This window comes from Schistocerca gregaria, chromosome 4 (assembly GCF_023897955.1).
Source record: "Schistocerca gregaria isolate iqSchGreg1 chromosome 4, iqSchGreg1.2, whole genome shotgun sequence".
NCBI classification, from domain to species: domain Eukaryota; kingdom Metazoa; phylum Arthropoda; class Insecta; order Orthoptera; family Acrididae; genus Schistocerca; species Schistocerca gregaria.
This window is the reverse complement of record NC_064923.1, coordinates 448142641-448286819: the sequence shown is the minus strand read 5'-3', so window position 1 is coordinate 448286819 and position 144179 is coordinate 448142641.

Here is a 144179-nt window from a genome sequence, read left to right as displayed (position 1 = left end):
TACGTTGTTATTCCTTTCCTCTGACCTGTTATGAAGTGACAAGTACGAATTCGTGTCTTGTGGATACCTGAAGACTGCTTGTAGACTGTACAGTTGTTTGGGTTGGGTTATGAATGAAGGGAAGGCAGAGGGCGAAACTCGGTGCCAGCCTACTCCTCTCGAATAGCGCCAGCGGGGGTGCCGAGCTTAACATCGCCATCCAGCGGATGAATCAGCGTTAACAGTGCCACATTCCCTCTGGTCATGAGGCATTGCAGAGAGGGCTGGAATTTAATCCCGGATATTGACTCAAAGACTGGTGATCAACAACTTTAGGCAGTCAGCTTTCATTCCCTCTCCTGTCAAATAGTGGCTGCGAACATTTTCCACTGACTGGAGCTGAGTCGGCTTAGTCCGAGTCGGGTGCGACTTCACAGTGTACTTTGGCTACGGAGGCGGGTATGCGATGACGCGGATTACTGTAAATATTAATTACGCTCTAAGACAAGAAAACGACGCACAGACAAACGACGTACAGACAAACGATTACAATTCCAGAAAAATTGGTTGATCTATGGCTTCTCTAGACACGTCTTCGCTGGTCACCCGGAAAGTTCTAAACGGAACTCATCACAAGTTTGCTCCAGCCAATGAGGTTCCAGGCCGAAGACGTTTATGCAGATGCCCCGGACAGCGATGGGATACCAACCTGACTGACGCCCGTCATGTTGTCCGACAATCAGGATGATGGTCTGTCTGTCACTTCACTTCACACAGGACCTCTCTGATTGTCATCCGCAGCCCCATTACAGCACAGCAGTACTCCGACGATATTCTACGCCCTGTTCTGTTGTCATTCGTGGCAAGATAGTGCCCACCGGCACACATGGAGAGTTTCTGTTCCTTGTCTTCGTGCTTGCCAAACTCTGTCACGGCCAGCAAGGTCGCCGGGTCTCTCACCGACTAAGAACTTTTGGAGCCTTGAGCTTTATAGGTAGGGCCCTCAACCATCACGCGATTCCGACGACCAAATGCACCAATTGGACAGAATTTGGCACGACATACTTCAGGAAGACATCCAACAACTCTATCAATCAACGTTAAGCCGAATGACTGCTTTCATGAAGGTCAGAGGTGGACCGACATGTTATTGACATGCTCAGTTTGTGAAGATATTTCTCTTCAATAAATCACCCAATTTTTCTGAAATCGTAATCATTTGTTTGTACATGTACATCACATCTTCGGATTTCCGTTCCATTCGAATATTATTTATTTTAGTGCGCTGTCTTTTTTTGGTCTTAGAGTGCATTAATAAAATGAAATAATAGTGTGATCGGCCTATCACACAGGTTGTCTCATTCAAACTGGAACGTTTTTTCAGAATTTGGAAAACAGAATAACGCCAACATTAATACCTGAGGTATTTGCTGGAGAGGCAGTCTCGCTCGCTGTTCTCTTGACTAAACGTGGAAACCATCGTAGTGTCAATATGTTAGAATTTTTATTTTAAGACATTATAAAATCTATGAGAAGTACATCGGGCAACTTTCGATATTATGCAAAGTGACTACGGACATAGAAGCAATTAAGCAATACTATATGAAGTGTGTGAATGCTGTCAATTAAGAAAAATCAGTGTCACTGGAGTTTCCTGTTATAAAAGGGCTACGACAACGCTGCGCCATATCGCTGTCGCTATCTAAAATCTATGTGGAGAAAGCACTTAAATCCCAGAGGAGGAAATATGAAGGCATTTGAGTCCCTGAGAGGAACGAAATCTTGAACACAGTTATCTTCGGTGCTGATCAGCCCATCGTAACAGGAGACCAGAATGATGGTGAGAGGACCCACTTGCTTCAGAAGCTAAAAGAGGAATTTGATAGCTTGGTGGGGTTGACAATTAGCATGACAAAAACCGAATACCTGGAGGTTGACGACAATACCACAGGGACCCTGGAGGTTGGAGCCAGTAAGATCAGGGACTCTTAAGTCTTTTAAGTTTATGGGTTTACGACACCATCAAATGAGAAAACTGAAGCTGACATATTTACGAGTGGAACAGGAATGGAAGTCAGTAATGTACCACAGGCCAAGCACCATACGGTGGCTTGCAGAGCATTTATGTAGCTGTAGATGTAAATAATAACATAGGTGGTCGAGTCAGAGACGGGCTTTCGGAGGCGAAGTTGTAGCATCTCCATGCTTGGCCGTGTACCAAATAGCAACAGTAGATATGGGCGTCAATAAGTCAGTAAGAGAACCACAGAGATGAAACATCTTAAACGGTATGGACATCTGGAAAGGATAGACCTTAGCTGATGGCCAAAGAAAGTGTGGCAGGGGACGCCAGGAGAAAGAAGAATGCGTGGACGACCTAGGAGGAGCTGGATAGAGATGTTCTGAATGCGATTGACGTCAGAGGACTCCCGCAAGGACACTGGTATGATCGGAGGAAATGGAATACGGAAGCGAAAAACAGCGCCGGCCGTAGAATACTCGCAATATGACGGTCATTTTCTCCACTGAAATACGGCGGTATTAATTATGACAGAAGATGTCATCTGAATTGTGGTTAGACAAAACGGCCTTTGAATAACGTTTACATGTGGATCTTGCTGACTTTCGCACGCCGTTAACTTTACTACAACTACAATTACGTAGGTAATTTCGTAATGTAACACTGAAGTTAAATAAAATATAAAGAGGCGTCCTTTATATTAAATTAAATGATGTGAGAGCATTGCTTACAGAGCAGTAATACCAATCCTAGACGCCTCAATTACTGACAGTGTTCAGCTGCTACCACACTTATTCTATCCGGGGCAGGCATGGGAATCTTTTCGGTCGCGGCAGTACCTCAAATGACGCAGACAGTTCGTAGAGACACGTGCCACGAATGCATGAGAATTGTTCTGTTACAAAATGGCACTACGATATTATCCATGAGCGGCAACACATGACGACCAAGGACGTCCGTGACGCATCCTGTTGTGGTGTCAACGGCAGCCTACGTGTGCGATCGTAATTCCTTAGTCCGGAAGGTTCTAGTCTTCGACTAATGGCGCAGCAAGACACAGAATGTTGAGCATATGTGAAGCAGTTATGATATGCTTGGTGCACAAGACGACGATCCTTTCTTGTAGTGCTCAGACGTGGTCGACAGTAACCTTGAAAAAGTGTGCGCCTGTTCTCACGTTCCAGTACAGTCCAACATAGAACCACTGCAATTTGAATGCCCCACTTCGTACTGCACTTGTACGTAGTTACATTAACATCTGACTTTGTCTTCTGGGTGCTTCACTTTTTTGTCAGGCAGTGCGCGCACTTAGTGTATGCAGACACAGTTGTGTTATCGGCCCCGTTTCATCACCAACATAATGAAAGGTTATACATAACATCAGAATCATCTTGTCACAAATATCATTGCCTACTTTAAACTCTTAAATTATTTTAGCATACTAAGTTTTAAGTTTACGTAATGAAAACTGTGTAGAGTGAAATGTACACGCTAGCAATCTTCCACCAGAAGGCGAATGTAAATAACAGCTGAATAATGAAAAAACCGGTCAAGTTGGAGCAGCACTCGTGTTCTGAGAGTTCCGTACAAATTGTATTATATATATAATAGTTATCCATAGGCTTTGATGAGCGAGTTTACATCAAAATATGTGACCTATATGGCCAAAACTTTTGACTGCACAGACTTTGAAGCTTAATATATAACAAAAATTTTAACTTGATAACTCACCCCGTTCCCGGGAAAAAGGGGTCTTAACTGACGACAGACAGACAGACACTAAAGTTATTCAATAAGTGTTCCGTTTTTATCGATTAAGGCATGGAACCCTAAAAAATGTAATTAGAAGACCTGCAGAGTTTCACCGATTGGTACAGAGACTGAGAGTTGACGTAGGTAACTGTCACGTTTGCATGTATACAGGAGAAGAGACCGCTTACTCTTCAATTACACTGCTGGCGATAAATCACTGTAGAAAGTAACAGTCTTTAAAAGCACGGAAATAGTCTTTCAGAATGGCCTAAAATGGAACGATCACACAAAACTAGTTGTAAATTGCTTAAAAACATCCGTTCGTCCAATTATTGAGCGCAGCTCGTTAGTTCTTGTGACGCTTATCAGGTTGGATTAACAGGAGGGACAGAAAAGATCTAGCCAAATGTGGAATAGTTTATTTTCGGATTTGCTGGCCAGCGCGAGAGCGTTACGGAGATGCCCAATGAACTCCAGAGGTATACGCTACAAGAGAGCGACTGTGCATCGTGAAGAGCTGCACTTTTAAAATTATGAGAGCAAAACGCTCCAAGAAGAGAGAGACAACATATAGCATCCACATGCGCCTTGGAAATGACCACGACAAGAAAATCAGAGAAATCAGGGCTCATGCGGAGGCTAAGCGACAACAACCCTTCCCCTCGTAGTTTGATAACGGAACATGGATTGGGAGAATTACTACTCACCAAGACACATTGTACGTTTACTAACGTTTCTCTCTAAAATATTGGAGAAGGTGGTAACACTCAAGTAGAAACAATGTAATTAGCGCGTTATACATTAGATGCCACTACATCTGCCATATTTACATTTACTCACAAAATATTAAAAGCCTTAAACGAACAGCAGAAGACACCAATTGGTATTTGTTGTGATCTATCATACACGTTTGACTGTGTGGAGTGTGATGCTCTTCTTAAAATGTTTACTTTGTATTGTGTGATCGTTCCATACAAAGTACAATTTGAATCAAACTTAACAAAAATTATCCAAAAAAGTGTGCTGAATTATTGAATGCTGGCAGAAGAAATGTTTTCGGTGACTAGGGAGAAATCAGAAAGAAGTCCCACTCAATTGAGTTTCGGTTACTTCTCTCGTTAAATAAATGAATAATCTTCTACTCAACATACAGCGGGTAGAGTTAGTATTTTCGCAGAAGGCAGAAACGTTCAAATGAACTGTGTTAGAGAGAAAGCAATTGGAGATATAGTTAACAATTACTGTCAAAGAGTAATAGACTCGCCTTTAGGTTTGAAACGGACATTATATGCAGTTCTGTACAATAAATAGAATAACAGTAACAATTAATCTAGCAAATAGGAGCCAGTTAACAGAGCAGAAAGTCCCAAATCGTTTAGTTTACATACTGACGTAGTTCTGAAATGGAGCGAACATTGTACCTACTGAGCTGCTTAAGCAATTAAGTTCACTGACTTTTACCACTCTGTAAATAAACAAATTAGAGTCCAAACATTTTGCATATTTCCCATTATGAACGTTTTATGTTATTTAATTCTGAAGTAACTCATTAATAAGAGTTAAGGTACTGATTGCATAAAAACGAGCAACGAGAATAATACGTCAGAATGCACGTTTTCACAGCAATATGTCGGGTGATTATTAGTAACGTTTAAAAACGTCAGGAGAGACGTAATGACGCTGAGACAGTCAATTTAATATGAGAAACATGAGGTCTATAATGTCAGGAAATACCCCATAAGTGGATGACAGATGTTGAACAGATGACAGATGTTGACGCCACCAGATGATGCACCTCGCCGCACGTGCGGTGTCACCTGACAATCCAATCCGAGTCACGTATTCTCGTCGCTGTGTCTCCTGGCCCAAGTGCGCGAATTGAGCGCGTGGGGCTAAGGTTTCGAGTCTCCTATCTGGCATGCGGTTTTCTTTTCATTGCATTAGACAATTATGTGTTTACGTTTAGGTAAGATTTATTATTTTATTTACCAGTCTCTCGGTCTCCGCTGGTTTTTTGAAAAGGACATTACAACAAAAATCCGCCGTATTGCATAGCACGTAAATGAGTATAAGCTTCTGAACTGCGTCGTTGCCAGTAAATGACCTACCTTCTCATTACTAAATAATGCCTGTCAAAAAAACAAAAAAGTGCAGAAATACGAAACAGGAACAGCTTTTACTTGGTTACAGCGAGGACAATAACTCTGGAACTTCTACGTTTACAACAATCATGTTTACAAAAGGTTTCCGAAATTTGCACCGTTTGCTCGAATGCAAGTATTGCATCGCTTAATCATCCCTTCACACCCCAGTCCAACCGCTGCACGTGTGGCGAGGATGTTATCTGGTGACGTCACATGTTCAACATTTCTCATCCACGTTTAGGGTGTTTCCCGACATTTGCGACCCCATATGTCTCATATCAAATCACTTGTCTCGGCCTCATTTACTTCGCTTTGAGGAGTTATTAAATGTTAATAAGAATCACCCTGTGCACTGGTGAAATTATCTCGAGTTTGCAACCGCCTGAAATGGTGAAAAACCCACGAACTTTCAGCCGAGTTCTCATCGGCCATTGTCTAGTAGTGAATGACTTTCTTATACAGCACAGCTACCATCTATGACGTCACTGTTGTTCTGTGTAGCGCCATATAAGATTGTGTTTTGGTTGCAAAACCGCCCCACCCGTTTGAGCTTTCCGATGGCTGAGTTCCAAGCTGTACTTAACTGCAAATCGCTACCGTTGTTGACAGTGTTTTCAGAAATTTTTACCTCGATCGATTCCTTTATAACGCTACTAGCTGAGTACCCAGCATTGTATTGGTATGTATTTTTTTCAAATCTTCTGTTAGTATACCTCCTCTTTCTCTCTCTCACTGTCCATCTCCTCCTCCCCTCTCTACGTACATCTCCTCCTGTACCCCTCTCTGTCCCCTCCATCTACTTCTCCTTATTCCCACGTTTCATCACCTCATTCCTCCTCTGAGCATCTGCTGCTCCCCCAGCCCCCTATCTGCATCGCATCCTCCCCTTCATGGCCATCTCCTCCTGCCACCTATACCTCCTCCTCATCCACTCTTAGTCCATTGCCTCCCCTGTCTCTCTCTCCACCTCCTTTTCCCTCTCTATCTCTGTCCTTCTCTTCATCTCTTCTCTCACGGTCCAACCCCTCTCTTGATAGGTCTGCTCCTCCCCACTCTGTCCACCTCATTCTCCCGCCCCCAACTCCTCCACACCCCCTCTATCTCCTTCTCCTCCAGCTCTCTGTCTCCTTCGCCCTCTCTCTCTGTCCATCTCCTCCTCTTTCTGTTCTCTGTTCATCTCTTATTCCCCTCTCCTTATTCAGCTCCTCCCCTTTCTCTGTCCATTTCCTCCTTCCCCTCTCTCCGTCCACCTAATCCCCCTCACCCTCTACCTTTCCTTCTCCCCTCTCTCTGCCCATCTCCTCCTTTCCTTTCTCTGTACATCTCCTCTTACTTCTCTACTTGTCCAGCTCCTCCTCTTCCCTTTCTTTATCCATTTCTTGTTTCTCCCTCTGTGTCAGTCCAACAACTCTTCCCCTTTTCTCTCCACATGATCAACACCACCCCAACATGAGGTTGCTGATTGTTGCCCCCACAGTATTTCTTTCCACATAGTAAGAATCATGTGTACCAAGATTGGTTGAAATCGATCCAGGAGTTTAGAAGGAGATTTTCACCCGCAGCTTTGCCCTTGTAATCTCATGCTAGATATTTTTAACATATATTTAACATATCTCACACCTATTTTAGACATATTTCACCTGTATCTCTGCCGCATTTCGCGCTACGGTTTCGTTTTCATGCAGTTCAATGTCTGTGACTTTATACCTCTTCAATTATGTGTCTTACAAACGTACATTTCTGCAGATACACTCAGTGGTACAAAATCGGTTGTGAACAGAGTTTGTAGTAAAGACGTAATAAATTAAAGCTTCATGCCTGATGCGGAAACATTACTCAGTGGACAGGGAAATGTAGTAAGCGATAAACTTGAGATAAAGTCTTGTTGACGTTTTAAATTGTGTGTACAGTTTGTTGCAGGTCAGCAAGTGCTCTCATTCTCAAATACTGGATGAGTATTATCTCGCTACTTGTGCGTTGTGAGGTTCGATACTCTTTATCCCCAGCGTCACCTCATCCGGACGGAGATCATTCTTACCACCACAGTTGTCCTTTCCAGACAGTAAGTGACTTGTGTATACAAAGTTTCGTTGAAATCTACCCATGGCTCAGAGAGAGATGTGGAATGTACATACATCTACTTTTATAATACGAGGCCATCGATTTTTATAACTTATTACAAAACGCGTCCACAATTTGTTTTGATATTATGCTTCAAAACAGTCACCCTGCTTTTCAATACGCTGATACACCGTTGCATTAGTTTCCCGATACCCACTGCAGAACAGTTTTCGGGTTGCTCAGCAAGTCTCATTTGCACCGATTCCTTGAGCCATTGACTGGAATTGCTCTCGGTTTCGAAATGATGATTCTGTTTTCTTCTCCTGTAATGATATATTTCAGAAACGTTTCACCTTCGTTAGCATGGTGGTTCATTAGGTGCTGACAGATTTTCACACGGCTACACCTGTGCCCTTCATCTGTAATGGTCTACTGCAACTCTAGTGTGATTATTTCTAAGTGTTTTGATGTAACTGCCACTTCCTCCTGTATGATATCCTTATCCCAGTAGTCAGCCACCCAAGTAGCCTGTTAGTGATAGTGCCCTTTTTTAAACGTTCTAATGAAGAGCAACTTTCAAAAAGCATGAGGAACGTGGCGAAGAAAGCATTGTATTTTATCAGCGCTATAAAAACCCTGCCGCTCTTGTCATTTAACGAGGCTTTAAAAAAGGGCCCGTTTCCACTGGATTAACATCTCTAAATAGTTTGCAATTACGTTTGCGAAATGTAACACATCAATGATAAAAAAATGATCAGAGCATGGCCGTTAAAGTTTAAAACTATCAGAAGACTAACTAGCTTACACATGACGAAAGTCTTGAGCCGCCTTCCAACAGAGTCTGAAGTGACTCACTTCACATGTAGTAGCAGAGTTTCTCACTGTTGGATACTTTGTAGTCTCTCGCCTACCCAGCATGCTGGAGAACTGATCTTGGTCGGTTCCTTTTTCAGAGTGGCTAACTCGATTTCTGAATCCTGGTAATATAACAACTTGTTAGCAACTTTCGGTGATATGAAGTATTGATCTCACTTTGATGCTACAAATTAAAGCACTTGCCGCTAAATGTTGCCTTTAAATACATGCTGGAGGAATACATAGTTGGTCCATACTTCTGTATAAAGTACAAAACTCCCTGTCTTGTAGGACCATTCAGATATGAGGCCGCTGGACTGGTCTCTGGCTTGTCCATTGTGTACTGTCGTCACTGACCCGCATACCAACAACAAGCACGAGGTCGCATCTGCAGCTATAATCGATGTCATTGTCTAGCATAATGCAGACTTAACCTCACCCCACCCCAGACACCTCACAAGCTTGTGCCCATAGGTCTATCATTGCAAGCTTATTAAAAAAGTATTGGATCGTCACTTGTCTCACACTATGAAATGTAAAGCTGTCATCCCACAGCTATTTATAACGACATTGATATAACAGTTATTGCCGTTGACGAGTAAACGCCGGCCGGAATGGCCGCAGGTTCTAGGCGCTTCAGTCTGGAACCGCGCGACCGCTACGGTCGCAGGTTCGAATCCTGCCTCGGGCATTGATGTGTGTGATGTCCTTAGGTTAGTTAGGTTTAAGTAGTTTTAAGTTCTAGGGGACTGATGACCTCAGATGTTAAGCCTCATAGTGCACAGAGCCATTTGAACAATTTGACAAGCAAACCTAACAGTTACATCAGAGGAAACAGTATCAACAAAAACTTGATGATTCAGTTCCAAACCATCTCAGACCTGCGACTTCTCTTTTTACTGATAAAAAAGCACGTAAACGCTCCTCTTAAAGTTGTATGTGACGCGTTTATTTACAACCTCACTTAAGAAATCTTAGCTTAATATTTGATAAGAAATTATTTTTCCTAAGATTTGTTCTGTAACGTTACTGTTGGCTGTTCATTATAGACTTTACATTTTAGTAATTTTAATAATGTAGTATTATAGCTCAACGTTAGAGATGTTGTTGTTGTTGTTGTCTTCAGTCCTGAGACTGGTTTGATGCAGCTCTCCATGCTACTCTATCCTGTGCAACCTACTTCATCACCCAGTACCTACTGCAACCGACATCCTTCTGAAACCGCTTAGTGTATTCATCTCTTGGTCTCCCTCCACGATTTTTACCCTGCACGCTGCCCTCCAATGCTAAATTTGTGATTCCTTGATGCCTCAAAACATGTCCTACCAACCGATCCCTTCTTCTGGTCAAGTTGTGCCACAAACTTCTCTTCTCCCCAATCCTATTCAATACCTCCTCATTAGTTACGTGATCTGTCCACCTTATCTTCAGCATTCTTCTGTAGCACCACATTTCGAAAGCTTCTATTCTCTTCTTGTCCAAACTAGTTATCGTCCATGTTTCACTTCCATAAATGGCTACACTCCAAACAAATACTTTCAGAAACGACTTCCTGATACATAAATCTATATTAGCTGTTAACAAATTTCTCTTCCTCAGAAACGCTTTCCTTGCCATTGCCAGTCTACATTTTATATCCTCTCTACTTCGACCATCATCAGTTATTTTATTTCCTAAATAGAAAAACTCCTTTACTACTTTAAGTGTCTCATTTCCTAATCTAATTCCCTCAGATCATCCGACTTAATTCGACTACATTCCATTATGATTAGAGATAACGAAGTCCATTTTACAGTCTGACAGTAGCTGGAGTATTGTGGTAAGCTGCAGAATGATATGTAGAATTCCATCCACTAAATCACGCTCCATATTAACGTGACTTGAGACGATATGACTAAAACAAACGCGATACAACGTAGACGTCAATACATTGAATTAGTCTCAAGACGAGGGGAACTCAAATCCTTGTTCAGATGTCTTGATTAGGTTTCCCGAAATATTTCCAGAATACTTTCTCTTGCATTCTGTGCTCAATAGGTTTCCCGAAATATTTCCAGAATACTTTCTCTTGCATTCTGTGCTCAATAGGTTTCCCTAAATGTTTCCAGAATACTTTCTCTCGCATTGTGTGCTCAACACCCACCACCTAAACTTCTATGTCGATGGGATATTACATTATATTAATGAACATTACTTTTTGAGTTAAGAGGACGTTCTGGGCAAAATACCTAAGGACTTCACGATCAAGGATATATTTTAGCTCTTATATTCATGTACACTGGAGATGGCTCTTATGCCAAGAATGCAAATATTATTCCAAACAAATTGTAAATATGTAATGTCTGTTATCCATTTACATGCAAATGTTTTCTAAGTTTATAAAAAAGCAGAGCTGTTAAGACAGAGGCTAAAGTCTTTTGGCTTCTCCTTGTTCTTAATTGTAGCAATTACGTTGTGAATACCGTGGAACTAACATCTTTAATGTTGTGACACGAAGCGCGTAACTGCTTGTTCTACAGAGAAGGGGCTGGATGCGCATCTCCAATATACTCCTCATTTAACGGATTAGAACTGCAAAGATTGTTACTTTTATTAATAATCTTATTGAAAAGAACGGAACCCGATTAAATCCACATTATGAACGCCTCGAAAGTTCTGCTTGATGCGATACTGAGGCAGACTGGCGCCTGTCTCCATCACAGTGGTTTCAGAATTGATTAATGCATTCTTCAGTTTGCAACAAAGGAAGACATATTTATGACTGAATTCACACCTATAAATTTACCGTAATTATCAGGTTTCTTTTGGCGTAACGACATAATGTCAGGCAACTCGAAGAAAATGGTCGGGTAATTTCATATTCAGAGCGATTCGACAATGTACGGATTGCTACAATATTTCAGGGGTTCATACTAACTTAAGACGATTTACTGGTAATACCCCTTAATGTAAGTATAAAAAGTACTCAGGTAACAGTTGAGGGTAAGAAGACTGATTATCTTTTATGACAGTTGTGTAGAGCGACGATTCTGAAACTTTATCTCATTTATAATTTGCATGTACGTGGAAACTTAATACTTGCGCTGATACAAGACAAAGCTAGGTAGTGACATAGCGGGTACGAGGTCTGGTAGAAGGAAAAGTGATCATAATTGAAGTTTGTCTGACAAGAGGAGATGATATGACGTCCAGTTTCTGGTAAGCAGTGTGCTGCGCACCGAAATCGAGCTCCAAGCTATGCCCCCCCCCCCCTCCCCCCCCCCCCCCCCCCACACGCTTCCTCCCTCATCCTCACTTCACCGTACCACAGCTAACGTTTCCACCAGTCAGCCGCCAACCACTCCCAGTATTACATGACATAGTGACTTGAGAGTGTGAGTTCACCACTTGCGAAGAAGGGTGGTAGATGAACCTGACTCCACATAATATCATTCTTTGATTCCCATGTGTCCATTCGGAAGGACGACGGTTCAAATATGCGTCCGTCTGTCCTTATTTAGGTTTTCTGTGATTCCTCTAAATCGCTTCAAGAAAATGTCGGGATGGCCCCTTTGAAAAGGCACGGCCGACTTCCTTCCCCAACCTACCCTAATCCGATGGTACCAATGACTTCCCTGTTTGGTCCTCTCCCCCAAACCAATCAACCAACCATATATCTACACTCATGCGTAATAGGGCAACGGAACACAGTTTCAATAACCCTCGTTACAATCATCCTCAACAAATAGCTTTTCGTCAGATATTGCCGGACAATGCTCCTAGCCAGACGTGGACTCATAAGCTGCCTCCTCAGTTTCAGTTCGGAGAGGACCTCTCTTATCTGGTTGGACTAGCAATCCTGGAAAAGGCTTAGCCGCAGCTTGATGTTGTTTCCTCAAATGAATCTTTCACTCTGCAGCCGAACATGCGCTGTCGGAGTTTAGAAAATAGGAAAGAGATACTGTAGTAGAATTGAAGCTGTGAAGTTCTGACTCTTACCTGGATAGCGCAGTCGATAGCAGCATAGGCCACGAAAGGTTAGGTACTAGTTTCGAACCGAAATAATGCATACCCCGTCAATACAAAAAAGTTTCGATACTGAATAAATAAATAAAAAACAGAGAAAGGTTCAGGTGGTTGTTGTAGCGCTTCAGCTGTTCTACACGGTCTCCCCCCACTTGAGTGAAATGCACAGAACGTTCGTTAAGCCGTATGAAACTACCATTAAGTCTTTCTTTGGAGTATTGTTCAACTCGCTTGTCACTCTGGGCTGAATGTCGGTTATATCGTCGAAGCGTTTACCCTTTCAAGTGAATTTCTGCACTTTGCGGTTCAGTAGTGGACCCATATTGATAACATCAAGCCTTGTCCCTTGTGATGATTTTTTTCCACAAAAGATATGTCCGCGTTTTGAATTTCAATCAAGTCACGAAAGGCTTCCACGCGCCGCTGTTTTAGTTCGGGAGTCCAAGTCTCCGGGACAACTTTTGCACGCACTGGAGGTGTTGCTCCATTGTGATTTGTGATACAACAACGTTAACACACTGGTCGCATACCCACTGCGCACCATTGCCTCATCGCAGCTGACTGATTGAATGGACTTCTGTTGTTTACAGAGTAAGCTTCCTACGTAATTTATCTGTATGCGAAATACTGAATACACTTTTCTCAAACACTTTATCCTCGTGTAACGTGTGCTTTAGATATCGTATTGAGCTGCTTTGTAAAGCTGACTGTTTGTTGGCCCTGTGTTTGTATATGACCAGTGGCGTGAAACATACTCATATCTTACTGAAATGCTGAATTTTAAATAATGAAAATGAATCTAATTATATTTCAAAAGAAACTAATTGTCTATTCAGTGAAAACCATTTGACTGAAACTCAATACTGAGGTACGTTATGAAAGATACGGAACATGAAGTGAAAGTGAAATATCCACAAAATGAAATACTGCTCAACTCGGTAGAAAATATCTGCTTAAGGTAACTTACACTATCCGCTGTAAGTTAATGTTTCCTTAGTACAACACATGAAAATTCTGACACCGTACCGTTTGCTCACAAGAATGCAAAGTGAGACCTGCCTTGAAAGAAGAGTAAGTTACCTCTTGCTCAGCCTGCTATTTCTTGTCTGGTGTACTGAACTTCTCGAAAGCAAATTGAAATCAGCAAATGAGGCAACTAAAGAAAAATAATCTCCTCTAAATTTTTCTTTGCTTGTGAGAAACAATCATTGGCTACGTGTGGTGTAATGGAGAAGGATATTGTTTAAAGAAAAGCGTTCTTGAAAAGTTAAACTCTGATTATTGTCCAAAAAGACTACAACATAAGAAGACCCCAACAATTAAGAAGTTCTGTCATAACAAAAATTACTGCCATTTCAAACAACAGCGTAATTCGTGACATAATGAAAAAAAGAGATAAAATTAAAACAAATCATGAACATTATTGGTTATATAAGGATCAAAAATCTTTCAAGTGACAGTTATGGGAAACAAACATTTCAGTCTTGTGCGTCCATGAGTTACCTTGGATCAAATGGCTCTGAGCACTATGGGACTTAACATCTATGGTCATCAGTCCCCTAGAACTTCGAACTACTTAAAACTAACTAACCTAAGGACAACACACAACACCCAGCCATCACGAGGCAGAGAAAATACCCAACCCCGCCGGGAATCGAGAACGCTACCGCACGACCACGATATGCGGGCCATAAGTTACCTTGAAATACACTACTGGCCATTAAAATTGCTACACCACGAAGATGACGTGCTACAGACGCGAAATTTCACCGCCAGGAAGAAAATGCTGTGATATGCAAATGATTAGGTTTTCAGAACATTCACACAAAATTGGCGCCGGTGACGACACCTACAACGTGCTGACATGAGGAAAGTTTCCAATCCATTTCTCGTACACAAACAGCAGTTGACTGGCGTTGCCTGGTGAAACGTTGTTGTGATGCCTCGTGTAAGGAGGAGAGATGCGTACCATCAAGTTTCCGACTTTGATAAACGTCGGATTGTAGCCTATCGTGATTGCGGGTTATCGTATCGCGACATTGCTGCTCGCGTTAGTCGAGATCCAATGACCGTTAACAGAAAACGGAATCTGTGTGTTCAGGAGGGTAATACGGAACGCCGTGCTGGATCCCAACGGCCTCGTATCACCAGCAGTGGATATGACAGGCATCTTATCCTCATGGTTGTAACGGATCGTGCAGCCACGTCTCGATCCCTGAGTCAACAGATTGGGACTTTTGCAAGATAACAACCACCTGCACGAAAAGTTCGACGACGTTTGCAGCAGCATGGACTATCAGCTCGGAGACCATGGCTGCGGTTACCCTTGACGCTGCATCACATACAGGAGCGCCTGCGATGGTGTACTCAACGACGAACCTGGGTGCACGAATGGTAAAACGTCATTTTTTCGGATGAATCCAGGTTCTGTTTACAGCATCATGATGTTCGCATCCGTGTTTGGCGACATCGCGGTGAACGCAGATTGGAAGCGTGTATTCGTCATCGCCATACTGGCGTATCACCAGGCGTGATGGCATGGGGTGCCATTGGTTACAAGTCCCGATCACCTCTTGTTCCCATTGACTGCACTTTGAACAGTGGACGATACATTTCAGATGTGTTACGACCCGTGACTCTACCCTTGATTCGATCCCTGCAAAACCCTACATGTCAGCAGGATAATGCACGACCGCATGTTGCAGGTCCTGTGCGGGCCTTTCTGGATACAGAAAATGTTAGACTGCTGCCCTGTCCAGCACATTCTCCAGATCTCTCACCAATTGAAAACTTCTGGCCAATGGTGGCAGAGCAACTGGCTCGTTACAACACGCCAGTCACTACTCTTGATGAACTGTGGTACCGTGTTGATACTGCACGGGCAGCTGTACCTTTACACGCCATCTAAGCTCTGTTTGATTCAATGCCCAGATGTATCAAGGCCGTTATTACGGTCAGAGGTGGTTGTTCCGGGCACTGGTTTCTCAGGATCTATGCACCCAAATTGCATGAAAATGTAATTACATGTCAGTTCTAGTATAATGTATTTGTCCGTTGAATACCCGTTTATCATCTGAATTTTTTCTTGGTGTAGCAATTTTAATTGCCAGTACTGTTGTAAGTAGGCTGTTTAGGTTTTTATGTTGGTAATGCCACGTAGCGCTCTATATGAAAATCACTGACTATGCTGTGTGAAGGCTGTGGTTGGTTTGCATTGTTGGAGTATATGCCATTGTAGTGTTGAGCAGTTATTGTTAACAGCACATAGCGTTGCGCAGTTGGAGGTGATCCGCCAGCAGTGCTGGATGTGGGGAGAGTGATGATGGAGTTTTGAGAGCGGATGATCTGGACGTGTGTCCATCGGAGACAGTAAAATTGTAAGACTGGATGTCATGAACTGATGTATATATTATGACTTTTGAACACTATTAAGGTAAATGCATTGTTTGTGGGCTCTGAGCACTACGGGACTTAACAGCTATGGTCATCAGTCCCCTAGAACTTAGAACTACTTAAACCCAACTAACCTAAGGACATCACACAACACCCAGTCATCACGAGGCAGAGAAACATTGTTTGTTCTTTATCAAAATATTTCATTTGCTAACTATTCCTATAAGTAGTTAGTGCCTTCAGTAGTTAGAATCTTGTATTCAGCTGGCAGTATTAGCGCACGCTGTATTGCAGTAGTTTGAGTAACGAAGATTATTGTGAGGTAAGTGTTTCATGAAAGGTATAGGTTATTGTTAGTCAGAGTCATTCTTTTGTAGGGATTTTTGAAAGTCAGATTGCGTTGCGCTAAAAATATTGTGTGTCAGTTTAAGCACAGTGATTTATAATTTTTCTAAAAGGACGTTTCAGTGTATTCCTCCAAAAAACTTCTTAATCAATACACTCAATACAGCAGCTTTATAATCAAATTTTCATCTTCATAATAAACTATTCCAGATACTATCCCACATTAACAAAGATCTCCTCCTGTAAAACTCAACTGCCCGCTATTATGCCTCTAATAAGAAAGCCCCAGCGCCGCACAACAGACTAGTGACCAAGCGCACCTGAGGTTGCATTAAACACAGTGTGAGTGATCTTATCCACTGCTCGTGCAGCGCACTCACAGACCTTTGTTCCAGTAGAGTAGACGTGAATTATTTACGATGGCAAAAACACATGAAAACCTTACAACAGTTGTTAGTTCAGGGCACGACCGCAGTTGCTGTACAGACGTCACTTACACGTCAGGAGTAAAATCACTCTCGGAACTTTTTGGACCAGTAGTGCTATATCTTCAATCCAGCAGTTAGTTTCGCAAGTGTACATATTCCGCTATAGAGCCAACATTAACCAATATCTTAAGCAATGAAACATTTAGTGAAAGACTATACGCTGCAAGTGATAATGGGACCAGACGAACAATATGAAATCATTTGTCTGCATCTTGGTACACCATGTCGTTAAAATATATGAATCTGCAAACTTTGCTGTACCATTACAGTTATTATTTAATATCATTAACTGTATCATCTATTATTAGGAATATCAATCAGTTGCACTGCAGTGCAGCTGGCTGAAAATGTTCAAATGTGTGGGAAATCTTATCAGACTTAACTGCTAAGGTCATCAGTCCCTAAGCTTACACACTACTTAACCTAAATTATCCTAAGGACAAACACACATCCATGCCCGAAGGAGGACTCGAACCTCCGCCGGGACCAGCCGCACAGTTCATGACTGCAGCGCATCTGGCTAATATGCGTAATAACCATCCCATTAAAATGCATGTTTTGCATTGTGGGTCCAAAAGAAAAAAAATGTATCCTCTATTTTTCTGTGTATATGTAGTGACATCCACTAAACGAAATTAACATACTACCATTGACTTCAAAACCACACTAAAGTGCTGACAAAGAATATATTCTCATCATATAAAGGAGTCATGTGTTTCGTGAAATTTTTATGCGTAAATATCAACATGGGGAATGTTACTGTATTGTTCTGTACAAATGGTTTCAAAAGGATTCGAAAAAGCACACATCGTTCTATTATAAGAACAAAAGCCACAGAAAATTTGGCTTCTGTAAACATGTTGCTTTTATGAACGTTAAAAATGCGAGAAATAACTCGGAAAAAATTGTATTCTAAATTATCACACCAGTCACTTCAAAGAAGCGTATCTGCATTTGCTGATGTCACTCCATCAGATATCTCATACTTGGACACTACAGGTGTGCTGAAGTATTATTTTCGTTAATTTACATTAAACCAGCTTTATTTGGGCCACTCGAAATTTACTGGATAGTCTATGTTTCAGCTTTCTGCGAATGTGTGATTTTCCAGCGATTGTCTTTTTGTAGGCCTACAAATATAACAGATGAGAAATGGATAGCCAGTTAGTTTTAAGGTTTTTTTTAACCATAATATGACTTTCAAATATGGTAATGCTATGAGTAAGCAACACACGCACCGTGGTACGTCTTCCACACGAATATCTAGGTCCGCTCATAATGAGAATGCGCGAGTCTCTTCACACCTACCATAACATACCGCCTCCAATAAAAGTGAACCACTTTAGTGTACAGTACCTTAGAATTGATGATTGCTTTAATTCATAATAAAACGTGTAAACATTTACACACCCTCTTAGGAACCTGCGAAAATTCACATATACGTGGGACTCTGGTACACTAAGGCAAATTTCTCAAATTATTACTGACAAAAACATCTAGGCACTCTACTAATGAACTGCTCCGAGTGTATACTGTCCGTACAGCTCCTATCGAAAAGACTTGGAATGAGAGTTTACAGGCTATGTAATCCATGAGTTGTTTGTGCGTGTTGCTGCATGTTAGACAGTTACATATTAGTAAACAGATCTGTCGCTTAAATTCAATAAAAATTAACAAATTAATCTTTGTCAATACTCATGTTAGAAGCATCACTATGTAGCTGTCACGCCAGCCTATCCTCTGAAATCCGATCACTTAAAAATAATTTCTTTCGGTTTAGTTTGTCATTCATAAATGATGTGCCTTCATCAATAAAGTCACTGACAACGGTGTTGTCTTGACCCTCACAACCCTGTGACTTTCTCCCGCCTACGGTCTAACCTTTGAAGACGATGGGCACTCAGACACGAAAATGTTCAGTATTTATCAACTACGCCATTATTCCACTACAGTTCATACCAGCTTTCGCGAGAGCTCCTTCATCCTAACACTACTCCAATTGTATAGTCTCCTAAGTAATACATGTAACTCTCGCTACTAACAGCCTTACTGCTACTCTATAACTTAATGAAGCCCCTCATTATAAAACACACGCATCTATTAACAATTGCTGTCTGAGAACGCGTGAGATGTAATAAAATGCCCTCAATGGAATTCTTGCAGAGTAATTCAAGTGAAGGCCTGAAAGCAAAATGAAACGTGCAATGGACCACTATTTATTGTCAAGGACTCTCCAATCTCGAATATTTAATTTGCTCCGATCCTCTTCGCGTGGACACACAAAGAAAATTGAGGTATTTTTGCTCAATTTTGGAAGACATTGAACCCTCCGTTGCAATAAACCATGCTGGGCCTTCGCTAAGCTCTACCAGAAGATTCCCGCTTATCAGTCTTCAGCATCAGCGACTGTCTCATAGCGTTGGTCTCTATGTCTGTCGGTTTCTTTGTAAATGTGTGAGCCACGCCATTTTTGTAAATTACCGGACAAAGCTGACTCCTTCGAAAATTTCTAGCCTGTAAAAAACTGTGATGACGAAGTCAGTGCACGTGTGAGACATTTAAGTGATTCTGACGTCAGTTTATATGTTTTTTTTAATGTACTGCTGACAGAAACAAGAACTACATGGCCTTGTGAGAATTAGTTTGAAAACGATCTGAAGACCTTTAGCCGATAATAGTACACGGAAACTCTTCTGTCTGACCAAGTTGATAAAAAGGAATGATTCCTGTAACGAGGAGTTCCTCTTTCTAACGAGTCATTCTTTAATTCCAATCGTTGGTGTCACACATGTTGACAATTCATTATTTGTGGGCGTTAACTTTTATCGGTACGCCAATGATCGACTGCATAAGAGTGTACGTAACTTGATTCCCTCAGCTAACTTCTTCATACGTCATCCGATGCTACTTTTAAACCACGTAACATGTCCGTAAAGAGAATTCCGCTCCGAAGACTCACACGAAATCAGCTTAGAAAGCTGCGGCGTACTCCAGGAGCCGTGAACATGGTTATACAGTTACATCAACCCCTAAAAGTTCCTTAACGTTTTATGGTTTGTAAGTAACCGAGGATTTTGGAGAAGAAGATTTTAATCACCCCTGAGAGTAAAGCTCTGTTTCGCTGCATTAATCATCGGGTGTGCGAGCATATCCGTTATTTAGGTTTAGAGTGATGAATGAGCAACTCAGCCGAGAGCCACTACATATCGACAGTTTCACTCGGTTGACATCCAGAGAAAACATCATATACGTTGTCCAGTAGAAAAACTCTGCAGCTCATGTGAAAACGTTACATAATAAAATTTTTATGCAAGTGTAGGCATAAAGGAACATATACATTCGTTGAACTGTAAGTTATTATACACGTGAAGGTTTTTAGGTATCAGTCGATCAACCAGGAACGAGGGACAAGTCCAACACTCTCCTCTACCCGTGTAACTTATTTACGGGCGTGTTGTTACTGGAAGTTGAAACAGCTACTATGTACTGTTAATTGTTCTCATCGTCACCTTTACCATTATCATCTAATCACAGGTCAGGCAAAACTGGGTCTTCAGTCGTCCATCGCTGTCTTTGTAGACCTATATTTTTTCTCTCTCGCTTGGATATTGCATCACAGAGTTCTGGATTTTTCTGTCATTCTTTCGTTGGAGATTGGTGCATCATTTACGTCTGCATTGTTTTACTGTATATATCAACGGCGTGGTATTTTTTTCTTTACGAGTGTTTTCATGTCTAATACGGTCTCTTCGTACATGCCTCGACGGCTCTTAGCAACGTCATTTCTGCAGCTTGGATTTTTCCTTCTTTTTTTTCCCCTCGATAATACATTTCATATTCAAAGGTCTGGTGCTGAGCGTGTGTTATAGAATTACAATCTTGTTTCCTTGTCAGTTTCATGTTACAGGCTTCTTTGCGCAGTGCGACATATTGTTATAAAATTTTTTATTTGATTCCATATATGAGACGCCAGGTTCTAAAAAACTGAAAATGTTTTCTGCTGCAATGACTAATGGAGCGAAAGCTTGTGTCTTAAGTTTCTTCGTCGAGATCTTAAAATTATTCTCAGAACATGAAGTAAGTGATTGATGAAGTCCTCTTTGAAAACAGTTTCGTTTCTTGCTCTGTAATCTGGCCATCAGCGAATAAAAAACTTGAGCGCACTTTCTTCATATTTTTTGTATGCGGGCAGGTCAGCACTATTCCTCAAGAATGACTCATGCAAAGGTATTATCTGTCTCAATAAAAGGCTTGCAGCAACAATCGGGAACAACAGAGGACTAAGAAACTTGCTGGCAGATTAAAACTGTATGCCACACTGAGACTAGAATCGGGATCTTTGCCTTTAGCAGTCAAGGGCACTACCGACTCAACTACCCAAGCATGACCCCTCCTTACAGCTATATTTCAGCCAATACCCCACTGGTAGATCACTTAACCGTTCGAGTCTCGGCCCGGCACACAGTATTAGTCTGCCAGTAAGCTTAATATCAGCGCACACTTCACTGCAAAGTGACAATTTCATTCCGGAAACAGAAAACTCAGTTTAATCAAATTCAGCGTACAAAATCTATGCTGCACTTCTTAACAATATACACTCCTGGAAATGGAAAAAAGAACACATTGACACCGGTGTGTCAGACCCACCATACTTGCTCCGGACACTGCGAGAGGGCTGTACAAGCAATGATCACACGCACGGCACAGCGGACACACCAGGAACCGCGGTGTTGGCCGTCGAATGTCGCTAGCTGAGCAGCATTTGTGCACCGCCGCCGTCAGTGTCAGCCAGTTTGCTGTGGCATACGGAGCTCCATCGCAGTCTTTAACACTGGTAGCATGCCGCGACAGCGTGGACGTGAACCGTATGTGCAGTTGACGGACTTTGAGCGAGGGCGTATAGTGGGCATGCGGGAGGCCGGGTGGACGTACCGCCGAATTGCTCAACACGTGGGGCGTGAGGTCTCCACAGTACATCGATGTTGTCGCCAGTGGTCGGCGGAAGGTGCACGTGCCCGTCGACCTGGGACCGGAACGCAGCGACGCACGGATGCACGCCAAGACCGTACGATCCTACGCAGTGCCGTAGGGGACCGCACCGCCACTTCCCAGCAAATTAGGGACACTGTTGCTCCTGGGTATCGGCGAGGACCATTCGCAACCGTCTCCATGAAGCTCGGCAACGGTCCCGCACACCATTAGGCCCCAACATCGTGCAGCCCGCCTCCAGTGGTGTCGCTACAGGCGTGAATGGAGGGACGAATGGAGACGTGTCGTCTTCAGCGATGAGAGTCGCTTCTGCCTTGGTGCCAATGATGATCGTATGCGCGTTTGGCGCCGTGCAGATGAGCGCCACAATCAGGACTGCATACGACCGAGGCACACAGGGCCAACACCCGGCATCGCGGTGTGGGGAGCGATCTCCTACACTGGCCGTACACCTCTGGTGATCGTCGAGGGGACACTGAATAGTGCACGGTACATCCAAACCGTCATCGAACCCATCGTTCTACCATTCCTAGACCGGCAAGGGAACTTGCTGTTCCAACAGAACAATGCACGTCCGCATGTATCCCGTGTCACCCAACGTGCTCTAGAAGGTGTAAGTCAACTACCCTGGCCAGCAAGATCTCCGGATCTGTCCCCCATTGAGCATGTTTGGGACTGGATGAAACGTCGTCTCACGCGGTCTGCACGTCCAGCACGAACGCTGGTCCAACTGAGGCGCCAGGTGGAAATGGCATGGCAAGCCGTTCCACAGGACTACATCCAGCATGTCTACGATCGTCTCCATGTGAGAATAGCTGCCTGCATTGCTGCGAAAGGTGGATATACACTGAACTAGTGCCGACATTCTGCATGCTCTGTTGCCTGTGTCTATGTGCCTGTGGTTCCGTCAGTGTGATCATGTGATGTATCTGACCCCAGGAATGTGTCAATAAAGTTTTCCCTTCCTGAGACAATGAATTCACGGTGTTCTTATTTCAATTTCCAGGAGTGTATTTTGACCAGCCAGCGTGCATTTAAGGGCATCTGAAGCTGTGGGAATTTTTTTTTTTGCAAACATGAAACTCCGTAGATACCATCTTCAGTCCCACAGTGGAAGTGGGCTGAAAAACGTGAACATGTCCAATAACGAGACCACAGTTTCCCGTATATTTGGATTCCTGCATCAAGAACTACGTAGAATTCTTAAGCAGAACTGAAAGTAACGTAACTTTTACTTTAGTTGATCAGATCGCTGTAACTCTTAGCAATGAATAGCGTTCACCTCTCTAGTTTACTGGTATCCACTATTGTCACGGAAACATCTGGAAGCAGGCTCATTTGTAGGTTATTAAACTAGTACCGTTAGTATTTAAGTAAGTTGATTAGATACATTGTTCCTTATTTATGGTGATAATGATGAGATCCTAGAGAATTTGTTACATGTCTAAAAATAAAAGCACGCAAAACATATTTACGAAAGCACTGATATGCGCACGTTCTTTCCACAGATTCTAAGTGACTGGTCCCCACGAAGTGGGAAAAATTGTAATGTATATGTTTCTCATTTGCATATTATTTAGAGGCTTATTACAAACATTTCAATGTATACATAGTAATGCGCGTAAGAAATTTCGCCTCGCGGTTAGAGGCACCATGTCTCAGATTGCGCAGTCCCTCCTGCCGGAGGTTCGAGTCCTTCCTCGGGCATGGGTATGTCCGCTGTGTAAGTCTAGGGACCGATGACCTCAACAGTTTGGTCCCTTAGGAGTTCTCACATATTTGAACATTTGAAATCTCCTACACTGCTGTAATACAGTAATGCCTAAACAAGAACACACTGTGTTAATCAAGCGGGAAATTGCAAACCAAAGAACGCTCCACTGAAGATTGAAAATTCATCCTGAAAACAAGAACAGTTAACAAGACACTAGTAACGTAGATCGCATTGCAGTAACAAAAATGCGCCGAAGTCAGGTGTTATAAAACGTTCACTTGGTGTGATATAGTTAGTAACTTTTTCATTAATTCGCTTTTCTAAGTAATTTATAAATAAAGTAGGAGTAATATTCTAAGCTCTCTTAGTACCTACTTTATTCGTAGCGAAACTTTTCATGATTTCTGGAACATTATTGGAAGATTGTCTTACAGAACAATGTAGGATTTTTTAGACCAAAGTAAGTGACTAATTCTGTAAAAGACTGTCCACACATATAATTTTTATTCCTTGAACTAAGTTATTAATTTTAAGGGGAAATGTAATCCATACGATCGTTTCTCTGTGCAATTAATCTGCAAGTTTCTGCTAGACGTTCTTGAATTTACAGCACAAATAATTGTTCAAATGTGTGTGAAATCTTATGGGACTTAAATGCTAAGGTCATCAGTCCCAAAGCTTACACACTACTTAACCTAAATTATCCTAAGGACAAACACAAACGGCCATGCCCGAGGGAGGACTCGAACCTCCGCCGGGATCAGCCGCACAGTTCATGACTGCAGCGCCTAAGACCGCTGAGCTAATCCCGCGCGGCCACAAATAATTCATATTACACAGTTCTGAGGGCGTTATCTTGACGTCACGAGCTACCACAAAATGGAGTTAGTTTACATTATCTCGGCTGGATGAGCTCTCATAAAATAAAATACCATATGATTTTATGCACTGAAAGCAGCAATATATATCAGCTTTTTTATTTTTATATAACCTATTGGTAACAACATTCTTATGGAAAACACAGATTTGTATAGGTATATCAGCAATTCTGCGGTATGTTGTTTCAACTTAAGGGTATTTTCAAACTGTACTTCTACGAATTTAAGACACTGCCAAACTTTTCTATCTATATTTTATACATATGTTGGACGAAAACCTCTTGCAGGTTCTGAACTGCTTACAATGATTTTTTCTATAATTTTATGACAGCGGACTGACTTGGCCGTAAGCGGTTACGACCTGTGAAGCCTCCAAGTGCGGCTGATCTCGCACTGCTTCAATTAACGCTATGACTAGTAGCAGTCAGACTGCATTACTTACGGGTGACGGTCTTGATCAGTTGCTGGGATGCATGTGACTTGATTTTTTTTTTCTGCTTCCGCTTCTGCATTGCCACAGACATTGCCAGAGGCGAGCCCACACATGCGAGGCCAGAAGCGACTGCATCACAAAGGTCGTTCATGTGGTTCCGGTATGTAAGCACAACGACGAGACTCACAGTCAGAGTATTCGTAAGCTGTACCGATCCTGCGTCGTCAGTTATTGCGACTACCACTGACCACAGATCACCGACGCCTCTTCGTCCTCATATTCAAGCACGCCCTTGTGTCCCTGTTTCTCTGTTTTTGGATAGGTTTGGCCACGAGCAAAATAGATTTTTTTCCTTCTTTTCTACCCAGACATCTTTCGCCGAAGTTACCGCATCATAAATGCCTTTCTTGAATGAGATTTTCACTCTGCAGTGGAGTGTGCGCAAGTATGAAACTTCTTGGCAGATTAAACCTGTGTGCCGGATCGAGACTCGAATTCGGGACCTTTGCCTTTCGCTGGCAAGTGCTCTACCAGCTGAGCTACCCAAGTCCTGTTTGTCGTGCTTCGGTAGCTCAGTGGTAGAGCACTTGCCCGTGAAAGGCAAGGATCGAGACTCGAAATCGGGACCTTTGCCTTTCGCGGGCAAGTGCTCTATCAGCTGAGCTACCCAAGTCCTGTTTGTCGTGCTTCGGTAGCTCAGTGGTAGAGCACTTGCCCGTGAAAGGCAAGCATCGAGACTCGAAATCGAGACCTTTGCCTTTCGCGGGCAAGTGCTCTACCAGCTGAGCTACCCAAGTCCTGTTTGTCGTGCTTGGGTAGCTTAGTGGTAGAGCACTTGCCCGTGAAAGGCAAGGATCGAGACTCGAAATCGGGACCTTTGCCTTTCGCGAGCAAGTGCTCTACCAGCTGAGCTACCCAAGTCCTGTTTGTCGTGCTTCGGTAGCTCAGTGGTAGAGCACTTGCCCGTGAAAGGCAAGGATCGAGACTCGAAATCGGGACCTTTGACTTTCGCGAGCAAGTGCTCTACCAGCTGAGCTAACCAAGTCCTGTTTGTCGTGCTTGGGTAGCTCAGTGGTAGAGCACTTGCCCGTGAAAGGCAAGGATCGAGACTCGAAATCGAGACCTTTGCCTTTCGCGGGCAAGTGCTCTACCAGCTGAGCTACCCGCTTGTCGTGCTTGGGTAGCTCAGTGGTAGAGCACTTGCCCGTGAAAGGCAAGGATCGAGACTCGAAATCGGGACCTTTGCCTTTCGCGGGCAAGTGCTCTAACAGCTGAGCTACCCGTTTGTCGTGCTTGGGTAGCTCAGTGGTAGAGCACTTGCCCGTGAAAGGCAAGGATCGAGACTCGAAATCAGGACCTTTGCCTTTCGCGGGCAAGTGCTCTACCAGCTGAGCTACCCGTTTGTCGTGCTTGGGTAGCTCAGTGGTAGAGCACTTGCCCGTGAAAGGCAAGGATCGAGACTCGAAATCGGGACCTTTGCCTTTCGCGGGCAAGTGCTCCTGTTTGTCGTGCTTGGGTAGCTCGGTGGTAGAGCACTTGCCCGTGAAATGCAAAGGTCCCGAGTTCGAGTCTCGATCCGGCACACAGTTTTAATCCACCAAGCAGTTTCATATCAGCGCACACTCCGTTAGAGAGTGAGAATCTCATTCTGGAAGCATCCTCCAGGCTGGGGCAAAACCCATGTCTCAGCAATTCTCCCAGTAGTGCTAGTTCTGCTAGTTTCGCAGGAGAGCTTCTGTAAAGTGTGGAAGGTAGGAGATGAGGTACTGGCGAAAGTACGGTTGTGAAGACGGGTCGTGAGTCGCGCTTGGGTAACTCAGCTGGAATGGCACAGTAGCTCAGCGTGTTTGGTCAGATGGTTAGCTGCCCTCTGTAATTAAAAAAAACTGAGTTAATGACTCAACGCTGTACTTGAACAAGCGTCATGGGACGTCCTCCGCGAACAAATAGAACGAACAATAACGAACAAAATGAGATCAACAAAATAAAAAAGTTGGTAGAGCTCTTGCCTGCGGAAGGCAAAGGTCAAGAGCTCGTGTCTCGGTCCGGGACATAGGTTTAATCTGCCACGATGTATCAACTGCCTTTCTTATTTTCCTTCTGCTAAATAAGAGGCAAAACTGAGTTTTACTACCAGCACACACAGGATTTCTGTTTTCAAGTAACGTATTCACAAACTTGAAAACAGGAAAAAATAATACACTTTGTTAGCAGAGATTTCTATAGCGTGCTGCATTTTGGTTTAAAGCCTTATTTTACAGTTTCTTATCCGCAGCCATAGATAACTTAAAATAGGAAACTTATTTATATGGGAAATTTACGATTAGGAATGTTAGACTACTGTAATTAACGTTGTTTTATTCTGTGTGAAATCTTTTTAAGAAAAGAATACGACAAGGTAGTCCAATATCTCCCGTTCTATTTAGTATCGAATCGACTTTGTAAAACACTTAAAACTTCGCACGTGCATCAGTTTAAAAATGTCATTTTTCAATATATTGTATTTTATGCAGGCGGTGCGCTGATTGCGGAATAAGAATCCCGTCCTACAAAAATCACTGTGTACGACATTACTTTTGTTTCATCCTTCAGCTACTCTCACACTCAAACTCGCCTTGACGATGGTAAAGATGTAGATGGAAAGTTGGGCATAGTTGGAAATCTCTAATGTTTGATTTAATCGTGACTGTTAGGAATATATACCTATGTCTGCTAATGCCATAAACAATGGTTTTCTTATGTCCAGTAATTTGTCTACAGCCTTGCGTAATTTATGCTCTCACAGATTGTAGACAAAATGCTGTACACAAGACACATATTATTTTATTTCATTCATAGATGTAGAAAAAGCTTTTGCTGATTTGGACTGGAATATAATGAAGATTGCGTCTAGTAATGGTTTACATTTCAGCTACAGACTTGTACAAAAACCAAAGAGGCACCATACACGCAAATGGTGAAACACGATTCAGGGATGTAACCTGTCATTGCTGTACGAATATGAAGACGCTGATGTTGCAGCTCTCCGAAAGAACGGATACAATCTTCATATAGATGTGCGGATGCCCTCACGTTGCCCGAACTATTACGGGAATCGGTAGATTGACTGCCGCGAATAATGAGTATAGTGGACAGGGGCACTACAAATGTAGTGTGTGGACAGTAAGTTGTGAATGTGGGTCTCATGGGGAGCGTGTGTGAGATACGTCCCTGCAGTCGCACTATCCTCTGTGTCCTCGGTGGCTCAGACGGACGCTGGCACGGTAGCTCAGAACGCTCGGTAAGAGTGAACGGATCAAGGAGCAAACTAAACGGCTGTCATCGGACGTCCGCAACGAACAAACCAACGAACAATGTAGAACAAAAATGAGATAAGAAAACAGACGTCTGACATGTAAGCAGGAGATCCCGGTTTCGAGTCGCGGTCAAGGCACACATTTTCAGTTGTCCCCGTTATCAACGCCTGTGAGCAGCTAAAGGTCTAGGTTTCATTGTAATTTCATTCTGTTATTACTCTTGATCATCTTGTATAATGTATCTCTCACTGAAAGAACAAAATCTTGAAAGAAAACTGTAACAAGAACATTAACAAAAGAAGATTGAAATTTTTATACACATCCACCAACACATCTCAGTAGACATCAGAGTTAAATACCTTCAACTACTTACGAGTAAAATAATGTCAGCGGACAGAAGTTCAGCCGACATACGAAGCAGAATTACAGAGGCAAAGACAGTAATTTTAAAAAAAGTGCAGATTAAATCAATGAACCTAGATAAGGAGGCCAAAAAGAGCTTTGTGCCAGAAACGTGGACTACTGTCGAATGCGACAAGTGACGTGTGTAGGTGTTTGAAACATTCTGCTGGAGGAGAATGGAGAAGAACGCATAGGCAGTAAAGCTGACGAATGAAGACATTCTTAGAAGAAAAACCGAAAAAAGGTTTCTGCTACCAACCATACGGAACAGAAGATATCAGTTCATTCGCCGTTTCTACTGAGCCAGCTGTTTTACAGGTAATGTAACAGCATGAATCCAAGGCAAGAGAGGAACAAAGACTGCGATATAGGCAGATCAAATATGACTCATATGAGTAACAGACAGGCGTGGAGAAGAAGAATTGCTGCCAGCCAGTCTTCGCACTGAGAACGATGATGAAGTTCTGGATATCAATTGTAATATATAAATACACTCCTGGAAATTGAAATAAGAACACCGTGAATTCATTGTCCCAGGAAGGGGAAACTTTATTGACTCGTTCCTGGGGTCAGATACATCACATGATCACACTGACAGAACCACAGGCACACAGACAAAGGCAACAGAGCATGCAGAATGTCGGCACTAGTTCAGTGTATATCCACCTTTCGCAGCAATGCAGGCTCCTATTCTCCCATGGAGACGATCGTAGAGATGCTGGATGTAGTCCTGTGGAACGGCTTGCCATGCCATTTCCACCTGGCGCCTCAGTTGGACCAGCGTTCGTGCTGGACGTGCAGACCGCGTGAGACGACGCTTCATCCAGTCCCAAACATGCTCAATGGGGGACAGATCCGGAGATCTTGCTGGCCAGGGTAGTTGACTTACACCTTCTAGAGCACGTTGGGTGGCACGGGATACATGCGGACGTGCATTGTCCTGTTGGAACAGCAAGTTCCCTTGCCGGTCTAGGAATGGTAGAACGATGGGTTCGATGACGGTTTGGATGTACCGTGCACTATTCAGTGTCCCCTCGACGATCACCAGAGGTGTACGGCCAGTGTAGGAGATCGCTCCCCACACCATGATGCCGGGTGTTGCTCCTGTGTGCCTCGGTCGTATGCAGTCCTGATTGTGGCGCTCACCTGCACGGCGCCAAACACGCATACGACCATCATTGGCACCAATGCAGAAGCGACTCTCATCGCTGAAGACGACACGTCTCCATTCGTCCCTCCATTCACGCCTGTCGCGACACCACTGGAGGCGGGCTGCACGATATTGGGGAGTGAGCGGAAGACGGCCTAACAGTGTGCGGGACCGTAGCCCAGCTTCATGGAGACGGTTGCGAATGGTCCTCGCCGATACCCCAGGAGCAACAGTGTCCCTAATTTGCTGGGAAGTGGCGGTGCGGTCCCCTACGGCACTGCGTAGGATCGTTCGGTCTTGGCGTGCATCCGTACGTCGCTGCGGTCCGGTCCCAGGTCGACGGGCACGTGCACCTTCCGCCGACCACTGGCGACAACATCGATGTACTGTGGAGTCCTCACGCCCCACGTGCTGAGCAATTCGGCGGTACGTCCACCCGGCCTCCTGCATGCCCACTATACGCCCTCGCTCAAAGTCCGTCAACTGCACATACGGTTCACGTCCACGCTGTCGTGGCATGCTACCAGTGTTAAAGACTGCGATGGAGCTCCGTATGCCACGGCAAACTGGCTGACACTGACGGCGGCGGTACACAAATGCAGCGCAGCTAGCGCCATTCGACGGCCAACACCGCGTTTCCTGGTGTGTCCGCTGTGCCGTGCGTGTGATCATTGCTTGTACAGCCCTCTCGCAGTGTCCGGAGCAAGTATGGTGGGTCTGACACACCGGTGTCAATGTGTTCTTTTTTCCATTTCCAGGAGTGTAATTGTAGACAGCAGTTAAGTAAGGCACTACAAATGAAATCAACGGTGGGCAAAATAAAAGCGGAAGAAGACACAGAAAATTTTAAATCCATAGCTTTCCTGCCATACGTGGGAAGCCTTTCGTCAAAAATAGGACGGATCATCAGTAAACACGAAGTGTAAGTGATATTTCGTCTTCCGAAAAAAGACTGCAGCACTCGGTTAAAGATGTTTTGGTCCTTAGGTATACTGGGGTTTACAAGATGCCCTGTGAATGCGGCCGATCATACATCGGACAGACGACACGTACAGTACAGGAGAGATGCACAGAGCACCGCGGGTACGCTCGTCTCTTACAAAGTAATAAATCTGCGGTGGCGGCGCAGCGTATTGACACTGAGCACTCTATAGTGTACGAAAATGTCGAAATTCTATCCTCGACTTCATCTTTCTGGGACTCAGTAGTGAAAGAAGCAATTGAAATTCGGTTGGCCACGAATTTAATTAATAGAGATAGCAGCCTCAGCTTGGACAAATTATGGAATCCGGCAATTTCTGTAATTAAATCACAAAGACGTCGCGACGGTACAGCTTTCCGTGACACATCGATATCACCGTGTGGATCGACTGCGCAGCCATAGATTTAATGTCTATGCATATGTTACACGTTTTTGCCGCCTCTCAATTTCTCTGGCGCCTTCTGTGTCTTTGGCCGCATACTATGTGGTTCGGTCCTCGAATTAAAAGGACGGAGCAAAGGCTGAAGCGTCCGTCACCTCGGCTCACTCTCAAGATGGCTGGAAGGTATTCAGCCGAAATATTAGAAGAAGAAACGGAATTTATGCTGCTGGAAGAAGAATTTTTTTGGAACAGTGACAATTGTATTTGTATTAATATAATGTATCTTAGCGGCCAGATTGCAACAGTAGTGAGAGTTTCCTGGTAACGTTATTGGATTCTGCATGATAGGTCGTAGGTTGGGTACTTGCCTCGTGCACTTTTTTTGTTTTTTGTACATTACATTGTGTGGAACAAAGTATTATTGTGAGCATCGTAAATATAAGTCTAAACCATACTGTACATTTAATCAGGTCAAATTTTTTACCAGTCATGATAATTTTGTACGGCACCACTCACTATTTTTCGTTTTATATGCTAACAGTGGCAGTTTTATCTCTAATGTTTCTGTCTTCTAATTAATTTACCATTAAACCATTCTATTAGCTCTTCTGACTTTCTTTTGCTGTTCGAATCGATTGGAAACTAAGTAACAGGAATGTAAAACGGAGACAAAGACAAAAGGTCAGAAATGAATAAAATTAACTGAATGGTTAATTCGATTTCCGGCAACCTTTCCCATTGAGACCAATTTTCTCCTTCTTGTTACATCTCTCCTTTCGGAAGGAATTCTGTACAGTTTTCCCCCCTTTTCGCCTCGAAATGAACAGTCAAAATCACACCATTGAATCATTCTTCTACTTAAAACTTCTAAGATACACAACACTTCCTACACTTCACGCATAACGCTTGGGCCCACAATGGCTGCTAATGTTATGTGACGCAGTTTCAGCCAATCCCGAAGTGCGGACGGCGGCAAACGCAAGGGAAAAGGATGGCCATACTTTCCTTTATACAGGCTTTACTTTCTGAGCATTCAGCGGCGCGTTGACCTCGACACGCTCAACGTTTACGTTTCAAAGCACAGTCCACGTGCTGAGGGCTTTACTCGGGATTTCACTATTCTTCAACCACTTTCTATAGATTCTCACGGCAGTAGCGCTCGAACAGATGACCATCTTCGCCGCTCATTTCAGCGGATTTTTCCATTTGCCATGTCCTCGCTATAATGATTCCACATTAGTTCCTGCTCCGCCTACAGATTTTCATTATCGTATCATGTGCACAATTTAAGTAAGGCAGAACACACCAGCTTCAAGAAAAAAGAAGATGTCTGATGTGTCGTTACTCGAAGTGACCAATAAAGACAGTCAGACTTGGAGAGTAAGGTAACACGTTAATAAGTTTATTGACAATGTGTACTCCTAATAACTGAGATGAGAATAAGTCTGAAGTATTGTTGGTTATTCTGCTGTGTTGAGTTGTATACACTGATAGAAATGTTCTTGATAGAAACAAATAGTTCTGAATTGCGTGTGGTGGATCCGAAGTACTCCCCTCCATTGAGGCTGGACTACTGAGACAAGGGAAGTATATGATTGAATTTTGGCTTTATTTATATATTATCAGGGGTTGGGCTCGTGGCACGGCAACTGAAGGAGACAGACGTTGAGAGGAATTTATGTGTGTGTGATAAATGGCTTCCCTAGAAAATTTTCTTCCTTCGCACCTCTTCAGTGTTACCATGGATGACTTGTCATTGATATCATTTGTACGACGATTGCAGTACACGCGAGGTGCCTAGTTGGTTCCACCGCCGTCAGTGGAATGCTTAAGTTCTGACTAACGTTCAACAACATACAGTCTTCAATAGTTGTTGTCCTCTGAGTGGAGAAGGGCACGTACGTCGAAAGTGGGAAGAGCGTTATCTTGAGGCTGTAATAAACTGTTGGCGAGAAACTGATACCGTATAAATAAATAAATTTTGAATTACTTTGTTTAAATGGGACGGTCCTCGCTCTTTTTTTAGCAGAATACCAGAAACTGCACCATTATAGTCCACTTTATGAACCACAAATAATTTACACTCATTACTCTTTCACAAAAAACAAATAAAATAACGAGCTGTATATTTGCGTAATTACTATCAAAGTAGTTCTCAATTAGATGTCAAATAAGAGCTTGCTTATTAGGTCTAAGTTATTAACTGATACCGACCGTGGCAGACAACATGTCTGTCCTCCTTAACTGCCAATGGAGCTCTTTTATTTACAAAGCTGAGTTTGCTAATTATCTCTTAACTGATACCGACTGCGGCAGACAACATGTCCGCCTTCCGACACTACCGATCGAGCTCTGGTCTTATAGCAGAACTACCTCGCCCGCCATCCAAGTTGGGCCCAGCCTGAAGATCTCTGAATTACGTCGTCTGCCTTCCCGTTTAGCAACTGTTTATTATTCTGCAGGTAATTAACACTTTTGAAATAATGTAATGATAGCCTGGTATAGAAAGATACTTTTATGTGAAATGCAAGGAAATTGACTGTTCAGTTGTTCTAATATTAATAACAGAAGTTTATTATTTTAATGCACTACTTCCGGACATAGCTGTAAATCGTGGAGAAGCACCTCAATTTAGGTGGCCTTTCTCGCGACTCACGTACCGAATAAACCATGTGCCAGCGGTACCCCACACCACATTTATCTTCCCACTAGTGCATTCGCAACCGCTGTAAGAGACGCTTCTTGTAGCTGAATACGATGGTTGTAAAGCCAGAAATATTACAGTGAAGCCTAAGTCCTACTGCAGTGATGGTTTTGCGATTTGCTTGTAGTTTTATTTGGGTGCTTCCACAATTAGGCGAGAGACTTTTACATGGTGCCATTTTTCTGGGCTGACTCGGCCTGTGTCTTCCTGGTCTCTGGTGGTAGACCGGAGCGCGTCGATTTTCTACAGTAGAGTTTGGGTTTTAACCCTGATTTGGTCGCAGATCGGTAGAAAAAGGAGTCTTTGATTCGGACCCATCTCGAAGCACCAAGGACGAGTCTAAAACACTTATTCTGGATCACCTGTAGTGGCTTGAAATTTGTGGTGCTAGTGATACACCACGACTTGTTTCGTTGCTGCCCATTCTTCGGTTAAAGTAAGATGACGTTGTAATCGCCCTATGCCAGCAGTGATTCGTCTGCTGCTCTTCAGTAGGGCGGTGTCGTCTGCAAACTGGGCGAGGACGACTTGGGACAGCTCTGGTAAATCGTTTACGAATACGATAACGAATGTCGGCGACAAGACCGTTCCTTGTGGGAGGATTCCCTGGAGTATTTTTTGGATTGAGCATTGTCCAGTAATCTTGATCATGATCTGGCGGTTTTTCAAAAAGCTGCTTCTCAGTCTAAGGCAGTAGTTTTTAATGGTCTGGAGATCTTCAAGTTTAAGGAGCAGCTTATCCCGTCATACCCTGTCGTATTCCTTTTCGAAGTCCAAACTAGCGATGGAAGAGCAAGCCCGCTCGCGGGGGATTTAAATAAGCCGTCTCCCTCCCGCGTCGCTGTGAGCGGCGCGCCGTACCCGCAAGGTGGGCGAAGTTGGCAACTATCTCCTGTAGCCCAGGATTGCGTGCTCAACTCTCTGTCTGCCGTCACGGAATGTCGCAGCTCCACGGCAGTTTAAATGACGCGTCAGTGCGAACTGCGAACGGTGGCAGTGAGGTGTGCCACTGTTTCGCCTCACAGAACTCGTCTTTCGAAGTGGGCTCTGGAGAACAAGGGTTTCCGGGTGGGTTGCACGCCGAGGTCTGGACTGGTTCGTCAGCTGCGTCCGTGCAAGGACGGTTGTTTGGAGGACACAACATTATGGCGACGGTCTGCAGGAGACTGACTTCTTGCGCTTTAGGATAACCGTAATGTGTGGATGCGGTATAGGGTGGGTAATCTGTACAAACGGAAGAATAACTATTGGTTAATCAGTAGATGTTTGTTTGTAATTACCCGAATCAATAATCATGACAAGCCGGTAATTTTTACGCAGACTCAACTTGTGTATTCAAAGGAATTTTAGCTAATGTCTTCAGATTGTGGTCTGTTGTCCAGTCTTATTTGGATAACTGAGTATCAACACTAGTGATTGCGTGGCTGTAAAATTTTGATTAATTTTATAATTGTTGCTAAGGGGGTACGTTCATGAAGAAAGACACAGTATTTAAAAGGCGCACCAAATCCACAATTTTGGTGATACGGATATGAAATTTCGTATCACGTTTTAATTGAAATTAACACATTTACTTTTAAGTTTCTTGGATTATATACATTTAACTTTTTTATGAAATTTTAAAATTTTATTTTCCAAAAATTTTATAAATGTCCTTTCTTCATAAACTGTGCAAGAAATTTTTACAAATTTGTGTCTGTTTAATGTCTTTGCATGTAGTAAGCTTCTCGGATGAGCTTCTTTGAATATATCGAATAGGGGGATTTTAATTATTTTTTAATTACAATTGTATAACTATAATGTGAAAGTCATACAAAATTCCCACCACCTTGTCCCATATCTCAGCTTACACTCCAAGTTTCAAAGTTTATTCTTCAGACAACATTTACTGCGTTTATAGAAATAACAAAATTTCATACTTCTAGTCTTCATACATTCCGAGAAAAAGGTAAATAAACTTTAAAGAACATAATTTTCAAGAAACACAATTTGCAGCCCAATGTAACACTTCTTATGTCACCTCTTCAGAACGCGTCATATTGGTATTCAGGATCATCTTTCCCTTCAAGGCTTCTCTTGAAATGTTAATAAATTTAAGAATGTCGACCCCTCAGTCCACCTCTTACATCATACATGAGCTAATGTTATCCATCCTAATTACTGAGTGATTTCCCTAAATCACTCCAGGCAAATGCCGGGATGGTTCCTCTGAAAAGGTACGGCCGACTTCCTTCCCCATCCTTCTCTAATCCGATGAGACCGATGACCACGCTGTCTGGTCTCCTTCCCCAAACAACCAACCTAATTACGTAGTGACTTTGGACGGGAATGCTGTAGCTCTCCGAGCCAGAAAAGCTACACGTGATAAATGCTAGGAAAGAGAGGTCACGAATTAAAGAGACAACATTAAAAGTCGCCTATTTGCCCTATACCCCATCGCAGATGGTACACGGGGACAGCTGCAGAGAGTACCACCAGCCAGGTAACCTCCCGCCGTGGCGTCACAAAGTGCCGGTCTGTAGACACTAAGGCGGCGCTCGTAAACAGGAACCTATTTATACTTTTACCACAAGAAATGCAATGAGTCCGCTCCATCCGCCAATACTTATGTCAGCCGCCACAGCAGGCGCTAACAAAATGAAATACTTTCTGGGTCCGCCAATTAGATCGTAGGTCGACATCATGCTGACGTACGCGGGTAAATGCTAATGCACAGCCGCACTCGCCCACTTCAACGCCTGCACCGTTCTTGTCACAGTTCTTCAGTTATCACCATCTCAAGCAGGTCACCAGTTGCCATCATTCACGAATGATTGGCAGGCAGTAAACGCCAAGTATTAAAGACTTATTCAAACACGAGCCTAAAGCAACAAACTTTTAGTTACAGCGCGCCAGGTTGAACTACCGTACATTAGTCACCATTCATTTTGCTACCTTAGATTAGTGTGTAGAGCAAAACAACACGAAGCACACATCGTACATCACTCAGAGTTGAGTACAGCAGCGCATCTTGCACTGAGGTGACAAAGTCATGGGCATTGTGGCCGAGCGTCTCTAGGCGCTTCAATCCGAAACCGCGCTGCTGTTACAGCCGCAGGTTCGAGTACTGGTTGGTCCAAATGGCTCTGAATGCTATGGGACTTAACTTCTGAGGCCATCAGTCCCACATAACTTAGAACTACTTAAACCTAACTAACCTAAGGACAGCACACACACCCATGCCTGAGGCAGGATTCGAACCTGCGACCGTAGCAGTCACGCGGTTTCAGACTGTAGCGGCTAGAACCGCATGGCCTTCGAATCCTGCCTCGGGAATGGATGTGTGTGATTTCCTTAGGTTAGTTATGTTTAAGCAGTTCTAAGTCTTGCGAACTGATGACCTCAGATGTTAAGTCTCAAAGTGCTCTGAGCCATGCAATTCGACTTGACATGGACTCCACAAATCATTGGAAGTTACCTGCAGAAATTCTGAGCCATACTGCCTCTATACCCGAACATAATTGCGAACGTGTTGCGGGTGTAAGATTTAGCGCACAAACTGATCTCTCTATTGCGTCCCATAAATGTTCGACAGGATTCATGTCGGATAATCTGGGTGGCCAAATCACTCGTACGAATTATCCAGACGTTTTCCAAACAATCGCGAAAAATTGTGGCCCGGTGATATGGGGCATTGTCATCCATAGAAATTCCACCGTCATTTGGGAATTTGGAGTCCATGAATGGCTGCAAAGGGGTTTCAAGTAGCTGAAAATAACCATTTCCCATCAACGGCCCATGTGAACTCAGCCAACACTATTATGGAGCCACCAGTAGTTTGCACAGTGCCTCATTAATAAATCCGGTCAGTGGCTTCTTTGGTCTGCGCCACAGTCGATCCCTACCATCAGCTCACACAAACCGAAATCGTGGGACGTCTGACCAGGCCACAGTTTTCCAGTTGTCTTGGGCCCAACTGATATGGTTATGAGCCCGCTGCAGGCGATGTCGTGCCTTCAGCAAAGGAACTCGCGTCGGTCGTCTGCTGCCATAGCCCATTATCGCCAAAATTCGCACCATTGTCCTAGCAGATACATTCGCCGTAAGCCTCACATTGATTTCTGCAGTATTTTGCACAGTCTTGCTTGTCTGTTAACACTGAGAGCTCTATGGCATACGCCGCTGCTCTCGGTCGTTAAGTGAAGGCTGTCGGCTACTTCGTAGTCCGCGGTGAGAGGCAATGCATGAAATTTGGTAATCTCGGCGCACTCTTGACTCTGTGGATCTCGGAGTATTGAATCTACAATTTCTGAAATGGAATGTCCCAAGCGTCTAGTTGCAACTACCACTCCACGTTCGAAGTCTGTTAATTCCCGCCGTGGGGCCATAATCACGTCGGAAACCTTTTCACGTGAATCGCCTGAGTACAAATGAAGGTTCGAGCAGTGCACTGCCATTTCATACCTTGCGTAGGCGATACTACCACCATCTGTATATGTTCATATCAATATCCCATGACTTTTGTCACATCGGAATACATCAGTAAATGCTTACTTCTTGTTGTAAGTAGGCTGTTTAGGTTTTCTTATTGGTAACGCCACGTGGCGCTCTATATGAAAATAACTGGCTGTGCTGTGTGCAGTCTGTAGCTAGTTTGCATTGTTGTCTGCCATTGTAGTGTTGGGCAGCTAGATGTTAACAGCGCGTAACGTTGCGCAGTTGGAGGTGAGCCGCCAGCAGTGGTGGATGTGGGGAGAGAGATGGCGGAGTTTTGAAATTTGTAAGACTGGATGTCATGAACTGCTATATATATTATGACTTTTGATGATATTAAGGTAAATACATTGTTTGTTCTCTATTAAAATCTTTCATTTGCTAACTATCCCTATCAGTAGTTGGTGCCTTCCGTAGGTTGAATCTTTTATTTAGCTGGCAGTAGTGGCGCTGGCTGTATTGCAGTAGTTCGAGTACCCAAGATTTTTGTGAGGTAAGTGATTTGTGAAACGTATAGGTTAATGCTAGTCAGGGCCATTCTTTGTAGCGATTACTGAAAGTCAGATTGCGTTGCGCTAAAAATATTGTGTGTCAGTTTAAGCACAGTCTTGCACAATTTTTCAAAGGGGACGTTTCATTGTTTATCTTTGAGTTGTCCATACTAACAGTTAAAGTCGCCCTGTAAGCAAACCAGTTGCCACTGCACATGCAGGCTACCTTGCACAGCACGTGCTTTCTGTGGCAGGGGCTACACTTCGTAAGACGGTAGACTTGTTTTGCTGATTACACCGCTATTAAAACAAACTTACATGAACAACGGTCCCCTGTACATGGAATGAATTATGATATTAGCTGAATTACTTAGAGAACAAGTGGTGTTTTGTTTTTAGGTATGATATTAAACTGCGATTGTACCATGAGACAGGTTGCTTGAAAAAATTTCTGCGATGAAATATTACTCGTGTTTTTTAAATCTGCAATATTTCATTAAACAGATGTAGTGGACACTCACAGTGAATGGCAGTGTGAAGGCTGGTGAGTCTGTGGGTTTCTGGCGCCAGGTGATATCGATCCATATTTCCATCTTTGGTTGTCCCTGTGCCTTGTTCTCTTTGCGTCATTGAGGCAGGCTATTTATGGTGGCGCGCGTGCCCAAGTCTAGTAGAGTGGGTCCGCGCATGAGCCGAGTCAGTCTGTGACGTGACGTGCTTTCGACGTTGTCGTTGTAGGGAGTTGGCGACACCATGTCACGTGGCACGGCCGTATGCCGTGAGGACCAGTTGAGTTGGAGCAACGGCGAAACATGGCCCGCTGCCGGAAAGTATTAAAGTTGTATTGACACGGCTGGCCAGTGGCGACCAGGACTTGCTAATACCTCGGGACCTATGTGGATGGATGGCGTGGGAATTTCACATGAAGAAAAAATTAATCGCGAAGCTTTCGTGGTGCGTTCCTCCTTCTACATATAGTGAATATTATTGTGTACTTAAGGACTGTTGACTGTTGCAGCTGCTCGTGCTAGTTGGCAGCATAACATTCATTGCTGTGGTGGTGAGACGAGTTATGTTCTGGAACGGCCATGAAGTTATGTTACTGAAGTGGTTAGAAATAGCGCCTCGCATTTGTAAGTTTGGATTTGGTGGTTAGTGGCACGCTGAAGGTAGCTGGTTCACTTGAACGTCATTTCTTTATTTAGCTATAGATCTAGAATTTTCTGGTTTTACGAATTAGTAGTAGTTGTTGTTTCTTAATAATTCCTTGTGTGCATGGAAGGCAAGTGGTCATGATAAATATGTCTCATGGCGTTTTATGGTCGGATAGAGGCCGTGTGTATTTCGGTCTGTGGCCTTAGGGGCCGTGCTTATTGCATTAGAAACCTGTTGAAGTGACAGTTTCCTATTGCAATTTCAAATACCCATCTGAAGATTGATTGTGACGTTAGGTACTGTAAGATTGATTTATGTAGTGTCAGCCATTCAGCAAAGACAGATTAACTTGTAAGGTGGACCTTAGGTCATTGGGTGTGGACTTGTATATACTACAGTGTGTCTGCCGTTCATGTTTTCCTGTTTGCAGAAACGTGTATAGTGGTCGACGAGAACATACCTCGCCCAGCCAGCTTGCAGTGTGACGGAAATATCAGGATTTGAACTCAGGGCCGTCCGGACCCCGTTAAACCGCGATTTCTCTATTCCATTCAACGAGTGGCTTGTTTTAGGCAGAAAATTTCCTACTGCCTGAAGTTGAGTATAAATTCACCCTTTTGATTGTGTATTGAAACCGTAATAGATTAACGTTTGATCACGTCCGTCACATGTTCATCAAATTGACGCTTTGCCTTAAGCTTGCATAAAGTCTAGAATGTTCCGGACGTTGAGTGTAGTAGAATGCTGTGTAAACAGCACAGGTCAGATAGCATCAAATTAATTTTATCTTTTCAGTAAGTGTAAAACTGAGTGAGAAAGGCGATAGCCGACATTGTAAACATTTGGCTATCTATTTCAACTATTATTTTCTTGTTGTTACCGCCACGCAAAGGGGCCGTTGTCACAAATGTGACGGTTAATACTGTGAATACTAATCGTGGACAGGATATGCAAATGATATTAGCTGATTATTACTGCTGATGAATTCATGTGTATGTGTAATCAATAAAGTGTTGCAACTACAAACTGTTTGTGTTACTGGTATACAAGGTTAGAGTGTGCAGCCAGTTCGTTCAGATCAAACGCGAGTGTTACGGGAATGTGCAGAATATGAACAATTCAAAAAGGACGATTGCTATTTTCCAAAGACCTACATTATTTCAAGACGAACCTTTAGCAGTCTTCTTCACAAATACCACGAAGGGGTTTTAGAATTAGTCACACATACGTCTAAAAGATCTACAGTGTTGCCGCACCCTTGCACGTGACGAGCCTGCTACGCACTTCAGAGTTATTTGCATATCTTCTGATCTGGACTTTCTCTTGGCCAGTGCTGTGTAAACACAGATAAGAATCAGCAACGCCAGACTTCGTTTCTAGCAACGATCTTCCAGATTGCGAGTGAAGAGTTTCTCTCCTCCAGCGTCTCGCTCGATAGCAAAAGATGGAGAAAGCTGTTAAAGCCAGTCAATTACGCGTGAAAGCAACGTTACAAAAACGAGACGTGGCAAATTTCTACTACCAGAGCGCAGTCCATAAGCAAGTGAAGGACTTCAGAGCTCGTTTTAACGGAAATGCTATACCTGGATGTACTACAACGGCGAATGGCTATGGACTGAATGTTCGTTTGGTGACAGGCGTAGCACGGTGGAAGGTCAATTTCTAAGCTCTAATAAAATCGGTCACTGTATTTCATTAATATTCTTTTATTAGCACAGTATATGCTGCAGGAATTGTGATGAACGAAGAGTTAAAAAATGCAGTACTGCTCTGGTGTTTGACGTCTCAATTAAGTGGATTGCTGTAGCATATACAAAAGTGTAACAGAGATGCTCTTGGGTTGTGGATTGGAATCTTCGGAAGAAACGCGATATTTTCAGGTGAAATCGCTTGAAAGCCACTCACTAATCTGTACGTAAACCTGTGCGTTCATAAAAGACTATCACCCCAGTTTTGAATTCCCTGAAACATTCCCCTTTATATGCTGACTCGCAACTGAACAAATGCAATCTAAAGATTTTTTGTTTTAGATTTCGTAATGACGAGAAACTTTCCCACAGCGTAACGGAATAATTAAAAGGGCTTTGGCAGAGGCTGAAACAAAACTGAAACTATAACCCTTACTGTAGATCTCGTATGATTATTTGCTATCTGTGTCTGAGGATTACATCTTGTAGGTGTAGTTGGTGGATGCAAATTTGTTTGCACTCTGTATTCTACAATACCTAATAAACTATGTGACAGTAAAATATCGAAGTCTCCATCGTTGCAGCCACGTGCCTTGAAATTCCATCGTAACAGCTACTTTCCTGTGTAGCTGAAAATTTCGTTTAAAAATAAGAAAATGTCCTCACAGTTCAAGACAGTTTACTCTCTTTCTGCTTCAGATACTCGTGTAGTGAAAGCGAAACCTCGTTAGTTCGAGGACATAGTTCTTAAGTGAAAATATTTATAGATTTCAATGAAGGTTATAGGAGTGAAAAAATAAGCTGGAAAGTACTTGAATACTCAATATGAATAGTTCAGAGAATAAATAAGAAATCTCATGTTTCATATACAAGCGCAGTTAAATGGGGCACGTGACTTTACGTAACCAAATATATACATAGGACAAGGAAAATCAACGTATATTCGTATTAACGCTCGTGGTATATAAGGGTGGTCAGTAGCAGTCTGAAAAGCTTGTAAGTGTGCAGGGGAGGATGTGCTAAGAAATAATTGTTAAAAAAATTCGTTTCCGAGTTATGTAGCCTTGAAGTTAGCCAATCAGGTCGTTGCGCTCTCGGATTCAAACACTTGCACGCGCTAAAGTGCGGTAACGCACGGACATTAGTCGGTCTGTGAGTTACCACTTGTTGAAATACGCATTACCATTTAAAATGTGCCTTTTTCGGAAGTGAAAAATTTCAGGTAGGTGATCAAAAGTTACATTTGTTCAGTTTGAGGAAACAAACCGAAGAACATATTTAGTAACACTGCCTACGACAGGCTGCTCGAATTTGCGGGCGCGACCACAGGATCGGCGAATTTCAATGCTAAACAACTCGGAAATGGCCCAGTGTATCAAATTTTTTTCTTAACAATTATTTCTCAGCTTGCAAGCCCAAATTACTGAATGGAAGTTGAGTATTGATTCTTTCGTGATCTACCAAAAATGTGAACTCGAACAAAGAACTACTGCCCCCACTGAATACTGCTGCAAAGTATCTTACGTAAATTATCTAGTGTTTCCCAAAGCACATCTACGCAAATGCATAGTAAGCAAGGAACCATCTCACCATAATGCGAAAAACTGAGTGTTCGGTGGGCCCATTCCTTTATAGGGAGACAAAGCGGCTAACTAAACAGATCGGCACTTGCTCACAACAGTAAGCTGTGTGTCGTTATGTCCACCAACGTGCTTCTGCCCTCCAGGCATTTTGCTTGCTCACCTCAGAGACCAGGCGGCTCGCTTACGACATACGTTGCAGTTTCCATCTAAAAGACAAGGTACTCTAGCAGACGGGTAAGTGACTAAAGTGCTTTGAGACAAAGTGCTTATAGATCCGCCCACTAATACAGGGCATGAAAGATTTCTAACAGCAGACGACTTTCACCCTTAAGGCTAAATTTTGAGGCCGTATTCGCAGTAGACTCTGCGACAATTCGACAGACTCGCCATTATACTGAGTGGAGACAAACAACCTGATAACATAGTAAGGGTTGGTATAGCAATGTGCTTAGAGTGTTTGGGGAAGTGTTCTACTGGTCGCAGGGCCTATAGCTCCACCTACAATTTTTTCTTGAATCCGAACTGTTCGGTTTTTATCTTGATGTCTTCTACTAGTGAGAGGCTTATCCGTTTACGTACAAAACAACTCTAGTATTCTATTAAGTGCACCGAGGAGGTTTACAGGTTTGTAGCTTCTCCAGAGTTCTTAAGATAGCAGCTGCTATTGCTTTCTTTTACTATTCAGGGACGTTCCCAATCTGAAGGTACAAGCAGAAGATCTCCGTCGCATCACTAGAACTTTCCAGGCCTCTTGCGTCGGGTGTTAGCGTGTGATGCCGTTCAGTGCCACCTCTCCAGTTCTGTTTCTTTGTGATGTTTATGACTCGATGATGCTTGGTGGGAGCAATGGTGTGGGTGTTGTTCTGAGAATGAGTTATTTTATGTATGTTGTGTACCTCTTACAAGTGTTCTGTAGTTAACTGATACTATGACACCGTGTTTTGTTCCTCGTAACATGATGATAAGTTCTCCGAAATGCTTACGAGGTCACATGAAATGCCATTTGGGGTATTCATAGCTCCTCGAGGTGGCTTCGGATATTTAGAGCTCTCAGTAACTGGCATTCCTCTTTCGCTTGGAGGACGAATGATTCCATTCTTTCTTTCTACTTTCTCTTCTGTAGTCTGCCAGCCTTCCAAGCAGTTGGCGTTGCAGCTGATGCATCTTTAATCTATCTTTTGGGTCTCTGAAACTCTGCCACCTCTTCCTATATAACTTTTTATCTACTTTGAGTTACAATAACAGTGGAGGGAACATCTTTACTGCAGTATTCTTTTCTATTGAAATTTCCTGACAGATCAAAACTGTGTGCCGGATCGAGACTCGAACTCGGGACCTTTGCCTTTCGCGGGAAGGTCCCGAGTTCGAGTCTCGGTCCGGCACACAGTTATGATCTGCCAGGAAGTTTCATATCACTCTGCTGCAGAGAGAAAATCTCATTCTGGATTCTTTTCTGTTGTTGGTACAGTTTCGGCTCTTTTGGCTGAATCGTTAACTGTTATGATTACTTCTATCTTTGATCTAATGGTGTGAAATAAATATCTTCCATTTTCTGCAAAATTTATTATTTTTCTGGGGTTAGGCGTAGGATATGTGGCTCACTGAAGGACCGCAATTACAGGCTAGAGATTTGAAGACAGGTCGTTGATTGCAATTAGCTACAGTTCACGTGTAGAACTTCTGGGTGACGTCGGCTGCTGAAGTGGAGGTACTTAGGTTCGTTTAGTCGTTGCATTTATATTTTCAGATACATCTACAGGCCGTGTAGCTTGTTCCCTTTCAGTTGATATATGATCGGCATTAAGATACGCCCACATAAACACCGAATCAATAGCATCAAAGATGTCAGTTAGTTCCTGTAGTCATAAAAATGTACTGAGGCTGAGGTAAACTCTCATAAAAGTTATTTCGCCGGTAAATGTCGGAACTGTTACTGCAGTTGTTACTGTACTGTGAGTCCTTGAATGTGTTCCACATTGCGAAGCAGGGAATTCCTGACATATACTTCAGTTCCTCTTCCTCTTTGCGCCGGCTTATCAATTCCATTTCTCTGCTTAAAAGTAGTGCCCCATCAAAGGTGTGTTTCCAAGATAAAGATTAAGTGGATACTCTGGCGAGAAACGAAGCTCTCATCCCCTTTTTTGTGTTTGGTAAAGTTAGCATTTTTGGTGGTGATTTTCAAGCTTGTGTTAGGTTGGCACGGTCTGTTCATTAAATTACGCCACTGCTGATGGAAGGACCTTCAATCATTCGATGTTGTCGTTTCCTCCTCTTATGTTTCTTGTTGTGGTTATTGTACACAGGCTTTTGGTTGAGAAGTGGGATATTAGTAGTTCTGTGATTTCTTTAAGTGTGCTGACCGCACCATATTCTTATTTTGGGTATTACTGTGCTTTTCCGGGTGTTACTTGGCACATGTTCTTGTCTGTTTACGTAGAGCGCTTGCTGCTACTCTATCGGGGTATGTTCTAGTTGACCCACTTCCTGATGTTTGTGGAATCCACGTTTTACTTCCTTCGCTCGACATAGTTGGTTTGGGTTTTACTCTTCTGTCTTTTTTGGTACTGGAGGTGTAGTGCTGGTAGTCTAATGTACTTGTCATGCGTTTTTCTTTTTTTTTTCTATTTTGTTTTGTTTCCGAGCTTTTTGCCTACGTCATCGCTCTTTATCTTTGGTGGTACAGTGGTAGCATACTGGATGTCTGCTTGACAAACATTTTGCTTTGTCATCTTATTTGAGATTGCACTGAGAAATGTGGTGGTATTTGCTATGCTTTATGCACATTGCTTGCAAGTGGGAGAACCTCTTTGTACGATCAAGGTGCTGTCATTCTTATCAGGTTACTTTCCATTAGGTACGTGGATGCACTCAACGACTGTGATATGATTTTCAAATGATAGATCACAGCAATCAATCGTCCAGGTTTTATTCGGAAAACCTAGATTTCGGCTAGTGCCCAGCCATTATCAGTTCACCATCTCATAGTATCAGTGCATGATCTTTGGACCCAAACCACAGGGGACTGAGGTACAACGACATGCATTGATACTATGAAATGGTGCACCGATAATGGCTAGGCACTAGACGAAATCTAGATTTGCCGAATAGAACCTGCAAGTAAAGGACGACTGACTGACGTGTTCTATCATTTGAAACTGCTGTCATTCGTGCATGGGAGGGGGAACCTGTTTTCGGCTCACATTTATCCGACCAATCCTTGTGTACGAGATATATCTTTCACTGTATATCTTCTTTGTTTTGCACGTTTGGGTAGTGTAATTACTTATTATCTGGAGGATTATCAATTCTGTAGTCTCAAGGCCTCTCTTTTTGTACTAGTGAATGTTATTTATCAAAAATCCTGTTTTCCAGTTCCTTCCAGAGTTCTTCAGCCGGATTTTCTCGGGGAGACCTTTCAGTACTACTTTGAAACTTCTTTCTTCCAGATTCTGACGAGTGAAGAAGTGTTTATTACGGTTTTCCATAAATTTACTGACCACACTATAACACTCCATCGATTGAAAGCGGTTTTGCTGTCTGATGTTTCTATTACGTTTGCTTGTGGCTGTCTTGAAATCAGGGCCTTTGAAAGGCAAATATGTGGTTTCTGGCCGGCCGGAGTGGATGAGAGGTTCTAGACGAAACAGCCTGGAACCTCGCGACCGCTACGGTCGCAGGTTCGAATCCTGCCTCGGGCATGGATGTGTGTGATGTCCTTAGGTTAGTTAGGTTTAAGAAGTTCTAAGTTCTATGGGACTGATGACCTCTGAAGTTAAGTCCCATAATGCTCGGAGCCATTTTTGTGGTTTCTGTTTTTGTGCTCTCGTTCTGTAGACTTGATCTTGTGACCACTCCTAGATGGTCGCGTTCACCTGTTACCTGCTTCCGTTTCTTCTTCACTTGAACAGTAATCTGACACTACCGTCGATGACGAGTCGATCACGAAATTAGATGCGTTTCAACGTCTTGGTGGTCTTATTCATCTTCTGAATTATTGCTTCTGCCTTTATTTGAGGGCCGAATCGCTCTGCTGTCATATAATTATCTCTTCTGTCCTGCTCATTGTCAGATGTTGACTGCGTTCGTAATATTCTCTTCGGTTTCGCTGGCTTACGAAGTTTCTGCACCATAGGTAGAGCAGAAATGTTTCTTGTGCGTTGTGGAGATGGAATCATATTGCTTCCTCGTCCCTAAGCACGTAATAATTAGCCATTGTCCTTTCCAACTGTCCTAGCCTACAAGACGTGGGCTTGTCCCAGGTCTGTATGGACTTTGGCCTTCAAAAAGCAGTTCAAGCTGTCCACGAATACTAGCCTGTCGCTAAAACGCCATAACACAAGTTTTACAGAAATACGTCGAGAGCGTTACGTAAAACTCCATGAACTCCAGCCGCTGTCTAGGCTCCACGCAAACTGACAGCTGGCATACACTGCGCAGGACAGTGTTGGCTACTTGACGTCAGAGAGTCTGCCCCGGTGTGGTCGGCGTCTGCAGCGGCCTCTAGCGCCGCGCGTCGCCTCTCAGAGATATTCTGCTGATAATAGCAAGGAGGTAAAGAAAGAAGGGAGGTGGTGCCACAGACTTACGCTGAACAAGGTTTTGAAACCAGAGTAGACTCCATTTTAAGTAGCCCAAAACATTAGCAGACCACTATTTACGAGTGCTCCTTGATCATTACTGTCGTGTGCGCGCAATAAGCACTCCATCTTCAGGTCGCGAGTGGCCTACCGGGACCATCTGACCGCCGTGTCATCGTCAGTATAGGATGCGGATAGGAGGGTCGTGGGGTCAGCACACCTCTCTCCCGGTCGTTATGATGGTATTCTTGGCCGAAGCCGCTACTATTCGGTCGAGTAGCTCCTAAATTGGCATCACGAAGCTGAGTGCACCCGGAAAATAGCAACAGCGCATGGCGGCTCGGATGGTCACCCCTCCAAGCGCGGATCACGCCCAACAGCGCTTAACTTCCGTGATCTCACGGGAACCGATGTATCCACTGTGGCAAGGACGTTGCCCGGTGCGCGCAATAACTGTTTTAAATACTAAAAATTACAGAGCTTACTTGAATAACAGTGTCACGAAGGTAATTTCGGAAGTTTTTCTGTTCTTGAATGTATATTTGCTATAGTAATACGACACAGTCAGAGTGACGTCACGAGAAAGTGTCACTGCAGTGAACTATGGGGATATGAATGAGGTGAACCTAATGTTCTGAGCTAGTTAAGATGGCGGACGTCGGCTTCAAGTTTGTGACATAATACCACATCCCCTTCTTTTTCTACCTCCATGGGTAACAATGATGACCTCAACCGGTGGTGGATCAAACATCTGTGCGTCTTTGTCCCTGCCAGATGTGAATAAAATGGAGTGATCTAACAGAAATCGGTTTACTACTTCAAACTAGGTAGAGGAGGATTTACTTTGCACGATTAGAATTTTCATTGCATTCACTTTATCCCTGTTAAGAGCACCTGATATTAAACATCCAGATTTTTCACATGATGTAACTTTACCACTAAGTTACACAAGTCACAGGAAAGAACTCAGTTCTAAGATTCATGATTTAATGATCCATGTTACCTAATGTCTCGTAAATTATGGCAAAGGCATTGATTCCGCTGAATAATGCTAACCGAAAGAATTCAACTAGATTTTAAATAGATCGCTATCGCGTATATAGTTATCGTGTATGACAACGACCAGAAAGAAATTTCGCAAGGACTTAAATAATACAGAGTAGTTAGCTATAATTTAAAATATGTGAGTTAAACTATATGATATTTGAGAACAGCTTAAAAGTGTGTAAAAGTTAATAAGTTAATTATTGAACTGAAACTGAAATTACGTAAATAATCACAAGTGTGTAGGCAGACAGTAATGGAACAAATACGCTCGCGTGTGAGCCGGAATGGAGAATCATGTAGTATAGAATGCATTTAAATTAATTAGTAGGAATTGTAATTCTTTGTAATCAATAAAGCTCATTAACATTTACTAATAGTAACAGATGACATGGCGTGTATCGAGCAATGTCCCTTACTTAATACTACCTGTAGGGAGATTTTGCGAAGCATCTACTCGCAACTAATGTCTGTGTTACAATAGCTAAAGATTATTTCAGAAAAGCTGGTAATAGTTCCATCAACTAAGAACAAACACTTCTCCAAAATCAATTTACGAAATCAAAAACATACGAAATATTTACAAACATACAACAGGTTGTCAAATTTGAATATTTACTTTAATTTGGCAGTAATTTCAAGTTACTTTGCATTGTTTTTAGTTATTTACTAATAGGTTGCAGGATGAGCACTATAATGCACAATGAGCTTCAGTTAATTATTACTAAACCTAGTTTTATAAACTGATTGACTTTAAATAAACTGGCAAACGCAATAAAATTTCTCTGAGTTCAAATAATATTACCTCTTTCACTTACGATTCACTCAGCGATAATGGTGAAAGGATAGGAGCCAACTGACGGATAATGACGTTGGGTAATAAGCAGCAATCAAGTCAATAAGAACACTAATGGCAAAATACTGCTTCTACGACGCAGGAAGGTCGTCCATATAATGGAGCACCTATATGGCAAGATCTTACTTTGTGGCGAGTTGCAGATGGTGCGACGTAATGCATTATGTGCCAGTAATTGATGGCGACAGGGATTTCTTCAACAACGTGCAACATAGGCCACAACTTCTTACAACACTTAAATTTCCAGTTCTTCTTGTACACTTCGTACTGTCACCATATACTTGCTCGCTCATCCGTTTTGCAATGCGTTGGCATGTTTAAAACACCGTTTCGACAGTACACACTCCATTAAGCCCTTGAGCGCTGACACACTGCGTCCTTACTTCGCCACTGAAAACTTACAAATACCTCTCTCTTCCGCCTCTCTCTCTCTCTGTGCGCTCGCTTGCGCCCAACGATTTTATTCCCATGAAACCTATTCTTTGGAATTTATACAATACGTGTCTTCCTTAATAGTCTTAAATGTTGCCAACGAGTGAGGCAAGACTTTCATTCCGAAATCCATTAAAAACGAGGTCGTTCACCAAGTAATGGAGTGATGCACGATATGAATTTCTTATAGCAACAAGAAAACAAGTAAATGTATTCCGGACCAAGATAGTGGAAGACACAGTTTGACTAAATTATGACTATAATGAAAATGAAATCGACATGAAGGGCGATAGTTGGATGAACTGAAATATATACATGGTGCTTCACAATTCCTATTACAGGTATAGTTTTGGTAAGGAACACATCTTCAGAAAAGAGTCGTTTGCATATGTACAAGGGTGTTCCACAATGCCTCCTACAGGCTTTAGGGAGTTGTAGAAGGGACTTGGTAGATAAAGTTTTAAAAGCAACTTATGTCCAAAAATGAACCACTCGCATATAAAAATAAGTTTGAAGATCGGATCACTTTGAATTCTCCCACTTCGGAGTAAGCACACAATCTGAGATCACCATCTCCAGTCCCTCTCATAATTATGACGCCACATACCACTTTTTTCCGACTACAACAAAGGCTGCGAGCAACTGATGCTTTCGGAACTATAAGGGTTGACTGCGGTGATCCACTGACGTGTCACACTCTCGACTTTGCAGGGGACATCATTCCTCACCTAGAAGAGAACCCGACGACGACTACTCGAAACGCTCTTCATGTCACGGGATCCTGTAGAACGCACATGTCAGAGCTCAATGTCTTCGCTGTGTGTGTACTGTGATGCGATAGATTAGAAAGTGATCCGATCTTCAAACGTATTATACATTCAAACAGTATATTTCAAAGACTGGGTTCCTTACCAAAACGCTAGTACTAAATTCCCTCTACAATCTATAGAAGCCAGTAAACCACCCAAATCCTGGGCTACAAGATAATTTACGATGTGAAGAAGTTTATTATATATTTTAATAGCAACACATTTCATCTACCAGCAAGCCACAAATAATTAACATCGCTTTTTTGGCATCGGTCCATGCTCCCGGAAAGACACTGTACCATCTGCAGTGGTACGTGTTGATTTTGAGCCGTGGTAACTACACTACTGTCCATTAAAATTCCTACACCACGAAGATGACGTGCTACAGACGAGAAATTTAGCCGAAAGGAAGATGCTGTGATATGCAAATAATTAGCTTTCCAGAGCATTCACAGAAGGTTGGCGCCGATGGCGACACCTACAACGTGCTGACATTTCTCATACACAAACAGCAGTTGACCGGCGTTGCCTTGTGAAACGTTGTTGTCATGCCTCGTGTAAGGAGGAGAAAGGCAACCACCCCGTTTCCGACTTTGATAAAGGTCGGATTGCAGCCCATCGCGAATCCGGCTTATCGTATCGAGACATTGCTGCTCGCGTTGGTCGGGATCCAATGACTGTTAGCAGAAAATGGAATCGGTGGGTTCAGGAGGGTAATACGGAACGCCGTGCTGGATCCCAACGGCCTCGTATCACTAGCAGTCGAATGACAGGCATCTTATCCGCATGGCTGTAACGGATCGTGCAGCCGCGTCTCGATCCCTGAGTCAACAGATGGGGACGTTTGCAAGACAACAACCATCTGCACGAACAGTTCGATGACGTTTGCAGCAGCATCGTCTATCAGCTCGGAGACCATGGCTGTGGTTGTGGTTACCTCCGACGCTGCACCACAGACAGGAGCGCCTGCGATGGTGTACTCAACGACGAACCTGGGTGCACGAATAGCAAAACGTAATTTTTTCCATGAATCCAGCTTATGTTTATAGCATCATGATGGTCGCATCCGTGCTTGGCGACATCGCGGTAACGCACATTGGAAGCGTGTATGCGTCATCGTCATACTGGCGTATCACCAGGCGTGATGGTATGCGGTGCCGTTGGTAACACGTCTCGGTCACCTCTTGTTCGCATTGACGGCACTTTGAACAGTGGCCGTTACATTTCAGAAGTGTTACGACCCGGGGCTCTACCCTTCATTCGATCCCTGCGAAATCGTACATTTCAGCAGAATAATGCACGACCGCATGTTGTAGGTCCTGTACGGGCCTTTCTGGATACAGAAAATGTTCGACTGCTTCCTGGCCAATACAGTCTCCAGATCTCTCACCAATTGAAAAAGTCTGGTCAATGGTGGCTGAGCAACTGGCTCGTCACAATACGCCAGTCATTACTCTTGATGAACTGTGGTATCGTGTTGAAGCTGCATTGGCAGCTGTACCTGTACACGCCATCCAAGCTCTGTTTGACTAAATGCCCAGGCGTATAGGGGCCGTTATTACGGCCAGAGGTGGTTGTTCTGGGTACTGATTTCTCAGGATCTCAGGTCTAATATAATATATTTGTCCAATGAATACCCGTTTATCATCTGCATTTTTACTTGGTGTGACAATTTTAATGGACAGTAGTGTACAAATCTGTATCTATTGTATTTATTGATTTACGATGTCTTTTATATCTGTTTAATCACGCAAATGTTTGTCAGGACATCAAATACCTCACAATTACATACCAATGAACATAGCATCAATACCTCATTTTGTCATACTTGTGTAGTTATTTGATGGACAATTAACTATTTTACCTGTAACTTCATTTGAATATTGATTTCAAGTGCTATTAAAAACTGTGCTAAGTTATAAGCGGTCAATCGCATGTGTTAGAGGACACCATAATTGAAAAGAGAACCAAAAGATGCTTCAATCAGGAAGCCATAAATAACTGTTTAAATAATGCTTAAGGACAATGTGTTGCCATTTATCATGAGAACACTTGTGCTGGCTTATTTACGTAAGAACCAACTATAACTTATATTCACTGTAAGTTATTAGTGTGTAACCAAATGCTTATGACATTTCTTTATTTAAATACTGCTGTAACATATTAATTTAGTCCGGGAAGTGATCATTTTGAATCAGATCATGTCTGCAGAGCTGAGGGACGATGTATTTTTGGTGGGGACGGCCTTCGGCAAATGGAAAAGCAGATAGTAGCGTAAAACTGCGACTTCTTGGGTGAACAGCTCAAGGGAACGATTCTGGATATTTTGTGGTGAGTTCTGGAAGATGGAAGACCTATCTGGAGCAATGTGTGCAGTTCAGTCATATAGGTGATTTTTTTCTGGGCGGTTAATGGACGCTACAGTACCCTAACTTTTGAAGGGACTTTGTATTTCGTTAGATCTGAATGTGCGCCAGAGTAGGACTCTGACGTTTGCTGCTTGATTTACAGAACTCGGAACAGTGTGTGAGTTGCTATTCTTTGTATCATGTGTCTGAATTTATGAATCATCAGGTTGAACGCTGAACTATTTTCAGCTGGTGAATAGGTCACGTATTGCGACAACGAAACGGACTAGTTTTCGTATATCTTTGATGACTATTTAGTTTGGGGATTTCCCTACCATTCTCGTAATGTGGTCAGCGTAATCTTAGTGCATTTGATAAAGATATTTTCTGTCTGTATTTTAAATGAACATCGCAGGAAAAGTTGCCATTTATCTAAGATGTCCTTTCTTGAATAAACATTGTTCAACTCTGTGTCGTCTACATCACTTACAGACGTTAGAGTAGAACTCTTATTACTAAATTGTTCATTTAACTTGTATTTTGTACTTCTGAGAATTTTATTAATTCTCAATTCTAGCCAATGACTGAAAGATCATAGCTATAGGTTATTACTTGCAACCAATTGGCTGTGAGGCATGAAATCAGATGTGCGCGGCTCGACCCTATGGCTATATAGACCCATTCTTTTTAAACAGTGCCATGCGTAGCCCAAGTACCTAAGGTAAGAGCAGTATAAGGCAAAGTCGCAACTGATTTGCTGGTATGGGATACTGTTAGGTACTGTCACACATCCAGCCACCCAACATGCCAATGGAGACACCCTGTCCCATCTTCCCCTTCCTGCCGTTGTCGAGTTCGACCGCTAGGAAATGGTTCCGTTTGCGCTCGACCAGTAACTACAATAAACCCTGGACGACTTCATGCTGACAACGTGCGTGGTAGCGACAGCTTATGCGCTGTGATTTGTTGCCGTTGAACGACAATCTGTTCCCTGTATGCAACGAGCTCATGTCAGGCGATAACTTATTTGTTAAATCGTTTGATATGTGTTCCACGACTTTCATAATAGTACGTTGGAACTATATGACAAAGAAAAAGGCTAAAGCTACATATCATTTGCATCCAGCCATTGTGCAGCCTCTTGAGGAACTACTTGACTGAAAAGTAGCGGCTCTGGTCACGAAAACTGACAACGGCTGGGAGAGAGGTGTGCTGAGTGTGGTGTCACCGCCAGACACCACACTTGCTACGTGGTAGCCTTTAAATCGGCCGCGGTCTGTTAGTATACGTCGGACCCGCGTGTCGCCACTATCAGTGATTGCAGACCAAGCGCCGCCACACGGCAGGTCTAGAGAGACTTCCTAGAACTCGCCCAGTTGTACAGCCGACTTTGCTAGCGATGGTTCACTGACTAAATAGGCTCTCATTTGCCGAGACGATAGTTATCATAGCCTTCAGCTACGTCATTTGCTACGACCTAGCAAGGTGCCATTATCAGTTACTATTGATATTGTAAATCATTTACCGTCAAGAGCGACGTTCGTCATTAATGGATTAAAGTTAAGTATTCCACCAGCTACGTCCGTTGTTTCTAAATCCTAATTTCCTTATCATGATCCAGACCTCACGCCAGCCTGCATGAGCTAAAACGCGTGCCTTTCGGCCTCCTCTAGCATCACGGTGTTGGCTCTCCTGCCAACCACAACACTGAGCACATGCCCCTCCACATCCGCCTCCAGTGATGCATGTGGGCCATGTATGACATAGCGGTCGGTCGGTATCGTTGGGCCTTCCGAGGCCTTTTCGGACGGTGAAGAGTTTTATCTGCCATTCCTAAACGGCAGATCATTGATACATACTAAGAAAAGCAGTTGGCCACAAACTGTTTTCTGTTTCCTGACTAGAGATCAAACTTCTGCTTCCTGCTTGCTAATTATGAGTTGTACTTTTAATAAGTGTTTTGCTATCGTTTATGGTACTCCCGCTTATGCAAAATAGGCCCACACCATCATGTACTTTGCTTAACTCATAAAATATACTTACTGTCCTAAACTTACGATTTAACCCTGCAAGTTCCTCACACTGAAAAGACATTTCATATTCGTATTCCATTTCCGATTACAAACAGGATCTCTAACGTTAAGTGGCGTACTACGAACAGTTAGAGTTCGTGTTCGAATAAACTGAGACAATTTTATTTACTCCTCTGGTAAGAGATTGCCGTTCGCGATTATATGCTGTCCGCTAGCCACGTAATTTTCAATTCTACAATAACCAATCTGAACGACTACAGTACACTATATGTTCTATCAACATCGTTTGGTAGTAGGCACACAACTACATATACTTTTGACCATTATCTATCCTAAAACGGACAATTCCCAGTGAAGGTAACATACATCTTAGAGAAGGTCCCTCAGCTCACGAGTCGTGTTACTGGAGGAGTAAGGCAATGTCACAGTTTCTCCGTTAAGTCATGCGTAGTACAAGTACATATTTGGTGACGGACTTCGAAAAGTTAAAGGACTTCATACTGTAACCTACAATAGTCGCTTATTCAGTGTTCATCAGTGAACGACCCTAAATTGGACTCAGCAATTAAAATTTACGTTTAACGTAATGTGCAAGAAGACAGCAGCAAAAAAAAGAGGGTCCCTCTTGACGTGAAAAAGAAAACTTGCACAACACTTATACTTCCAATCAACGATTACAGCTAAGTTATCTTGCAAGGCCTTTCTGAGGAAAGCTCACGGCCCCAGGAACGGGTTATGAATGTCTATGATATTCGACGCTTTGATCGAAATTCACCATCATATGATCACCCATTCTGGCTGCGTGCAGAGAAACAGAGATTTCCATACTCTCTGTATTCACTGTTGTGTTATCAACGTACACGGTCCTTCATCTCTCTCTCTTGTCTGAACAAGGCAGCAACTACCTGTTCCCACTAGAGCAAATTCCTTTCTGCCCCACTCCACCATTCAGCTAGTTTCACAGTAGAAAGAATCCAACTCTGAAAGAACCTCCCGCTTTATATTAACGGACTGTATAACAGCTCCATCTCTAACCAGATCTTCCCCGTTTCCCATTATGATTCTTCGCAGGTGCAGTCCCCTTAAATTTTCTTTCCCCAGAACTCGCTATATCAGAAGAAACCTGTTTTGTACACTTATGGATTCTTTTTACATCTGCCACTATTATTTACTCACATTGCCATTTCTGACACTCCAGTCATTTCACTACTATTTTGAAACGTATGTTTGAAATATAATTGAAATTACGTAACTGGCAATATTTTGAATAACATCTGTTAGAATGGGAATGGCATATGAACGTGTATTTTAGTTCGTTTCTAATGCGCTTTTGCCCTGAATTGAACTTTTCTGATTGCGAGCGTGTAAATTTAATTTAGCTGCGAGAATGTCAACTGTCAATAACTTTAAACCAATCTTAAATTGCATGAATTTACGTAACACAAAGACTGAATGTGATGCAAAACTGTCGATTTTAAATTGGCCCTGGTAATAAAACAAAACTTGATGGTCCCTGTGCTTAATGAATGCTATCCCTGAAATAATACAACTTCTTACCTTTGTCTGCGCAATGGTAACACTCTTCACATTGCTCTCTGTTAGTATTTAAATTGTTAGCAAACAGCTATTGTGCAAGGCTGTTGCTTAGCATACATTTTAATTAAATCGAATATGACTGAGACAATAACTTCTGTAGAAAAACAGTTAGTCGAAAATGAAATGGATCTTGAGGGTCTAACATTAAAACTTGTATTTTGACTCTTTGAAAACTAATAACACTCACAATCAACACACTCAATAAACTGATTATACATTAACAATTAGTTTTAAAAATCATTGGATGTGCGTTCTATACGGTACATTGTCTCAATCATCACTAATGAAAACATGCATTACATTACTAACAAAATAACGTTATTTACCTTAATTATTTACAGCTTCTGTTGAGATCCCTTATACAATTAAAACATCATAGTATCTTGCAAATAAAAAAATCATTACTGCCCATAGCGAGTAAGTATATATCCAGCACACATCAGATGCAATATGTCTTTACACTGAAGAGTCTCCATCTTACTCGACGTTACTCTTAGGCCGGTATTACACTATCAAATTTCTTTGTCCAATATCTTTGTCAAAGATATTTGATAGTGTAATAGAGAACTTTGACAAATGTCGTCTAATATTTGATCAAATCTAGGGCGAGGCCGTATATTTGATCAAAGAAATCGCCTGTCTTCTGTTCACTGCAATGCGATATGTTACCACGCGGAGCGCCAGCATCCCTGGAGCGTTCTGTCATCTTTTGTGTTTGTAAACATGGCTGCTAAATACAGTTGGTGTGTGGCGTCTACCACAAAATTAATTGAAATGTATGAGGCGCTTTACAATGTGAGGCACCCTGATTACAAAAACAGATTAAGAAGATTGGAGAGTTATAAAAATATAGCAGAGATCATTAGCCGTGACATACGGCCTGGATGTACGGCCGAGGACATAAAGAGGAAGATAAATGGCCTCCGCACTAGCTACTCGTAGGAGAAAACAAAAGTATGTATTGACATATTCATTTATATTTATTTATGCAAGTAAAGTTTACATGTCATACAAATGATTAGCATTAATTTGTTCACTGCAGCGACTTGAAGCATACAATAATGTTTACGTAACCTACAAGTAGTTTAAATTATTTTCATTACTAATATTACAGATGCATAAAAGCAAAAGTGGAGCCAGTGCGCAGGCGGCGTACACACCACAAGTGTAGTGGTTTCAAATGCTCAAATTTCTCGACCAAGCAACAGACGCAGACGAGAGTGTGTGTAATATAGAGAGCACGGAAAGTGAGAGTGAACGTGCCACACCGACGTTTGAGGAAATGTTTGAGGTATGTACATTTGTTTACATTTTACGTTACTAAATGTGATTGTCTTGCCAGGGCTCTTTCCCAGCGCCATTGTAAAATGTCTTAAAGTATTCCCTAACTGCTCTCCCGTGTACTGAACGTGCAGAAGTAGCTTGGCAAGCTATTGGTTCCATTCGCCGTAGGTCTTCAGTGCTTTGTGTCTCAAGATAAGTGCAGTATTCTACTATGGCAGACACTGTTTCCTGACGAGCGTACAAGTGTTTTCTTCTCTCAGTTAACAAGTTGTGCAATGTGCAGGCACCCAGTGTTATAGTGGTAACTTTTTCAGGAGGCAGATTAATGGTAGTAAGAAAAGTCCTGAAACGACTTGCAAGAATGCCAAAGCTGCTCTCCACTAATCTTCTCCCTCGTGACAGTCGGTAATTGAAAACCTTTTCTTCTTTTGTGATCCCTTTTAAGGGGTATGGCTTCATAATGTTATAACTGAGAGGAAAAGCGTCATCTGCCAGTACTACCATTGGAGTTGTAGTGTTTGTGTTCCCAAGCTTCCTGCCTTCAGGAATGTTGAGCATAGATCGGTCAATGAGACACTCACGTAGCTTGCTTTTTGAAAACACTCCAGGATCACCAACGCGCCCATTAGTTCCTACATCTACATACAAAAATTTGTAGGAAGCATCTACCATGGTAAATAAAATGATACTGTTGAAGGGTTTATAATTGAAAAAGTGAGATCCACTAGCTTGTGGACATTTGATACGAATGTGCTTTCCGTCCATTGCTCCTATAGTGTTATAACAGTTCCACTTCTTCTCGAAATCCTCTGAAATTTGCTCCCACTCCCCTCTGCTTGTGGGTACCTGTAAATAAATAAGATTTATGTATGTGCAAGGAAGTACGTAACTAATAGCTTTTATCTTTTATTGATAGTATGAGATGCAAGAGCCTGTCGCATGTAGCTAGGCACAGCCACAGCCACAGCCCCAGCCCCTGCGTCAAGAGCGGCCTCCCACTAAAAGGAGGAAAGTCACGCCAGACGTAGCAGCAAACGTCATGGAGGAGGCCAGCAGAACACTTAAGGCTATGGCTGATGCTGCCAGAACCATGCCTGTCCATGAAGACCGCTACAGTACCCTTGGCGCCCACATCGCAGCAGAACTGCGTGAAATGGAGAAAGTGGGCGGTAGGGAATACACCATTGCCACTATGCACGGTCTGGAGCGGACATTAATGGACAGGTGGGATTTTCTGCATGCGACAACCTGTGCACAACCGTCCACCTCTGGATGTATCCAGGCTGCCTTGCAACAGGCTGGAATAGAGGAAGAGGATTCTATTCTGTAAATATGTATGCATATAATTTTTGTATCCCTCCAATCTTCGTAATCGGTTTTTATAATCAGGGCGCCTCACATTGTAAAGCGTCTCATCCGCTTCATACATCTCTATTAATTTTGTGGTATCACACATCAATTGTAATTTGATATGTAACTAAAATAAAATAAATAAAATAACAATTTATCTTCATGGACATAAAGTGTATCGAACATTTATTTACCTTCAGACAATGGTCCTTTAGTGCTTTATAAACTGCTTCACACGTTTCAGGTATTATTTTACTTAATGTGCATTGTGGAATTCGAGTGCTGTACTGTAAGCTAGAGTAGCTTTCTCCTGTAGCAAGGAATCGAAGTGTTACAGTGAGCCTGTCTTCTGCAGATATAGCAGTTCTTAGGTGAGTATCGTGTTTTGAGATATGAGGAATCACTTCACTGAGAACATACTGAAAAGTATGCTCATCCATTCGCAAGAAATTGATGTATTATTTGACGTCTTCCACTATTAGCTCACGTAACAAGTTTTTCTGAATGCTTTTTTCGTCTCGTAGTGAAATCCACGGCTTCACCCAGGTACGTTTCCTTTTTTTTCCCCCGCTTCTGTATCACATGTACACACACAGCAATTGTGGCACAAGCAGCCGCTGCTGCGGTTAAAAATAACAATTTGTTTTTGTCAGCCATCTTGAACTTTGACGAAAACTTTGATGACAGTGCAATTCCCCGTCTAGCGCTACGTCAAAGATCTTTGTCAAATATATTGGACGGAATATTTGATCACATCTTTGATCAAATCTTTGACAAAGAAATTTGATAGTGTAATACCGGCCTTAACACATTACCAAAAACGCCCTAAATCAGCGATCGCTGTTGAGCAGCGACGCTACTACACAATCGATAGCACGTTTGACCATCTCTGGTTCAATACAATATTTTCTAACAAAACTTGAGTTAATTTGCCCTGTGTATGTACCTTTCAATTTGTCATACTAAAACTGGTTAACTATTATGTAAAAAAGGCACTGTATGTGTCAAACCCTGGTCCGATGTAAAGAGACGGCCTGATGGCCCTAATCAGATACGGTTAAATAAATAAATAAACTCCTTACCTTCTATATGAACCACTAGATAATAATCAATATCAACAGCGTTTACTGTTCAGTTTTCATTGTGCTCTACTGCAGACCTTCGAAGCAACAAGGCTCTGACTACATATTTCGGCATCGGAAAGAAAAAATTGATACACACAATTATATTTCGTTATCCTCTATGCATGACATCTTCGACTCCCACTCTGTCGATGTTGCTCATTCTGAAGTTTTTTGTGAATTGTTGGAGAGGGAGATTCTCCCAGAACTTTAAGATTCACGATATTGGCTGAATACGAAACAGATTACTCTGCAAATTTATTTCTCAACGGCATGAGGCTCTTAATATTACACTACACTATTATACTAAAACAGTCTGACATACGTTAAGCACCTTGTTTTATGCAATTAAAGATTCGTACTCACTACCGCTGCAAAACAGTCAGAAGCTGTGGTAAACGTAAGTCAGAAGTGACATTATTACGGGGCACATCCTTGCCTATTTTCAACCTGACAGCCATTGTACCACTGCTAGTTGTAGCTGGGCCTACAGTTTTAAGTGGTACATGTCTGCCTTGTTTACAGGCTGAAAGTATTGTCAGAGCTACAAGTCACAAGCGACAGACAAATTCCTAGATTCGACACACTGACGCAAGTAAAGAGATTATCACTCAAGGATATAAAAGAGCACAGACTCTCCAGACAGTTCAAGATTCGACTATACAAAACCCTGATCCAGCCTGTTGTGCTATATGGCTGTGAGACATGGAGCATCTGGAAACAGAGCTTCCATAAGCAGGAAATTTCAGAGCCAAACGAATGCACTGGACCGGCCATGTGGCCCGGATGGAAGATCACAGATGGCCTCGGAAGCTCCTGGATTTCCCACCATCAGAAAAGAGACGCTCCAGGGAGACCCAAGAAGCGTTGGAGGGATGGATTTAAACCAAGTGTCAATAGACGTGGACGGATGGCGGATAGCCGCAATGGACAGAATACAGTGGAGGAGGAAACTTGTAGAAGCATGCGGTCCACTGGGCCTGATCACGTAGCAGTAGTAGTAGTAGCAGCAGCAGTAGTACAGAAATTTATACATCAATGTAAAGCCTTTATTGAAGACATTCAGACTAACTGTCGTGAACTCTACTCTTATGTACATTACTCCTTCTACACCTATTATCCCGCAAGTCACCTTACAGCGTGACACCGAAATCTCTTCTCCTCTTCACCCGTCTTCTGACTGGTGTAACGCGGCCCGCCAAGGCATACACTCAACTCTTGAGTTATTTGTTAGATATATTCCAATCTGCGTCTTTCGCTAAAATTTTTGCCGCCCTGTGGCTCTCTTTGATACAACGGAATTTGCTGCCTGGCGACTTAGCACAAACTATCCCTTCTTCTAATCAGTATTTTCCACACACTCCTTTCGTGTTCGATTCTGCGGAAAACCTCCTATCTCTTGGCGCACTTAGTTTTCAGCATTCTTCTATAACACTACATGCCAAAGCAGAAGGATAAATTGGGAAGGGGAATTAAAACTCAAGGAGACGAAACAAAAACTTTGAGGACTACCGATGACTTCGTACAACTGTCACAGAGCGAAGTTGACTTAGAAAAGTAGCAGAACGGAATGGAAAACGTCTTCAAAAGAGGTTATATAATGAACATCAATAACAGTAAAACAAGACCAACGGAAGTAGATCAAGGAATGCCGAGGAAATTAGATTAGGAAATGCGTCACTAAAAATAGTAGCCGGGATTTGCTATCTGAACAGCAACAGGGAGGATATAAAATGTAGACTTCAATGGCAAGGAAAGCATTCCCCATGACAAGACATTCGTTACCACTGCCCATGGACTGAAGTATCAAGAATTATTTCTGACGACATTTGTGTGGGGTGCAATTTTCTCAGTAAGTGAATGAAACGTTAGTGATAAGCAGTTTAGACAAGCAGTGAATAGCAGCTTATGAAACGTGGTATTGCAGCGGAGAGCCAGAGGTCAGAAGGGTACATCGGATATCCAATGCACACATTCTGAATCTCATTAGGGAAAAAAAGTACGCCGCAAGTTGACAAAAAGAAGGGATCGGTTGATAGGACACCTCCTTTCTAAACTGAAGAGGGAAACCAAGACTTGATTACAGCATACAGGTTCAAATGGATATAGGTTGAAGTAGTTACGTAAAGATGGAAAGGCCTACGTAGGATAGATAGACAGCGTGGAGAGCTGCGTCAAACCAGACGTCGGACTGAAGACCACAACAAGAAGACTAGTTGGGAGTGCGTATACAGAGGTTGGACAAAAACACGGGAACACCACGAGAAATGCATCCTTGAAGATAAATGCTAGCAAAGCCTGCAGATTGCACTGTTGTATTTGACTACGAACGACAACCGTGCATTATCCTCATTATCTTGATAATGTCAGTCGTGGTCATAACAGCGTTCTGTATCGTTGCGAGCGCATTATGTCTGAGCTAAGTGAATTCGAAAGTGCAAAAATTGTCGGTGCTCGTGTGCTTCCGTAACAAAGGTAATCGACATGTTTGGTGTTTCAAGAGGCACTACATCGAAAATTTTCACCGTATACAGGAATAGTGGAAAAACGTCAACCGCTAAGTTACACTGCGAAAAAAAAATGTGTTTGTTGAGTGATCGTGACAGATGGTTATCGAAGGGGCTGTCACGCAGAATAAGACGACGACGGCTACAAAAGTCATTGCAGAACTGAGTGTCAGACTCGCGAACCCTATTAGCACCAAAACATCACGAAGGGAGTTCCATAAGCAGGGAATTGCAGGATGAGCTGGAAATCCAAAACAACTCATCAGAGATGCAAGTGCTCTTAGGAAACGTAGTTCTGAGGTCATAGATAGTGGAAAATGGAGCAATGGAAGAATGTCATTTGGTTGTCTGAGTCTCCAATCAGTGGCCCAGTTTGAACCCAAGATTGGAAGATAGCGGTGATTCGATGATCATCGTGGTATGCCACGGGCCTCATGGCTACTCTGCAAGGTAGCATTGCTTCCGAATATTATGTGATCATTTTGGTTGATCAGGTCCGTCCTGTGGTGCACTGTTTATCCCCTAATGGTGATGCAGCGTCCCAAGATCACAAGGCCACTAATAGCTTGTATCGTCCAGGATTGGTTTTGTGAGCACGAGGCTGGTGAATTAGTGTGTGTCTCCTGGCCACCACAGCCATCCAATCTACCCTTTGCCGTCTGCTTTCGAGAGAAGGGTGCGTGATAGCGGTCCACTTCCACATCGTTATTTAAACTTACCACTATCTTGCAGGAAGAATGGTACAATATTCCCTCGAAACCCGTAAAGTGCCTGTGTCTACGAAATTGTTCAAATGGCTCTGAGCACTATGGGACTTAACATCTGAGGTCATCAGTCCCCTAGACTTAGAACTCCTTAAACCTAACTAACCTAAGGACATCACACACATCCATGCCCGAGGCAGGATTCGAACCTGCAACAGTAGCAGCAGCGCGGTTCCGGACTGAAGCGTCTAGAACCGCTCGGCCACAGCGGCCGGCCCTGTGTTTATCCATTCCGAGACGACTGGAAGCTGGTTTGAATGACAACGTGTTTCTTTCACCATATTAGGGATGGTAATGTGTTATGTGTTTTGGTGTTTCTATATCTTTGTCCAAATCTTCTGCATGTTCATATCGTTTCGCTTAGCATGAGAACAAATGCACGAAGGAGAAGACGAGTCCTGCTACCTGCTGAGCGACAGAGCTCCGCTGTCAAATAGAAAGCTGTCGTGCGGTTCTAGGGGGAGTGCTAGAGGCAGGGTCAAGCATGCCGTGTTGGCGGAGCTCGGGGCCCTGAGCAGGCCGAGCTGGAAGCTGAGGTCGAGGTCAGCCGGCCTCGCGCCGCCTCGCCTCGGATACCGGAGGCTTCCAGGAACTGAAGCACGCTTGTTCCTCAATGCTTTTCCGCCTCTCGTAGTGCCATATTTCCCCTGCTTTTACTGACACTGGTTGCCAGATATCCTTGTTTTTTTTTGCATCCGTGATTGGTGTATAGGTCTGCAGTGACTACATAAACTGCTAAGTATAGAAAATTGGGTGCATAAATCCTGAGAAATCAGTAAGCAAAACAGCTATCTCTGGCCGTAATAAAGGCCATGATACGCCTGGGCATTGAGTCAAACAGAGCTTCTATGACTTGTACAGGTACAGCTGTCCATGCAGCTTCAACACGATCCCACAGTTCATCAACAGCAGTGACTGGCGTATTGTGACGAACCAGTTGCTCAGCCGCCATTGACCAGTCGTTTTCAATTGGTGAGAGATCTGGAGAATGTGCTAGCCAGGGCAGCAGTCGAACATTTCTGTATCCAGAAAGGCCCTTACGGGAACTGCAACATCCGGTGGTGCAGTATCCTGCTGAAATGTAGGGTTTCGCAGGGTTCGAATGAAGGGTAGAACCACGGGTCGTAACACATCTGTACTGTAACGTCCAAAGTGCCGTCAATGCGAACAAGAGGTGACCGAGACGTGTAACCAATGGCACCCCATACCATCACGCCGGGTGATACGCCAATATAGCGATGACGAATACACGCTTCCAATGTGCGTTCACCGCATTATCACCAAACGCGGATGCGACCATCATGATGCTGTAAACAGAACCTAGATTCATCCGAAAAAATGACGTTTTGCCGTTCGTGCACCCAGGTTCGTCGTTGAGTACACCATAGGAGGCGCTCCTGTCTGCAATGCAGCGTCAAGGGTAACCGGAGCCATGCTCTCCGAGCTGATAGTCCATGTTGCTGCAAACGTCGTCGAACAGTTCGTGCAGATGGTTGTTGTCTTGCAAACGTCCCCATCTGTTAACTCAGGGATCGAGACGTGGCTGCACGATCCGTTACAGCCATGCGCGTAAGATGCCTGTCATCTCGACTGCTAGTGATACGAGGCCGTTGGGATCTAGCACGGCGTTCGGTGTTACCCTCCTGAACCCACCGATTCCATTTTCTGCTAACAGTCATTGGATCTCGACCAACTCGAGCAGCAATGTCGCGATACGATAAACCGCAATTGCAATAGGCTACAATTCCACCTTTATCAAAGTCAGAAAGGTGATGGTACTCATTTCTCCTCCTTACACAAGGCACCACAATAACGTTTCACCAGGCAACGCCAGTCAGCTGCTGTTTGTGTATGAGGAATCGGTTGGAAACTTTTCTCGTGTCAGCACGTTGTAGGTGTCGCCACAAGCGCCAACCTCGTGTGAATGCTCTGAAAAGCTAATCATTTGCATATCACGCATCTTCGTCCTGTCGGTTAAATTTCGCGTCTCTAGCACGTCATCTTCGTGGTGTAGCAATTTTAATGGTCAATAGTGTATAACGTTTTAAACATCCCCATAAATCTTTCTTGGCTTAACGCCATCGTACAGTGCTCCCCATGAGAACATCAGTATTGCTGAAAACAGAATCGGAAGATAAGCGTGAAGTAGGAAAAAAAAGTACAGGATTCAATCCTCAATGAATACTAGGATCTTTTCTGTAACTGCCGGCCGCTGTGGTCTCGCGGTTCTAGGCGCGCAGTCCTGAACCGTGCGACTGCTACGGTCGCAGGTTCGAGTCCTGCCTCGGGCATGGATGTGTGTGATGTCCTTAGGTTAGTTAGGTTTAAGCAGTTCTAGGGGACTGATGACCACAGCAGTTGAGTCCCATAGTGCTCAAAGCCATTTTTTTTCTGTAACTTACCGTCTGATGACCTCATCAGTTAAGTCCCATAATGCTCAGAGCCATTTCGACCATTTGTAACTTACCACTTCTTTTTCCCTATGAACCACGGACCTTCCCAAGCTGGGGTGGTCTGCGTACATCAACGATACAGACAGTCGTGACCACAACGGAGGGATATCTGTGGAGCGGCCAGACAAACTTGCTGTTCCTCGACAGGGGCAGCAGCCGTTCCAATAGTTACAGGGGCGACCGTCTGGAGCAGTGGTTGTAAAACTGTTTTGCACCAGAGCCAACACTGAATTTGTTGGGCGGCACGTCGGGCAGCGTATGTACGCTACCGATCTTCTTGTTAACTGTCCGGCATGTGTTTCAATGCCTCTTTCAGTGGTTTTGTAATTTATTGGAAGCAGATAGACATATACGAAGCAGGCATTTGTATATGTAGAAAATAATTAAAAGAATAATTTCTTCATCATCGCTTTGTATGTAAATAAGTTTATTCAAGTGTTCTGGGATATGCAATATTTTTGATCTTTCACTCTTCTGCAAAAACAAATTCTCCTTCTACCCCACTGATGACCATAGGTCATATAACATTTTCCAAAGGATATGATCAAGCAGCTCGTAAACTACCTGATTCGTTGGTTGTTTGGCGATCCTCGCTAGCTTGAGAAGCACGTAGTCTCTTTCTCTTTCTTGTCAGGCTTGTAGAACTATCAATTGATATGTGTTTTCGAGACACGATTATTTCCACGGAGAAAGCTCAGTCGGATGAACTAACAACTTGGCTTTTATATGAAAATTATTGTATAGGCTGCTGATTCTTGTTAAACAAACTGTTACACAGGACTACCAACATCTGAGAGCTTATAGAAATCACACCACATAGAAGATCTAATGTCGGGAATTGCTACATTGTCTGTCTCGCAATCGGTTTTATCGGAGAACTGGTACATTACTACTAAAAAGCTACGTAGTAGCAAATTTAACGTTAGCAGTCGATTCACAAATCCGTGCGTTAGTAGCATCTTTACAATTTTGAGATCAGACGTTCAGAACAGATAGGCAAATAGAAGTATATTAACCTAAATAGGGTTAGGTATTAACCGCTCCCAATAGACTAGCTAGACCAGACTGCGACAAGTCGTTTGTCGGCCTCCAAGTACATTCGGAACACTCCATGTCGACTTTTCTCCGTTTCAGACTGCTACCATCCTCAGCGACCCCAAAGTTGAGACACTGTAATTGCCTTACGACGTGTCATCTGTATGAGCAGACGATTAATTGATTAATGACAGTAATTGTACTTACATTTAAATGCATTGTGTAACTATTACATGATCACAGATGTTTACTAAATCCTTTGAATGGTAGTTTTCTTCTTCTCACAGCACTGTATTACAACAACCTTCATTAATGTAATGTTCGTCGCTACAATTAAGTACCACATTTGAAGATTACGTATCTGTAATGTGTATTTCACGAATACATGTTACGTGTCAAAATTTATACCATAGCAGCTTATCGATACGGGTTCGTACGCACGTGATTTGTCAGTACTGAAAGACAAAAAATAAAACATCTGAACCCCCATACACCCTTTAACGCCTCACCAACAGTGGTTGCTCTAGTTACTCCTCTGACCCGGAGGTAAGCGGACAACTTTTTCTATCCCACGAACGAATTCAACAACGTCAATTAAAATTAAGCACTTCTTAAGAAATATTGCTATCTCTGTAACTGCTTTTATATGCTGCTACGCAGGAAACACTCTTAAGAAGCTCTTAACGTCAGTTGGCGTTTGTGGATTCGGCTGTTAGTTGCTAGAGGCACATAATTATAAAATGCGCCTGAGAACCCAGCGGGCTGCGCGAACACTAAATTCGGGTCGCAGTTTGACGATTTCTAGTCTGGATGTTGAGTGATCCTCGTAACGAAACCACAGCCGGTATTTCTCCCGAGTACACGCATCTGTATGATTGAATGATTATGGTATTCTCTTAGCTAAAATATTCCGGAGGTAAAATAGTCTCCAATTCGGAACTCCGTGCAGGGACTACTCATGATGTTCTCATGAGGAAAAACAAAAGTCAAACATAGGAAAGTCGACATGAAGTTATTAGAATGTGCTTGTCGCCGACTTATCGCACTCTTCGTACAGCTAGTGACCTGGGGCGTGATCTGTCTGTTCAGAACATATGATATGAAAATTGTAATGGCCCGATTTATTCGTGGAATATTAGATCATCTACTCGGGTAGGATAGATTGAAATTAGATATGGTGGGAATTGATTAAGTGCTGTGGCACGATGAACAGGACTTTTGGTCAGGTGAGTACAGACCAACAGTACAAAATCAAATACGAGTAAAGCAGGAGAAGGTCTGATAATGAATAAGGAAACAAGGATTCGGATAAGCTTCTATAAACAACAAAGTAACGAATTATCAATGCCAAGATAATCACGAAGCCACCGGCCATTACAGTAGCACACGTTTATATGCCAACTAGCTAAGCAGATGATGAGACTGAAATAATGTGAAATGAGGTAAAGGATTCATATAGCTTAGGGAAGCCAAAATTTAACTGTAACGGGGTACTGTAATTCGATGGTAGGAAAAACAGGAAGAACATCATTGTCTGGGGATCAGTTATTGAAGAAGAAGCTGCCTGCTAGAACTTTGCATCAGACCATAAATTAGCCTTTGGTAATACTTGGCTAAAAAATCACGAAACAATGTTGGCTTCCTAGACACACAAGAAGCTTGCAAATAGATTGCGTAATGGTGTTACAGAGATTTAAAAACCAAATTTTAAGCCACCAAACATTTCAAGGGATAAATCTGGACTCTGACAATAATTTATTGTTTTTAAAGTGCTGATTAAACCTGAAGAAATCGCAGAAATATAGAAATTAAGGAGACGCGATCTCGATAAAGTGAAAGAGAATACATTAGCAGCAACTGGTTGAAACAAGAGTAAGGAACACAACTGAAAACGAATGAGTAAGCTTGACAGTTGAAATAGTGAAGGAATCAGAGGATCAAACAGATAAAAAGACTAAGACCTGTAGAAATCCTTGGATAACGCGCTAGATTTTGAACGTAACTGAAGGAAGCAGAACATATAAAATTGTAGCAAATGAAGAAGGCCGAAGCGAATACAGACGACTAAAATGTGACATTGACAGGATGTGCAAAATGGAAAAGCAGGCATGTTTACACAAAAAATGCAAAGATGTAAAGGCATCCAGAACTATAGCAAAGATAGGTGCTGCGTACAGGTAAATTAAAGAGACTTTAGGAGAAAAACAGAAACAGCTGTATGAATGCCAAACCTTAGATGGCAAGGTAGTACTAAGCAAACAAGGCAAAACTGAAGGCTGGAACTAACATGCAGAAGCATTATTCAAGGAACATGAACTTGAAGGCAGTACAACTGAAAAGGAAGAGGAAACAGATGTGAAGGTGAGAAATGTGATGTAGCAAGAAGAATCCGACAGAGCACTGTAAAACATATTGGTTTGGTGGGAGGGAGGGGAATAGGGGAGGGGGAGAGCAAGGGACAAACTGCGAGGTCTTCAGTTCCATCGGGAGAGGGAAGGGGTGGGGAAGAAACTCGACCGTGCCCTTTCAAAGGAACCATCCCGGCATTTTCCTTACGTATTTAGGGAAATCATGGAAAACCTATATCACGATGGGCGGACGCTTGTTTGAATCGTCGTCCTCCAGAATGCGAGTCCAGTGCTGTGGGATGTAAGTCGAAAGAAGGCCTCTGGAGAAGATAAAATTTCCTCAGAATTATTGCGATCCTTGGGAGAAAGAGCCTTGACAGAACTACAGCATAAGAGTAGACAGATAGGCAAAATACGATCAGACTTCAGGAAGACAGTGATAATTTCAGCTGCATAGAAGACAGCTGCTGGCAGTGTGAAGTAACAGTTTAATAAAATATGGTTACAAAATATTAACAGGACGAAGCCCGCCTTCGGGTTCCGGCGTTTTCAAGAAGGGACGTCGAACAAGTGTGCAGAACTACAGATCTATATCTCTAACGTCCATCAGTTGTAGGATTTTGGAACACGTTTGAGTATAATGACTTTTCTGGAGACTAGAAATCTGCTCTGTAGGAATCAGCATTGGTTTCGAAAAAGACGATCGTGTGAAACCCAGCTCACGCTATTCGTCCAAGAGATTCAGAGGGCCATAGACACGGGTTCACAGGTAGATGCCGTGTTTCTTGACTTCCGCAAGGCGTTCGGTACCGTTCCCTACAGTCGTTTAATGAACAAAGTAAGAGCATATGGACTATCAGCCAATTGTGTGATTGGATTGAAGAGTTCCTAGATAACAGAACGCGGCATATCATTCTCAATGATTCTCAATGGAGAGAAGTCTTCCGAAGTAAGAGTGATTTTTATGTGTGTCGCAGGGGAGTGTCATAGAACCGTTGCTATTGACAATATTCATAAATGACCTTGCGGATAACATCGGAAGCTCACTGAGGCTTTTTGTGGATGATGCTGTGGTATATCGAGAGGTTGTAACAATGGAAAATTGTACTGAAATGCAGGACGATATGCAACGAACTGAAGCATGGTGCAGAGAATGGCAATTGAATCTCAATGTAGACAAGTGTAATGTGCTGCGAATACATAGAAAGAAAGATCCTTTATCATTTAGCTACAATATAGCAGGTCAGCAACTGGAAACAGTTAATTCCATAAATTATCTCGGAGTAGGCACTAGGAGTGACTTAAAATAAAATGATCATATAAAGTTGATTGTCGGTAAAACAGATGCCAGACTGAGATTCATTGAAGAAACCTAAGGAAATGCAATCCGAAAACAAAGGAAGTAGGTTACAGTACGCTTGTTCCCCCACTGCTTGAAAATTGCTCACCCGTGTGGGATCCGTACCAGATAGAGTTGATAGAAGAGATAGAGAAGATCCAACGGAGAGCAGAGCGCTTCGTTACAGGATCATTTAGTAATCGCGAAAGCGTCACGCAGATGATAGATAAACTCCAGTGGAAGACTCTGCAGCAGAGACGCTCAATAGCTCGGTACGGGCTTTTGTTGAAGTTTCGAGATCATACCTTCACCGAGGAGTCAAGCAGTATATCGTCCTACGTATATCTTGGGAAGAGACCATGAGGATAAAATCAGAGAGGTTAGAGCCCACACAAAGGCATACCGACAATCTTTCTTTCCACGAACAGTAAGAGACTGGAATAGTAGGGAAAACCGATAGAGGTACTCCGCCACACACCGTCAGGTGGCTTGCGGAGTATGGATGTAGATGTAGATGAAGTGTAAGGGAAACTTAGGTCAATAGTGGCCCTACGACTTACCTTAGACGATAGATTAAAGAAGGGGAACCCACGTTTATTGCATTTGCGTGCTGCCAGTGGTTTCATACATGCACTGAAGCGCGAAAGAAACTGGTAAAAGCATGCGTGTCCAAACACAGAGAAATGTAAACAGGCGGAATACGGCGCCGCGTTCTGCAAAGCCTATACAGGGTGTTACAAAAAGGTACGGCCAAACTTTCAGGAAACATTCCTCACACACAAAGAAAGAAAATATGTTATGTGGACATGTGTCCGGAAACGCTTACTTTCCATGTTAGAGCTCATTTTATTACTTCTCTTCAAACCACATTAATCATGGAATGGAAACACACAGCAACAGGACGTACCAGCGTGACTTCAAACACTTTGTTACAGGAAATGTTCAAAATGTCCTCCGTCGCATGGAATCCTGACGCGCTGGTGGAGCCCTGGAGAATGGCGTATTGTATCACAGCCGTCCACAATACGAACACGAAGAGTCTCTACATTTAGTGCCGGGGTTGTGTAGACAAGAGCTTTTAAATGGCCCCTTAAATGAAAGTCAAGAGGGTTGAGGTCAGGAGAGCGTGGAGGCCATGGAATCCATCGGTCACCGAATCTGTTGTTGAGAAGCGTACGAACACTTCGACTTCGTGCATGAACCACATGTTGTGTCGTATTTGTAAAGGCACATGTTCTAGCAGCACAGATAGAGTATACCCTATGAATTCATGGTGGTGAATCGAGGAAGTACAGTACATACTGACGAAACTAAAACGAGCTCTGACATGGAAATTAAGCGTTTCCGGACACATGTCCACATAACATCTTTTCTTTATTTGTGTGTGACGAATGTTTCCTGAAAGTTTGGCCGCACCTTTTTGTAACACCCTGTATAACACAAGTGGCTAGCGCAATTGTTAGATCGCTTACTGCTAGTACAAAGGCACGTTATCAAGAGTGAAGTGAGTTAGAACGTGGTGTCATGGTCGGCAAACGAGTGATGTGGGATACAGCATCTCCGGGGTAGCGATGAATCAGGGATTTTCCCGTACGGCGATTTCACGAGTGTACCGTAAATATAAGGAATCCGGTAAAACATCCAATCTCCGACATCGATGCGGGCGGAAAAAGATCCTGCAAGAACGGGCCAACGGCGACTGAAGAGAATTGTTCAACGTGACTGAAATGCAGTCCTTCCGTAAATTGCTGTAGATTTCAGTACTGAGTCATCAAGGAGTGTCAGCGTGCGAACCATTCAACGAAACATGATTGATATGGGCTTTCGGATCCGAAGGCCCATTCGTGTATCCTCTCTGACTGCACGACACAAAGCTTTACTCCTCGCCTAGGACCGTCAACACGGACATTGGACTGTTGATGCCTGAAAACATGTTGCCTGATCGGACAAGTCTCTTTTTAAATAGTATAAGGGGAGATAACCTTATGAGTCCATGGACGCTGCATATGAGCAGGGGACTGTTCAAACTGGTGGAAGCTCTAATGTGAGGAGGGTGCTGTTCGTGTGATATGGGACCACTGATAAGTCTAGATACGACTCTAACGGGTGACACATACGTAACCATCCTGTCCTATCACCTGCATTAATTGCTACAGAGTGGCTCCAGGAACACTCTTCTGAGTTTAAACACTTCCGCTCGCCACCAAACACCCCAGACATAAACATTATTGAGCATATCTGGGATCTCTCGTAACGTGCTATTCAGAAGAGATCTCCACCTCCTCCTACTCTTACGGATTTATAGACAGCCCCGCAGGATTCACGGCGTCATTTCCTTCCAGCACTAGCATTAGTCAAGTCCATGCCACCTCATGTTGCGGCACTTCAACGTGCTCGCGAGGGCCCTACATGATATTAGGCAGTTCTTTGGCTCTTCTGTGTATATGATTGCAAAATTTTTTGCACAACCTAGTGATGCTTCCAAGATCTTTTTATACGTAGCACAGAGAGAATCGAGATGGCACTGTTTCAGGCACTAGGCTTGTGTGTCCACTGTTTCTGAACCAAACACTGTAAACGTGTTTGAGTCCTAAACGCTTATTGCACGAAGCGAATCCACAAATGTTAATATGCGCTAGAGGTTTTTGTACTTAGTTGTAAGTGCAGTTGTTGGAGGAGAGGAGCTATCTCTTGGCAGTAATATTCTACCCGTCGCTGAGTCCTTTTCAGTAGAGCGAACCGTACCACCGATACGTGTCTTCAATGATTAATGAGGCAGAAACTCCGGTGCCTAGCTGAAACTTCACTTGCTGGCTGGAAATGGCGAGAGCCAACAATGTTTTGCGGTGCTTGCTAGACAATCTGCCCAACTGACGTGACAATATGCAGAGATGCACCTTCATCGGGCCGTGTTGTGACGTGAGGCCGGCGTGCGGCAGGTTGACATACTTTGGCCAGGTATCCGTGTTTGCCACACACCCAACAGCTGGCGGGCAGCTGTTTCTTGAATGACGTCATCCACATTCAGGGCGTGACTGAAAGTTCGCTGACTTGCAGGGCGCAGGCTTCAATGTCAAGACGGAAGTGCGTTTATGACCGTCCTGTTTATTAAAAAACCGGGCAAGTGTAAGTAGAATTAACAGTTTTAGCAGCCGTAGATACGCATGTACAGTCTTAGGATCCGTAGACACAAACTGTGTATAAAGATAATAATAATTTTGAGCGGATCAGTGGTCTGATGCAAGCCTTTTTATTGGATGCCGCTTCGGCGACTTGCGTGGCCCTGACCTACCCCAGTTATCAAATGGTTCAAATGGCTCTAAGCACTATGGGACTTAACATCTGAGGTCATCAGTCCCCTAGACTTAGAACTACTTAAACCTAACTAACTTAAGGACATCACACACATCCATGCCCGAGGCAGGATTCGAAACTGCGACCGTAGCAGCCGCGTGGTTTCGCACTGAAGCGCCTAGAGCCGCTCGGCCACAGCCGCCGGCACCAAGTTATCCAACTGGGTAAAGGAACCTCCGGTTTAACGTAGAATCCGAACTAAATGTTGTTTCCTACGGCTCCTCACATCGTTGAGAAATACAGGTTAGATTAAAACTAAGAATGATAAATTCTTGGCCTTTGGAGATTCGATCCCGATACCTCTGGTTTTTCAGATACGTTCGTTATTGCTGCAACATCATGCCCGACATGTATGATAATAGTTCAGCTATACATTTTGGTGAATCAGTTTGCAAGCATCAAAATATGTGATATCGTGGCATTCCCTTGTTATTGTTGATGTGGTCTTCAGTCTGACGGCCGGTTTAATGCAGCTGTGCATTGTACTCTACCCTGTCATCAGTCCCCTAGAATTTAGAACTACTTAAACCTAACTAACCTAAGGACATCACACACATCCACGCCCGAGGCAGAATTCGAACCTGCGACCGGAGCAGTCGCGCGGGTCCGGACTGCGCGCCTAGAACCGCTAGACCACCGCGGCCGGCTCTATCCTGTGCAAGCCTCTTAATTTCAGAAGTATATTGCAACCTACATCCTTCTGAATTTTTTATCGTATTCATCTCTTGGTCTCCCTCCACAATTTTTACCAACCTCCCCCCCTTTCACACACACACACACACACACACACACACACACACACACACACACACACTGTAAGTAGGCTGTTTAAGTTTTATTATTGGTAACGCCACGTAGCGCTCTGTATGAAAATCACTGGCTGTGATGTGTGCAGTCTGTGGCTGGTTTGCATTGTTGTCTGCCATTTTAGTGTTGGGCAGCGGCAGCTGGATGTGAACAGCGCGTAGCGTTGCGCAGTTGGAGGTGAGCCGCCAGCAGTGGTGGACGTGGGGAGAGAGATGGCGGAGTTTCGAAATTTGTAAAACTAGATGTCATGAACTGCTATATATATTATGATTATTAAGGTAAATACATTGTTTGTTCTGTATTAAAATTATTCATTTGCTAACTATGCCTATCAGTAGTTAGTGCCTTCAGTAGTTTGAATCTTTTATTTAGCGGGCAGTAGTGGCGCTCGCTGTATTGCAGTAGCTTGAGTAACGAAGATTTTTGTGAGGTAAGTGATTTGTGAAACGTATAGGTTAATGTTAGTCAGGGCTATTCTTTCGTAGGGATTTTTGGAAGTCAGATTGCGTTGCGCCAAAAATATTGTGTTTCAGTTTAAGCACAGTCTTCTACAATTTTAGAAGGGGACGTTTCAATACACACACACACACACACACACACACACACACACACACACACACACGCACACACTTCCCTCCAATACTAAACCGGTGATCCCTTGATGTTCTAGGATGTGTCAAATCAACCAATCCCTTCTTCTAGTCAGGTTGTGTCACATTTCTTTTCTTCTCCATTGTATTAATTACCTCCTCATCAGCTATTTGGTCTACCCACCTAATCTTCAGCCTTCTTCTGTAACGCCGCATTTCAAAAGCTTCTATTTTCTTCTTGTCTGAACTGTTTATCATCCATATGTCGTTCTCATACATGGCTACAGTATAGACAAATACTTTCAGAAAAGACTTCCTGACCAATTTCATGTTAACAGATTTCTCTTCTACAGAAACGCTTTGGTTACCATTGCTGGTCTACATTTTATATCCTCTCTACATCGGTTATTGTCAGTTATTTTTCTACACAAATAGCAAAACTCATATGCCATTTGAAGTGTCTCGTTTCCTAATCTAATTCCATCAGCATCATCTCCACCGCCTTCCATTATCCTAGTTCTGCTTATGTTAATGTTAATCTTACATCCATTCAAGACGCTACCCAGACCGTTCAGCTGCTCTTTCAGCCCCTGTGCTGTCTCTGAGAGAATTACAGTGTAATCAGCAAACCTCAAAGTTTTTATGTCTTCTCCCTTTACTTTAATTCTTACTTGCTCAATGTACAGTTTGAATAATATCAGGGACAAGCTAGAACCCTATCTCACTCTCTTCTCAATGACTGCTTCCCTTTCATGACCCTCGACTCTTATAACTGCCACCTGATTTCTGTACCAGTTGTAAATGTCGGCCAGGGTGGCCGAGCGGTTCTAGGCGCTTCAGTTTGGAACCGCGTGACCGCTACGGTCGCAGGTTCGAATCCTACCTCGGTCATGGATGTGTGTGATGTCCTTAGGTTACTTAGGTTTAAGTAGTTCTAAGTTCTAGGGGACTGATGACCTCAGAAGTTAACTCCCATAGTGCTCAGAGCCATTTGAACCAACCAGTTGTAAATAGTCTTTGACCCCTTCCTTTTATCCTGATGCCTTCAGAGTTTCAAAAAGAGTATTTCAGTCAACACCGTCAGAAGCTTTCTCTAATGAGGAAAATGTAGACTAGCCTTTTATTAACCCAAACAGAGCTTCCCCGAGGACAGCTTCTACTAGTTTTTCCATTCTTCTGTAAACAATTCGTGTTAGTATTTTGCATTATTGAACTGATAGTTTGGTAATATTCACACATGTCAGCAACTGCTTTCTTAGGAGTTGAAATTATTATATTTTTCTTGAAGTCTGAGGGTATTTCGACTGTCTCATACATACTGTACACCAGATAGAATAGCTCTGTCATGTCTAGCTCTCCCAAGACTATCGGTAGGTCAGGGGGCCTCGTTTCGACTTACGCATCTCAGTGCTCTGTCAAATCTCTCTTCCAGAATCATATATCCCTTCGTATCTTCACCTACGCCCTCTTCCATCTCTACAATTTTGCCCTGAACTTCACCTCCTTTGTATGAACGCTCCATGTGCTCCTAAAGCTGGAGTGGTTTTCCATCTGAGCTCTTGATATTATAGCCAGCTTCTCTTTTCCCGAAAGACCTCTTTAATTTCACTGTAGGCGATATCTACCTTTCCTCTAGTGTAATATGCTTCTGAATCCTTACATTTGTTTTTTAGCCATTCTTGCTTAGCTATTTTTCACTTCCTGTCGATCTCATGTTTTAGACGTTTGTATTCCCTTTTACCAACTTCATTTATTATATTTTTATATTTTCCCCTTTCATCGATTAAATTCAATATCTCTTGTGTTACCCAAGTTTTTCTACTAGCCCTCGTATTTTTACCCACTTGATCCTCTGCTGCCTCAAAGCTACCTATCCATCTTATAGTGTATCCCTTTCGCTTTTTCTCGTCAACCATTCCTTAATGCTCCTCTCAGCAACCTCTGATTTTTTCAGTTTATCCAGGTCCAATCTCCTTAATTTCTTCTGTTTTAATTTGTACCTTATGATAAATGAATTGTGGGCAGACTCCATATCTGCCCCTGGAAGTGTGCTAAAATTAAAAATCTGGTTTCGAAATCTCTCTAACCATTATATAACCAATCTGAAACCTTCTGGGGTCTCCAGATCTCTTCCCAGTGTACAGCCTACTTTCATGGTTCTTAAACCAAGTGTTAGTGATAGTTAAATTATGTTCTGTGCAAAATTCTACCAGGATGCTTACTCTGTGATTCTTTTCCCCCCGTCCATATTCATCTACAATTTTTACTTCTCTTCCTTTTCCTAATCTCGAATTCCAGTCCTCCACCACAATTAAATTTACTCTCCCTTAACTACACGAATATTCTTTTTTAATCTCATTATACATTTCTTCAGTTTTTTCGTCATCTGCGAAGCTAGTTTGCATATAACTACTGTAGTGGGTGTGCCTTTGAGGTTATCTTGGCTGCGATGTGGCGATCACTATGTTGTTCGTAGAAGCTTACCAGGATTCGTATATGATTTAACTATACAGTAGAATTGCATGCTCTCGGGAAAAATTACGGTTGTAGTTTCCCCTTGCTTTCAGTCGTTAGCAGTAGCAGCATAGCAAGGCCGTTTTGGCTGATGTTACAAGGCATGTCAGCCAATCATCTAGACTGTTGCCGCTACAACTACTGAAATGTCTGCTGCCCCTCTTCAGGAACCACACGTTTGTGTGGCCTCTCAACAGATACCCCTCCGTTGCGGTTGAACCTGTGGTACGACTATCCGTATCGCTGAGGCACGCAAATCACACCACAAACAGTAAGGTTCATGGTGCATTGACTTAAAAGCTTAAATAATTTACACTGCCAAGCGACCGTAGACCTCAGCATTTGACATAAATTTCAACTTGATACTTCTCCCATTCCTGAGAAAAAGGGACAAACAGACAGATGGCAGAAAAATATTTTTGAATTATTGTAATTACAGATTAAAAATTTTAGGATTTTTTGCTATACTTGTACTGTAAAACCTTACTTCTTGTCAAATGTCATGGCTCTAGGTCAACAGAAAGACAGGAAACATACAATGGACAGTATGACAAAAAATCTAAGCTCTATGTCAATCAATATGAAATAATCGCATGTCGGTAAAACATGAAGCAGTTGATACGGAAGGATACCTAGCCTTCCCGAAACAAAATACTGTTGCCCGTAACAAGCAGGGCGTTATAGTTGTAATTGTCCCGTTGAGAAACTAGCATGTCAATAGCAAGTTGACCTATTCAGGGTGTAAGTAGGCTGTTTAGGTTTTTTTATTGGTAACGCCACCTATGTATGAAAATCACTGGCTGTGCTGTGTGCAGTCTGTGGCTGGTTGGCATTGTTGTAATACTCGCTATTGTAGCGTTGGGCAGCTGCATGCTAACAGCGCGTAGCGTTGCACAGTTGGAGGTGAGCCGCCAGCAGTGGTGGACGAGGGGAGAGAGATGGCGGAGTTTTCAAATTTGTAAGACTGGATGTCATGAACTCCTATATATATTATGACTATTAAGGTAAATACATTGTTTGTTCTCTATTAAAATCTTTCATTTGCTAACTATGCCTATCAGTAGTTAGTGCCTTCCGTAGTTTGAATCTTTTATTTAGCTGGCAGTAGTGGCGCTCGCTGTATTGCAGTAGTTCGAGTAACGAAGATTTTTGTGAGGTAAGTGATTTGGAAAGGTATAGGTTAATGTTAGTCAGGGCCATTCTTTTGTAGGGATTATTGAAAATCAGATTGCGTTGCGCTAAAAATATTGTGTGTCAGTTTAAGCACAGTCCTGTACAATTTTTCTAAGGGGACGTTTCAAAGGGGGCAAATTAAGGAAAAATAAGTAAAAAGTCGCAGCTAGTGAAAGCCTATCGATGGTTAAGAAGACTCATATGAGACTCAACGAAGCGGCAGGCAGCAACCCTCCATCTGCCTCGCCGTGCAGGGCCACACTGCGAGTCAACGTGCTCATGTGTGTCACGGAGGGCACCAGCGCCGCCACACACACAGCGGCGAAAGTTACACATAGTTTCGCGCACTGCTGCACTTCCTTACAAGTCATGGGTCGTATCCGGCATATCTTTGCCGGTTTGGGAAGAGGGTAGCCCGTCGTGTGACTGTAGTGCCGAAATTGCCACTCCGGACCACGTGATCTACGAGTGTCCCATTTTTGATGATATAGCCATCGATCTAAGATGCCAGTTACCCAGTAAATACACATACCATCTGATTCGGAATCCAACCACATTCAAGATCATCGATAGTCTTAGCAGCGAGCTATCGGCAAAGGTCCTGCAAGAATATCGTATGGACAGGCTGTAAATCGTGATCCTAATATGACATAGCCGCACCTATCCCATTCCGCCACCGGGGCGTGGACTGGCCGATCGCTGTGACGCTCGAAATCCGCTACGTCTTGTAGTAGGGGGAAGGTGCGAAAATATCCCGGATTTGACTTAATGTACACCTATAATGACTTATAGTAGGTAGGTAGTTCTTAAGTAGACTGTAGATTTTTGGATATCCACTAACAGTACCTGCAGCGATTTCTAGGTTAAGGCCAGCAGTGCCAGGGGCACGGCCAAAGAAGTTGTAGGTTTATAGATCAACCGGCACATCTGTAACGCTGCAGGTTCAAAGGTTCAAATGGCTCTGAGCACTATGGGACCTAACTGCTGTGGTCATCAGTCCACTAGAACTTAGAACTACTTAAACCTAACTAATCTAAGGGACATGTCGCACATCCATGCCCGAGGCAGGATTCGAACCTGCGACCGTAGCGGTCGCGCGGTTCCAGACTGTAGCGCCTAGAACCGCCGGCCACTCCGGCCGGCTAACGCTACAGTGTAGCTTGTTAGGGCAGTAGAATAGAGTCAAGTAGACTGTAGAACTTACCCATAGCATAATAAACACTCTCACGTCCTGTAGCAAGTACGAAGGTAGGAAACTTGTAATAGTAACAATGCTGCTAAAGTAAATAACTGTATTGTAGACATTAAGACCCACTAATGTATAATGTGGTGGGTTATTATGTATGAATATCATTGGTTGAATAAAGAAATTTTTTTACAAATAAAATAGAAATAAAAGTTATGCGCGTATCCAAATATCGTGGGAATGACTGAGATCCGCTTTACAAGCACTACCATACAAAGTATGAAATACCTCAGCATAAGAAGTACTTAAAACCAAATACAGCATACACAAGAGCATATAACAAGAAGTCCAGGATCAATAACCAGGCAGCGGAGAAAAACTGTGCCATTATATTCTTGAAAAGTAATCAAAGTTAGATCGTATATTGTAATGTGTTAACTCCACCTGATTATTAAGGGTGAGGAGTTAAGACATTACAATGTACTATCTAACTCTGATTACCTTTTAAGGACATAATGTCATAGTTTTTTCGACTGCTTTATTACTGAGCCTGGGATTGTTGTTATACGCTCTTCCGTAGGGTGTCTTTGGCTTCATCTGATTTTTATGCTGAGGTATTTTGTAGTTTATATGGTGTTGTGCAAAAGGGGGCCTCTGTCACTCCCGCGATATTCGGACACACTAGAAAAAAGTTTGTAATTTTCCCCGTTATGTGTACAGTTGCGCTGGTGCACTCCGTGACACATATGAGCACGTTGACTCGCAGTGTGGCCCTGCTCGGGAGACAATTGGATGGTTGCTGTCGACCACTTCCTGGTACGAGTTTTCTTAACCGTCATCGATCTATTAAAGTTACTAGCTCGGACTTTTTACTTTTTTGTTTTTTTAATTTGCTCTTTTGATTGTAGATTATGTCTGTTTTCCAAGAGGATAATTTCGTCTGTGACGCCATGCTTGTTGCTAGTAACAGCATTTTACTTTGAGAAGGTTGAGTTCCCTTCCTTCATTATCAGGAGAGTAAAAGTTTACTAACATGTGTTTTATATTCGTTGACATAAAGATTAGACTATTAGCATAAGTATCCGAGTTCATCATAATGTCCATTGTATGTTTCCTGGTTTGTAGGTACACACCTGAAGATGTGATATGATATCACAAAACCGGTCGCTCTCCTGTATATACAAATTCATACACAGCGGAAAGTAGTTTGTTCTTGAAACATACCATCATGCCGTTCTCACTATTTCTCCTGTTGATCCTGTTACAGTTTTAGTTGTTCCTGGTACTGTTACTGGTTCTACTGCTGCTGCAGTGACAGCTCTTGTTCCCGAAGGCCAAGAAACTCTGGATCCAAATCAAAACCTTTAGCGGCGCACTGAATGTCAACAGACAGGATAAAGCAGACAGTCCAAAAGCAAAGTAGGGTCGTTAAAGGAGTGGCAACATAACGGTAGACTCAACGCTTCACCATGGAAAAATTGCTTGTCTACTTGCCAGGTTGTGTGCACATTTGCAGAACTACCCATGTGAGACGCCGGTCCCCGCCTTTTACAGTCAGCTGCAGCTACTTTCCTGCAAGAAACTTGGAGTTTCTTTCAGTGATACAAAATGGAACTATCACATAGGCTTATTCGTAGGTAAGGAAGGTGGCAGACTAAGATCCATTGGTAAGCAAAATCATTCAGTCTGCAAAGGAGATGGGTTACAAAAGACTCTAGAGAAGCATCCTAGAATATTGGTTGAGTGTGTAGGACCCGTAGAAAATAGTACTAACAGTGGCTATTGACCGCATACGATAAAGCATGGGAATTTTTGATCCATGGGCGTGGCACAGAAATTCTGAAGAAACTAAACTCGCAGACGTTTGAAGATATCCCATAAAAGCCTATTTAACAGAGTTTAGAGAGCGAGCTTCAAGTGATGAGTCTATGATTACACCACAAGTCGCTAGCGATACGTGTTGGCATCGTAGGGATAGCGAGGGCAAGCGCGCGCCGAGGCATTTCAACAATCATTCTTCCCGTTCTCCACATGTGAATTTAAATGGGAGAAGCCCTAATGACTAGTACTACCGAAAGTACCCTCAGCTATGCACTTCACGATGGTTTCCAGAGTGTGGATGTAGGCGTATGAGAGGCTTTTCAGTACGTAATGCAACACTTTTTTTTCTCGGCAAATTTCGGTTGAAAAAATGAGAAATTTGTTATGGAACATCGTGGAATATTCTCGCTTCAAGCCCTATAGTTTCATAGCGTTCCAATAGATGGCGGCACTATACATAACCTTGAATATGGCGTCTGTAGCGGAGCTACGTTCGATGCAGAGAGCTGTCATTGAGTTTCTTTTGGTGGATATTTACAGGGGCTTGAAGAATGTCTACGGGGGCCTGACAGTGAACGAAAGGACGGTGGGTTATTGGGCGCACAAACCCAAAAATGGTTCAAATGCCTCTGACCACTATGGAACTTAAGATCGGAGGTCATCAGTCCCCTAGAACGTAGAACTACTTAAACTTAACTAACCTAAGGACATTACACACATCCATGCCCTAGATAGGATTGGAACCTGCGACCGTAGCAGTCGCGCGGTTTCAGACTGGAGCGTCTAGAACCGCACAACCACACCAGTTGGCTCGCACAAACCAGTCCCATCTCTCGCGTACCGGTCGGTCGCACGTAGCTCTAACTTCGGCAATGATGGAAGGTGCGAACACCCTTATCCGAGGTGATCGAAAGAGGGCAATAAAATACCTCGTTGCATCCGAGGTGAGATCAAAAAACTGCACTGAACTGCTCTCCTCATGCATTCTACTGAACAAATCTCGCACCTTCCGTCTTCCATCTGTTTGGCCCAATGATGGTTCCACTCCGCGGGAAGCAGTACGTGCATGATGGCGGGGTTATTAATGCAGCAAGGCATAGGCTCCGACGTCAGTCAATAGAGTGGTACGATACAGACGTACAGGCACCTTAGTAAGGTGGCGTAAGGCCGTCGCACTGAACGCACGTTGTGTTGAAGAAGAGGGATTCGTAGCCAAAAGAGTGTGTAATAATACGGTATACTTGAATTCTGAATAAATCCAAACGGTTCAGAGGAAAGAAAAGCGTTGCATTACATTCTGAACGCCCCTCTCAGGCACCTTACAGACCAGGAAATGGTCCCCACTCGCACCAGCTGACTGATGTGTGAGACGTAATACAAACATGCGTTATCATGCTGCATAACGGCATTGGGCACTAAACGCAGAAAGTGCGGGAAGTCCATCTGCTGAGCCTTTGCTGCGTAATGCTGGGTTGCTACTTTCCTCTCAAGAAACACGAGAGCAGATCTGTCTGTATTTACAGAAGTGTGGCCTCAACCCACGGTATTTATTTGCACTGCTTGTTGTTGGATACAGTCGCACACCAGGCTGAATTAAGCCCCTCAGCAGCTCCAGTAAGAGGTCAACAGCTGTCCTTCCCAGGCAGAAGTGTTGAGCGCAGCAAGCGGCGCGCGTGGAGAAAGTCTCTGACAGCTGAGTGGCGGACAGACAACTCTCCAGCGAGTAACCTCCAGAGGTCGACAGCTCTGTGCGCAGGATGTACTTACCGCTTCGGTTTCTTCTCTCTCAATTATTTATTTTCTCCGTTCAAGAACGGAAGTAACGACTCCAGCCACATCGACTCCCAGCAGTCCAGCAATACGAAGAGACTACAATGTTTGCCTTCAGTGAACAGTGGCTTCCAGCAGTACGAGAGTATTTAGCTACGAAGATCGTTCAATAAGCAATGCTACACTTTTTCTCTGAAAGCAGATTGGTTTTATTTAGGATTCCAATACACCATTCTTTTGGCTAGAAAACTCCATTATTCAACATGAGCTCCGTTCAATGTGACGGCCTTAAGCCACCTTACTGGGAGGACCTGTATGCTGGCATGGTACAACTCTACTGGTCGACGTCGAAGGCAATTTGTTGCTGCCTCAAGAACCTCCTCATCACGCACCTACTGCTTCCCGCGGAGTGCATCCTTCATTGGGCCAAACAGATGTAAATCGGTAGGAGCAGGGTACAGGCTGCAGGGTGGACGACGAAGAACAGTACAATGGAGTTTAGTGAGCTCGTCTCGGGTGTGCAGACTTGTGTGAGCCCCTGAGTTGTGGAGATGTTTGACTGCGATTCGTCGATCACCTCTAGTAAGAGAGTGTGCGCAAATTCTAACACTGCAGGAGTCACAGCTGTGGGCGGCCGATCGGTACGCGGGAGATGCGACAGATTTGCCGGATCTTGTTGCGATGATGACAGGCCTCGCCCAGCAACTCACCGTGCTTTTGTTGACTGCCGTGTCCCCGTGGACATTCTTCAAGAGCCAATGAATATCTGCGACGCTCTCGTCTTCCGCCAAAAGAAACTCAATGACAGCTTTCTCCTTGGAATGCACCTCCTTTACACACTCCATTCCGAAGGCTACGTGTAGCGCCGCTACCTATCGGAACTTCATGAAACTATAGGGGCTAAAGTGGGAATACTACTCGATGTTCCACAACAAATTTCGCATTTTTTAAATCGAAAATAGCCGAGAGAATAAATCGTGTTGCATTACTTATTGAACGTTCCTCGTACTTGCAGAAAACGCTCTGCCGTCACTTGCTTAGCCCTGATTTTGAACGTGACAAGAGTTGCCGGCTGCTACTTTCCAAGACTGCTCATACCATTCAGAAAATACCGCCCTAAAGAGGCATCAGAGAAAATGTTTCAGCTTTTTCAGACCAGCCCAAGTTACTTCTTTAGCCGCCTAATCACAATAGGCGAGTGCTGAATGTATCACTATGTCCCCGAGATGAAGGAGCAAGGCAAGCAGTGGAAATATGTGGATTCGCCATCGCTGGAAAACGCCAAGACCCAACCATCACCGGGCAAGACAATGTGGAGTTTTTTTAGTATTGGAGTGGTGTGATGCTGGCGGATTATGCTCGTAAGGGGCAAACTGTCACGGCAACATAAACTCACTGTACAAAACAAATATTAGCTACCCCTAGAGAAATCATAGGACTCATTGCAAGTGCCATTAACTACCGGGTAATTCTGCCCCTGGACTTGATAACCACCTGGCGGAATCCACAAGGATGTGCAGCTACACTAAGTGATCAAAAGTATCCGGATATCTGGCTAAAAATGACTTAAAAGTTCGTAGCGCCCTCCATCGCTACTGCTGGAATTCAGTGTGTTGTTGGGTCACCCTCAGCCTTGATGACAGCTTCCACTCTGAAGGCATACGTTCATACGTTTAGTCAGATGCTGGAAGATTTCTTGGGGAATGGCAGCCTATTATTCACGGAGTACTGCACTGAGGACAGGTATCGATGTCGGTAGGTGAGGCGTGGTACGAAGTCGGGGTTCCAAAACATCCCAAAGGTGTTTTATAGGATTCAGGTCAAGACTCTGTGCAGGCCAGTCCATTACAGGGATGTTATCGTCGTGTAACCAGTCCGCCACAGGCCGTGCATTATGAACAGGTCCTCGATCGTGTTGAAAGATGCAATCGCCATACCCGAATTGCTCTTCAACAGTGGGAAGCAAGAAGGTGCTTAAAACATCAATGTAGGCCTGCGGTGTGATAGTGCCATGCAAAACAACAAGGGGTGCTAGTCTCCTCCATGAAAAACGTGACCACACCATAACAACACCACCATCAAATTTTACTGCTGGTGCTACACACTCTGGCAGATGACGTTCACCGTTCGCCATACCCACACGCTGCCATCTCATCGCCACATTGTGTACCGTGATTCGTCACTCCACACAACCGTTTTTCCACTGTTCAATCGTCCAATGTTTCTGCTCCTTACACCAAGCGAGGCGTCATTTGGGATTGACCGGCGTGATGTGTAGCTTATGAGCAGCTGCTCAACCATGAAATCCAAGTTTTGTCACCTCCCGCTTAACTGTCATAGTATTTGCAGTAAATCCTGATGTAGTTTGGAATTCTGTATGATGATCTGGATAGATGTCTGCCTCTTAGACATTACGACCATCTTCAACTCTCGGCGGTATCTGTCAGTCAACAGACCAGTTCGGCCTGTACGCTTTTGTGCTGTACGTGTCCCTTCACGTTTCCACTTCACTATCGCATCGGAAACAATGGACCTAGGAATGTTTAGGAGTGTGGAAATCTCTCGTACAGACGTATGACACAAGTGACATCCAGTCACCTGCTTGTGAAGTCTTACGGGTTACTAGTACTCGAAAAAATACACTGCTGTGGATTATGCTGTATTTTATATATATGCACGAGATAAATGGTCTAACAGCTCGTTTATATCATTTAGTTTTTTCTGCGTAACAGTCCTGATTTAATAAAAGATGTAGTGCCTCATGCAAATGGTTCAAATGGCTCTGAGCACTATGATACTTAACTTCTGAGGTCATCAGTCCCCTAGAACCTGGAACTACTTAAACCTAACTAATCTAAGGACATCACACACATCCATGCCCGCGGCAGGATTAGAACCTGCGAACGCAGCGGTTCCCGCGGTACCAGACTGTAGTGCCTCATGCAAGTCATAATCATTTTGGCATTATTTTCATATATTGTATCTAGTACAGCCGCAACAAATTATTAGTAGTCCTATGGACTTCCAATCGTTGCAGAACAAATTAACAATAAGACTCCATCAATGCGCATACCAGTATAAGATGCAATTCTAGTTTGTGCGTAAACACACAGTTACGAGTTAAGACGTGTAGAAACGCTTGTTTTTTTTCTGAGCTGAGCGAGCGAGCGACCTCAGGACTACCTTGACTACCTTCGTGACATACGCGCCCCGGCCTGCCTTTCTCGTCGGCCTCGTTGTAGCCAGTTCGACGCGAAACACCAACAAAGTCACCAACTTCATACACCGTACGGCCATGGGCAAGGCCAAATATGCGACTCGATCGCTGCGCCATCTGCAAAGTCTGAACGATTCATCTGTATGTGGGCACTGGGGTGACTAATTGTATTAACGAACCTCCCTGACGAAGTTACGGAAGATTGTCAAGACTAAGCTCATTCCGCACGTAACACGCTCACATGCTCTTTTATTGGATTATGACTAGGACATGTCAATAAGTAAATATTATTTTCTTCCTCTGCTTCATAGGTTAACAGTACTGACTCAAGCCTTAACCTCACTATTGTTCTTGGTTCAGTGAATAACTCTACTCGTAGTGATTTCAAGGCGTTTTATTGTGCCTACCCCGTTGTCCGTATGCAACAAGGAAGAAATGAGCGGAGTGATTTGTTTCCTGTGGTCTGAAGGACTAAACTACGGATACAATTCACAGAATGATAATTGCTTTTATGAACTAATGTTTACGACTGGATAGATGACATTAAATGGGGCGGTGTGTCTGTCTGCGACGGACACCAGTTTTGAAAGTGCACAGGAACGTCGACACAGTACAGCGAATTATTCGTGACGATCGTCATGCCAAGATTGACGATATTGGGTTTGTGTTGAATATCAGCCACGGACTGTCGTTAATCTCTGAATTAGCGTTAAGTTTGTTGTTTTTGGGTATCACGTCTACTGGCAGATAAACGCAAAGGGGAACATCTGGAAATGCCTAAATCACGCTTGAGGCATTTTAAAGAGGAAGAAGGAGAACTTTTCAGTCACTTAGCTACCACTGATGTCGTGTGAGTCCACCTCTATGAACGACGGTTCTAAAAATGGTTCAAATGGCTCTGAGCACTATGGGACTTAACATCTATGGTCATCAGTACCTAACTAACCTAAGGACATCACACAACACCCAGCCATCACCAGGCAGAGAAAATCCCTGACCCCGTCGGGAATCGAACCCGGGAACCCGGGCGTGGGAAGCGAGAACGCTACCGCACGACCACGAGATGCGGGCTATGAACGACGGAGTAAGCGGCACGACTTAGTGTGGAAGCAACCATCTTCGCTTACAGCAAAAGTGTTCAAAACCCAACTTGACGATGACAATGTTTTGGGATACTAAAGGTCCACTGCTGATCATTACACTGTTAAACAGTGAATAGTGGCAACCACTGTGAGTTACTACGAAATCTGTAAACCAAAATCAAAACGAAGAGGAAAGGAAAGATGTCAACAAGTGGGATGCTGCTTCTGAATAACTCGCAACACTTGCAGCTGGGAAAACAATCCACTGCATTCGGAAACAGTGTTTTGAGTGGCTTGAGCTCCCACCCCACAGTCCTGACCTAGCCCCAAGTAATTTTTACCTTTTTCTTTAGACGAAGGAATGTCTGCACAGGTTCAAATTTCATGAACTGACGACGGGGAGCAATGGATAAGTGGATGCGCATTATGCCGCAGAATTCATTGCAGAGCGGAATGAGGAAGCTCATCAAGAGATGGTGACTTGTCCTCGTATTTCAAGAAACATACGTCAATATGTAATGCAAGCTAAATAGTAACTACTACATCGAGTATATTCGCTAAACTCTTTCTCGTGTAGCATTAAACTACGAGTTAGCTGTTTCCCTGATCATCTGAACATTACTCATTCATAAACCAGCTCTCGTTAAACTTCGCATTTTATCAACGAGAGCTCTCAGAGCAGTACCAGCCACTCTACTGTCAATGAAGGCGAAAAAGTTTTCTCAATTATTATTTCGTATGGCTCAGTTGCTGAGTGCAAGTTTTTAATTGGACGCCACTTCGGTGAGTTCCGTGTCCCTAACCTGCTCCAGTTATACAACGGAGAAAAGAGGACCCCCACTTGCACTTGATATCCGAACCAGGTGGCGTTACTTGCTTACACCACACATCGTTAGGAGATGAAGGATAAACACAGATTGAAAAGTTCCTGATCCGACCGGTATTCGACACCTCAACCTCTGGGTTCTCACGCACGTGCTTTATCACCTTTTTATATTTTTTTACTGTTTTCGCAGGATTCAGAGTCCAGGGGTTAATGTTTTTATTTATTTTTACTTTTTATTTTATTTTTTACCACTAGACAGCCAGGGCCAACGTCTGCCGGAAGAGTTCGAAGATAACATAGTAAAGAGACGTGGCTGTGAACTTGTTCAATAAGTTCGACCCCAGCCCTGTATCTGAAAACATTCCACAAATGTAAATCATATAAAATATTTTGGGACATCTCAGATTGCATGGAAACTACACAGTAAATTCAGATGTGTCCCGAATGAAAAGTAGAGCGTCCTGTACATTGGGAATCGTCTACTACTCAAACGATTCTTCCGAGATGAGAAGATATGGAATCAAATGGCTTCCTGACTGCGATTTGAGGCAGATTGGTTGAGTACTGCCACCCAAAAGAATGCAACTGGTCTGTCAGTTTTAGTTACACCCTAGTTTCCTGTAATTTACATCTCATCGTAAAACTGGAAACCTAGTTAGTAGGTTATTCACAACCACCATAGAATTATTGTTGCTCCATACGTGCACGGGATTAACGCCAATGATTGCGATGAACATTATGATGCGTTGGAGTGCTGAAAGATCAAACATCAGGACGAGCATATCGACTGCTTTGAAAAGTAGTACGTATCAGTACCACACACAGATATACCACACACAGATATCCGTGAAACAGAATGTGTCCATGATAAAGCTCATTACTTTGATTTTTTTTAGTCACCTCCTTTTGTAGCATTACGGAATACGAAGTATAATTCTACAACATGCGTTAAGTAATGAAACACATTTTTTATGGGACACGTTCGGTTGAAAATACGTGATATTTGTCTTGGGACATCGTGAAAAATTCTCGCTTCCGCCCGTACAGTTCCATGAAGTTTGCAGAATGTCTAGGTAAACCTTGTATGAGCAAAAGCATGGCGAGTTGTTGGGCGAGGCGTCTGTCATCATCTCAACAAAGTAGCGCAAACCTGTCCGATCTCGCGTGTGCCGGCCGGGCGCACACAGCTATGACTGCTGCAATGTTTAAAACCTGCGGACACTCTCATTTGAGGTGACCGACAGGTCACAATGAAACACCTCGCTACTCAACTGGAAGTCTGTGTTGGTAGTGCTGATGTCTTCCCTCATTGTGCAACGATCAACTCTGAAGTGTATTGTGTTATCCTTCGGAAATCGAAGAAACGAAGAAACTTCTGCTTCTCCAAGACAATACAAGGCTTCAGACAAGTCTGTTCACCCGAGTGGAACTCGTAAGACTTCACTGGACTGTTCTTCCTCATCCACCCTACAGCCTGGACCTCGCACCTTACGACTTCCATCTGTTTGGCCCAATGAACGATGCAGCCCAGGGGAAGCAGTACGTGGATGATGGGGAGGTTACTGATGCAGCAAGGCGATGGCTCCCACGTTGACTAACAGAGTGCTACCATGCGGGCATACAGGCCCTCCCAGTAAGAGATTATGTATAAAAACAGAGTTTGTCGCCAAAAGAGTGGAGAATAATATGACGTATTGGAATCTTGAATAAAACCAACCTTCTTTCAGAAAGAAATGTGTTGCATTACATATTTCACGCCCCTCGTAAGCATCGATCGATGATTGACTGTCTATTGTAGCAACAGAGATCTTGACCCATTTCTCCTAACCAGTGAAGAGGTCTATATGAGCCGTTCTTCGGTAGCGCAATCAGGTAGAGGGCTGCTCGAGACTGACAGCTACTGGGGTTCAAGTCCCGGCCTAGAACAAAATTTTATTTCCTGATACGAAAATGAGTTTTTGCATATCATAGGCTCATCTTAACGTGGAAGACTTTTATGGTATTGTTGTGTATGAATCAGATTCTCTATGGTTGCGGAGGTTTGTTTTTGCTTGCTTATTCTAGAATTGAGAACAACTGTGTGAGATGAAATGACATGTTTAATGTCGCAATATTTCACACCACATTCTAACTTTTCAGACAGTTTTCAACTCGCCAATATAAAAACAGCCCAATGGATAACGCATCTTCCCAACATAAAAAAGTGAAATAAGTTTACACACAACAATGTTAAATATTAACTCTCTGAAATAACATTAATCTTAAGCAGAATATTATGAAAGTTTAATTGGAAGATTCTTTACATTAATCCTAAGCACAATAATATGAAAGTTTAATTGGACGTTTCTTTACAAAATCGCTCCTACACATACTTTATGATGTTGGTCAGTACTACGAAAATCGTCCGATTACGGTTCGAAGTTCGGTACTATTTAGGATAACAATCAAGTCTACGGTGGATGGTTAGTCAAGTGACAAGTTTGAGCGCAAGATTACCCAAGGCCGCTCGAGTTTACAGTGGACGCAAGCTGGTGAACCAACGAAGTTTACGCCTCTGCACGCGGTATTTACCTTCAGCTGCGACGTGCTGCTGTCTGCAAGGCTGCTCTCTCCCACTGAAATTCCTACAAAACTAATCACGCCTTTGCTGAACTTTCCAGCAGAAACTTTCCCTAGGTTTCTCGTTATGCAAGAAAACATGTACTCAACCCTAGTCTTATTATGTGGCGATGTTCACACGCATGGATGTAGCAGCGTGCATATTATAGTGCCCTCTCAGTTCTCGTAATAACAGTTAACTAATTTGGATAGTTCGTTTCTCCACAGTTGGAGCTAAACGTTGCTACAGCTAATTTTAGCTGGAGTGCAGCCGCTGTGAACGCAGTGTCCACACCAATTTCTTCTCTGCATAGTACGGAGCATAAGCGCTCCGTTCTGCAATTGACGTCAGTTCAGAGAAGAGCCCCCCTCAAAAATTCTCTCTTGTCCTATTCTTGACAGAACTGCCTCCCTCCACTTTGGTTCCTTTTTCACGTCATAGTTTATCTCGACCAATAGGAGCATTCCTCTCATTTTGTAGAAGCATCCTCTACCAATCGCAACGTCCCTTCTCTGAAACTGCGTCGAAACTTCAGTAGTTTTCTCCTTCTTAGTTAGTTTCCTCCATTCGGACGTTTTGTGCCCATTCTAGAAGCCTAAAGTACATTACCTTTCCGTGCGTCGACATGCTGGACGAAAATGCGTCACTTGCTTTTGTTCGTCTCCCTTTGTAATTTCGAAACGCAGTTTTCTAAAGCTCATTCTCTGCCCTTGTACCGATGCCCTCGCTACAGGTGGCCCTCCAGCTTGAATCACGTGGCCCGGGGTCGCTGTCCTCTTTCCTGTCACCCCTTTAAGTGGTCGCCTGCGTAACTCCCGCAGCGCGGTTTCGCTACGCCGTTGTGGAGCTGGCTTTTCAAAACTAGAAGCTACTCGACTCGCGTTCCCTGTTCTACCTTCCGCTCAAAGACATGCATTGTATAGGAATTGTGTGTTAATTACCGTCGATTGACTGTCATCCCTTTTTGCATTACATACTGATAGGCAAATGTTCGCATAACTTTCGATTTACGTTAGGTGTCATCTTCACCTTCTCTCTGCGATTTGTAAAGGTCTCATGTAAGGTGCGAATCAGACCATTTATTCTGCCACCCGACTGTCTATTGTATCAACAGAGGTCCTGACGCACTTCGTCTAACCAATGAAGAGATCTATAGCAAATTCAACCTCTGAGTGAGGACATGAGCCGTTCTGGGGTAGCATAATCAGGTAGAGGACTGCTCGCGACTGACAGGTGCCGCGGTTCAAGTCCTGGCCTGGGACACCATTTTATTTCCTGATATGAAGATGAGATTCTGCACAACATAGACTCATCTGAATGTGGAAGACTTTATTGTTGTCTATTAATCAGATGCAGTGAAAATTTCGAGTGGACTCATGGTTCGGAGCACTATGGGACTTAACTTCTGAGGTCATCAGTCGCCTTGAACTTAGAACTACCTAAACCTAACTAACCTAAGGGCATCACACACATCCATGCCCGAGGCAGGATTCGAATCTGCGGCAGTAGTTCTCGCGCGGTTCCAGACGATGGCGCCTAGAACCACTCGGTCACCCCGGCCGGCTGAGTGGACTCATGTTCGATGGCTTTCGGTATGATATCCCCGTCCAACAATCCTGAATTTTGTGTCTTGTGGTTTCCCTCCATAAGTGTAGGCGTGTGTAGGAACAGTTCATTTGAAGAGATCGTGGGTGCTTCCCTTCACCACTCACGTCCAACTGAGATAGACCTCCTTCTGTACTGAACTTGACTGGATGTTATCTCTGACTTCCCTAACATCCGTCATAGATAGCTACACTTTATTAGCACCGAAGAGAAACTTCGGGGTTCAGATTTACTCAAATGACAGCAGGATTTGGCTTAACGTTGTTTTATACTGCCAGGCCTTATTTTTCCGAGCAGAGCACTGTCATTTGATCCGATGAAATGGTTTTGATTTGCAGCTCTACACATGAACCGTTCTTTCTGCATCTAACGAATCTTTGCGATGGCGAGACCTTTAACTTCTGGGGTATAAGTCGGCTAATTTACATTAAGTAAGGCAGTATGTTTTAAAAAGCTTTAACCAATTTCCCAAGACTATGTAGTCTACACGAATGGTAAAAAAATCTCGGTGTACATTTTAAAATATTCAAAGACCGAGCCAGTTGCCCGGTGCAGCTACCTCATTCATGTTTTTTTCCACAATCACGAAAACATGCCGGAAGTATCATTTTTCAACAAAGTGGACGATCATCCGAGCACTTATTTGTAAGAGCACTTTTTAACGATAAGTTGTACGATGATTCAGCCTTAAGGACTGAACGGATCTCGCAGTGCCTCACTGCCTTTCAGATCACCTGATCTCAAGTATGAGGGTTTTCTTTGTGGGGCTTGTGAAAGACTCAGTTTGTGCACCTCCGCTTCAAAAACTTAATGTGATCTGCAACGTCACATAACAACGGTAGTGAACGTAGTAACTCAGGACATGCTTACAAATGTATGGGATGAGATTAACGATGGTTTGGATATTCCATTCCTTTGTGACCTATAAGATAATACGATACTCTGCTCGGTAGGAAAACTTATGGAATCAATTCGAATGGATGTTTTTAATTTGTCTAACGGAAGGCACATTTATCATTTGTGAAATGTAAATGAAAGCTTCTATCCTAAATGTAACTGCGAAAAGAACCCCAAGGCAGTATGTGTATGCATGTAAAAGATGTAAGTTAAAGTTCACGTCAAGTTTCTCTCTCCATTCTCGGAGAAGAAGTAGCCTTGTGGAGTCGGATTAATTTTTTTAAACACTCTATACGCTAATTTATGATGGAGTGCTTTGAACTCCTTGAGCATAGATATAATTTTAAGTAGTTGAATTAATTCTTGTTTTTTCAGGGTAGATTTACTCAAAACGGTGTGGTTTCGAGTACTTCCTCCCCTGTACTTTGACATGTACGTAACTCCCAGTGACACTCTGAAAAATGAACTTCCAAGTGTTCCTTCCTTCGCATGCTGACTGCCCGATCTTACAGCACTGAAGACACATCCAGTTTCAGTCAATACCTGGAACAGATACACCATTGCTCCCCAGCCAATGGAACCGACTAAAAATAATTACAAGATTTACAAAGTCCAACATGAAGAAATACAGAGAAAATGTAAGCAGGTGGCACATTTACTTCACGTCAGTGAATGGGAGACCAACGTTCTTCGTCATGGAGGAATTAAGCAAATTTTTTAGGATAGTCGTCGGATCCAAAATTTGGTAGGGGCCACCAAGGATTCCGTGAAAGCTATCAACACTGCAGGCGTGCACGAGATATGAAGTGAGTGCAGTACTGTTTACAAAGGAGAAACCAGAGGGCCAGTAGCATTCTCACAGCAATGAACGAACACTATGTGAAGAAAGGCGAATAAAACTGAATTGGTAACAGCTGATCGTCCCTGCTTCAGCGAGTGTCCTATAAATTTCCAAGAAGCAACAGTACTTTCGAGGCACCCAAGGATGTAGCACCGTACAGTAAGAGAGACAGTCGAAATCTTAAGTCAGCTTAACAGACAGCACGGTTACCGTCTTCCGAATTGTGTATCACCGATCAACGTGCAACGGTCCTTGTCTGGTCGTTGGGCAGTCGCCTGAGCGGACATTGTCGCGGCCCTATAAAGATACGGTACAAGGTGTACCTGATACCGCACTCCGCGGCTACCGTCACGACGACTTCACTGCCAGAAACTTGGCACAGATTCGCAGTGGGCTACTAATACAGCAAGATCAGAAATCCCCGAATAGCCTGCCATATCCCCACTACATCTGTAACAGGCCAGTGTAATTTTGTGACTAACTGGCTTTTTGCCCGCGGCTTCGTATGCTGACGCGTATGTAAAATGTATTTCACTGTATCAGTATGTTAAATCTAATTTAATTTAGGCATTACCTGTGGCTCATTGCTTGGCTTGAGGTCTTCCTTTCAATGTAGGCAACAATTAGAATCATTCGCTATCTGTTTGCTGTGTTATGCATTACATTGCCAAGTGATCCATCAGAAAGAAGTGAGTACCTGTGTACAGTGTTTTCTAGTGAGGCACACAGATGACAGTTGTCATTTGTGGACGTCGTATTCAACAAAGCATACGCAATACGAGATTTTAATGCAGTGCAGTTTGCAAAGGTGATGTTTGATTAAAAAAAGGATGGACTTTTGGGCGTGTTGCTGCAGATGCCAATGAGTCTCCATGTGTCGTTCATAGGTTGTGGACATGCTACAGAGAGACATTACAACCCTATGTGAAGAATGATGTTGCGGCGTCGTAAGGACACCGCCAGAGCATTGCAAGACAATCTCAGAACCGAGCGAGGTGGTGCATTGGTTAGCACACTGGACTCGCATTCGGGAGGACGACGATTTTAGCAACGTGCCGCCATCCTGATTTATGTTTCCCGTGATTTCCCTAAATATCTTCAGGCAAATGCCGAGATGGTTCCTTTGAAAGGGGACGACCTATTTCCTTCCCCATCCTTCCCTCAACCTATAGCCTCGCTGTTTGGTCCCCTCCCTCAAATCAACCAACCAATCAACCATCTCAGAAGGGTCACTGGAGCTGCTGTGTTCGATCAGACGTAATAAACAGGTCACGAGAGAGGAAATTACGTCACAGACGCCCTGTTCGAGTACCCCAATGGACATGGCAACTGCCTTCATTTCTGCCGTTCCCATGTCGACTTCATCGCTGGCGAAACGTGTTATTCATGGACGAGTGCAGATATCTTCTGATGCAACGTGATGTCCGTGTTCGTGTCCAGTGACCCGTAGTGAGCGGTACCTGCCAAATCTTGTCCAGAAAATCGTCAGACTTTCACGGTACTGTGATGGTGTCGGGAGGCGTCAGTGTTGACAGCCATACGGATCAAGTAATTGCCCATAGTCGCCTTACCGCCAGGCAGTACATCGAACAGATCTTGTTGGACCACGTGGTGGGTGCTGCATATGGTGGTGGCCCTGCATTCCGCCCAATGCCAGGGTCTATGTGGTTGGCGTCGACAGGGATGTCTTGCGAAGCCTAGACGTCGAAATAATGGAATGGCCGGTGGCGTGTACCGACCTAAACTCCATCGTGCATGTGTTTGACATGGCTGACTGACGTGGCGTGGTCGTCCTGCTTCACCACACTCTCTTCAAGAAGTCTTTTAGATTCTCATTGAAGAATGGGAACGGATACCACAGGGTGACCTCCGAAGACTTTTATGGAGCATGCCACGTGGGCGGCGAGCATGATACACATTCATGGAGAGCAAAGAAGTAAATCCAATAAAAAGCACACTGGATGACGGGATCAATGATTGATTTCGACCCCTGTCGTACATATCAGCTCTTTCCATGAAAACGATAGAGCACGTAATGATGTTTTGTCGTGTATTTAATTTGTGAAAGGTAAAAGTATAATTTGGCAACATATCCAGTCCCCAATTATTGCTTAGTGGAGTATGGCAGACGTCCAAACCGATGTTATCCCGATACTTTTGAGCAATATGTGATACATGTATATACGTACCTATGTAACATATTTTTACAGATATCTACGTGTAAAGAATTCAGCATTACTACTTCATCCGAATACTGAGGAAATGTTTAATTCTGCGTGGCTACAGTATGATCTCTAACGACCTAACGACAAAATTATCTACATTTGTTAGTCTGCAGGCCTGACGCTAGTTATGATGAGCTCACTGACGAAACTGGTGCTCGAGCTGGAGATGTTATGACACATACAGAAGCGACAAGGCAGCTGAACAAAACAATGGCTTATTTGGGACGCCAAGCGGGAAAATCCTCGGACAGACTATCGCTGATGAAGCGGCTTTGTGATCGTGCTCCACATAAACTACACAAGAGTCTGCTTCAAAGGAAACTTGTTGATCATTTCAGTGTACAAAACTCACTTTTTTGTCAATACCTGCTCAACAGTTATTTGAAAATAACGTCTAATTTGAGTCTTTACTTGAAAATAAATGTCACGTGTGTTTATAGAATTGAACGCATGTCATTCTATTTTTTCCTGATTTTCCGAACCATCCAGATGATATACGGTTCCATCAAGTCAGGAGAAACTGTATCCCACTGTATAGGAGAAGACTATGAGAAATGACAGCTAGAGGTCGCTACAGAGGGGGGGGGGGGGGGGGGAAAGGGCAGGTAAGGTAGACAGAGGAAGGGCAAGAATATGAGGACGCGAAAGCAGAAAGACTTGGGGTTCATTTCCGGTGGAGTGACCCAGTGCGCAAGGCTGTTTGGCGTTCCTTCCTTCCGTCGGTGAACAATGCCGCGGTCGCCTTGAGCGGCAGCGCCCGCGCCCGCGACCGACCGCCACAGGTGGCTGCAGTTCTTGGTTATGGCTATGTGACATTCGCGTGTGCGTCAGTGCGGGAGGTCGCGCTTTGCGTCATCTCTGTTAGTTCCGCAACTGCCGACAATAACTTGCGTTACGGGGATGTTCGAGAATACGAGTTCCCTTTTTTTGTCCAGGAGTGATGATTTAATTCTTTGATTGTTGCTTCCGTCAATTAGTTTCGTACTTGCTGTCATAAAATGCAGAAAAAGAGATTGTTCGCATCCTTCTCAAAATTTCATATCTGCGAAGCTCATTCTAAATAAGCGTAAAGGAACGTTTTGATCTTACGAGCGGGGTAATTCTCAACCCCCCATCCCTCACCATCGCTGCCATGCCGTAGGCCTTCCCAATCAAAGGCACCAGCAGGAACGTCCGTTTACTGTTGATCTATGCGAATTTGAAACGTGTGACAAAATTGTCACACCTAGTCTGAGATTCATAGTGTAATACGATTTCTGAATAGAGTAAAAGCATATTGCTTCGAAATTTACAAGCAGATAACAGAAGTTTATGGAAATGTGATGAATGTAGCTTCAGTTCGGAACGCGGTGCATCATGTTTAATGATAGATGACGGAATATTTGTAATGAAGAACGATCAGGTCGACCTTCAGTTGAGAATGATATACTGAAAACAAGGACTGACATAGAAAATCAACAGAATATACACTGAGGAGCCAAAGAAACTGGTACACCTGCCTAATATCCCGTAGGGTCCCCGTGAGCATGCAGAAGTGCCGCAACACGCCGTGAGATGAACTCGACTAATGTCTAAAGTAGTGTCGGAAAGACTTGACACCATGGATCCTGCAGGGCTGTCCATAAATCCGTAAGAATACGAGGGGGTGGAGATCTCTTCTGAACAGCACGTCGCAAGGCATCCAAGATATGTTCAATAATGTTCATATCTGGGCAGTTTGGTGCCCAGCGGAAGTGTTTGAACTCATAGGAGTGTTCCTGGAGCCACTCTGTAGCAATTCTGAACGTGTGGGGTGTCACATTGTCCTTCTGGAATTGCGAAGTCAGTCGGAATGAACAATGGACATGAATGGATGTAGGTGATGAGACAGGATGCTTACTACGTGTTACCTGCCAGACGTGTCAGGAGTTCCATATCACTCCAACTGCACACGCCCCACACAGCTTGAACATTCCACACAGCTTGAACATTCCACAGCTGGCATGCAGAGTCCATGGATTCATGAGGTTGTCTCCATACCCATACAAGCCACTGGATACAGTTTGAAAAGAAACTTGTCCGACCAGGCATCAATCCAATTTGGCGTTGATGGGACCAGGCGAGGCGTAAATCTTTGTGTCGTGCAGTTATCAAGAATACACAAGAGGGTCTTCGGCTCCGAAAGCCCATATCGATGATGTTTCGTTGAATGGTTCGCACGCTGACACTTGTTGAAGGGCCAGCATTGAAATCTGCAGCAATCTGAGGAAGGGTGGCACTTCTGAAATGCTGAACAATTCTCTTCAGTCATCGTTGGCCCCGTTCTTGCGGGATCTTTTTCCGGCCGCAGCCATGACAGAGATTTGATGTTTTACCGGGTTCCTGATATTCACGGTACATTCGCGAAATGGACCTGCACTTCATCACTACCTCGGAGATGCTATGTCCCATCGCTCGTGCACCGTCTATAACACCATGCTCAAACTCACTTAAATCTTGATAACTTGCCATTGTAGCAGAAGTAATCTATCGAACAACTTTGCCAGACACTTGTTGTCTTATATAGCCGCAGCCGATCGCAGCGCCGTATTCTACCTGTATACATATCTTTGTACTTGAATACGCCTGCCTATACCAGTTTCTTTAGCACTTCAGTGTATGTTTCGCTGTTGACGAACAGATCTTGTGCTTTCCTGCAACTTCACTGTCAGTTCTTTATGAAACTGTTAGCGGTGATCTGATTTATAACAAAGTGTGTACTGAGTGGGTTCCTCAATTTTCGATGGATGAACACAACAAGCAATGCATGGAAGCTGCATTGATTTTTCTAACTCAGTACGACACGGATGACGAGGTGTACGCAGTCGCACCAGAGAATACGGTTTACAATGAGATTTGGTATTACAAGGCACACGCATTAGATTACCAATTATAAGCTTCAGTCACGTGTATATTTCCACCAAACGTAATTGGCCTTCCACAGCGCCTATCGTTTTACAATTTGCTACAGGGAAAATCGGTAGATTTTTTATAGTTTGGGAGATTACTGAAAAGTGTCATTGAAGCAGCATTTACACCTGCACCTGCACATGTATCTAATATTACATTTACCATTATTCCTTGAATCGCAGCTATCCCTGCAGAATGTTGTATCATCATGGATTTAAATGTGCGTGGTTTTCAATACTGTGCCATTTTCTCACAGATAAATTACCCATTGTTACAACGCATCATTAATACACCCATATTACTAAGCCCCCAGGAGAACTATCGACAGACATACTGGGGCCAGACGTGGTGGGTTCTATTTTAACATCAAAGTCGGTTGTCCTGTAGGATGCTTCTCCTCCACTGCCTCAGTGATGATGGGTAGACTACTGCACCAGTCATTGTTCCAATCAGCTGTTCTGGGTGAGGTTACGACCGCTGATTCTGTCCAGTATTAGTTTCAAAGTTGCGACTGAATAGTTTTCATGCCTCCTATTTCTAAAGTGATTGTGGCTTTGCAGGTTTCTATTACCATTGCCGTTATTATTACTGCAATACATGTGGTCACTAAACTAACTAGGCTCACTTTGTCCATTGCCATTACGAGATGGCCTATTGCCAGGTTGTGAATTGAGTCTCCTATCATGATTTTGAGCATCGAGTTGACTGTAGGAAATGAATTAGTCACATCACCTTTAGAATTTTTATATAGAATGTCTGTGCTGTCCAAGACCCGATAGAAATTCCTCCAGATCTGTCTCATTAACACTGACTAGCTTTTACTGAATATGTATCGGTAATGTACCTTTTCTGTCCAATACCGTCGTTATTAATGCATGCCTCAAAAGCTGCGTTGCCTTGCATTAAGCGGCTGCGGACTGAAAACTCAGCGCATGATTTCTCACATTTTTAATAATAAATATCTCGTTTCTAGCATTCACAATTTTCAGGTTGTGAAAGGTAAGTTTTGTCACTAATTCCAGATTACTGTGTTGCTAACACCAATTTTCTACAATGTATGCATGTACATGTCTCTTCAAATAACTCACGAAGCGTGATATTGATGTCATCAGCAACATCAATACTACGCTTCGTGAGTTGACCATCGATGCATTCCATATGTATGGATGCTACTGGGAAAATCAAATTCCCAGTGTGGACCAAATACTAACTTAGGTCTAATACAGCGCCTAGTGGTCAGCATCGGTTCACCAAGTTCGTGCGGGTGCTACAAATATGTCTCGATCCCAACAATCACATCTTTAACACTTGTAATCTCCAAAACAGTCCGCCCCCAGTATCTGAGTGACGAGCGCGACATAATGTCAATCCTAAGGGCCCGGGTTCGATTCCCGGTTGGGTCGGAGATTTCCTCTGCCCAGGGAATAGGTGTTGTGTTGTCCTAATCATCATCATTTCATCCCCATTGACGCGCAAGTCGCCGAAGTGGCGTCAAATCGAAAGACTTGCACCCAGCGAACGATCTACCCAACGGGAGGCCCTAGTCACACGACATTTACATTTACTTATCTCCAAAACAGCTTACTAAAACCACCATCAACTTGGAAAAACATGATGGAACAACAGGAAATCTATCCATTATCCCAACACTCAGTAAAAATACTGGGCTTTGCAGGTCATCAGATTCTGGGGGTCTAGGAACATCATGAGGAGGAGAAGAATCGGACTTCTCGAAAACTCTTCGCAAGCACTGTATTGGTATCCTCAACACAAATACTCTGGTCAAAACAGATAAAAGCAAACAGCATACGGATGTTCTAGAAAAAAATTCACATCGGACTCCTCGCAATGCAAGAGATGATCACATTGGAAAGAAACGACAAGATGTCCAAGACTTTCGAAGACGTGGAAGACACAACAAATAAAATACCAGAAAGACTTGTTAAAATTGTATTAGGTGACTTTCCAAGATGCTACTCCAGGCGGGTGTAAAATTAGTGTGCGCAACGGAAAATAGTGAACGATAAAATTATTGTTACTTGACTCTGTCTGACTATCCCCTCTGAAGCAGATCTTAGGATCTATTAATGCTCTTTAACATATGAATTACAACCTAAACATAAATGAATGATTAAGGTAACTAATACTACAAAATGATAAATGTTGTTTCTTATTATACATTTATTGTAGATGAAAAAATAATCCTTTATTACAAATGTCTATATTTCCTAACTAAAATTTCTGATCAATTGCCCAACTCTGCCCCTTTTTATGGCCACGCAATCTAACAAATAATGCGAAATGACTGACATCATCCACGTACCAAACATTAGAAGACACTACTTTCAAACATTATCTACGGTGGTATGGAATTTCAGTGGAAATAAACTGGCGTGATCACAGCTGTTTAGTTTTATAGCCATAATAAGCCGAAGCAATTACCAATATCACCGTATGTACTGAGTCCGGTTCGTCGGAGTGATGGTTCTCGTACACGTCTGCGATGATGGAAGAACTCCAGCCACAAAGTAAAACTCTTTCAAACATTGGGACGACAGAAGGTGGTCCTCTGACTAAAATACAATAATACTGTCTTCTCCCCTCTGTGTTCTACATACGAGAAATGCGAACTCCCAACCGCAAGGACGGAGTTCAAATAACGTCTCAACGTAAGTATAGGCTGAAGAAGTGCTCTCAGTCACTGAACGCCACGTACTCAACGACGACTTCAACCCAGAGGTGAAGTCCAGAATCGCATAGGTTCGCAACAGTACAGTGCCTAGCTGCTGTAACTGTAAACTCTCCTGACAGCAAAGACAGGAATTCCGCCTGTACCAGAAAAGCTGATACACAGCGACCGTCAGAAACGGGCGCTCAAAACGGAAGACCTCTTCTCTCCACCACTGGCCCCCCAGCAAGGCTCGGCTCCCCAACCTCCTAACTCAGTAAATAAATCATCTTCTCGAAACCACCGAATATTCTCCCTCTCTACAGATTCTTCCGAATGCCGACCAACCATGTTTTAGTATTTTGTCGTGCATCAAGGAAAGTTTGCGAGGAAATACCTATACTCATACAATGGTACGCTTCTGAGTACAATCCGCGGAAATAACCCAGCCTGCGTGATTTCCGAGGTGACGCTTCCTCGTTTCTCTCAGCGGCGTCCAAGATTTTCATAGTTTCTGAAGTATAATCCTTGTGGCCTAGCTACGATACCGGCCAGCCGCCGCTGTATTGTTTCCGTACCCAGGTGTCCAGACTGTCCGTATTGGCACTTCCTGTGCCGAGCAGGACCAGCACACCTGTGAGGGCTTTTTTCCACCCAGGGCTTCAGTTCCGTCTGCCGTTTCATCTCCACTGACGTTCCAACCTCCACTAGTACAGGCAATCATTCATTATGCCGTTTTGATAATAAAGACACTCCGTCACCTTTCATTCAAAAGTGTTAACAATTATTTACAAGGCGTACGTGACAATGTCAATCTTCTTTAAATATTCATATATACAATGTGCAACCTATCAGAGGATACCTAATTGTGGTTGTAGATCAAGGCAAAGTATGCAGATGAGTGCTTGTAAGGTGCGAAATTATAGCCACCTTACAACTTCAGTACACAACTAGGCAAGGAGAAGGAGGAGAAGAAAATCATAGACCTGTACACAGCACACAAAAGCACCAACAAGAATGGGGAACATCTCATACATTGCAGTCAAAATTTTAGCTTAAAAAGTATGTTGACGCAATTTCAAAAACCAAAACGAAAACTCACTACATGGAAAACACGAAAAACATATGGGTAAAATTTCACACAGATTATGTAGCAATCACAAGCAAAAATAAAAGCGAAATTCTGAATGTGAGAACACGCAAAGGATTCTTCGAGTCCGACCATGACTTACTACAAGAAAAGTTAGACCGATCCCAAGAAACAGAAAGACAACACAGAAAAAATTATTACACCAGACCTATAAATCTAGAAGGTAAACAAATGCAAAATTATTGAAGAAATTAATCATAGTCCAACAGAAAACTGGACAAATCTCAAGAAGACAATTTGGAATGCAATACGTTGGAATGAGTCTCCCAGGGAACAAAATATAAGTGGTGGAACACAACTTGTGGTCAGGCTATTGAACGTAGAATCTAAGTCTGGAAGACGTTTAGCAGTAACAGAACAAAAGAGACATGGCAATCTCTCCACAGAGTCCAGAAACAATCCTCGAAAGGTATTAGAAGAGTGAAAAGCACATACGACAAAAATAGACTAAATGAAAACGAGAGAGACTTCAAGAGAAATAACAAGAAATTTCTATGGTATTTTCAGGGAAAATATAAAGTGTTATCAGCTTCCAAATATTTGAATTTAAAGAACAGACGGATCTCTGGAAACAAATCCTAAAGAAAACTGCAAAATTCTTAAAAATTATTTTGATAAACTCAATTGCGAGAAGCCTAAAGAAAAATTACACTTCACGAAACCTAGATTCAAAGCCGCCTTCAATACCAGAAATAGAAGAGATTGTAAAATAACTAAAAAAATAACAGAGCCCGAGGAGAAGACGGCATTATCTGAAAACTCAAAGACCAAACCATAACAAATCCATGAGATTCTTACAGAAACAAGGAATACAGAGAAAATTACGCAGGAATGGAAATGTGCGTTGATTCAGCTACTCCGCAGAAAGAGCGACAAGACAGACCCTAATAACAACAGAGGTATCTCACTATTACCGGTCGCCTACAAAGTTCTCTCCAAGGCATTGTTCAACAGGCTAGAACCATAGGCTGATAGAAAGGCAGGCGAAGAACAAACAGGTTTCAGGAAAGGAAGGTCCTGTACTGAACAAATTTGGGACTTCGAGCGCTCCTGAAGGTCGGACAGATGAACAACACGTTAGTCACATTCGTGGACTGTAAGACGGCCTTCGACCCCATAGAAAGGCAGATTCTTTTTGACACATTAGAAGAATATGGAGTAGATAGAAAAACTAGGACACTCATACAACAGGCACTTACAGTCACCACACCCAAAATAAAATTTACGGGAGAAACCTCAGACTCATTATAGATACATACAGGGTCAGACAAGGAGATGGCCTCTTACCGTTTTTATTCAAGACTGACTTGGACAAAATTATCAAACAATAGGAAGAAAAAGCAAAAGGAATTCAGTTAGGAAGAACGTGTGCAAAAAAGAAACACAAGAACCATTGGAATACTTATATGGGGTCTCTGAGAAAGCAGGTCTGGAGATATCGTATGAGAAGACACAATACATGGAAAGAAAGAACACCAACAACCAAGCCATGTACACAAAATACGGAAAGGTCAGCAGGGTGGAAAAACTCACATATATTGGGGAATATATACCAACAGAAGGGTAGAACAAGGCATCCAACATACAAAGGACAAAAAAACTTCAGGAAGCTTACAAACTGACATGGACTCAGTACAATGACAGGCTGAACTCAGGCACTACCGTACAGCTGCACTACCAGAAGCACTCTACGCATCAGAAACGACCACTATCGGAACGTCAGGCATCTCAGAGGCAGAAAAAATAGAATGTAAAATCCTCAGAAAAATTATTCGGGAGGACGACGGTTCAATCCCGCGCCCGGCCATCCTGATTTAGGTTTTCCGTGATTTCCCTAAATCATTCCAGGCAAATCCCGGGATGGTTCCTCTGAAAGGTCACGGCCGACTTCTTTCCCTATCCTTCCCTAATCCGATGAGACCGATGACGAAGCTGTCTGGTCTCCTTCTCCAAAACAACCAACTAACCAACCTCAGTAAAATTTTTGGAGCAGAGCACATAGATGGCATATGGATAAAGAGACCAACCTGGAATTATATGAACACACTGGCAGGCTCACAGAAATAATCAGAAAACACCGACTGATATTCTATGGATACATACATAGACTGGACAACAGAATCACAAAGAGGATTTTTGATGTAGTAAAAACAATTGGTTTCAGTAAATAGAAGAAGACGTACAACAAATAGGGATCAGTATTGAAATGATAAATGAAAGACAAATTCAGAAAAAAAATATGAACTCGAAATCTGATGTAAAAGGAAGAAAGAAAACAGGCAAAATATGGACAGAGCAAAGGAAACTGGAACACAGCCAAAGAATGGAAAGGTTTTGGAAAGAGAAAGAAAAAGAAACAAGAACAAAATAATAGCCATATAACATTCAACATCAAACCAGAGGAGAGGCATGGCCCTGAAGGGAGTGCGTTTTCATCAGGACAACGCTCGTGCACACATCGCCCATGTCACAACCAATATAATCATGTACAGCCCAGACATAGCCCCAGTGACTACCATATGTTCTCTGAATTGCAGATACACCTAGATGAGATACATTTCAGAGCCAGAGAGGAGCTGAAAGAAGAGGTTTTTAGCTATCTTTGTGGCACAGTGGGAGAGTTCTACGATGCAGGGCAAAAATGCATTGATCTCAATGGTGATCATGTCGAAAAATACGTGAAAGTGGAAGCTTTGCACACGTGTATTATTCTGTGCCAATAAGCATGTTTTTTATTCTGAAAAGTAATTGAGCACCTTATTTTATGGACAACCCTCACAGTAAAGGACCCTGTCTTCTCATTCCCGACTGGTATTCAAGTAATGATAAACATCAGAGTTCGCCAATTTATGATGCACTGAGTTGCTTCTGATACCTGATGCATTCTAAAACAGCTTGTCCATCAGCAGAGCAGCGTAACACACAAGAAACTATGAAGTGATAAAGAAACTGACTGCCGGCCAGAGTGGCCGAGCGGTTTTAGGCGCTACAGTCTGGAACCGCGCGATCGCTACCTCAACAGTTAAGTCCCATAGTGCTCAGAGGCATTTGAGCCAAGAAACTGACTAGAGGATAACCACATAGTCGATCTGTGTTTTAGTCTTCCAGGATATAGCTGTAGAACATCTCATATTACTAGATACAATGGACCATATCAGTGGCATCGTCGAACGTCTGGGCGATATGTTAGTGGTAATACCGGTCAGTATCATAATCCCGCCAGAATGAAAACATAATGGTCTTCTGGAACACACGAAGTGGAGGTGTGTAGCCAAAACGTTCGCTATCGTTACGAATAAAACAGCTTACACAGTCCAACAAACAGTGAGTAGATATCTAGGCTTACATTAGACGAGAAACATAACCACAGAGAGCACATACATATACTAGTAAACAAGGCAACAAAAATAAAGCATAAGTCGATCTTTACCAGCTCCATCACATTCAGGCTGCTGCTTTGTGCGATCAAAGCATACCACGACACAATCTTTGAGTCTACAGTACGTTTTACACCCAGGTCGTGATACTATCTCCTCTGTTCCATTCAGGACAGTAAAACTGTGAGCCCAGGTCAGTGCTCCTCTGGCGTCTCGTGCCCCATCAGTCGAATCCTTGTTTATGATTACTGGAATACACCAGAGAGCCCTGACTGTGGGGTATAGAGCTACACCTTGTCGGCTGAAGGTGGGAAACTGTTATAAACACCAATAACAACGTCGATCCGAAACTGGGAAGTGTTTGAATGTCAAAAAAGTATGCAAAAAGCGATAAGGTGCAACACCCGACAGCAGTTCAGAATACATCAAGCATAGTCGGGACAAGAATACTTTTAATGTGGTAATACCTGCGAAGTTAGAATGTCAGTTGAGGAGAGCATTAAATCAAATTTCCTCTGCTCTCACATCTCCTAGAGTATTTTTCTCTCAGAACTATTGCAGTCAATCAAAGTCTTCCTTCGTCTTCAGAATACTGTATGAAGACCTCAGATGTAAACAATTGCTAGGGGCAGTGGATGAGAATCATACTCGTAGTCGTTGCATGCAAAACATGGTAGGTGCTTTATCAATAGTAGTCGATAGTTGCACGACAAATCGAGAAATGACAACGCCACCTCTAATTTCCCATACTAGCTAATGGCAGCTTTGTCAGGATTTAGTAGTAGTAGTAGTAGTAGTAGTAGTAGCTGTATTCATCCGTAGATCTCTTTTTACATGGATGTAGGGCATCTCAAAGTATTTACAAATTTATATCAATGTAAAATAAGTTAATTCGCATACACATATATTTACAGACTTCTAGTTAGAGACAATAATTAGATGTACTCCTCGTATACAATACCTTTTATTACAAATAACTTGTTAAATAATGTAATGCCACATTGCTCACTCATATCTCACTATCAGTCATTGCACACACTATAGACACATTGCTTCATATCACTACACAAACACACACACACACACACACACACACACACACACACACACACACACACTGTATTGACACATTCCGACGCAGAGACATACAATACCTTAAAGGTTGCGCCAAAGATTAAATTGGGAGGCATGTAGATTATTGTCTTTGTAATGTTCAGGTTGGATTCTCTTTTGTTTCATACTCCAAGAAGGAGCTAAGAGACACTTTCAATTGTTGCCTCGTGGAGGATGGACGTAATTTTTGGTGTGTGCGGAAAGGTATCCATATTGTTAGTAATTATGGTTTGTGCGACGAGAAGAACAAGTCTTATTGTCTTGGGAATAAAATATAGTGAGAAGTATCGAAGTGTTACAAAAATTATTTAAAGTGACGTAGCATTGTATTTCCTTGGTTTCCACCGTCTTCGTGAAGTGAACCGATGCCGACTTCGGAAGATACACACGGTCAACAAAGAGAAGAACATCGATGGCGACTAATGAATTAATATTGTGCAGAAGGACTAATTCTACATCTAAGGTGAGAACTCTGATTAAATCAACAGAATTCAAAAATGTAATTAATCGGAATGGTAAATTATATTGCAGGCAAATTTCACACAGCACTGAATTTGTCCGCATTCAACACGGTCAATACAGTCCTTTAAAAAGCCTTTCAAAAATTCTAAAGTTACAGTTCCATGTCCGTAATTTTTCCTCTTTCCAAAAACCCAATAAATTTAAATTTTTTTATTTATTTCGCCACACTGGCGATCGCTGACAGGGACAGTGCTGGTGGAACAAAGAGCAAGTACTTGATTGTTGTACTACAAACGTACTTGTACTAATTACTGTTTCTCTGTTACATGACGCACATGGAAAATGACGAATACGGTGAAACAATATTAGCTGTACAAACGGATGGCACAATAACCAGAAGGAACAAGGACAACGATTTACAAAACTAACGTAATCGTGAGAGACGCAGCTCAGCCGGAATTAAGGTAGGAAAGCGCAAACGCATGAAACGGCTGCACCTTGGCTTAGCTCCACTTAAAGTAGAACCTTTTCCTTTCCATATTAAAATCCTGGTGGTGTTGGTGGCAACACAAAATTACACTTTGATAATTACTTTTTTATGTTCAACAATCGCAGAATTAGAAGACGTAGTGCGCCATCTTGTAAATTTCCGACGCGCAACAAATAACGAACGCGAGATATTTTTATTAATTCTACTGCGAGAGAATTTAAAGATTTAGATTAACAGTAATGTACAGATAAAAATAATATCTTCACAATGAAATCGGAGAATTTTAATTTGACAAATATTCATGAACATGTCCCCGATTCTGACAATAGTGACGTAAATGATGACACAATTAATTTTTCAGCACAACATAATGTAGAAGTAAATAGAATTCAATCGCGCTCCACAGGGATTAACAATAACGAACCACTTGCAAATGAAACCTTGTATACAGTCGATGAAGCATCGATTACCAGATCAGATGAAAATATTTCGCGTGAAATCAGTGAACCTAGCCCGGTTTCGATTCAATCAGACTATGGTAGAGAAACAATGGTTACAAATAATGGCATAAATACAAACACACAAGTTTCGTCAGTTACGCTTGAGGCATTATACAGTCTGATGTCAAACATGAGCGAGCAATTATCTGATTTCAAGATCAGTCACAACACAAAACTGTCGAATCTAGAAATCAGCCACAACACAACGAACACAAAACTGTCGAATCTAGAAATCAGCCACAACACAACGAACACAAAACTGTCGAATCTAGAAATCAGTCACAACATGACAAACACAAAATTGTCAAACATGGAAATTGGCTTCCAACAGATGTTTTCAAGTGTAAACACGCAATTTGAAAATATGCACAAACATTTTGATCAACGCTTAAATAAACTCACCAATGAAATCGATCAAAAGATCGAAGACAAAGTCATCAAAACAGTCAATAATGTATACAATGTATTGGCAAATGATTTGGAAAAGAAATTGTCAGATCTTACAAACAAACAGGAACAGGAACTGTCAGAAATCGTGGAAACGCACAATCAAACACAAAGGGTACAAAAAGAAATACATGAAAACGTACAGGCTATTCAATTAAATTTAACCAGAGTACAGTCCGCATGTGAAGAAATACCTGACCAAGTTAATAAAGTTTTCTGAAACAGGATACTCGACGCATCAACGAGGACATTATCAAAATAAATGAAACTTTAGAAACCGGTAACGTAAATGAATCAATAACTGACCGGGAAGCAAAACTTTTTGAAAAATTAAGTAATGAAATCAAAGTAGCCGAAGACAGAATACGCAAGGAAATTTGCTGGTGGACTGAATGTTTCAAATGACTTGCCTACGTCAAGCAACAGGCAGCCTGACACTTATTCGCCCGTGCCAGATTACGATGTCAATAACGCAGAACATCACGCGCCCAGTCCGGCGTATGTGCACGCACCGGCCCAGGCAAACAATGGCTAGTCGCCAAACGCGGTGCTGCAACAGGCAGTTAGCGTGTCGCCATGCATCTCGACGATTCTAGTCGATGAGAGCCTATTGAAACATAGACAGCTTCCAGTATTCTCCACAGAATCCAGAAAAACTCATCCAGTCGTATTCGTAAGAGCATTTAAAAATGTCTTACCAAGAAACTGGACTGAGGCACAGAAGATTAGATATGCAGTAGGCTTCACACAAGGCGACGCACTTTTGTGGGCCACAGACATGGCTGAACAGTGCGTCACCTACGAACAATTTGAACAGGCTTTCTTGGAGAAATATTGGTCTACTGGGGCCCAAGAACGACTGCGACGTGAGGTATTCAACCCACAACCGTTCAACCTAAAAAACGGCGGGTTGAGAAAGTATTTCGAAAAGTATTTGAATAAGACGCGCTATTGGAACAATCCAATACCGCACGTAGATGTTCTCAAAATTCTAAAAAACAGACTACCCGCGAACTTACGCGAAAAATTAGAAACCATACCGGAAAACGACCTTGAATACTTTCTTTCCGTGCTTGACTCAATTGATCTAATATATGAAGAAGAGCCGAGCACAAGTAATCGGAATGAACACTCCGTAAACTATTAAAACCACGGTAACGGGAATGATTTTAATGGCAATGGACAAAACCAACACAGTTGGCATCAGTATGCGACAAGGCCAAATAATGGAAACTGAAATTACGGAAATCGGAGGAATTCGGAGCCACAGAGACGTGAAGACCGAAGACATAGTACAGATTACGGTCCACGCCGGTATGGAAATGATAGAAATCACTTGAATGATTGGTCAGGTCCGCGTTATGACAGGCGGCACACAAATGAAAATTACAATAGTTACGGTAATAGGAATGACCGACCAAGGAGAAACAACGACGACCGGCCGCAAGAAAATGTTGCACGCAGCGGTCCGGAAACTAAGTGGCGACAGAATAACCACTCAGTACACTTCGTAGAGGTAGCGGACAGTGATGAAGCAACGCCGTTGTCTCCCCCGGTAAACAACAATCGGTCGTAATGAGCCCCCACCGGCCGACCGATTTGACAACAGGGGGCACAAACAAGCACACATTACATCTTAAACAATTATTTTTAAGATATGATCAGGATGCTACCGTAGAAGAAGATCTATGTGAAGAAGAGATGAAAGCACTGAACAATTGGTATGTGACCTCGTGCAGGTTGTAATAACAGCAAAGATAGGAACTATAATTACCAGCGTAATTTTAGATACAGGCGCATCTACGAATATTATTTCTAACAGTTTATTTAAAGAAGTTTCGAAAGCATTAAAAGTACCAGTGTAGCCAACGGAAAATTGTAAAATCTTTACAGCTGTAGGTAACAAGTCAAAAATTATTAAGTGGCAGACGCAAATACCTGTTACCATTAGCGATGTCACGATAAACTGTACATTCTTAATCGTTGACAAATTAATCGTCAATTGTATTTTAGGTATGGAAGTTTTCCGGCAGTATAAAGTAAACATCGACGTAGGCAGTGGATTTTGCTATTTCCGTGTGGGCAGTTGTAGTGTCAACGTCAACAATAAAGCGTAATGGCCAATTACAGAAACAAGCTGAAGTAAAATTAGTTTACCCACAAGTGTTATTGATAGATATTCCTTTCCCCGAACAATTAGACACGGAAAAAATTAACGAACAGGCCGCCCACGAGAAGGTAGGAAAATCCACTTGTCTTTCAGAAACTCAACAAAATGAACTAGCAGATCTTCTTTATGAATACCGAAATATTTTTAGAAAACATAACTCAAATTTCAGTTAAACATCGAAACTAGTAATCAACTGGGGGCATATGCCAGCTAAAAAAACGCATAGTTAACCACACCTAACGAAACATGTGTTACTGTGAGTCTTAGCACTATAAAATAAACCATACGCTACTTTTGAAGTCTAACTCAGTTATTTAAGAGAGAGGAACAAAGAGAAATTAGCGCGAAGGTCAGAGTTTGTTCGTTTGAGACGAGCAACAAACCACGCGTCAAAGTTGCAATACAACGCTCAGTTGGCGAGCACGCGATAGCGGCATGGCAAGACGAGGGCATTGGCCGCGCTGTAGGCAGCGAGCGGGAGAGAAATCTTCCCCCCTTCCCTGTCCGATCAGTTGAGTGTATACAAAGCGCGGTGGCGCATGCGCGGTCGAGTCCAGACGAGTGACTCATATTACACGATGGCGGCTATCACGAATAATGTTCACCAACAATGCAGTTTTCTCCGCGCATGCAGTCCAGTCGTGGTACATAAGTGCACATGCGCGGAACGTTTAAAAGTTTTGAGACTACGCTTACTACGAGACACAGTAACGAGGGCCATTCAAAAACAAGAAAGAAAAGGGTACACAAGTCTTGTAAATAGTGGCTTAGAAAATTTAATTATAAGCTGGTACTACGTAATGAAAGTGAACATACAAGTACATACTGGTCATGGACGGTATTGTCATGTTATATTATATTGAGTAAGATCTTAGCTTGTACGGAAAGAGAAAGAAAATAGCCAAACAGAAAATAAATAAATAATGCAGATATATAACCGGAAGAAAGGCTATGTACACGAGAACAGCACACAATTACATATAGGGAAAAAGCAGCAAAGAGGAAAGCAAAGAGATAACGCATACACTTACGTTACACAGTAGCTAGCGATTTTTATAATGAACAAAAGGGTAAACGCATAAATTTTTGTGACTAAGGAAAAGAATGACACAAGCTTTAAAATAGGAAAATAATAAACAGATCTATGCAGCGTGAGTAATGAACTGAACCGCTCTCAAAACAAATACCTAGGATTTATAGAGAGAGAAACACATTAACGTTAGGAAACACCTAAAGCACTTAGCAAACAACTTTATAGAATATATAAGCTATACGCGAGGTTACATGTACGAAAGCTAAAGTGTAAAGGAGGAAAATACGGAATGATTGCGCATTAATGGACCGTAAGGCAGTTATGTATGTAAGAAGAAATATTTAGTTGTAAATATTATTAGTATAAGGGACGATGGTCAGCACATCCTGAATTATTTTGGAATATTGAAGGAATGGTGCAGGGTACCGAAAAGGGGCCCCACCAGCAAAGTGTATATTATAGTGGTAGATATTTTTTGTGTGTATAAACGTATGTATGAATGTGTGAAAGGCGAAAGAAGGTCTGTACATGTTCGGAACCTAAACAACATAGAAGTGTATAAGGAAAATGAAACTCTAACACAACCTCCTATAAACATGTAACAACTCTAGACAACACTCTACGAGTTTACGAGAAAATACGGAAAACCTGATACACAGTTCAACATTAGCGATGCTTCACTCATGTATGCAGAAGAAAGGTATGAATTACTTTACACATTTGAAATATGAAATGATAAATCATGTCAAAACTATATCTTTCATAAATATAATGATTTACAGTCACAAAGAATGAAAATGATATGGCCGCTATACGAGAAACAGGAAAGTAGTGTGATCGACGACCTGTAAGCAAAGGAATCGTCTGTGAAATGAATTATGAACAAAAACGTCTTACAGAATTTTATGCTTCACTGAAGCTATGAAGGTCGGATTATTCGTGTACATAGATTTTCATGACAACCGATGCATTAAAATGTCTGAATTTTTTCTCCCATGATAACATAAGACGCCTATAAGCGCACTTTAATTGAAGATGATACACGCAAACAAGGGCGTGCCGCTACTATGAAACACTGTAGATAGTAATAGTAGTTGCACCCAGAACTTCAAGATTTTATGTTTCTATGTCCATATTAATGTAGGAAGTTTTATTAGAGGTAATGATGTACAAGCATACCAGAACATGCTTAAGCACAAATCACTGTACATATTAGGGTTATGCTGCATATAAATGATTATTTCGTGCATTTTCAGATTTTATACGTAAAAATCGCAGCATACACGTAGTCGTTGCCACTACCCTAAGTAGAAGGTAGAAAATTCCCTTCCCAAGCTGCAGTGGAGAGGCTACAGGTGTGTTCTCAGCATGCTGATGCATGTCGTTGCGTATGAAGAATACGTAACGCTGGTAAACCTTAATATATACTCGAGTTCAAGAAGGAAAACAAAGGACTTGTTCCTTCTAACAGATTAATGGAAAAAGGTGTGTGGGTCAGTAAAATCCAAGACGAAGAAGCTGCTATGAGTGGTCAAAAATTTTTCAATTTTAGTAGATAGTTTTTTCCTGTAATTAATGTAACAAATGTATTGTATGTGTTATATGTTATTCCATTGTATGTGATGTATTTTGTATTTCATGCCAAGTCCCGTGACTTAACAAATTTGTGAATACTTATGTACATTGACCAGAAGTATTGAGGGGAATGAATCTCGGTACAATAGGTAAAAGGGGTTAATGCGAAGAATAAAGTGTAGCGATAAAGAAAGTTTCGATCGCAATACTCCCAGCTAAAGTGGTGTGTGTAGAAATTAAAATTGTGCAAAGTAGTGCTACGTTGCAAGTGTCAGCGAGCCTAAACAAGTGACATCGAAAATTGAAGCTTGTATCGTCATAATAGGAAAGGACAATGCCAAACAAGTTTGACATGGTACGTTTCTTACCTGGAGCTGCATCGACGGGATCGACCTCCGCCTCGCACATAGTGGGGTGTGTTCTTCGGGGCACATATTCCAATGTACCTCGTCGTATCCAGTCCAAGTACTGGAAGGAACTACAAAAAGTACACGCATACTGAGGTTCGAAAGTCTCGACGGTACCCGCAAGTCGGTGTATATTCAGTGCACTGGCGCGCGCATTCAACCAACGTCACCCGTCGAAAATTGAAGCTTGTATCGTCATAATAGGAAAGGACAATGCCAAACAAGTTTGACATGGTACGTTTCTTACCTGGAGCTGCATCGACGGGATCGACCTCCGCCTCGCACATAGTGGGGTGTGTTCTTCGGGGCACATATTCCAATGTACCTCGTCGTATCCAGTCCAAGTACTGGAAGGAACTACAAAAAGTACACGCATACTGAGGTTCGAAAGTCTCGACGGTACCCGCAAGTCGGTGTATATTCAGTGCACTGGCGCGCGCATTCAACCAACGTCACCCGTTAACGGACGACCAAACAATCAGGCGCGCGTATCACCCGTCCATATTCAACACTTGGGCTAGCGAACAAAGCTCGTCGCCCCATAATAAATACAGAAAGCAATACAAGGACTTAATTTTCACCTCTGATGAGGAAGGAAACATTTGTGGTTCAAATGGCTCTGAGCACTATGGGACTTAACATCTATGGTCATCAGTCCCCTAGAACTTAGAACTACTTAAACCTAACTAACCTAAGGACATCACACAACACCCAGCCATCACGAGGCAGAGAAAATCCCTGGCCCCGCCGGGAATCGAACCCGGGAACCCGGGCGTGGGAAGCGAGAACGCTACCGCACGACCACGAGATGCGGGCGAAACATTTGTAAATAACGTTGTATTCATTGTATCTTTTATTGTACAAACTTTACTACATGATGTCGTTTTCTCAGTATTAACCAGAACGTTGTATATTAGGATTAAGGTTTGTAAATACTAGCATAAGTATACCAAAAAACTGACACACACTCAGTAATACCAAAGAATTCACAGTGCCATAAAAATGAGACAATAAGAATGAAGTTTGTAAATAAAAGACCCCCAAACCTATCAATTGCAAGGTCGCCTACTGTATCCTGTCAACCAAAAAAATTTTCTATTGACATTATACAGCAGGGGGGCAGCTGTAATGACACATTCCGACGCAGAGACATACAATACCTTAAAGGCTGCGCCAAAGATTAAATTGAGAGGCATGTAGATTATAGTCTTTTTAATGTTCACGTTGGATTCTCTTTCGTTTCATACTCCAAGAAGGAGCTAAGAGACACTTTCGATTGTTGCCTCATGGAGGATGGACGTAATTTTTGGTGTGTGCGGAAAGGTAGCCATATTGTTAGTAAGTATGGTTTGTGCGACGAGAAGAACAAGTCTTATTGTCTTGTGAATAAAATATAGTGAGAAGTATCGAAGTGTTACGAAAATTATTTAAAGTGACGTAGCATTGTATTTCCTTGGTTTCCACCGTCTTCGTGAAGTGAACCGATGCCGACTTCGGAAGATACACACGGTCAACAAAGAGAAGAACATCGATGGCGACTAATGACTTAATATTGTGGCAGAAGGACTAATTCTACGTCTAAGGTGAGAACTCTGATTAAATCAACAGAATTCAAAAATGTAATTAATCGGAATGGTAAATTAAATTAGAAGCAAATTTCACACAGCACTGAATTTGTCCGCATTCAACACGGTCAGTACAGTCCTTTAAAAAAGTCTTTCAAAAATTCTAAAGTTACAGTTCCGTGTACGTAATTTTTCCTCCTTCCAAAAACCCAATAAATTTAAAAATTTTTATTTATTTCGCCACAACACACACAGGTGATCTCTGGGTCATCTTCTCTACCGCAACTTCCCATTTTCTATACTGAAAAACTGAGTCAGTATCCGTCCATAATGAGTGAGATGTTGAGCTCAGAAAGAGGAAGAGGTTTTAGTACTGTGCTATGCATAGCTTGGGAGTCAGTATTTCTAGAAAGGAAAAAAAGAGGGAAAAACATAAACTGAAAGTTTTATGTGGAATGTTGGATATTTTATAATCATTATTATTATTAGTTATTTGTATAACATTTTTATCAAACCCCTACTCTGTTATAGCTAAGTAATCCTTCAATGCATAAAATGTATTGCATAACAGGTGCTTTTTAGCTGCCTTTTTAAAGAAGTGTATTTTGGCAATTTCTTTAATCTCCTTTGGTAATTTATTGTACAGTTTCATTCCTTGGTAGAAGATGCTGTGTTGAGTTTTATGTTTATTTTTTGATAAATGAAAGTTCAGTCTATCTTTTGTTGCATGGCCCTGGACAGAGGTGTTTGTGCAGTAATTACCAATGTTATTCTTGATGTGTACAACTGACTGGTAAATGTATTCACACAGAGCAGTTAAAATCCACAGTGTTCTGAAAAGATCTTTACATTGAACTCAACTAGTATTTTTGGTTATTATTCTTCTGGTTCTTTTCTGGAATTTGAAAATTGTGTTCATATTTTGTGCATTTGTTCCCCAAAAAAGAATTCCACAATTAAGAATTGAGTGTACATATGAATAATATGTAACTAAAAGACACTGCAAGTTACACACCGATGATAGGATTTTAAGGGCATAACATTCTGATGACATTCTGTTTGCAAGTACCTTTGTGTGTTCACACCATTTCAACTGAGATTCAATATTCATTCCTAGAAATTTTGCATTTGTTACACAGTCTATAGAGGTGCCATCTACATTTAATTTAACATTATCATTTTCCTTTTCAATCTAAAATTCATGGCATTAATTTTCTTTGTGGTCAATGTCACTTTATTACTTAATGACCAATCATAATCTTCATTGAGAGATTCATTTGCTTTCTCAGCAAGGAGTTCTCTTGTTTTCTCAGTGATTATAATATTGCTGTCATCAGCGAAGAGGATTTTTTCACCATGAGTAACACTACTGGGAAAGTCATTGATGTATACCAGGAACAGTATTGGTTTTAATATGCTACCTTACGGAACACCTACATTAATGTATTTTGGTTCTGATAAGTGTTTCACTAAATGTTTAAATCTATTTGAAGTATGTGTTATCTCTGCTCTTAGTACCCTATCTGTTAGGTACGATCGAAACCAGTCGTTAGCTACCTCTCTTATTCCTAATGCTTCTAAATTATTTAGTAGAATCTTGTGGTCGACTGTATCAAACGCCATAGAAAGATCCAAAAATTTGCCTGTGTCACACTCATCTTTATCAACAGCATCAAGTACAACTTTTGTGAATTCTACTATGGCTGACTCCGTATTTTTGCCACTTCGGAAACCAAACTGTGATTCGCTTAAAAGATTGTATTTATTCAGGTAATTCATTAATCTGTCTTTCATAATTGCTTCTATTATTTTTGCGAATGCTGACAGCAGGGAAATGGGCCGGTAATTTTCTATGTCTTCTGCATTATCTTTCTTAAGCCAAGGTACAACTCTCGCCTGTTTTAACTGCTCTGGAAATGTCCCTGATGTGAAGGATTCATTTATTATGTTTGTTAGCGGACCTTGTATAATCCTAAGCATTGTTTCAGTACACACATTGGTACTTCATCTAAGCCTACTGACTTTTTATTTTTTAGTTTTTGAATTTTTTTACTGATTTAATTCTCTGTGGTTGGAAGTAACATCACTGTATCAGGCGGATGCCATATTCCTTGACTTCCGGAAAGGGTTTGACTCGGTGTCCCACTGCAGACTCCTAACTGAGGTACGAGCATGTGGGATTGGTTCCCAGATATGTGAGTGGCTCGAATACTTCTTAAGTAATAGAACCCATTACGTTGTCCTCGATGGTGAGTGTTCATCGAAGGTGAGGGTATCATCTGGAGTGCCCCAGAGAAGTGTGGTAGGTCACTGTTGTTTTCTATCTACATAAATGATCTTTTGGATAGGGTGGATAGTAATGTGCGGCTCTTTGCTGATGATGCTGTGGTGTACGGGAAGGTGTCGTCGTTGAGTGACAGTGGGAGGGTACAAGACGACTTGGACAGGATTTGTGATTGGTGTAAAGAATTGCGGCTAACTCTAAATATAGAAAAATGTAAATTAATGCAGATGAATAGGAAAAAGAATCCCGTAATGTTTGAATACGCCATTAGTAGTGTAGCGCTTGACACAGTCACGTCGATTAAATATTTGGGCGTAACATTGCAGAGCGATATGAAGTGGGGCAAGCATGTAATGGCAGTTGTGGGGAAGGCGGATAGTCGTCTTTGGTTCATTGGTAAAATTTTGGGAAGATGTGGTTCATCTGTAAAGGAGACCGCTTATAAAACACTAATACGACCTATTCTTGAGTACTGCTCGAGCGTTTGGGATCCCAATCAGGTCGGATTGAGGGAGGACATAGAAGCAATTCAGAGGTGGGCTGCTAGATTTGTTACTGGTAGGTTTGATCATCACGCGAGTGTTACGGAAATGCTTCGGGAACTCGGGTGGGAGTCTCTGGAGGAAAGGAGGCTTCTTTCCGTGAATCGCTACTGAGGAAATTTAGAGAACCAGCATTTGAGGCTGACTGCAGTACAATTTTACTGCCGCCAACTTATATTTCGCGGAGAGACCACAAAGACAATATAAGAAAGGTTAAGGCTCGTATAGAAGCATATAGGCAGTCATTTTTCCCTCGTTCTGTTTGGGAGTGGAACAAGGAGAGAAGAGGTACCCTCTGCCACACACCATATGGTGGATTGCGGGGTATGTATGTAGATGTAGACGTATTTAGTGCAACATTATTTACAGGTGCAATTTTGTTTGGGGGAATTTTTGCTGTAACGTCTCTGCAATACTTGAAAAATGCTCGTTTACACAGTTTGCTAAGTGCTGTGGATCATTTACTACTTTATCCCTCTGCCTTAGCAGTATGTTATTCTGCATTTGTTTGCCTCTCCCCTTTTCCTTTTTCATAACATCCCAGACTGCTTTGCTTTTATTTTCTGCATTATATATTATTTTGTCATTAAATTATATTATTTTGTGCATGTAAAGTGCCAGAAACATAGTTGCCAGTAATGGTAATATATGAAATGTTTGTGGCAGGAAAATGCTTTTCGGGGGTGACTTTTACAAATTTGTGGGTGATGTGGATAACTAAGATAAAGATCCTGAATATGTTCCAAACGCAGCTGCCGCTAAGCAGGTAAATTTAAATATTTGTTTAAGCAAGTTATCCACATTGCGTCCCTTAACATAGTTTACGTGATTTTACGATGGTAAATGATGATCCCTAACATGGTTTACGTGCTATAGTAAGGTGCTCACTAGACCTAATTCTATTTTGTGTTAAATCACAGATTAATTTTTGCGGTTGTTGTAGTTTATTACTGTAAAAATTGTTAATACAAATCTTGATGTCAAAAAAGGAAACAACTCGGAACTTCTAAACTAGTATCTTTGACAGGTTTTGCAGTAATGTTTCGTTATTGCTTCCAGCAAATAAACAGTGATAAGTCAATGTTAGTAAACGAAGTTGAGTAACACTTGAAAAATTTTTAAGAATAAAATTTTGCTAGAATTTACCATTTTAAAATACGCTGGCGTAAAAAGAAATGGCAACACCAACTAGTAGTTGAGTGACATAAACGAAACTTGGTAGGCGTGTCTCTACATCTGAAAGATTATGTCTATTCAAATTACGTGCGTGTCGCATGAGAGTGGCGCCAGTATGAGGATGAAAATAAGATTTTCTTTAAACGGCCGCTGTGTCATGAGCGTTAGTTACCTTTCAGACTGGGTGTGGTGAGCTGAAGTTAGTCAAGAATGCCTTTACGGCGGCAAAGAAACAGCGCGAAGTACCTTGGCGTCACGCTAGACAAGCGGCTAACGTGGCGCCAGCACATCGAAGAAGTGAGGAGGAAGGCGCTGCGTAGACAGCGTATGCTCTACCCAGTCATCAACCCCACATCGGCGCTACCAGCAGAACTGGATCTCACGCTGTAACAACTTACCATGTTCTCTGTTTTAAATTTTTATTTTGTAGCTCACGACCGGCCTTGTCACAAGACGTGACTAAGTAAGTTGCTGCAATAAAGTGAAAAAAAAAATTAAATTGAATGATATTCCCTGAAAGTACCGCGTCCTCGACAGGCGATAAAAAAATTCTGTATAACATTCAGGATGCAGTAGCTTCACTAGTTTCTGCATTCGCTTGTCACACTTGAATACCAGCTAAGTCTATTGCTAATATGAATACTAGACCATTCTATCGTTTTACTTGACTACACCCAATCTAAAGCATTCTGCAACAAAAATCATAATCCACTCATGTTCAGAAAAAAACAACACATTTAACGACTAGAGATTCGACTTTCATATTCACAGGACACGTACATTAACGTGTTCTGCAGCAATATTTAGCATTTGAACCATGTCAGCTTGTGGGTTCAAGGTCAACATTCCTACCGCTGTGGTTCTCGTTGTCCGTATAAACCGAAGATAATGGATCAGTGTGACTTGAACAGACGTGCTGGATGCCTCCCAGACGTATGCGTGAACCGTTCCGTCAGATCAGTGAGTTTGAAAGAGAGAATGTGATGCATTCATCTGGAAAATTGCTGCTTGTATGGGACGAAGTGTTTCGACAGTGCAACGTGCGTGTGCCATATGGTCCACGGAAGGCCGTAGCACTCGACGAGATGTGCAGGTCGCACCACACAGATCGTCCCCCAAGGAAAAGGACACCTCATCCGAATGGCATTGATGGACAGTTCTGCGCCCTCCTCTGCTCTGACACAACAGTGGAACAGTGCAACACATCGTACAGTATCAGTGGTGACAGTCTATCGCCGTTTATTGTGGCATGGGTTACGAACGCGTCGTCCACTCCTCCGTCTACGTTTGACGATTGTGCAGAAACATGCTGGATGGCAGTGGTGTGTGGAACGATGTCACTGAGGACAGGACTGGAATCACGCAGTGTTTTGGGACGAATCCAAGTGCTGTTTGTTTGATAATGATGGCCGCATTTTGGTTCGCCGCCGACAGTGGAGACGGCGTTACAGTGACTGCATTCGCACACCATACAGCGCAAACTCAATGCCTTATGCTGTGGGGTGCTATTGGGTACAACCACAAATCACACTTGATGCGTGTCCAGAACACTGTGGCCAGTGTGACCTTCGATCCGCTACCATACCCTTTCCCCACAACGCACCAGACGCACGGCCACACGTTGCTGCACGAACCCGTGCCTTCTCGGTGTCACAGTATGTCAGCCTTTTGCCTTGGCCTGCCAGATCACCAGGCTTGTCGCCAATCGAAAACGTGTGGAATGTGGTGAAACGACGGGTGCAGCACTGTGACCAAGTGCCAACCACCACAGATGAACTTTGGAATCAGGTCAATGCGTCATGGATGGCCATACCACAGGACGCCATCGACCCTGTGCCTGCTAGGCAACAGGACTCATGGTGAACCGAGGTGCCTGAAATGCTATTTGTTTCTGCAGAATATACTAATGTACATGACATGTGAATATGAACGTCCTATGTCTAGTCGTTCAAGGTGTTCTGTTTTATGAATATGGGTGTACCCTAGAGATGAATGATACTACCATATAGATGACGTAATCATCAATGAAAACCAACGCTTACACTTGGAAGGCCGCTTCCTTTATAAACATAGAACTTAGCAAAGATGTAACTGGAATTCCTTCTCAATAAGCAGCAGGTGTATGTGTGTATGTATATGATCTGACTTAGCCAACTGTCTCCCAGTCAGAATGACAACAGCGTCGTACATTTGGTCAGAGAGAGGTATTGGAGACTGCATCAGCATACCTCCTGGGATTCCAACTAAACCAAAATTGGAATAATTGAGCAACAGAGACAGTTCTCTAGAGGACAGCTAACATAGCAACTAGAGAATCCACTTTTTTGTTCAGAGCGTTTTGTGTACATACGATGAAGTAAGCACCGAGTCACTTAGATGGTACACCTAATGATTAAAACAGTTTCAGCAATGACTTTCAGAAAACACATTAGTTGACAATGGCTCAGTATAAAACATCAGGGTAAATACATAACCTGAAACGCGGCCGCTCTCGTGCGACCATTGTTCCACATCACGCGTACTCGTGCTCCACGCGTAAGTCATTTCTTCCAGACGTTCTCAGTCTTCAACGAATACAGTCTGCAAGCGGAGTGCATCTGTGCAATGCATTGTAAGGAGCAAGGGATAGGCAAAATAATGTGACAACCTGTGCTTACTTGGGAATGATTTATTAATAAGGGGTTGGACCGCCATTTGCCCATAATACAGCTGCGATTCTTTTCGGAATACTAGCATATAATGACTCTATAGTCTCCAGTGGAATGTTATGCCACACTTCGATCAGAACCTTTTCTAACTCCTGTAGTGACGAGGGAGGCGGAAATCTGCTCCGAAGTTTGTGCTCCAATACCGGCACAAGGGTTTGATCATGCTCAAGCCCGGGGAATGTGCTGGCCAGGAAAGACGGTGTAGTTCAGTTGCATGCTCCTCGCACCGCGATTGTACTGTCCTGGCTGTGTGGGAGGGTGCATTATCATCCTGAAATGTGGCAACATTGTTGGGGAACAAATTTGAATTATGGGGTGCACCTGATCGCCTAAACTGTTCACACAATCGTCGGCTGTAACACGGCCTTTGAGAGTAATGATGGGACCTCCATGCTTAACCGCTGGAATCAAGCGATCATGATGTAGGCTTCTTTTTTCGTTCTCCATACGTAAACTCGCCCGATGTTGAAAATCACGAAAACGTGACTCGCCGGACCACGTGACGTATTTCCACTGAATAGCCGTCCAGGATTTATGCTCCTCACACCATGTTTTACGCTTCCTCGTATTGGTTGGCGTCACTAATGGTTTCGGTATAGCAGCTCGTCCATTAACATTCGCTTTATGGAATTCACGGGGGACAGTGTCGATAGATAGGGCGTCTCAAAAATGGCTATTGAGCTCTGCAGTCAGTTTAGCCGCCGTAGTTTTGTGTTGTTTTGACATAATTCGTTTTAGCGTACGACGATCTCTGCCATTTAGTTTTAATTTGCCGTTCCTATGACGTTTACACGATGATGTATTTCCATGTTTTGTGTAGGCTGCCATGACCGTTGAAACATTTGCTCTTGAAACATTCCGAAAGTTGGCTGTCATGGTTACTGATGCTTCAGCTAATCGAGTCGCCACAATCTGCCCTCTTTGTAACTCTGTTAGCTTTTCCATTGCACGTCGATCCCGGCCTCTGAATGCCAATACGAAGTGGGCACTACTCGTAAACAACCTATATAGATGCTTAGTCCGTATTGAACATGCCCAGTCTAGCGCAATGCGTACCTTACCTGCGTTGTTGACCGTCAAACACAACCACCTCGTTACTGTCTAGCCCCTGTAGGTCCTGGTCGCTCTCGGAGCCTTGACCGTGACTGTCAATTAGGTGAAGGCCGCCAAAAATCTGTTTGCAGACGTCGTGGTTTGAGGATGAAACGGAATTCTGCGCTCTAATTTCAGCTTCCTGTCTCCGGACCCTGCCAGCTTGCGGAATGGATCGGTTTTAGACGTTTGTTCTGTGTGCTTCTAGATGGGGGCATTCAACCTGCTGTAGCTATAGCAGCTTGCATTCGCGTTTTGTATACGTTGCTGGAGCGTGTATATGTTTCAACTCTGTGCAAAAACAAGATCGTTACCAGCTTTTCATTCTAGAATCGAAATTCTGCGGGGGACTTAATGCATTTAGTCACTCAATTTCACCAGAGCAGATGGTAGCCATTATCCGATTCCCATTCAAACATCCGTGTTTTCAAGTGGCTTATAACAATTCTCTCTAACTCGTAAAATTACAATCTGCAACGCTATAATATTATGTTGAATTACTCTTCCTGTGACGAAATAAACCTGTGATGATGAAATAATTTAGATCTGATGTATTTACAATCGCCAATGAACGATATTTCGTACTGGAGTCTCTTTTTATCATTATATTACATTCGCGAATTCATTACCTCACATACTTTCTTTGCTCTATGATTTCGACCAAGTTCCCCACACTTTCGTTCTGGAAATTGTTTCCTGAAATCGTGCTCCATTCACTTACACTGCTTTCTACTCAGGGGCAACGACACGTAATTATGCAGCGCTCTTGCTATTGTATTCTGTAAGACATGCACAGCTCGACAAGTAAGGAAGTACTACAAGACACGTCGTCGCAAAACGACCGTCACCAGAACTCACTTTCTCCACCACACCACTTCAGAGATTAATAGATTAACAGGCAGTATAGGTCGCAGATTAGATGAACATTTGTCCAGCACAAGTCGAGTCTAGAAGGCACGGATTGATTGATGCATGATCAAAGTTCATTGCTCCGCTTTGGTAATCAACTTTCAAATCTAAATTATTCTGAATCACTTCAGACTAATCTACTTAGCCACGCTTGTGGAAGTTCGGCCATCTTCTAACTGCTCTTCTGTCAGTCAGGTTGTTTCATTAGGGGTCTTACTCAGCATATTGATGTAACTTTCAGGGAGGAATTCATAGTTATTCGTGAATACCAGGTTTAAATTTATAAGGAGTGGTAGGTTTTCAAACTCTTTTATATTGCTGAGGGAGAAAAGATAAACACGAGGTGAAGTGTAAATCTGTTTTCCGATACGGCGATAATTGTGACCACCACCTTACCATAAAATTATGAAGTCTTTTCGAGTTAAACGTTGAGACATACTTCCAACCTTTTTTTCCAGCTGGTATGATCTTGGTCTTTTCTCTGTCAGACAATTTCAGCAATTATTGTGTGACTGTTCTTGTCGCATAGATCTGACAGCCGCTCACTGGATCTTCCGTTTCTTGGACTTCACTACAACAGCTGAGCGAGTTCGTACAGAGGTCAGTACACTAGACTCCCATTAGGGAATATTTCGTTTCCTTGAATCGCCCAGGCGAATGGCGGGATGGTTCCTTTGAAAGGACATAGTTAATTACTTTTCCCATCCTCGATGTCGACGGGACATTAAACTCTAATGTTCCTTCCTTCGTTCCAATGTAACAGCATCATTGCTTCTGGCTACGAGACCTGTCTGCTTTTAGATCACCTGCCCAATCCAGTACTTCAGTGATCTCAGTAACAGCTCGAATGTAACTTGCCTTCTATGTGTCTAATGTTGCGTAATGCCTACTCCAGACCTCCGGGTTGCTTACAGATTTCCTGTGATTGATGTATTTAATGCCCAGATCTCGGTATAGTGGTGATACTAGTGAGAAATTGAGTTCCAGTTTGATTAGTCTCTTGCTAAAAGCGTCTTGCTGGTCACGACAACACACACACAAAAATAAAAGCTTATTTAAATAGCCTTATGATGTTGAGTTGCAAGAACACATTGGAAGGTCTCTGATGCCTGTCCTGTTGAGGTGACTTAAGAAGTCACTGAAGCGGAAATTTGTCCTTCAGTTGACGTTATGCGGAATGGGTTGTAGAGTATAGTACTGGTGCCCTCTGTGCCGTCATGTTCCTTCCGATCTTCTTTCTGTGTGTTGACAGCCTTGGTTTTATGTGAAGAGACATGACCGGACACACAGCATCCTTTGCAAAGATGCCAAAGAACTAATCTCTTTGAATGCGGTTGTGCATGGTTTTAATGTCCCTGAAGCCTATGTTACTCAGGTGACACCCGATAACTAGTCCACACTGGAAGTGAATGAGATTTTCTGCAGTAACTGCTTATCTACTGAAAACACAGTACTTCCAGCCCTCTTTTATGCTGACGTTTCCGCCTGTCGCGTCATCTAGTGGTCAGTTTCGCACTTCATAGGGGTGTACGTCTGAAGACAGACAAGTGATCGAGCTGCTACGATAAAGGGTGTCACTGGAATTGTTGGAAAGGAAACTGAGAGAGGTAGTTTCAGCCACAAAATGGGAAGTAGTTTTCCTACTCCGCTGACGTGGAGTGAGAGAGTTCTGTATGTACTGTCGGGGGAAACTCCCCACAGCACTCCCTCACTGCTAAAATGGCACAGTGGATGGTTCGTTAAAAACTGGGCAAGCATCAAGTATGAAAATACGAAGAAGGTGTACTGAATTGTGAAAAAATGAATCAAAATAGAAACAGTGAACAGTCCAAGCTCGAGATATGCAACAATGAGCGAACATTGCTTTTCCTAGCTTTGCCTAACGGCGTTAATTAAGTGTAAATACTCTAATAAGCCAAAACCTGTTCAATATCTTACTTATGCGTCTTTGGAACGAAATACATAACTGATTCTGCGTATCAGGGACCCAACAGTTTGTTGGTAGATTTGTGGCGGTACTCGGTATTAGATGGCTACGTACAGGTCTTGTAATTCGCGTAAATATCGGGCCGCGGAACTGCGTACGCTGTGATGGCAGCCGGTTGCGACCAAGATGAGAGACATAGGCTTCACATCAGCGGAATTTGATCACAGAGACATCAACGTAGCCGGCTGGAGTGGCCGAGCGGTTCTAGGCGCTACAGTCTGGAACCGCGCTGCTGCTACGGTCCCAAGTTCGAATCCTGCCTCGGGCATGGTTGTGTGTGATGTCCTTAGGTTAGTTAGGTTTAAGTAGTTCTAAGTTCTAGTTAAGTCCCATAGTGCTCAAAGCCATTTGAACCATTTGAACATCAACGTAAGTTCACAATAATAGTCCTTAAACCACTGTAGCACGATTCTGACTCTGAGACACGATCAATTATAATGCGGAAAGATGACATCGCCGTCGGGGAAGACATCGAATACGAAGGCATGCAGGTAGCTCGCAGCTGTCAGCGTGTCTTCGATTACTACCACAGGTCCCGCGCAATCGCAAGAGAATGTCTCCCATACCATAATACTGCTGCCCCACCAGCCTGCGTCCGTGGCACGCTACACGTTTCGAGCCGCCGTTCACCTAAAAAAAAAAAAAAAAAAATGGCTCTAAGGACTATCGGACCCAACATCTGAGGTCATCAGTCCCCTCGACTTAGAGCTACTTACACTTAGCTAACCTAAGGACATCGCACATATCCATGCCCGAGGCAGGAATCGAACCTGCGACCGTAGCAGCAGCGCGGTTCCAGACTGAAGCGCCTAGAACCGTTAGGGCACACGGCGTTTGTGGAGACGCCCAGCGACCCCGTGTAGCAAGAATGTGATGTACCCGAAGAGCCGACAAGTTTCCGTTGATCGACGGTCGAATCCCGATAGTCCTGTACCCACTGCAGTAGTAACTGACGATGTCGTTGGGTCAACATGTGAACCCGTACCCGTAGTCTGCTGCGGAGCTCCATGCTCAACAATGTACTCTGAATGGTGTGCTCCGAAACACTTGTGCGTGCACAAGCATTGTGGTCTTTCGACAGAGATGCCACATATCACCATCTGTCGTACTTTACAGAGCAAATAAGCCTCCGAACCTCACGTTAAGTGGAGAGTCGTGGACGTCAAAGCTTTTAGTGCCCAGTGGCAATTCCACTGTCCTTGCCGGCCGGAGTGGCTGAGCGGTTCTAGGCACTACAGTCTGGAGCCGCGCAACCGCTACGGTCGCAGGTTCGAATCCTGCCTCGGGCATGAATGTGTGTGATGTCCTTAGGTTGGTTAGATTTAAGTAGTTCTAAGTTCTAGGGGACTGATGACCTCAGCAGTTAAGTCCCATAGTGCTCAGAGTCATTTGAACCACTGTCCTACCTCTTTCCGTAGATGTCCACGACAGTAGCACGTGAACATTTAACCCAGCTTCGCCGTTTTCGAGATGTTCACTGTATGTGTGTAACAACAATCTGCCCTTGGTGAAAGTTGCTTATCTCAATGGATTTCCCTATTTGAAGCGCATATGTTCGCAAGGATGATCCCCGTCTTCGACAGCTACGCTTATACACTCCTGGAAATTGAAATAAGAACACCGTGAATTCATTGTCCCAGGAAGGGGAAACTTTATTGACACATTCCTGGGGTCAGATACATCACATGATCACACTGACAGAACCACAGGCACATAGACACAGGCAACAGAGCATGCACAATATCGGCACTAGTACAGTGTATATCCACCTTTCGCAGCAATGCAGGCTGCTATTCTCCCATGGAGACGATCGTAGAGATGCTGGATGTAGTCCTGTGGAACGGCTTGCCATGCCATTTCCACCTGGCGCCTCAGTTGGACCAGCGTTCGTGCTGGACGTGCAGACCGCGTGAGACGACGCTTCATCCAGTCCCAAACATGCTCAATGGGGGACAGATCCGGAGATCTTGCTGGCCAGGGTAGTTGACTTAAATCTTCTAGACATTGTCCTGTTGGAACAGCAAGTTCCCTTGCCGGTCTAGGAATGGTTGGATGTACCGTGCACTATTCAGTGTACCCTCGACGATCACCAGAGGTGTACGGCCAGTGTAGGAGATCGCTCCCCACACCATGATGCCGGGTGTTGGCCCTGTGTGCCTCGGTCGTATGCAGTCCTGATTGTGGCGCTCACCTGCACGGCGCCAAACACGCATACGACCATCATTGAACCAAGGCAGAAGCGACTCTCATCGCTAAAGACGACACGTCTCCATTCGTCCCTCCATTCACGCCTGTCGCGGCACCACTGGAGGCGGGCTGCACGATGTTGGGGCGTGAGCGGAAGACGGCCTAACGGTGTGCGGGACCGTAGCCCAGCTTCATGGAGACGGTTGCGAATGGTCCTCGCCGATACCCCTGGAGCAACAGTGTCCCTAATTTGCTGGGAAGTGGCGGTGCGGTCCCCTACGGCACTGCGTAGGATCCTACGGTCTTGGCGTGCATCCGTGCGTCGCTGCGGTCCGGTCCCAGGTCGACGGGCACGTGCACCTTCCGCCGACCACTGGCGACAACATCGATGTACTGTGGAGACCTCACGCCCCACGTGTTGAGCAATTCGGCGGTACGTCCACCCGGCCTCCCGCATGTCCACTATACGCCCTCGCTCAAAGTCCGTCAACTGCACATACGGTTCACGTCCACACTGTCGCGGCATGCTACCAGTGTTAAAGACTGCGATGGAGCTCCGTATGCCACGGCAAACTGGCTGACACTGACGGCGGCGGTGCACAAATGCTGCGCAGCTAGCGCCATTCGACGGCCAACACCGCGGTTCCTGGTGTGTCCGGTGTGCCGTGCATGTGATCATTGCTTGTACAGGCCTCTCGCAGTGTCCGGAGCAAGTATGGTGGGTCTGACACACCGATGTTAATGTGTTCTTTTTTCCATTTCCAGGAGTGTATAATTTTGTTACCGCGTCACCAGGCGGTATCCAACATCGCGGTGGACGGTGTTCATAATGTTTTGGCGTATCAGTGTAGATCACAACAGAAAATAATGTATACTTGTTGCACCAGATATCACAGTTCTAATTAAAATATAGTATCTAAAATTTACAGAATAAAACAACTACATCATATTTACAGTAAACGTAATGGGCAAAAATTTTAGGTAGCGCATCTGTTTTATAGTGTCACAAATGTACTTCCTGAGTACTGAACGTAAAGTGAAGGTGCACTGATTACGGAAACCAAGATGAGTGCCGAGGGAACGGCATTCATTACTTGCCGCAAAGATAAAGAAGTATCCACAATAAATATAGGAATGACTATATGGATTATGGTACACGGTGGCCTATCAGTTCGATAAGGATCAGGTATGGTGAGGATTCTCTGACGTTGTTAACTACATAAAGGACTGCAAAGTGAATGTGAACGTCACAATTTTTTTGGCACACAGTGGACTTCAGCGCTAGCACAAAGAGTCCGAAAAAAGTAATGTGTACCTACTTAAAAGATACCAGTCGTGGCGAGCAGTCATATGCGAAGATTTTTACGAAAAAATGAAGCATCGAAACTCAAATGGTAAGTGTGTATGTACGTAGGATGTACATAGACACACATTATACTGTGAACTAAACACTATCAACGCCAAAACGTGTGGGCTGGTCCGTAAAATTAAAGAGATGATTAACGTTTGCTTATTACTAAACGCTTACCTCATGATTCTTCTCCTTTATGCTCAGCCGGCCGTTTTGGCCGAGTGGTTCTAGGCGCTTCAGTCTGGAAGCGTGCGACCGCTACGGTCGCAGGTTCGAATCCTGCCTCGGGCATGGATGTGTGTGAGATGCTTAGGTTAGTTAGGTTTAAGTAGTTCTAAGTTCTCGGGGACTGATGACCTCAGATGTTAAGTCCCATAGTGCTCAGAGCCATTTGAACCAATATACCCACAATAACACAGTGAAGTGATTGATAGTTCGAAGTGTTATGTAATGACACTATCTGGTCAAAAGTATGCAGAGGTCTATTTGTGGCTATTAATGTGCCGTGTGATACATGCTTTTCCACAGAAATGTCCACTAAAGAGGCAGGTAGTCACAGCAAGTCAAAATTATTTCTCCTACACAACGTAACAAGTTCCTCAATGTTATTTGGAGGTGAGTTTCCTTTAAGATGAAATTAAACAAAATTCTTCCACAATTGAACAAGCAAATAATATTTCTGCACGACAACAAACTTTAGAGTTCCCGAATCCCAAAAACAAACACTTAAGTTACTCAGCACTTGGAATTAAATATCTTGAAATCTGAGTAAAGTTCAGCACTAAACAACTTCTGTAGTTGTTAGCTTTGAAAAACAAAGTCCGTACTGTATGCTTATGTCTCAGAAACAAAAGACTTTCAAAGTATATTTCACGTGAGGATTAAGGAAGGTCAAAACAGCTTAGGGAAATTTCCAAGTCCGACAAGGATTGACGCAGGCGGACGAGGCGGCGTGCAGTCCCGGAAGATGGTGGCGGAGTCACGAACGAGGCATAGTGGAGAATTTCTGGTCGGCTGGTCGCTGTGATAAAACTGCTCTGCGAAGTTCACGAGCCGGCCAAAATAGCTGCCTCACCGATGCAGCCGTGGGGGCCTATTTTCGGCACACGACGCTGCGGTACGTCCGCGATCTGTACCGTTGTCATGCGTCTCGCCTGTTGGCCTGGCCAGAGCGCTGCTGACGTCATCTGCTGGTCTGACCGCAGAGTTCCGGAGTTCAGAGCTCCCACGGCGTGTGTTCCGTAGGGGCTCAGCACGCGGCCATCCAAATGACGTAGAACTCTTGGCGGTTCCATCGGCGCCTGTTGTCTACAGTGCCACAACAGCGTAGGTCCATGCTTCACTTTATGACGGCTTGAACTCTGCTGAGGGAACAGTCATTGAGGTTTCTGAATATCTGTGGGGGGATGACAGCCCATACTTCCTTAAGAGTGTGGACCGGGGAAGGTAGAGAAATTGGACTCTGGAATCTGGAGCAAAGTTCTAATTCATCCTGAAGGTGTTTCATTGCGTTTCAGTGGGGATTCTGGGCGGGCCGGTCCATTTCATGGATGTTTTCGTACACTCACCATTGCCTCACAGGTGCTGCTTTATGCCTGGATGCATTGTCATGATGATACATCAGTCATCGTCTCTGAACTGTTATTTATTGTATTCGGTACACCATTGTGTGAAATGTATTTGTATAGTTTCGCATTTTTCATATTCGTAAACGGAATGATGGGGGCGTATAATAACCACGAAAAACTCTGATACCGCAACACTTAACTGTAGTATACTTCACTGTTGGCACTACACATGATGGCAGGTAACGTTTTCCGGACATTCGCCAAGCCCATAGGCTTCCATCGGATTGCTAGATGCTATAGAGTGATTCATCAATCCAAACGACTCGTTTACAGTCTCCAGCGTCCAGTGGTGCCACTGTTTGCATCACCTCAAAAGTCGCTTAGCATTGACTACAGAAGCATACGGCTTATGAGCAGTTACACGACGATTGTACCCCACAGTTTTTAACTTCATACCCACACTCACTGTGCTAGATGGACTAACGGTATCACTTTGCAATTTGAGAGTGATTCTTTCCTTTCATTTCGCCCTATTTTTTACAACCACGCTCCTCAGTGCTCATCTGACAGTGCATGATGTCTGTCAAGTTTTTGTTTAACTGCGCTTGCTCCTTCACTTTTCGCTTCACAGTCACATCACCAACAGTCGATCTGTAGGTAGCCATTTAATGCCGCATACCTCCACAAACCTACTGACAAACTGCTGAATACCTGATACGCAGAATCATTGATGTATTTCTTTCCAGATACGGACAAGTAAGCTATTAAGCAGATTTGACTCATCTGTGTATTTATTCTCCATTAATGCAGTATGCTAAGCTAGAAAAGCAATATCGTTGGCAGGGAGTAATGACTTGTGCGGACTGCTTTCTCTGGACGCGCGTGTGACGTCAGAGGAGAGCGCGCAGGGGACTTACTTGGTTGTGAGACGTTAGTGTGAATATATGCAAGTGGCGTGCACTGTTGAACGTATGTAAGGTGCAGTTGTTACTAGCGAGGCACCAAGAGCATGACGAGTGTGGGTAAATGTAAGGGGCCCTAATAACATCAAGATCCTGCCACATAATTGGTCATTGCGAATCAAGGTATGCTCCCAATAGTACATGGAGCAAAGGGAGAATTGTAAACGACAACGTAGACGGAGACAAGATCTCCAACGAAATGTAAGGTTGTTTTACTATCGCTCACCATCGAAACTTTCTGAGACATTAGCCTGTGACGTTGTTAGTACATTTTATTTCAATGATAAGTGTTGTAAGCAATACTGTAGGTACCTGATCTTGTCGTTACTCTCAGTTATTGTGCCATTCATTTCCAGTTATTTAGTGTCTGAGCGTCGTTTAATTAAAAGAAACGTAATGAAAGACTATCATTGACAGTTTTGTTCATTTGTTGAAAGGATAAATGACGGTAAATAATAATGAAGAATTCAGTATAGAGGCAAAGTCGTACTTTTGCTAATTGAATGACAACAAAGTAAAGGAATTTAAGGTAATGCTGGCAGCATGAAGTCAAAGGAAAGAATAAATTAAGTTCACTTGTTTCATATCTGTGCCTTTTGTAATAATGCTATTGTGTGCTGGCACGATTCGAATTTTGGCATTGTCAATGTGTTCAAAGCCGACAGCTCCTTATTGGATACACTAAATTTTCATAGTAATTGCAATCTGTTAAAAGTACTTAGCTTGCATTGTCCAGGAGTTAAGTAAACGTTAATCAGAGGTTACGTAAATTACTGCCGTAACAAAGGAGCTACCAGCAGTCAATCCTTTACTTTTCAACAATGAGTTAAAATATCTTTTCCAAATTAACATAGCTGAGATTTGACAATCTCAGAGAATTGCTTTCTTTATTCAATATTGTTTCGTAACGAACTGTGTTCTCAGAAAAATGTGTTAACCTTCGGTTGACACACGTACATCTAAGCGGTACGTATTCATTGTTGTCAGTATTATTTATCAGCTAGCGGACAGACGGTGTCCACATGGCCGGCGACCGAATTAATTCAGCTAGATTTGTTGTGGACAATTTGGGTCATGTAGTACCCATTTCGTTTCATATTTTGAGTGAGTGAGGGTATTGTTTTAAGTACTAAACCAAATCCGAATAAGCAGAAAGCGCAGGAGAAGAATAGGTTCTTCGTTAGAACAGCTTGTTATATGCCTCTCTCCACTTCCAAATCAAAATTTTCCTCGCATGATATATTCTATTATTGTGTTAACCGATTAATAAGGGGGAAATTACAAATTACCTCTCATTTTCTGTCGCCATTGTTACTTCATTCTCTTCGTAATTGTCAGTAAACTTGATAATGATAATTCCAAGAAGTCGGGCCAGGCTATGAGAAGAGCCACTTTCCATTTTTGCCAGTATTGTGCGGTAATAACAAGCTCCAATCTGAACTAGTATCTAAAAACAAAAATTTTATGTCTGTATTAGCAGTTTTGCTTCACGGCAATCACAAATAGACTTCTAACGCGAAAACCGTTCAACAACTGTCGGTTGCTCGGAATATGCTGGTGAGATGCGTGTTGGGAATCACTAGGGGAGATCTGTAAACAAACAAATAGGTCAGGAAAGTGGCTGGTGGTTTAAGATAGGGTGCACTATCATGGCGATACAATCAATTGTCGTCTCCGAACTGTTCTACTGTACTCAGTGCTCAATCCTGTAAAATGTGTCACATCCTTCCGCGTTCAGTGTCTCATTGAGCACAGTAGGGGGCCCACACCGTAACCACGGGAGATACCCCCATGCCGCAAGACTAACTCCTCCGTACCTCACTGTTGGCACCACACATCATGGGTATCGTTCTCCAGGCATTGGCCAAACCTAAAACATTCCATCAGATAGCTACAGGATACAGAACAATTCATCACTCCAAAGCACTCGTTTCTAGTCACGCACTGTTCAGTTTTGTCGTTCTTTACACCACCTCAAACGTCGCTTGTCACTAACTGTAACTTACGAGGAGCTGCTCGGCCAGTCATTGTGCTAGCTGCACTGGACTTCGAAAATTATGCGTGGTTCCTTTTGATTTCGTGCGATTTCTTACAACCACTCTCCACAGCGCTCTATGGTCGCTATCTCTCAACACTTGAGGTTTGCCTGGCCTTGATTTCGTTGTGGTTGTTCCTTCGCCTCTCCGTTTCAAACTTTCGACATATGCAGCTTTCCAAGGATTGAAATGACCCTTTAGATTTCTAGCTCAGATGACATCTTATGCCGGCCGTGGTGGTCTAGCGGTTCTAGGCGCTCAGTCCGGAACCGCGCGACTGCTACGGTCGCAGGTTCGAATCCTGCCTCGGGCATGGATGTGTCTGATGTCCTTAGGTTAGTTAGGTTTCAGTAGTTCTAAGTTCTAGGGGACTGATGACCACAGATGTTAAGTCCCATAGCGCTCAGAGCCATTTGAACCTTTTTTTTTTTGACATCTAATGACTAGTCCACGTCTGAAATCACTGAGCTCGCCCGACGGACCCCTTCTACTGCCTCTCTACTGACCACATAATACTCCCCGCTACCTTTTATGGTGGCACGTCCGCCTCTCGTGACATTCAGCGTTCAATTTTGGATCACATAGGCCCCGCGAGTAGACAACATTCCATTAGAACTACTGACAGCTGTAGGGAAGCAGAATACTCACGCCTTATAAAATTCACACCAGTCTTTCCACTGTGTGCCAGCATAGTCCGCTGTAACTAGCTCTGACGTCATAAATATTGCCCAATACTTTAAAATGAAGTAAATAACCTGAAACGTTTCTAGCATGTCAGGAGTAATACAAAATCAATATGTGTTGGATATCAGTTCAATAACTTTAACCATTTTCGAAATTTGGATGTTTTTCTGTAAAAATCATTGGAGCAACAGAAAACAGCTAGAAACTTAAAAAATTTTATTTAGATTCCTTTTGCTTAATAATTTAGTAGAAACAGTATTCTGGATCTAGCAAATTAAAATTTTAGTTGAAATTCATGATTTTCTGGTTTTTGTATTAGAAATTTCGGAAGCAAGATAGAATAAGTAGGCGAATAAATAAAGCTAGGATGTTCAAATTTACGTAGAAGGGAGATCCGCTATAGTCATAAAAATTTGAGAAGTTTCAATAGAATAACTATAAAACTATAGCTATAGCGTATCTCCAAAGAGCAAGTTCAGAGCTCGTCTACTGCGTGTAGTGTAATTAAATTAATTCTCTCGCTCAAAATATTTGACTTAGCCACGTCAGACTTTTATTATGATTACTTACTTGTGTGCTGATTGCACAACTAATTGAAAGCTTCATCGGCCATCAGCAAAGGAAGCAATGATTTATTTGATCACTTAAAGTGGTGCATTACTAGCCCAGCGGCTAGTCGGGAGAACAGATTTGATCAGGCGTTCCCTTAGCCGTCCGCACCGCGGCTTTATATGTAAGAACGCTGCACGAGAGAAAAGAAAGAATTCCGAGCTGAGATGGCATCGCGTGCGGACCGCAGTGACGGAGCGAAGGGTGTGGCGGATCGCTGTCCGGCCGAGCTTGCGGCCCCATCCGGCCCCCCATCTACGACGACCCGGCACATGGACGAGGTACATGAGCTGGATGACGATCCTGTAGTGGGAAGTCGTTATGCTGAGGTGGCTCACGCCACTGAAGCGAGTAGCGCGGGGGGGCGGTTGTCGTTGGAGTTTTTGCTCTGGCAGAAGCCGCTTCCTGTCCGCTACCTACGACGGACCACGACCAGGACATGGACACCGAGACTGGCGACACTCCAACAGCGTCGATGAGCCGTTATGCGGACCCAGCCTTGGCTGGCGAGGCGAGTGGTGCGGCGGGCCCGTCCCGCCCGCCACCTACGGCAAATCGGCGAACGAAGAGTGGCGCCAAGAAGACACGTTGGCGCGTCCTGACGACAAGCGACGGCTCACCGTCGTTGACGGTAGCGCGTGTTTTGGACGTGGGAGGGCCGCAAACACCCTCACCCACCTCCACCAAGACCACAGAAGCCGCCGCCAGACGACCTGAGGGCGACTCCAGCAACGACGCCCCGATGGTCCGCAAAAATGGGGGCGCAACAGCTGCGACGGAGGCCGACAAGCACCTCCAATTTCTGATGGGGCTCATCCCTGGAACTCAAAAATCGGGTAACCAGGCGGAAAACCCGACTCTGAAGCGCTCCAGCCGGAAGCGTCGTGCTGATACACTGCACGATGCGTCCGCAAAGCGCACGGCCGCCGGCACCTCCAGCAGCGTATCGGAAACGCGCACTATACAGAAGACGTCACGGAAGGGGACCAGGACCCCGCCCGAGACGGATGAAGACGGGTTTACAAAGCCCACAAGGAAGCACACGGCCAGGGCGGTCGTGCTAGCAGCGGCAGCAGACGGAGTGGAAACTGCCAACAGATACAGCGGCCTCCCTGACGCAGCAGCGGAGGCGACCGACGCTGAGCAGCAGAAGAGGGCGCCCCCTCCCCCGCCGGTTGTCATCCGGTGGGAGGGCGCTTTCAAAGAATTTGAAACGATGATCAAGCAGGTGGTGAAGGGCAGCTTCACAACGCGGACGGCAGGCCGCGACCTGTACCGCGTCATCACGCGCACCGCGGACGACTACCGTGGTGTAATGGAACTGACGAGGCGTGAGGGACTCCATTCCTTCACGTACTCGTCGGAACCCATGAAGACACTCAAGGTAGTTTTCAGGAAGCTGCCCTTCAACATGGATCCTGGCTACCTGCGAGAGCTACTGGAGGAGAAGGGTTATGTCATCCGCAGCACATCGCGGATGAAGTCACCGAGGGACAACAGTGACATGCCCCTTTTCCTCGCTGTCCTGGATGACAACCCAGTTCATCGGAAGATTTTCCAGGAGAAGAGGGTGGGCAGTGCTGAAGTCACTGTGGAGAAACTGCGGCGCAGAAGAGGCCCTCCACAGTGCTTCAACTGCCAAGGCATCGACCATATTGCTAAATATTGTCAGATGATGCCGCGCTGCGTGAAATGCGCAGGGAACCACGCCAGCAGGGAGTGTCCGCTCCCCAGGAAGGACGCCCCGACATGCTGCAACTGCAAGGAGGCGCATGTCGCCAACTACAGAGGCTGCAAGGCCTTCAAGAGAGCAGCGGCCAGGGGGCGACCTGCGCCTTCCAGGCCTGTGCAAGCGGGCAAAAGTTTCGCGGCGGCTGCCGCTGCATCTGCGGCTCCGATGACGAGACCGGCCCAGAGACCACCCGCCCACCCCGCGGACGTCCATGGGAGCGGACGGCGGAGAGAGCAGCCAGCGCCTGCGGGCGCAACATCCGAGGTCCAGGGGCGCGGACGGCGAAGAGAGCAGCCAGCGCTGACCGGCGCACCGCCAGCCGCAGATTCCACGCCAGCCAGGGCAGAAAACCGGCGTGGCAGACGCGGAGGGCGGCCAAACAACGCCCCCACCGATTCGACGCCCGCCGAGCAAGTCCTGCCTCCACCGACGCAGACGACAGAGACGCTAGCTGCGCCCAGCGAAGCTGCAGAGCTGCGTGAAATGCTGCGTGAATTCAAGCAGCTCATACTACAGCTTCCGCAGATGATTGTATCTGCCCTGAATACGGCCAGCCAGGCCGCCACCACACGTGCAGCCCCCGCCCCACATCATGGCTAATACGCCAATACTGGGGCTCACCGTTTGCGTCTGGAATGCAAACAGCATCCGTGACCAGGCAGGCGAGTTTCGGCAGTTTTTACGTGACGAGGCCGTGGACGTCTGCCTCGTCACCGAAACCTGGCTGAAACCAGGTGTGCAAGTGCGGGCGCCGAACTTCCGGTGCTACCGCACCGACCGAGAGACGGCGGGCGGCGGAACGGCGGTGTATGTGAAAACATCGCTGCGGCACCACCCGTTCCAACTGCCCGAACTGACCACAGTGGAGGCGACTGGTGTTGTGGTCAACACCTCGGCGGGTCATATGAAGTTTGTCGCCGCGTATCGACCACCAGGACGGCCGCTACAACCGCGAGATTTCCACTCGCTGTTGTCGATGCGTGGCAACCTGTTCATCGGCGGCGACTTCAACGCCAAACACCCGGATTGGAACTCCCGGGTGACGACCACTAGCGGGAGGAGGCTACTGCGAGCGGCCCAGCAACACGACGCGATAGTAGTGGGGCCTTTTGACCCCACACACTATCCCCAACGCGGCCGCGCCGACGTCTTGGACGTCGCCATCATCAAGGGTGCCGCACACGACGCTGTCGCGACGACGCGGGTGGCACTATCGTCTGACCACCTTCCTGTGGTATTCGATCTCGCCACCGACGGGGTCGCACCACCAGAGGGCCGCAAGCAGTACCGTAACGTCGACTGGGACCACTTCCGGGACCACCTAGAAGAGACAGTCGCCGCCATGCCTGACCCAGAAACCGAGGGCGCCGATGCCGCCCTTGCAGCATTTACGCGTCTGACGCACGAAGCGGCCGCAGCGGCCACGCCACGTGAACGCAGACGTCCACGGGAACACTCCAAGCAGCTCCCACCAGACATCCTCCAGGCCATCCGGGAGAAGAACCGTCTGTTCCGAGAGTGGCAGATCACGCGACAGCCGGCAACGAAGGCCACCATCAACCGAATGCGTCGCGAGATCAAATACGCGATTGAAAACCACCGCAATCGCGACTGGGCCGGCAGAATTGCCACTCTCAGGATAGAGGACGGAACGGCCTGGAGGGTGACGAAGAGTTTCCTGCAACAACGCCAACGAGTTCCACCGCTCCAAGTCGGAGGCATCGCCATCACAGAGCCTGACGCCAAAGCTGGCGCGCTAGCCGACGCCTTCGCCGCCAATTTCACGCCAGTGGAGGACGTCGTGGACGAAGAGCACGTCCGCCTGGTAGAGCGGCGCCTTCCTGTGTACTTGGCGCACAGAGACGAGGGCGACACCATCGCGGAGGTGACGGAGGACGAGGTCGCGCAACAACTCGCACACCTACAGACAAAAAAGGCGGGAGGGTGCGACAACATCAGCAGCGAGCTTCTGAAGATGCTGCCGCCAGCCGCTGTGCGGCAACTCACGAGGATTTGCAACTCTGTGCTCGGGACCTGCAGCTTCCCAACTGCATGGAAACATGCGGAAGTTGTAGCGGTCCCCAAGGCCGGAAAAGACCTGCGGCTACCGCAAAACCACAGACCTATCAGCCTGTTGCCCGCAGTCTCGAAGGTCTTCGAACGGCTCTACGTCAAGAGGCTGTGGCGGCACATCGGGGAGGAAGGCCTGCTCCCTAACGAACAATTCGGGTTCAGGAGGGGCCACTCCACTCAGCAGCAGCTGCTTCGACTGGTTGAGCAGGCGATGGGGGCGCTGGAGCGTCGCGAGTACCTTGGGGCGGTACTCCTGGACGTTTCCAGAGCCTTTGACAGCGTGTGGCACGACGGCCTTGTGTATAAACTGCTTACACAGGGCCTACCGGTGTCGCACGCCCGCCTTATCAAATCCTATTTGACTGGGCGCACCTTCCACGTGCGCACCGACGACGGGACATCGACAGCGCGTCCCATTGCAGCCGGAGTACCGCAAGGGTCCGTCATCGGCCCCTTGCTCTACTCACTCTACACCGCCGACGTCCCGAAGAGGCAGGGCGTGCATGTCGCGCTCTACGCAGACGACACCGCGCTCTATAGCAAGAGCATCAACGCCAGGATGATGCGTCACCGCCTGCAATCGGCTTGCGATGTGCTTGGAGCTTGGGCCACCAAATGGCGGCTCAAGTTCAACGCAGCCAAAAGTCAGGCGGTGATCTTCACCAGGAAGAAAATTCCGGCCGACCTCCAGCCACTCAACATCATGGGAGGCCCCATCCCATGGTCGAACACCGGACGCTACCTAGGCGTCACACTGGACCGGCGCTTGACGTGAAAGGCGCACATCAAGGAAGTAAGGGGTAAAGCGCTTGGCAGATTGCGCTTGCTATACCCCTTACTGAACCCAGCGACGACCCTGCCCCCACACTGCGGTGTTACACTGTACCTAACATTGATCAGGCCATTGTTAGAGTACGCTGCTGTGGTGTGGGGCAATGCGGCCGACTCGTCAATCGCCAAGCTGCAGACGGTCCAGAACAAAGCGCTTAGGCTAGCGCTTCACCTGCCACGAGATTTCAGCACGGGAGAACTCCACAGAATAGCCGGAGTCCCGCTGCTCAAACACCGATTCCGGCAAGCGGCGCATCGATTTTATGAGGCCGCGAGGACTTCGGAGAACGACCTCGTCCGCAACCTGGGCAACCAGGTGCACTGGCTCCCGACCACAAGGTGGCCAGATCTGTTGCTGGCGTAAATATACGCCGCAACACGAGCTAGAAGAAAGAAAAGAAACAACGCAACCGAGACGAAGATCCAGAAAAAGAGGAAAACAACAATCAAACCAAGATAGAAGTAGGAAAGGCGTGATCCGCTCACCCTACAACACACCAGAGCATGGAGCTCTGTGAATTTGCGAGCGAAAGAAAAGAAGGCCCCAGCTCTCTCCAGACGCTGATTAGCGCACCACCTGTGCCGGGAGTCGCGTCGCGTCGGTATCGTTGATATAAACAGCCTCGGATGCAGTAATAAGTTACTCGGGATATGCGTAACCATGAAATCGTTTTCGGGTGAAGTGTTAATTTTGGGATGACGTTAATGATCTATCTTTAGTTTGCGTATGTCGTATTTTCACGTGCCGCCACAGGACAGACATTCTACCATTATTAGCGTGGCGTTTGTTGAACATTATCATCAAATTATGGCAAGCATTCACTTAAACATTTAATTTGAACAGTTATAGTTGCATCAGTGCATCAGACTCTGAACTGCTCTGGTAGTTGGATTGTGTGGATTCTTTTTGGTCTGTAACTTTCAGAATATAGTGAACATTTGAGAGAGAATGGTATTTGATTATGAATCCCAGGCAATCTCCTAATTCCTCAGAGCTATGAGCTGTAGCTATAAATGTATTTGTCAGGTGAAGCGGGCACTAGGAATTCTAATTACAGGCTTCACATTTTGTTAATCACTTTCTGGTTGCCAGTATTGTAGTTAGAGAGCCAGTGATAAGAACAGCAAACAACAACATTAAATAAATAATAGGAACATTAACAATTATTCCACCCGCCGCCCCACACAGCCTTGGGAGAGCCAGGCCTAACAAAACTCTTCCATCTAGTGAGAAAGATGTATGAGCTTGGCGAAATACCCTCAGACTTCAAGAAGAATATAATAATTCCAATCCCAAAGAAAGCAGGTGTTGACAGATGTGAAAATTACCGAACAATCAGTTTAATAAACCACAGCTGCAAAATACTAACACGAATTCTTTACGGAGGAATGGAAAAACTGGTAGAAGCCGACCTCGGGGAAAATCAGTTTGGATTCCGTAGAAATACTGGAACATGTGAGGCAATACTGACCTTACGACTTATCTTAGAAAATAGATTAAGGAAAGGCAAACCTACGTTTCTAGCATTTGTAGACTTGGAGAAAGCTTTTGACAAAGTTGACTGGAATATTCAATTTCAAATTCTGAATGTGACAGTGGTAAAATACAGGGAGCGAAAGGCTATTTACAATTTGTACAGAAATCAGATGGCAGTTATAAAAGTCGAGGGACACGAAAGGGAAGCAGTGGCTGGGAAGGGAGTGGGACAGGGCTGTAGTCTATCCCTGATGTTATTCAATCTGTATATTGAGCAAGCAGTAAAGTAAACTAAAGAAAAATTCGGAGTTGGAATTAAAA